The sequence below is a fragment of the Chenopodium quinoa genome, unplaced genomic scaffold, assembly GCF_001683475.1.
Source record: "Chenopodium quinoa cultivar QQ74 unplaced genomic scaffold, ASM168347v1, whole genome shotgun sequence".
Taxonomy (NCBI): Eukaryota; Viridiplantae; Streptophyta; class Magnoliopsida; order Caryophyllales; family Amaranthaceae; genus Chenopodium; species Chenopodium quinoa.
Genome location: NW_018744128.1, coordinates 1,774,729 through 1,891,405, shown reverse-complemented (window position 1 = coordinate 1,891,405; position 116,677 = coordinate 1,774,729). Strand labels below are relative to the sequence as shown.

General features: G+C 34.6%; 8 protein-coding genes and 2 long non-coding RNA genes across 13 annotated transcripts; 5 read left to right on the top strand and 5 right to left on the bottom strand.

Moving 5' to 3' along the window:
• Positions 1–21,451: 21,451 nt before the first annotated feature.
• LOC110692796 lies at positions 21,452–25,631 on the bottom strand. The gene is made up of 3 exons (XR_002505532.1): positions 24,632–25,631; positions 22,508–22,600; positions 21,452–21,850 (listed from the first exon to the last, which is right to left on the bottom strand). It is a non-coding gene; the product is annotated as an uncharacterized LOC110692796 (long non-coding RNA).
• A 13,913-nt stretch (positions 25,632–39,544) lies between these two features.
• Positions 39,545–40,753, top strand: LOC110692795 (deoxyuridine 5'-triphosphate nucleotidohydrolase). The gene is made up of 3 exons (XM_021869870.1): positions 39,545–39,782; positions 39,870–39,961; positions 40,348–40,753. Exons 1-3 carry the CDS (start codon positions 39,601–39,603, stop codon positions 40,590–40,592), a joined length of 519 nt encoding a protein of 172 aa, XP_021725562.1. The 5' UTR covers positions 39,545–39,600; the 3' UTR covers positions 40,593–40,753.
• A 1,260-nt stretch (positions 40,754–42,013) lies between these two features.
• LOC110692794 (glucose-6-phosphate isomerase, cytosolic) lies at positions 42,014–52,143 on the bottom strand. Its single transcript, XM_021869869.1, has 24 exons — positions 51,967–52,143; positions 51,680–51,733; positions 51,523–51,599; positions 51,292–51,373; positions 51,148–51,195; positions 50,828–50,983; positions 50,639–50,735; positions 50,496–50,538; positions 49,752–49,819; positions 49,584–49,668; positions 48,928–48,976; positions 47,981–48,053; positions 47,556–47,616; positions 47,402–47,468; positions 47,020–47,076; positions 46,844–46,897; positions 46,585–46,713; positions 45,720–45,783; positions 45,526–45,599; positions 45,138–45,191; positions 44,986–45,054; positions 44,675–44,764; positions 44,385–44,492; positions 42,014–42,562 (listed from the first exon to the last, which is right to left on the bottom strand). The coding sequence occupies exons 2-24, from the start codon at positions 51,728–51,730 to the stop codon at positions 42,512–42,514; spliced, it is 1,707 nt and encodes a 568-aa protein (XP_021725561.1). The 5' UTR covers positions 51,731–51,733; positions 51,967–52,143; the 3' UTR covers positions 42,014–42,511.
• Positions 52,144–54,520: 2,377 nt separating this feature from the next.
• LOC110692793 (UBP1-associated protein 2C-like) lies at positions 54,521–56,494 on the top strand. The gene is made up of 2 exons (XM_021869868.1): positions 54,521–55,850; positions 56,062–56,494. The coding sequence occupies exon 1, from the start codon at positions 54,662–54,664 to the stop codon at positions 55,847–55,849; it is 1,188 nt and encodes a 395-aa protein (XP_021725560.1). The 5' UTR covers positions 54,521–54,661; the 3' UTR covers position 55,850; positions 56,062–56,494.
• Positions 56,495–60,390: 3,896 nt separating this feature from the next.
• LOC110692791 lies at positions 60,391–65,350 on the bottom strand. The gene is made up of 5 exons (XM_021869867.1): positions 64,790–65,350; positions 63,972–64,033; positions 61,624–63,873; positions 61,411–61,501; positions 60,391–61,056 (listed from the first exon to the last, which is right to left on the bottom strand). Exons 1-5 carry the CDS (start codon positions 64,872–64,874, stop codon positions 60,449–60,451), a joined length of 3,096 nt encoding a protein of 1,031 aa, XP_021725559.1. The 5' UTR covers positions 64,875–65,350; the 3' UTR covers positions 60,391–60,448.
• Positions 65,351–66,425: 1,075 nt separating this feature from the next.
• On the top strand, positions 66,426–86,361 carry LOC110692790 (mediator of RNA polymerase II transcription subunit 34-like). 3 transcript variants are annotated; one of them, XM_021869866.1, is made up of 22 exons: positions 66,426–67,123; positions 67,868–68,448; positions 69,373–70,827; positions 72,328–72,548; positions 73,511–73,657; positions 73,752–73,967; positions 74,492–74,596; positions 74,707–74,811; positions 74,894–75,016; positions 75,111–75,199; positions 75,969–76,005; positions 76,096–76,129; positions 77,302–77,354; positions 77,425–77,502; positions 77,604–77,669; positions 78,948–79,014; positions 79,139–79,192; positions 81,067–81,174; positions 82,166–82,230; positions 83,211–83,289; positions 83,701–83,921; positions 84,153–84,590. In XM_021869866.1, exons 3-22 carry the CDS (start codon positions 70,761–70,763, stop codon positions 84,336–84,338), a joined length of 2,121 nt encoding a protein of 706 aa, XP_021725558.1. In that variant the 5' UTR covers positions 66,426–67,123; positions 67,868–68,448; positions 69,373–70,760; the 3' UTR covers positions 84,339–84,590. The 3 variants fall into 3 exon arrangements, 2 of the variants coding, with proteins under 2 accessions (XP_021725558.1, XP_021725557.1); XM_021869865.1 differs by adding an exon at positions 86,177–86,361 and having other exon boundaries at positions 66,434–67,123; positions 67,868–70,827; positions 84,153–84,347; XR_002505531.1 differs by lacking the exon at positions 82,166–82,230 and having other exon boundaries at positions 66,434–67,123; positions 67,868–70,827; positions 84,153–84,329.
• Positions 86,362–88,256: 1,895 nt separating this feature from the next.
• LOC110692789 (F-box/kelch-repeat protein SKIP25-like) lies at positions 88,257–90,764 on the top strand. Its single transcript, XM_021869864.1, has one exon. It carries the CDS (start codon positions 89,350–89,352, stop codon positions 90,535–90,537), a length of 1,188 nt encoding a protein of 395 aa, XP_021725556.1. The 5' UTR covers positions 88,257–89,349; the 3' UTR covers positions 90,538–90,764.
• A 1,518-nt stretch (positions 90,765–92,282) lies between these two features.
• On the bottom strand, positions 92,283–97,075 carry LOC110692788 (phytochrome-interacting ankyrin-repeat protein 2-like). Its single transcript, XM_021869863.1, has 3 exons — positions 96,234–97,075; positions 92,932–93,103; positions 92,283–92,794 (listed from the first exon to the last, which is right to left on the bottom strand). Exons 1-3 carry the CDS (start codon positions 96,375–96,377, stop codon positions 92,583–92,585), a joined length of 528 nt encoding a protein of 175 aa, XP_021725555.1. The 5' UTR covers positions 96,378–97,075; the 3' UTR covers positions 92,283–92,582.
• A 1,243-nt stretch (positions 97,076–98,318) lies between these two features.
• Positions 98,319–101,874, bottom strand: LOC110692787. The gene is made up of 2 exons (XR_002505530.1): positions 101,392–101,874; positions 98,319–98,643 (listed from the first exon to the last, which is right to left on the bottom strand). It is a non-coding gene; the product is annotated as an uncharacterized LOC110692787 (long non-coding RNA).
• Positions 101,875–102,544: 670 nt separating this feature from the next.
• LOC110692786 (LRR receptor-like serine/threonine-protein kinase FEI 2) lies at positions 102,545–113,512 on the top strand. Of its 2 annotated transcripts, none has more exons than XM_021869862.1 (14): positions 102,545–102,775; positions 103,875–104,081; positions 105,020–105,155; positions 106,004–106,075; positions 107,403–107,474; positions 108,327–108,398; positions 108,937–109,008; positions 109,092–109,163; positions 109,621–109,697; positions 109,917–110,081; positions 110,198–110,530; positions 110,625–110,870; positions 112,851–112,984; positions 113,294–113,512. In XM_021869862.1, the coding sequence occupies exons 2-14, from the start codon at positions 103,985–103,987 to the stop codon at positions 113,510–113,512; spliced, it is 1,767 nt and encodes a 588-aa protein (XP_021725554.1). In that variant the 5' UTR covers positions 102,545–102,775; positions 103,875–103,984. The 2 variants fall into 2 exon arrangements, with proteins under 2 accessions (XP_021725554.1, XP_021725553.1); XM_021869861.1 differs by having other exon boundaries at positions 109,621–109,709.
• The last annotated feature ends 3,165 nt before the right edge of the window (positions 113,513–116,677 follow it).

Genomic DNA, 116,677 nt, shown 5'->3' with positions numbered 1-116,677 from the left:
CATCCTATATATAGAAATGCATGTCAAAGGTCGTTTTATTAAGAAATAATTAAAAGGTCGTTTTATTTTCGGAACACCGAGCAAAGGTCATAGTATTCTTGACAATTTTTCCTTTTTATTTTCAGGTGAAAAAAAGGTCAAAAAAATTACAAAATTGAAGGCTAATCCACGCTTTTTGAGGAAAATTTGAGGTTTCGGGGCCCGGTGGCGAAAAGCCTTGAGACCATAACGGATGTATCTCGGGGTCATTGTAAACACTCATTTGTGTCTCCCATAAACCAAACCCAGTAATGAATACCTTTCGCGTCGAACCATAATTGAATGAATTGAAAGTGTGAAAAGTCAAGTGTTGCGGTTAGTTTTTATTAAAATCTTTCTTTCTGTTTTCGAAAACCAACTTTATTTTATGAAAATTTATATTGGTTTTATTTATCTACAATGTTTTTTTTTATTTGTATGCTATTTTACAGTGAAAAAATTTAGAATTTGAGAATTTCCACAAAACAAAAGGAGCGTGTAAAAAACCTTCAATTACAAAATTCAATCACCCATAGGAGAAAGTAACAAAACACAACTTAATTTAAAACCTTAATAACCACAATCATATTACAAGTAAAATAAAACTTCAAATGGAGAAATTGTTTATTTATACAAATTACAGCTTAATTCAAAACCTCAACAAGTTGAGAACCACAATCATATTATATACATCAATGGTCTCTCTTTATTAAGCTTGATATGTTTTTTCAAGAAGGCACAATTGCTAAGTAGCTGGGCACACAATTAGATCATTCTCGAAATTCGACTGGGTTGTAAGTATTGGATTCTTGCTAAAACAAGTTAAAAACTCACTGTTGGCATTACGGGGAAATCCTCTTGACATGGTATGTGATGGAAGCCTAAGACGTACCAAAGTACAATATCCTTATTCTCTATAAGTCTCTGTCCCTGCAAAACTCGATTAATATTTACAAATTAATTAGGAACCGAATGAATAAAAGTTATGTTACTCCGTATATACTTTGTGGATGTTATATACTTTCTCCTTACCTTACACTTCATTTGTTCTTTTTTACTTGACCTGTTTCTTTTATCACGTTTGTCAACGCAAAACTTTAACGATTAATAATTTTAATTCTTCATAAGTAAAATTTATAAAAGTTACATATTATGATACTACTTATAGAGACGAATTCAAAAGAGTCTTACATGAATATATTTTTTCTTGCATATTATTAATAAAAAGGTTAAAAGAGAAGTGATAAATAGTGTAAAAGTCAAAGGCGGTCAAGTAAAAAAGAACAACGGAAATAAAATATTAGGCAAGTGTATAAAGACCCGACCCATTAAATAATTGGATGGAACCGACCCGTTTATAAGTGGGGCAAGTTAGGGTTTTTCTTAATAGGCCTCCAATCCATTGAATTGCTCTGTCAATAAGTATTAAAAAAAAAAAAAAAAAAAAACTCTTAATCTTCCTCCCCTCTATTTCTCTCTCTTTCTCTCTATATCTCTCTCTCAGTTTTCCATTGAAGCGCACTCAACATCGCCTTGACGTTCTTCATTACAAATTATTGGTTCTCAGCAGCTTCTGAGGTAAATTGTTGTTTCTTTCAGTAATCATCATATCAATTTCACAATCTAGGGTTTATCTTTCATCTAATTTAATTTAATTTAATTGTCAGTGGACTAAGTGTATGAATCTGAATTAGATATTAAGATTATGAAATATCATAACCAGCGATTATGTTGCTAGAACTTTGATAATTGAATTACACATCCCTATGAATTTAGACCTTGAGCCTGATAAGGTTACTTTGAATCCATTATCAATTTGTTCATGTGTATTTCATTATATCTAATCAATTTTATTTATTTCATTAATTCTGATTCAAACTCTGTTGTTTCATCACTATAACAGCAGGAGCGCTCGAATTATTTATCATGGAAGAAAAGTCGAGGCCTTGTTCTGGTACTAAAAAGTTGATGCCTTGTTTTGATTCTAAAAATTTGAGGCCTTCTAAGGAGCAGAAAAAACAGCTTATTTTAGCCCATCTTTCGGTGTTAGGAAGGAAATCAGAATTTTATGTATTGGATTTGGAAACTGAGAGAATAACAAAAACCCCTGTTGCCGTTTTGTTGAATCAAGGCGCAACCGGTGCTTACACTGTTTTATCAGGATCTAAGATCTATGTTATTGGCGGCCATCATTTAGAGAGTAAGATCATTCCTAAGTTGATTGTTGGTGATCACCATATTCACTTGGTCGCATCCTGTGCCGAGTTGCACATACCCCAGGATGGTAATATACAAACAACTGATCCAGACCCTGATGTTGATCCTGATACTGATCCTAATGCTGTTGCTCGTAAAGGCTCGTATCCTGATACGGAGGAGTTCGATCGCGAGGTGGAGGCATATTTTGTGCCCTCATTGCCTCCATGAGCACTGCCAGCGCTCTCGCCACCTCCTCCGAGCTGGGCCTCGTCAAAGGGGTCCTCGACTGAGTGTGGGAATGAGAGCGGATGGTCGATGGTTGGTTTTGGGGCACTGAATGAGTCCTATGATCGGACTGACCTCTGTTAGACCGAGAGGGACTCGGCCTATGATGACAGTTGTGAATTACGGGAGAAAGGAAATCCTCCCTGTATGATCCTCCCCCCGAACTGGCACCCTTGGGAGAGTTCTGGTTCGGTGAGGGTGATGGTGTAGGAGTTTTAGGCCTTTCGCCTGCTCCTTGACGGAGGCTTTTGCTCTTGCGGTTCTTAGCCATTGTTACTAAGATGATTGCAAGATGATTTTGGTTAAAGATTTGGCTTAAAGATTTTTGAAAGTCTTCCCCACAGACGGCGCCAAATTGTTTCGGATGAAAACAATGGGGCCTTGCCGAAGGCCCACTGAAGTGGCTGAAGACTGGTTCGGTCCAATTGATGCTGGGCCGAAGGTTTCCTGCACAGCTAAAACACGTAAACTGGCCTCGGGGGTGGATCCGAGGAAGACCCCTCCGATGCCGAAGTCAGACAATGCTTTGAGAGAGAAAGCTATGCAAGAGATTTTGTTGCTTGAGGCTTTTTTGTGTATATCATAAATGAATGAATCGAAGGCTTTTATACCTTTGCATATGAGGAGAGGAGAGTAATTGGACCCTTAAATAGTCATGGGCTGACCATGGCAATTCGGACCAAAGGACTCTTGGCTGACTTGGCTTGATTGGAGGCTCGGGCCTTGACCTTGGAATGTTGGATCATTTAATGACCAGGCCCAATGAGATAATTGGACCCAAATAGATGACTAGGCCCAATTAGGTAAATTGGACCCAAACAATTAGTATTAAGTGTATTTTAAAAAAATTAGCAGATTGGTTTGTACGAGGATAAATTAGCTACTACAACATATTAGCGTCTTCTTTGGCACCTACGGTAGAGATCGGAGGTATTTGGCCCCCAAAAGGGATTTGGGTTTTAGATCCCCGGGAAATCCCTTTTCTTAAAACCCTTATTCTTCTTTCAGAAATGAAACCAGAGTGGTGAGTAATATTAAGATTCAAGAGAATCGTAATTTTATCATCACATAAAATATTTTAAGTCCTACCAATTTAATTTTATTCACTATAATCATATTGGAGACGAAGGCAATATAATTGATGATAAGAACGGCAAAAACTTTGGTAAAGATGAAAAATATTGTATACTTGCACTTATTTTAAATTCAAAGTAACATTACAACATTCATAACTGTAAATTTCATCAGCATCCTTTACAACCGTCTTTCCAACATTGAAAAGGAGTACAACAAAAACATAATTGTCCGGAACCAACTGGGCCATAAGACGCCTTGTAACAACCATTTGAAACTTTCGTGCCCTCAGTCGATATTTTCTTATTTTGTTCCGTAGTCACCTTCAATCCCTCGTACTTTTCACTAATGTAAACATCACCTACATAAATTTATCGTAAACAATTATTATTCAATGGCAAAATTTTCACATAGTACTCGTGTGTAAATTATAGTGAATTTTTCACATAATTCTCATATGTGAATTATAGTGAATTTTACACATAATACATATGTATACTACAAAATCGATCACCAAAATGATGTGAATGTATAATAAACTACATAAACAGATAACAGATAGTTGCATTGTATAACTTACAATTTGCTATGACGACCAAGAGAGAAAAAATGAAGATTATGGAAAAAATAGTGCATGGAGCTCTACCACTTGATGCCATTGATTACTAAAGTAAAAAATAAAATGCAAATATGTTAGTGAGTACAAAAATCAATTCAATTCAACCAGCATTACATATTTACATTTATAGCCGAAATCAGATTAGTAATTTTGGAATCAAGATTTACATAAATAATTTCATATCAGAGAAGATGATATAATTTGCTTTCCCAATTACACATCAAAGAAGATGATATGATCCATTTGCTTTCCTAATTATATATCAAAGAAGATGATATGATTTGCTTTCCCAATTACATATCAAAGAACTGAAGATGATATGATTTGCTTTCCTAATTACATATGAAAGAAGATTATATGATTTGCTCCCCATTACATATCAAAGAATTGAAGATATACTTTCGTTCTATCCATTTTTTTTTCATAAAATTCAATCAATCAATAAGATATATTAAATTAAACACTAAGGACCTGTTCACTTCAGGGGCGGAACGGAACCAGGGGGGCTAGGGTGGGCCTTGGCCTCCCCCTTGGTTTTAGTTATTTATTAAATGTTAAATATAATTAAAGAAGTTGTAATGTAGCTAAGTTGGTTTAGGGACAAACTTGATTTTATTTTTTCTCAAGCTCCCAAGTTCGAAGCATCTTCCAACATTAACAAAGCTTGACCTACTTGCAACCATTGGATCTCATGACTTGCTTGAAGGTCATGAAATCAAATCTAACTACGAGTAGAAACTTTTGGTGTGGTGATGCCAAGATCTCTTATTCATTATTCCCCCTCTTTCTCAAAGAATCCAACTTTTCCTCTTCTTTTATTTTCCTTTTTTTTTTTAAAACTATTTTAGGCAATTATATAAAGATCCGACCCATTTAATAATTGGATTGATCCGACCCATTATAAGTGGGGCAAGTTAGGGCTGTTATTAATGGGGCTCCAATCCTCCAATCCATTGAATATATATATATATATATATATATATATATATATATATATATATATATATATATATATATATATATATATATATATATATAACGGAACTCTTAATCTTCCTCCCCTCTATCTCTCTCTCTCTCAGTTTTCCATTGAAGCGCACTCAACATCGCCTCGACGTTCTTCATTACAAATTATTGGTAATCAGCAGCTTCTGAGGTAAAATGTTGTTTCTTTCCGTAATCATCATATCAATTTCACAATCTAGGGTTTATCTTTCATCTAATTTAATTTAATTATCAGTGCAGTAACTGTAGAGTTCGAAAATCTGAACTAAATATTTAGATTATGAAATATCATAACTGGAATTCTGATTTGAACTGTGTTGTTTCATCACTGTAAAATTAAAGCAGGAGCGCTCGAGTTATTTATTATAATGGAAGAAAATTGTTGTAATGAGCACCATATTCACTGTTTTGTTGAATCAAGGCGCAGCCGGTGCTTACACTGTTTTATCAGGATCCAAGATTTATGTTATTGGCGGCCAGCATTTAGAGAGTAAGATCATTCCTAAGTTGATTGTTGGTGATCACCATATTCACTTGGCCGCATCCTGTGCCGAGTTGCACATACCCCAGGATGTTATTGGAGAGTATAAAATATAAACAAATAATGAACTATATAATAAATTAATAATTAAAATAAAAGTGAACAATAATAACTATATATTTTTTTGATAGGTAACAATAATAACTATATAACTAAATAAGTGCTCTCAAATTGATGTTTAATAAAAAAGTATTTAGTATATATTAATTGATTATAAATTTAATTAAAAGATAGCAAAGATGGTTAAAACATTGGTTTATTTCTTATTGGTCTTGTGTTCAAACCTTGTAATTAATATTTTTATTAAGGGTGACATGTGACACATATTCCGTTTTAGAAATGCTTTTTAATATATAAGTAATAATTTCAGCAAAAATAAACATTAATTACCTGCCTAATTACATATTGTTTGCAAATTAATCTCCTTCTTCAATGTACCTTGTTGCTCAAATTGCTTTCCCAAACAAAAGACAAAACCCCTCAAAGATGGTTAAAACATTATTTGGCCGGTAGATTGTTAAGGGTTTTTTTTTTTTTTTTTTTTGAAACAATTGTTATGGGTTTATATACACTCAAGTTGGAGATTTTCGGTAAAACAAGGCCAAAACCGTTATGTAGACCCCTAACATTTTCTTCGATTAAATCTGTCAAATGGTAATTAGAAGAAAAGTTCTTATTTTTACGTGGTCAAATACAATAAAAATCTATTAAGGTGGTTTTTTACAAAAGATAAGTTTTTTAAGATTTTTTTTTTTTTTTTTTGAGGGGAAGTTTTTTAAGATAGTTATTCCGAAATTTCCATTTTATATTCACTTTGTTGTAAAATTGGATAATTTATTAAAAATAAATTAAAAAAAAAGTGGCAAAACCAAACCAAAAAAAAAAAGTGGGACCTTTGACCGAAAAGCGGAAGTTGACTCCAACAATCTAACGTTGACCAAAAAATGGTAATTTTTGGGAGGATGAATCCCCTACGACTTTGGGATCAATTGTTTTTTTTTTTACAGCCTTGGGATCACTTGTTACTAGGGCTGTTCATTGGTCCAAGACCGGACCGGACCGAATATTAAAATTTTAAAAACCGAATACCGGACCGATTAAATTAGGACCGAATTCGAACCGGACCGAAAGAATCGGTCCAAAATCCGGACCGGACCGCTTTGACCGATTTAAGATTTTTTTTTAAAAAAGAATACTAAATTTTTAATAAAGTTAAGGAAAACACAAAAAAATTATTGAAAAAACTATATTGTAACGTCATTTTTACGTCTTTTTTGTATGTTTAGTGCAAAAAAACTTATAAATTTAAAGTTTACTAAGCTTATTAAGGATAATTTTAACCATTATTTAAAGCTTCACACATATTTTTAATAAAAAATCGGTCTGGTCTAAAACCGGTTTTTATAGGGTTTTGGACCGGACCGAAAAAATGAATTTCAAGACCCGAAGACCGGACCGATTAATTCGGTCTGGTCCAGTTCGGGTGCTTCGGTCCATTTTTTTGATCCGTACCGATTTATGAACACCCCTAATTGTTACTCAGGATTGCATTCTAGTTGATATGAATGTTATGAAAATGAAGCTTTCAAGGTTGTTCCCCCCCCCCCAAAGAGTATTACTCTCTCCGTTTTAAAATACTTGCTTCATTTTTTCATGTGCAGAGTTTTAGGAGAAATTGAATAAAGTAATAAAATATGGAGGTAGTGGGGTTGGTAGAAGAATATAAAATTGTAAAAAGCAAAAGTAGTGGAGAGAATTAAGGAGAGAGAATATGAAATTAATAAAATATGATTTATGTTGGGTCCACTAATTGAGAGAAATGAATTAATTATTGTAAAAGGTTTCTAAATAAGGAAAATGAAGCAAGTATTTAAAAACGAAGGGAGTAATAAAGAAATGCAAAAAACAAAGACATCAAACTACATTACGCAAATTAAAAACACTAAAGAGACATTTGCGAGCAAACTTTATTTGAGCCAAGTTGGAGTTCTTGAAGTCCAGACTAGGCCTGCGATCACGCTTTGCACCCACACTATCCACTTGGCAACTTAACTAGATCGATCCACCAATGAATCTTTTGTCGTAAACCGAGGATGAAAAATAGTCTTATGACGTCGACCTTACTTTCACACGCATGAAAGCGAACGACACGACGGGGTCATTGGTCGACCTGAAGACCTGACACTGAATGCAAAGTGGTCAACTAAAAATTGAAATAAAAAACTTTTCCCACAAACTCTTGCGAACCCATCCCTCCCGTATAATTATCAACAGAAGAAAAGGTGGCAATCATGCAATCTGAACTTAGTTCGGCACTAGAGCACCTAAGGACCGCTTCTTGTGGAGTTTGGTATTCTAAATTTCTAGGGTGTGATGTCCACTCTCTCTTTGCAAGTTCGCCTTTGCAGGCAAAAGCTCTGGCAGTTTTATGGGGTTTGAATAGGGGTGCTTATAAAGCGAGTTGATCACGAGCTTAGAGGTGCTCGACTCAACTTGAAAACTTTTTACATGTGCTCAACTCGTGCTCGCTAAAGTTTCGAGCAAATAAATTCTGCTCGACTCGTGCTCGTTAAAGTTTCGATTCGAGTAGCTCGCGATATGCTCGTTAAAATTTTGGTCCTTCTATTATTATATGCCTTTATTTATTTTTTGTTCAATTTATGTTGTTTTCCTTATTATATATTTATTAAAGATTTACTTTTTTATATATATATATATAAATTAAGACTTAATAAGTGTCAAATTTGTTTAAACATAGTAACTTTGTATGTAAATTCTATATTAATAATATATTATCGAGTTACTCCAAGCTTATCGAGTCGAGTTAGAACTTGCTCAACTCGTGCTCGAGTTGAGCTAACTCGAGTCAAGTTTTGACCGACCATTGACCGAGTCGAGTACGAGTTGCTCGTGAGCTGCTCAACTCAATTAGCACCCCTAGGTTTGAAGATTGTAGATAGAGGTGTCAATTCGGATAACCGGATGGAGTTTGGGTCGGGTCTATTCGGGTCGGGTCTGTTCAGGTCGGATATGTTCGAATCAAAATTATCCTTTTAACTCGGATCGGGTTAAATTCTGGTCATGGTCTATCGAGTCCGGGTCGGATACGGGTCGGGTCAACTTCAGATCGATTCACTTTCGGTTCGGATATATTTGGATCGGGTTTAAAACGGTTTTAGCCGGGTGACTTCGGGTCGGATGAATTTGGGTCGGGTTGATTTCGATTCGGTCAAGTTCAGTTCGGTCAATTTCGGTTCAATTCCTTTTTGTGTTTGGCTGAATTTTTTTTTGAAGTGCAAGACTTTTGTTATTTTTGAGGAAGTCGTACCCATAACATATTATTGGAGTCGAAACATTGCAATGATATTATATGCAGCGTATTTTGTATATGAAAATGAAACTACTGAAAATACGTAAGTTTGAATCATTGGATTATGTATATGTAATATATTTAATTATTATAATGAAAATGTAAGCGCTTGATATATCCTTTAAAACTTTATTTATTTTGCTTTCATAATTGTTTCTTATAAGTTGCATCAGACTAGTAGTAATGTGATTTATATTGATATAATTGGTTGTATGTGTTAGAGAAAAGAATTATTAGTTCATAAAATATAATAGAATGGGAGGAAATTCATTAAAAATGACAATAGGCTTTAGGCAGCATTTAACTAGAGCTTTACAAGCAAATCAATTAACTCTCGCTTATTTTTCGGGTCAATTTCGGATCGGGTTGAGCTCGGGTAGGGCCAAATCGGTTTGGTTTGAGTTCAGGTCGGGTCAAATCGGATTCGAGTTTAGTTAAGGTCGGATCAAATCGGTGCCGGGTTAAGTTCAGATCAGGTCAAATTCGGATTCGGGTTGAGTTCAGTTCGGTTACAGATCGGGTTTGGGTCTTGAATTTCTCGGATCAAATCAGATCGGTTACAGTTCAAAACGGATTATTTTTTTCGGATCGGTTCGGTTTTGACACCTCTAATTGTAGATGCTGACGTAGTCTTCACAAACAGCCGGCAATTCACAAATTAAATCTGAGCGTTTCAAGTCTTTCACATTTTGCAACATACGTAGTAAAGCTTCTGTTAGTTCGCTACTTTTTGTTAGCTTTAAGGGTCCACCTAGATTACAAGAACTAATTAAGGGAGTAAAAATTAATAGGACAAAAATCACAGGGAGATTCATTATGGGGTGATATTTACTTTTTCAAGAGTTTGGCATCTTTACTTTCTTTCCCTTCATCCTTGGAAATAGAGCTACACCATTGAATGGACCACCGTATCAACCACCTTATAAACCCAATCCCACCTTGCAAACTACCATTAATGTCATGCTTATAAAAAACAAAACAACAGATCTGAAAAAGAGAAGAGACAAAATAAAGAAATAATTCATCAAAAATACTCCATGAAGGTATAATTCAACTCCTTTGTGGTGAAATTTGAGCGTGAAGGTTGTGGATCTAAAATTATTAGTCAATTTCGACAGCAAATCAATTGATTTTAGTGCACCTTGTTCATAAAATAGTACACTTGACTTTTTCTGTTCAATTACTTTTCTTTTGCCAATTACAAAGATTAAAGGTAAATTAGAGTACTACAACCTAGCCCGTCGATGTCAAAGTTGAATGTTTGGTTGCCAGCCGCATGTTGGCTATTACATGTCTCGCACTCTTGCTGATAAAATACACTCGGGGAGAATCCAAAGGAGCTACTTAGTACATGACATCTCAAAAATCGACGCAGAGAGCATTCAGGACATGACATCTCTTCTTCATGCACATGGATTTCAGGGAACTCCTATGCAACCAACTGAAACTTGAATGGAGAAACATAGAAAGAATGAAAGAGGTGGATGTCATAGCTCGATCTACTAGAAAGGCAAAGATAAAGGAAGCTTTTTTTGGTTATGTTAGAAAAACAAACTCAATGTAATAATACTGACCTAATCCTTTTTTAAATAATTACGATTAGCAAGAGACATTTGATGAAGCTTAATTCTATGAATACCATTAGTTGCACTTTTCTTTATGTATTCAGTTCATTTTCAACAACAACAACGATAAAAAGCCACTATCACACAAATCGGGAGTTAATAATACAACAATTACTCCGTACTTGCAATGAACCCATATATAGAACAATAGAAAATAAAAGTATTAGCTTCATAGACTGTGGTGATCAATATGCGTATCTTATTAATAACGGTGTTCTTGTAAAAGATGGGGAAGTTTCAGTAATGTAAGTGTAATTCTGTACAATTTTTGTATTAAAATTATTTTATTTCATTTAATATTTGTCTTACTTTGGATTTGCTTTGCCTAGCATGTTCGTGTAGCATCAGTCTTATACACAAAGGTCTGGGAAAAGAGGTTTATGAAGCGCAATAGGTTTATGTTAGATCCAGTTATTGCGGTAATTTGTTGTTTTTTAGATATTGAATTTATTTATTAAAATTGAACTTATAGTATTTGTGGTTTTGCTTAGATGTCGGTTCTGGAAGAAAAAGATCCTGAGCTGGAAAAATATATTCACCTAATTAATGTCACTAGTGTCAACGACATTAATACGATATTTTTTCCAGTCATGGAAAGGGGGCATTGGTGGTGTGCCGCTTTTTCCAACAATAGAGTGATCGACTCAACGAGTGGGAAAGATGCTCATTTAGAACATGTTGATTCGTTGAGAAAGCTCGTACGTGTTTCTATAATTGTTTTGGTTTTTGATATAAAACTTCAGGTCCTCTAATTATGTTAGCTAATATTTTTGTTTTTTGGGGTATATCATCAGTGCTCTACCATGAACCGTATTTGCAAATTAATTGACAAAAATTGCAACGTGGATACGTCTGACTGGAGCAAACGGGGTCTTGAGATGCCCAAACAAAAAGATGGGTAATATTTCTATGACATCCGTCTTTATTTCTTGATATTTATTTTTTTAGAACTAATCATTTTATTCTTGTGTGTTTATTGCAGGGTTAGCTGCCATCAAGCTAAATGCATTTCAGTTTGTGGGTTCTATCATTGTGGTAAGATACTTGTCTCATTAACATATGTCGGTTATTATTCTAACTAAATAAAGGGTATTCTAACCAACTAATATTTGGTAATAGGGTAACATTCAAGAAGCACGCGAGACATTGTTTGCTGAAGATGTGTTGTGTGAGTTCAACTATGCAAGGGAGAAAATGATTCAAATGGCGCTTGAATTGGCCAACAAGAAGTTAGGAAATACTTGAATGGTGGTAGGACATTTGAGTGGATCTACTGAAATTACCAGACCAAACTTCCAAAAAGATGTCATTATTATTTTATTATATTTTTCTATCCCCAAGTAGACGTCCAATTGTTGATGATTATATCTTGATATGATAGTATCTTAAAAATGAGGATAGGATCTTTGAAATCAGATAGTATCTTTGAAATCAGATAGTATCTTTGAAATCAGAAAGTATCTTTGAAATCAGATAATATCTTTGGAAACCGGATAGTTTCTTTAAAAGTAGCATAATATCTGTCAAGAAGGGATTGTCGGTATCTTTGAAAACGAGATTGTCTTTAACAAAGGATGCTATTTTTGGAAACCATTATAGACATATAACCATTATGAGTTGTACAACATTGATATAACCATTATGAGTAGTGCAAACCAAAAAAAATATTTAATAAATATTGTGGAGTACTTTATATATAAATTTGTTCCTTTTTTAACATAAGTTATCTGATACAAATTATATTTATATAACTTACAGTTGATTATCCGGATAACAGGATAATTAGCTATAACTTATAGTAGTTGATTATCCGGATATCTATTATTAAATCATGGTGCTGTCAAGCAAATTAATAAAGGATCTTCAAATATCAAATATTATCATCATGGAAACAATATGAATAAAAAAGATGTCAAGCAAAACGGGTTTGGGTCAATCTCGGGTTTGGGTCGGGTTCGGTTCAGGTCAATATTTAGCGGGTTATATTCAGGTCGGGTCATCTCAAATCGAGTCATGTTCGGATTCGGGTCTCGAATCATAAAGTTAACTCGGGTCTCGGGTTGGTTTCAAGTCCGGACATATCGGGTTCGGGTCACCAATTTCTCGGGTTCAACCAAGTCGAGTCATGATCGGGTTGGGGTAAAATATTCGGATCGGGTCAGCTTTTGACAACTCTACTTACCACTACTACGTCCCTTAATGTTAGTAGCGATCCCTGACATTCTAAAATGTCAAAAGCTCTACGTACCATGGAACTAGGGTGGTCGAGGGACTCAGTGAGGTATAAGATAAAGGGTTGTTCAAGGACCTAAAGATAGTATTTCAAACAAAAAGATACTATCCTGCATCGAAAAATATTATCTTTCTAAAATGATACTATCATAAAAAAAGATATTATCATATATAAAAGATACTATCCGAAAATATAAAAAACTATCAAAAGATAAAGAAATTATCATATAATATATAAATCTATTATTAAATCATGAATAAAAAAGATATCAAGCAAAACGGATTTGGGTCAATGTTCGGTTTGGGTCGGGTTCGGTTCAGGTCAATAATTAGCCTGTTATGTTCAGGTCGTGTCATCTCAAATCGAGCCATGTTCAGGTTCGGGTCTCGAATCATAAAGTTAACTTGGGTCTCAGGTTGGTTTCAAGTCGGGACGTATCGGGTTGGGGTAGCCACCAACTCTCCAGTATTTGAGGAGCCCCGTCCACGAGCTCCTCCAAGATGAATATATTTATATTAAATTTAATAAAATCTTAAAATAAACTTCAAAGTTTTTTTTGTCTATTAATTGCGCCTATTATTAAATCATATTATTTGGATGAAAATGTTACTGGTGGAGTTAATGATTGAGGCTACACCATATGCTTTAATATAAAAGGCAAGAATTCCTAAATATCCGGATATCGCTATTTGAATCAGTTACCACACAAACTTTTTTTTGACTTGTCAATTTTTCTTTCAGTTTTTAGATGGTGTTTGGTATGGGCGAGCCCACCCAAAACAGACGTTCGACATCTTGCCCGGTGAGGAACATGCAGCCTTAAATTTTGAATTGCACCAGGTATGATAGTTTAGAATATTTAGATATCTTAAATGATTTCAAATTATTCAAAGATAAAATGTAATCAAAACCTTACCCTGAACTCTTTTTTTTTAGGCTTTGGCAAAGCCTGCCAGGAGGAAAAGAGATGGTCCGTGTCCAAATTTCTATTTGCAGCAAGCTAAGCGTAGAAGAATTGAGGAAGGTAAGAGGGTGTTTGGCTGGGGTGCTTGAAAAAACAAATATTTACTAATTTTTTGAATGCCAAAGCAAATAAGGGGACTAATTTTTTTGGTTTTACATATTATATATATATAATATATATATATATATAGGGGAAGCAATTAAAGGGAGGGGAAAAGGTGAGGGACATGTGTCACAAGGAGAAAATGGAGTGGGGAGCAAGTATGGTCCCCTACACTCCAAGTGACACTTGTAGATTTATTATTAGTTTGCTTATTTATTTTAATTTAGCTTTAAAATAAATTGTGGAATTTCATGACTCCCACATTGATGGGATAGAAATTCCCACTCTCCCTCTTGCCTATAAATACCCATCTTGGGTTTTTGGGAAGAGTGCTTAAGAAGGAGTTCAATAGAGCATTGTATTAGCAAAAACTCTTAAACTCATATTATACTCAGGTTTTGGTCGGACCTCGCTAACCTCGAGGTAACGGACCTAAAAGTCGCCAGTAGTTTTTGCGGGTGGATTTCCGTAAGAGGCTTGATTATTTTCAGAGCTTAAAGATTTCAAGTAAGAACCCGACTTTGAGGGCGAAGCACGCTTCAAAGGTAAATTTCGATTTTATCATTTTATGTTTATTTGTTATGTTTTATGGTTTTATTAATTGCGAGTAGTTCTTTGGGTCAGGGTTGTTTCCACGGTGAGTCGGACTCACCAAACCCCAACAGTGGTATCAGAGCCTCACTCGTTTATTTTTTAAATCATAATATTTTTCAAGGTGTTTTTATGGCTTAATTTTTCAGGTTTTGAGTTGCTAATTAGATTAGTAGCTCGTTTTATTTATTTTAACCTCATATTAACGCTATCATCAGCCTCGAACCTAGATTTCGACCCAAAAATAGTGAATTTTGGTGGAAAAGGCATTCTAGAAATGGTTTTACCCTTCAGGATTTGGTTTTTAGCCAAAAAAACGACCAGAAATGCACTTTCTGAGGGATTTTTCGTTTTGACGAAAAAAATTTATGTCTTTCTAACCTAGAAAATAAATTGCATATTTATGGTGGTTATGTAATTGGTTCAATACATATTTTATATGCAATTTCAAACCTCTTTAGGCATGATTATTTGGTGGTAATTTGTGCTTGAAAGCTTGGTTTTATTTTTCATATAATTGCAAACTAATTGCATTAAGTGTGAAATTGTTGTTCTTTGAGGCTTCCAAGTACTAAAGATTCAATCTTTAATTATGTTAAGTGATTGAAACTTTAAGTTACTAAATTCCATGAATTTTTGTTAAACATTGTTGATTTAATCATTTTTTAGTTGATTGGAATCATAAAGTTTGAAACTCTGTGATAGAAAATTGTTTATCTTCACATTGGAAGGTATAATTTTTCAATGATTCACAAGTATTAAAGTTGTAATCTTTATTGAACTTATGTTCATTTTTCCAACTCCCTCTTATTTTGTCAAAAAATCAAGATTAATTTAAATTAATTAAATTAATAGTGAGTAATTGCCCTCTTATTTTTGTTGCACCAAGTTAAATCAATTTAATTAAAGAATGGTTCTTGGGAATTATTTTGGTTAGATGCACTTTGAAAATTTTATTTTAAGTTAGACTTATTTAAAATTTTCATTTTTTCCAATAAATTAGTTCTAAAATTAATTTAGAATTAATTAAAATGTCACGGAAAACTTTGGGATCAAAGTCCCGAGGATATGGCACGCAAATCAAGGTACAAGCACCCTTGGCTAGCCGGGCTGCATAGCAGCCCGCATGTGGCTTCCAAGGGGCTGCCTTTAGGGTGCGTGCAGCCAAGATGTGGCTAGGTACGCACGGCCTCATAGCAGCAGCATCACAGCAGCAGCACGGTGCCTTGATGGTGCATGCGTGCATGCTGTGGTGCGTGGTGTATGGGGCTGCTATGGTGCGTGATGCGTGGTGTGCTTGAGCTTGGTGCATACGTCGTGTAAAAGGGAATATGTGTAGACGTTGCTTGCGAAACAATGTAGTGCAATGAGTTCGTACAACATGGCCATCAAGGGCCATGTTATTGATGTGTGAAAGGTCGCTGATATGGGCGGTGTAACGCTTAGCGACATCGGGCCCACTCCCACGTTCATTGAGCATCAAACGGTTGTGCGGAATGTGAGCACTCCATGTCTTAGTGCTAGGCACTTAGACATTTTGGACTACGTATTTTTGCTTAAATTGTCGTTTTAATTATTTTATTAATCTAATTTGGTTTTAATTACTTTAATAAATTTTGGAGGCTAGGCCTCGGGTTTTGAGCGGCATTGGCAAAATTTATTTTTACAAATTTTGAGTTTTACAGGCTTAATTAATTGGATTAATTGAGTTGGATGCGGAATTTAGTGGGAGCTTCAAATATTAATTGCGCTTATTTACATAACCGGTTAGAACAACTTTGACTAGTTTTAATTAGGAGTGTTAATTGGATTAACCACCTAGATTACTTACTAGTTCACGCGTGTTTATGCATTATTACTTGTTTATCGTTGTAAAATGCACGGGCCATTCAAAGATAGTGAATGGATGAATGGAATGTATATTCTTTCACATGTTTTATGAAATGACAACTAGTGGGGCCCGATTAGGATAGAAAATACGGACTGCAATCCGTGATGTATTTTTGTAAATCTAAATATGGTCTGCGAACTGTTGAGTATTTTTGTACCTTAATATTTAGATTAGTCCTAATCGTAGATACTAGTAATTGCATTTAATTTTTGTCAAGTCATGGAAGACGAAGCCATGAAGTTGCAAATGAAGACCTTTTGGAGATATCAAGATCTCAAGGGGTCATGCTAGTTGCCAAATGCATCTCTATTTATGTTTTTTGATATATATGTGTGTTTATGTATATGAATTATATATGAGATGCATGTTTAGGATTTTGAATGTTGTAATGATTAATTAAGTTCACTTAAATCAACCAACATAGAAACCCTAAGTCCCTAAATATTGAGTAAAACTTGCCATTCCAAAACAACACTTACCAACCGAACGAGGGTAGTGGTGGGCTACGCCAAAGCGAGGCATCACTACCTCTCCGAGGAATGTAAGGCATACCGGGTATGATAATTTATTTTGGTTGTACTCAACGATATGAGTGATGGAGTCCTAACATGTCGTGGCAAAGTGAATAAATTGTTGAGAGAGCATTAGATGCGACAATTTATTCAACCAAGAGTGGCTTGGAGCCATTAGCAAAGTGTTGCTTACCTTAGGAGATTGAGTGTTAAGACAAGCCAAAGCATGCTTAACCACTCTTTGTTTCTTCGGATCTTGAAATCGACTTATTCTCAACCAAAAATGGGGACAACTTTAAATGTGTGAATAAGACGTTTTAAATAAGTTTGATTAAAAATGCATAAATTCAATCTTTTTTAAAGTATTATGAATGGTTTTTCATTACAAATTCTTTGAATTGTAGAATCATGTCTTCAACTATCGACAACAATCATATGTTCCCAGAACTTCCCGAGAAGTTATCATTTATCTTGAATTTGGTAAACTTCAAGGAATGGGAAGAGGAACTCCGTTTGACCCTCCACAATTGCTACCTAGAGCATATCTTGGATACGCCCATCCCGAGTTTCTACTCAAAAGGGATTATGAGTGATATGGCTCATGAGGAGTGGAGTTATGATTGCAAGAGAGTCTCACGACTCATGGAAAACTCCATTCCGGAACAGTGGAAGAAAAAATTCTCCAACTACCTTCCGGATGTACTTCTCAAGGCTCTAGAAGATGTGGTCAATTTGAGGGTAACAAAGAGAGATAAAGGAAACTATGATGGACTCGTGGAATAAGTGACTAGGTCATTGTCTAACATGAGGATCAAGCCACCACAAGATGGGTGTCTTAGCAAAGAAAGGCAAGAAGTATGGGCTAGGGTCTATAGTGCAAGACTTAGACCTTGGATGCCACTTCAAGCCCATGTGCAAAAGATGACAAGGTTATTTAACCATCTGGAACTGATTGGTAAACCAGTGGAGGATGAACAAGCGACTCATAAGCATTTAAGCTCACTCCACTTGGGATACGTTGCAATTAAGATGCGACTTACCAACACTCAAAACAAACTGTCCTACAAAGAAGTTGTCCAAGAGCTCCAAAAAACCTATTCTTGCAAGGCGGCTAAGTTTTCTCTAATGCTCAAGAAAAAGGAGTTCAAAAACAAGGCTAAAATGCGCTGCTTCTATTGTAGTAAGCAAGGTAACTACAAAAGAGAATGCAGCGAGTATCTAGAAGATGAGGCAATAGGAAAGAAAGCCTCAATCTCAGGTATCATCTACACACTTGAAAATAAGCAATTTATAAGTTATTAGATACCTGAAAATTGACTCATTTTATTCTCTTATTTCGGGAACAAAATGAGCGGTGTTTTTCAAGTGGTCATGAGTACACAAGTGGAAAATGAAGAAAATCTATCCAAAGAAAGCTTGTAATCTCATGTATTTTGTCCAAATAAGCAATCTACCATACAGTGATCTTGCGACGTTGGCGTCATTTTAACCTTGATCACAAGACCTTTTGTTTAAATGTCTTGCTTATATTTATGGAAATTACACCTTTTGTGTGTTTAGACAAAATTGTTTATGATAATACCAAAAGAGCTAAGACATTGGAGTCAAACCAAACTTACTTGTGGCATTGTCGTCTTTGCCACATTAACATCAAATGCATCAAGAGACTTCTGCAAGAAGGTATTCTTGACTCTTTCGATTTAGAATCGTTTGAGAATTACGAGGGATGTTTATTAGGCAAGATGATTAAACAGCCATTCTCCAAGTTGGGAGAAAGGGCAGGAGACTTATTAGGTCTAATACACACTGATGTATGTGGACCAATGAGCTCCACCACAAGAAATGGACACAGATATGTTATCATCTTCGTAGATGACTATAGTAGATATGGTTATGTCTACCTAATGTCGCATAAATCTGAATCGTTTGAAAAGTTCAAAGAATTTCAGAGTGAAGATGAAAATCAGCTTGGCAAGAAAATCAAAACCCTTCGATCGGATCGAAGTGGTGAATACTTGAGCCAAGAATTCAATGACCATCTAAAAGAAAAGGGTTACTTTCAGAATTAACACCTCCAGGAACTTCACAATGGAACGGAGTATCTGAAAGGAGAAATCGGACCTTGTTAGACATGGTATGATCAACAATGGGTCTTAGTGATCTTCCTATCTCTTTCTGGGGACACGCACTTCTAACTGCGGCACTAACATTGAACCATACACCATCAAAAGCTGTAGAAAAGACTCCATATGAATTATGGACGAAGAAACCTCCCAGGTTGTCTTTTCTAAAGATATGGGGATGCGAAGCATATGTCAAGAAATTGATTTCTGACAAACTTCATCCCAAATCTGACAAGGTTTAATTTGTGGGCTACCCAAAAGAAACCAAAGGGTATTACTTATACAACAAATTGGATAACAAAGTGTTTGTTGCTCGCGATGGTGTCTTTTTGGAGAAGGAACACCTTTCCAAAATGACAAGTGGGAGGAAAATCGAACTCGACGAAGTTCGTGAGGATGAACAACAAAATTAGAATGACAATTAAAGTGCTCAAACACCATCTGTTGACGCAGGTCAAAATGATCAAAATGTGCAAAGTCAAACCGAAAATGCAAATGCTCAATCCATTACCCTACGTAGGTCTTAGAGGCCGAGATCTCAACCTGATAGATATCTTGGTTTAGTATAAACCGAGAATCATGACATCCTGATCATGGATGAAGATGAACCGGCAACCTACAAGCAAGCGATGGCAAGCACTGACTCTGCTAAATGGCAAGAGGCCATGAGATCTGAAATGGATTCCATGTTTGAAAATTAACTTTGGAAATTAGTTGACTTACCCGAAGGTTATACACCTATCGGTTGTAAGTGGATTTTCAAGATGGAAATGTATTCATTTACAAAGCTAGATTGGAGGCAAAAGGTTACAGACAAGTTCATGGTATTGATTACGATGAAACCTTTTCACCTGTTACAACGCTTAAATCCGATCGGATCCCCGTAGCGATTGCTCCATATTACAATTATGAAATATGGAAGATGGACGTCAAAACCGCCTTCCTTAATGGTATTTTGGAAGAAACTGTGTATATGACACAACCTGAAGGTTTTGTCGACCAAAACAATGCTGGAAAGGTTTGTAAGCTTAAGAAGTCCATTTATGGACTAAAGCAAGCAAGCAGAAGTTGGAATCTGCGATTCGATGAAGCAATCGGTAAGTTGGTTTTATCAAGAATCCAGATGAATCTTGTGTTTACAAGAAGGTCAGTGGGAGTGACATCGCCTTCCTAGTCTTATATGTTGATGACATATTGCTCATTGGAAATAGCATTCCGTTGTTAGAGTCCCACCCCATGATAACTATGGTAGATGATGGCCCTAGTTCAGGTGCAAAGCGCATAAGGTTTAGGCTCCCTGCTGGTTTGGAGCCGGATGACGTTTACATGGATTATCACCAGATCTACTATCCCCAGTTCTCCAACCCCCATAACTAAATGGGCAGCGTAATCTCTTAAACCCTAAATTCAAATTCTTTTTGGATATTCAATTGTTTGAGTTTGATAAGTGCCTAAATTGATGGGTGATAATTGGCTATGTATGTTGTTTGAGTCCTTTTTTGAGATGTGATTAGATGTTGGACTTCATTTGTTATAATCCTTTTTCATTTGAGCATATTAAACACAGGACACTTCTCCTGTGAATGTTATGTTTGTTGTGTTGGTTTGGTGTATTACCCTCTATTTGAAGGTGTTGATGATGTGATTGGGATTTCTGTTGTTGTTGGCTGTGTTGATTATCACCTTAGTTGGTTGTGTTGGCTCTTACCTTAGTTGGTTGTGTTCACTAGTACATAATTAACCATAAGTAACACCCAAAAAATGTTACAGAAAGTGATAAAAGTGTTATTATAGACAATGGGTAACACTTTAGTGGGTGATACATCTGCCCATGTTACCTAAAGTCTTATGTAACACTTTGGGTAATGTATGGTAACACTTTTAAAAGTGTTACTATATACCCTATTATGTATCACTTTTTTATATTATTAGTATCATTTTTAAAGTGTTACTTTTTATTTCTTATGTAACACTTGATTATCTTTAGTAACATTTATCAATCATACAGTAACACTCTATTCGACATTAAGTATCACTTTAGAGAACTAATGTAACACCTTATTGATTGTTAGATAACATTTTCAATCATCTTTTGACATATAGTATCACTATATTTCTACATTATGTATCACTTTTTGCAAATTAATGTAACACTTTTTTAATTAATTGGTAACACTTTATTATTATTATTATTATTATTATTATTATTATTATTATTATTATTATTATTATTATTATTATTATTATTATTATTCACTAGTAGAAAAGGTGTATTGGGGTTGCCCATAACAGAGGTTAGTAGAAAAAAAAAATTTACTTCTTTTTCACTAAAACTGATAAAAACCATTGAATATATATATATATACATATAAACTTGGATAATTTTATTAATAAATGCTTGTAATATTACAATTTCATCAATGAAAAAAAAAAAATCCCCCAATCACAATGCTTGAGGCTAGGTAGCAGTAAAGCACAACATAAGCAACAACAGTGTTGAATCATAATCATTCACAGCCTTCTCCTCCCTATGTTGCCTCCGTTTTTGCGAGTACTAGATGTTGGGATGGGAGTCACATTATTTCATCTGGAATGCGGACATTAGTGCATCAATACAAGGTTCGTCAAAGAACATGGAGATGCTAAACACACTTATATAGAAAGATCAATTATTCACTACAACCTCAATTCCGAAAACCTACAATCATCCACAGTATAAGATTTCATTAGTTCACTATAATCTCAGTTATAGTTCAGAAGACAGTTAAATATCTTGACCAAATTCAAATCATTTACCCACTAAAAGAGATGAGACAATATACAATTAGATTCCAACACATCAACAAATGTGATGGAACATCGTTCAATATTATTCAGAGTTTCATACTATAAAGTCCGGCGTAATAAGACTAAGAGAATTGATTTGAGTATTGATTCATGGAATTACTGAAACAAAATCAGAACATATGAAAATTTTCACCTTTGCATACAATATGGTGGACATGTAAGTTCCACAGTCAGACGATTTACTAATATGTTTAGAACTTCAAATTGAATAAAATGAAGAGGCCACTCACAAAATATGAGAATACAAAAGAGAACACTATATAGAAAAATCATATGTAAACTAAAAAGTAAGAGGAAAAGAGCACCGAGCAAAGTGATGCAACAAAATTGCCCGGCACGCTCCAATATTCACAGGTCACAACAAACTCTCTCAAGGAACTTGATAGTTGACAGTATAAAAACTTCCTTTTGTCTTCCGTTATAAATTAGTAGTACACAATTATACCTCATTTCTAATCTTGTAAAAGGAAATTCATTATATAAGAATACTATTTTAATTGAAGGTTACCTGAAATAAAGCAGTTGGCCCAAGCAGATTGCAGGGTAGATCCAACACCAAGGCTCCATAGTTCTGACCTAATAATGTCAATGATGGCATTCCCTAAAGAAATAAAGCAGATAAACGCTTAAAAAGATACTCCTTCCGTGTTTTTTTATGTGTTACACTTTGACCGGCACATAGTTTTAGACAATTTAATTGACTTAAATATAATAAGAGGTAAGTGGGGTACTTGATATCTGACTTGCAAATGTTAGAAATAAATATTCTTTGCATTAACTATTTCACTTGTGAAATTTACAAGTGGTGGGCTTGTGGTTCACATTTTGTTAATCGCACTATATAATCAACTTGTCATGCTCTTGTTATTAGTTTTCTATATTTTTAATCTTTTTTTTTCTTTAATAGTTTAGGGGTGAGGTGGCATACAATTAGACATCTCCAAAATAACATAGGGATCTAAATTGGATGTGGTTGTCATTTTCTGTGCTTTGTATTTGTAAAATGTTAATTGGCCTTTTTCTGTTAATGCTTAACCAGCTAAGAAAGGTGAAAAATTCATAGATCTATATTCTATAGGAAAAATTGTCAAAAAAATACAATGAGCGAACCGCTAAAAACAAGTTAAACTTTTAATTATTTCTAAATAATACAAAATTTAAGGGATATATGATTTAAACAAGTTATTTTACCTACAACTTATTTAACCGGTTATTTTTTTTATTTATCTTATAAAGTTTTTTAATAGTTTTTAAAAAATAATACAATGTCACGTGTTCCATATAACCTATTCATGAGGTAAATAATCGGTTTTAACTTGTTTAAAACGGATAACCCTCAAAGTTTGTATTATTAAAAAATAATTAAAAGTTTGACTTGTTTTTGGTGGATTGCTCAAAGTTAGTATTATTTTTGATAACTTTTCCTATTCTATAAAGGAAAAGGATGTTTAATTTAGTAGCATATTGAGCTACTATACATCAAAACTACAGATGAGAATAAACTTAAAAAGCAATGATGCACACTTGCCGACTTAGGCTACTCTCTGCAACTACATACTTGTTTTGTGTCTGCTGTGATGAATCGTTAAAAAAAATTATAATTTTTTATATCTGAATTCCAAAGTTCCATGAGTATTGCTTTTTTATTTTGACTATTGGTATATTTGGATGATAATGATCTAAATTAAAATAGCTCATGAAACTATTTGTTATTGATCATTGTGTAGAAGATCATGAAACTATCTTAACAAATAAAATTCAAATGTCATATAAACTAACTATGACATTCTAGATTAGACTACTGAAAGTAAATAAACCAGACGCACAGTAGTACTTAATAACCAAAATTTTGCACTAACTAGTTATACTTAGCTTAGCTTATTTTAAAACTAAACAATTAAACATTCAGTCAAGCTAAGAGTTGACCCTTCAAACATTACATTAATATAACATTTCTTTTTCAAATTTCTGATTTTTTTTCAATATCCATAATGTGTTGAAATATTAATACTAATACTAATAATAATAAAGTCATTTTGATCTCAATAGTGATATATTTTGATAAATTTGTTAAGGGTTAAGTATGTGAATCTCCTTGATGAAATCACGAAAACAGACAATTAAAAAAAACAAATGTACATAAAAGAAGTGCAGGAAGAGAGGAAGTAAATTTCAGGTACAAAACCATGAAAAAGCCGCCCAACGATTATAAAACCATGGACATTAAACATCAAATTCCAATATAGGAGAAGGCACAACAACTATTTGCAAGTTAGAAGTCCAATTTTCGAAATATATATTAATGACTTGGTTAGATTTTGTAAAATTAATCATAAGGGGTTATATTGGATTTTGGAATAAGTAAAGTAAAATCAAATTATATACTCTGTATAAAACCACTAAAAGCGATTAATTCAATTAGATCAAGCCCAAGATACTTAATGATCCAACAAGAAATATACTTATATTGCACATATAGTTGAAGCAAAACCCATGAAAGCAATAAATTCAACATTTAATGGCAGTTAAAATTTCTTATTACACCAAGTTTAGAGTCACAGGAAGTTTAAACTTAAAGTTTATAAGCAACATGTAATGCTCAAAACAATGATTCTTATGAAAAATTGCTAACCTTTATAGTCAATCAACTCGATAGTCCTCAATTCAGTTAATACATTAGCTTCTCACACATCCAAAGCCCTAAACACGGCATTGCCTTCAATTTCTGCATCTCTTTCACACATAGTTACTTGGATTCTAGACAATTTTATGAAGAATCAATTCAGAAAAGAAAATAGTTAAATTAAAATTGGTCAGATTAGTTAAAAAAGATGAAATTACAAGGTAAATCAAAGAAGCAGTAATGGAAAAGAAGAAAAAACAGAAAATCCACTCATCTAAATATATACTTCATCCAATTCAGATGCATGCAAAATTAAGTATGATAATAGTGAAATTAAACTTGTTAATAGGAAAATTCACTATGAAAATAGTGAAATGAAACATGATAATAGGAAAATTCAATATCAAATTAAAACCCTGAATTTAGTCAGCTCAAATACTTGTTGATAATGGAAGGGAGAGGGAACTGACCTAATCATAACCCTAAATTTAAGGTGGAAGCCGTCGAGGATGGAGGCCAGGAGGTGGCAAACGTTGTCTCTTCAACTTGGATCACGGGCAATTGTGACAGTTTCGAGTTGGAGCACGGGTTGCAATGGAGGGAGGCTGCGGCGGTGGATGGGGACTACAGTGGAGCACCGGGAACGAGAAGGGGGTAGCGGTAGTAGTGGTGGAAGCCGAGAAGGGGGTAGCGATGGAAGCCGAGCAAGGAAAATGAAGTGTAAAAGATAGTGAAAGCTTGAGGGATGGAGAAGTAAGAGGGAAGAAGAAATTTGTGACTTGTGACTTCTGACTTGTGAGGCTGTAATTGTGAGGATCGATTGTTTTAATAAAAATATTTGTAAAAAAAACAAGAAAAAAAAGTGTTATAACCAAGTGCTACCTAATATCTAAGTGTTACCATAAAGTGTTACATAATATTAAAGTGGTACAAATAATGTTACCTAATACAGCAGTGTTACAAAAGTGTTACGTAAAAATTAAACAATGATGAAATTTTTAAAGTGTTACCAATGGGTGTTACTTAAGCTCAATTTTGTAGTAGTGGTTGGCTCTTAGGTTAGTTGGTTGTGTTGGTTATTCCCTTAGTTGGATGTGTTGGCTATCTTGGTTGAAACTTTACTTAGTTGTGTTATATGTGTTGATTATAGTGGGTATTGTTGTTGTTGCCTGATATGTGTATGTATGTGTATTGGCATATGAGTCCCCAAATAGGCCCCTTAGATGGAATGAGTCCCAAAATATGTAATGCATCACTAACACTTAGTTCTCCAAACACTAGTACAAAACTAACTTCAAGTAACACCCAAAAAGTGTTTTATAAAGTGATAAAAATGTTATTATAGACAATAGGTAACACTTTATTGGGTGATACTTCCGCCCATGTTACCTTAGGTCTTATGTAACACTTTGAGTAACGTATGGTAACACTTTCAAAAGTGTTACTCTAAACATTCTTATGTAACACTTTTTATATTATTAGTATCATTTTTAAAGTGTTACTTTTTATTTCTTATGTAACACTTACTTATCTTCAGTAACATATTTAAATCATATAGTATCACTTTATCTAACATTATGTATCACTTTTATGAACTAATATAACACTTAGTTAATTATTAGGTAACATTTTTCGTTCATCTTTTAACATATAGTAATACTTTATTCGACATTATGTATCACTTTTACAAACTAATGTAACACCTTATCAGTTGATAGGTAACATAAATTTATTATTATTATTATTTTTACTATTACTATTACTATTACTATTACTATTACTATTACTATTACTATTACTATTACTATTACTATTACTATTACTATTACTATTACTATTACTATTACTATTACTATTACTATTACTATTACTATTACTATTACTATTACTATTACTATTACTATTACTATTACTATTACTATTACTATTACTATTACTATTACTATTACTATTACTATTACTATTACTATTACTATTACTATTACTATTACTATTACTATTACTATTACTATTATTATTTATTATTATTATTATTATTATTGTTGTTATTGTTATTGTTATTATTATTATTATTATTATATAAAAATAATATTAATATGTACAACAATTATGGATGAGAAATTAACAAATATGATATACAACAATTTGGATTAAAATAATCCACAAACGCCAATTTTAATGTTTGACCAAACAATATAATAATCAAACACAAAGAAAATCAACTTTGATCTCTAGCTTGAAAAGTGACAAAATAAGAAAAACTTCTAAATTTCAAAAAACATTCAGCAATAGCAGTAAATAACATTAATAACAACAGATAGCAGCAACTAGCTAGCAAAACGGGCAGCAACGGTAACGGAAGCTACAACAACATTATGTAGCAGCAACTAGTGGTAGCAGACAACAATGGCAGCAGCGAGCTATAATAGACAACAATGGCAGCAAATAAACAGTAGTAGCAGCAAAAAAAACAACAACAAAACAGCAATAGCAGCATCAATACAGCAGTAGCAGCAACAAAATAGCGGTAGCAGCTACAAAACAATGGTAACAACAAGTTCTTCTTGTAGCATCATCACTTGCTCTCCCAATTCTTCATCTTGATCTATTTGATCCTATGTGTGAAAGCATCATATATCAAATAACTAGAACAAAAATGGAATAATGCATAATAAGTCAGTGCTTTTTTAAAAAGAATATATTAACTATTACCTCATTTTGCTCTTGTTCATTAGACTTTTAGAGTGTACATTGGAAAAATCTGATTATAATACCCCATATAAGGTTTTGAAATTTTTCCTCTATTTTCTAAGATTCCAACACTTTTATCCCAACAGATTAGGAAGGAAGAGAAAGCCTTTAATCAGAGACACGTCGAGTGAAAGAACATGTAAGGGCCCTATTGTTTTGCAATTAGATTAGAATTTGGCAGCATACATAAAATCTCAAAAGCCATGATACAATACAACTCAAAACAAAACAAAATGAAACACATATATGGACAATCAACTATACATACCTGGCTATCATAAATGTAAAATAAGTTGTGGGCAATGAAGATTCAATAAGAGTATTGAGCCAGATAAGAAGGATAACAGATCACCAAACCTTGAGAACGTTGTTCCTATGTTGCTTGTCATTCAAGCCCTTTTTCCACACTAGATGACAACAAATTAAAGGTTTCACCTGGGACAATTGAAAGGAAATTTTTTTGCTAGCCAGATACAACTAGTCTTCTCCTTGTTGAAACAAACATGAAGTAGTGACGAATTTATAAGCACAATGTTCAAGGAGTGATATCACAAGTTCTAATAGCACTTCAGCTTCTAACCTAAGAAGATTGGAAGCAGCTACCTGGCTTTAACAACTTAAGATGTTACCAACTTGACAAGAGCCATAGCAAGTAAACAGTTTGATGTTATAAACGAGGACCTTTGATTGCCAGTGTATGGCATATATAATTTAAATAGAAAGAGACATTAAATCAAAATAAGCTAATAGGTATTTTCCGTCATTAGTGCAAATCTTATGTGAAATTACCTGTACAAAATTTTGATTATTCTTTATATTATAATTCACCGGTTCCATATAATTGGTCTAATCTTTAGCATTTGGTCTCTCACTAACTCACATTTAGACAATCAATATTAAAAGTCTTTATTGCTTACATGGAATAATACATTATATTGAAATTTTACAAGGTAACCTTGATGTTAAGCGAAGTGGTAAAAGTGACCTTGAGTTTTTACAAATAAGCTTAGGTTATGGATTTCTTTAAATGATGACAGATAAATAACACAGTAAGTAATCCTCTTCCGTATTCTTGGTCTTCTTAAAGCTAAATAAATAGGTTATATACTTGCATTCATCACTCCCTTCAACTAAACCTTTCAACCACCCTCTCCCCCCCTCCACATTTCCCCTCCCCCAACATTATAAATTCTGCAAAGTGCAAACCTTGTACTAGAGTTTGTGAGGGAATTAAAATGCGTGTGTCGAGACATAAGAGAGAATATAACAAAAGATAGCAGCAATAGCAAGCAGAAACATCACGACTTGCAACAACTTAATAATTGAACTTCCTTAACCTTCTAAATAATCACAGCCAGAAATCCTTGGCTAGTCACCAACTTTGCTGTAGAACTACATTACAAGCATTCCACATTTCCACCTCTCTTTGTGAAGAAAGATGAACAAGAAAGATACACCAATGTAGTGATATTTAGATAAATCACATGTATTGCTAGCACTAACTTAATGCATATTTAAATTACTCATTCAAACTTTAGTCATTGCATAACGCGTATAAGTTATAAGTACCACTTTACAGAAAAGTAAGACAATAATGCTAAAATGCTAGTCCATGTAGGCATGAGAAAGAGATTTAGAGATACAAATAGTATTAAAACTAAGTTTTCATAATTAAAGCCTGGAAAATGTGGCAACCAATGGTCTGATGCAATATTCACATGTTTCTTACAAAAGTACTCCGTAACTACTAGTAAAAGAGAAGTGTCGGGATAATGAAAACTAAACCCAATTCCATAATTAGAGCTTAAAAAAAGGAAAACCTTGCTAGGAGTGGTCAGTGTTGGTTTTGGCAGTAGCAGGAATAGCAACAGTAGTATGAATATTAAACACCATTCCTCCGATTATAACTGGTATTGCCCTGAATTTTTGCACATCTTTCACTCACAATTACTTGGATTCTCGACAAGCTTATGAAGAATCACTTCAAAAAAGAAAATATTTTAAATTAAATTAGATAGATTAGTCAACAAAGATCAATTTACAAGGTTAATCAAATCCGCAATAATGAAAATATTAAAATTAAAGTTAAAGTAGAAAAAACAAAAATCCCAAACTCATCTAAATACTTCCACCAATTCTAATGCATGCAAATTAAAATTTAGTATAAAAATAATGAAATTAAACTTGTTAATAGGCAAATTCAACATCAAAATTAGAAATTATCAAAAAGATCAGAAAGAGGGAATTGAAATCCTAACTTTAGGGAGGCCAGAAGGTAGCAATAGATGCCTTTGGAGGTGGTAATCGCTGGCACGAGTTGTTGTGTACGTCTTCAAGTTGGAGCTGCAACGGAGGGAGGCTACGGTGGACGGGAGCTACAGTGGAGCACCAGGAGCGAGAAGGGGGTAGCGGTGGACTGTGAAAGCAGATTAGATGGATGGAGAAATACGAGTGAGGAAGAAATTTGTGAGTTTACGACTAAGGGACTAAGGGTCGATTTTAAGAATTTATACTTTGTACTTCCTCTGTTCTTTTTTACTTGACCTATTTCTTTTGTCACGCTTTCCAATGTAAAACTTTAACGGTTAATAACTTTAATTCTCCATAATTAAAAAATATAAAAGTTATATATTATGATAGTACTTATTGAGATGAATTTAAAATGATCCAACATATATATGTTTTTCCTTGCATATTATTCACAAAACACGGTCAAAGGAGGGGTGGTGAATAGTGTAAAAGTCAAAGCGGGTCAAGTAAAAAAGAACGGAGGAAGTATATTTTAAGAAATAAAAACAAGAATTTTTTTTTAAATAAAGTGTTTTTCTTCAAAAAAAAAATTTAATAAATTAAATTAATGTTACAATAAAGTTCTACCTAATATCAAAGTGTTACTATAAAGTGTTACATAATATTGAAGTGCTACGAAAATTGTTACCTAATACCAAAATGTTACAAAAGTGTTACCTATAAATTAAACAATCATAAATTTTTTACATTGTTACCAATGGGTGTTACTTAAGTCCAACTTTGTACTAGTGAAATGATGAAGGGACTCAACTGATAGCTCATTGTTCAGTGTGGAGGCTCTAGTGACTTCTTTTGAGGTTGTTGTTGAGGTGCCCATTGTCAAGATTGCTTTGAGTGAAAAAACACCCTATCTGATGGAATTCTTTTGCATTTTCATTTAATCAAAAACATGTGAAGCTTACAAAAGTTAGGACAGTAATCCTTTGAGTCCTAATGCATGACTTCCTAGAAATGAGGACTAAGTATTTACCAAAATATACATAACCAATACTTAAACTAAAACAAAAAAAAAAAGTTTAGGCTTGCATGGTTATGTGTGGCAGTCTATGAGTCCCAAAAGAATATTCACTGTCCCTTGCTTACTTAGTCTGCATCTACCTCCATGTTGGCATCTTGTTGTTGGTTGCTTGTTGTTGGCACTTCAATTGTGTTCGGATACTGCACCACTGTGTTCAAAAGCTCTCTGTCTACTTGTAACAAGTTTGGTAATTACCCTAGACTGTCCAAATGTCTCTTTTTCATGTGTGGTGGAACAAAGTTGTTGTTTCCCTTCCTTTCTAGTATTTCAAGCATGATAGACTGTAGGGTAATCCATGTATACTTACTCACTGTTGGATCAAATTCCTCCCAAGCTTCTTTCACCCTTTCTAGTAATTCATCAAGATTTTTTGGGAAAGACTTATACTGAATGGATTGTATAACCCTAAATAGACCTAAATACAAGACATTTAAGTCTGGACTTTGTGCTGGTTGGTAGACAAACTCAACGTTGAACCCATATGCTTGACATGCTTCTGTAAATTCTGTATCCTTAGGGACTTGGTGTGGCCTAACATTATCCCATTGTATTAGGATATCCTTTGGTAAATGGGGGGGGGGCAGTTCTCATGTATAACTGGAATGACATGGTTGAGTAGCATGTCCGTTATAGCATCCTTGTTCACAGACTGGACAACCTTAGTTTCCAATGTTCCCTTGGCGCTGTTCTTGCTTGTATTCTTTGCTATGTCATACTTGACAAAAGGAAACAACCCAAACTTCCCATCATGCAAAAGATTCTTGTTTTCATCATAGAGTGGCTTCCCAACCATGCCCATGCACATAGCCTTCAATTAAAACCTCCTAGACTGTTGAGCTCTATATGGGCTGTCTTCATTTGGTAGCAGATAAAATGTTCTTGTTTCTCGGTTCAAGTAGAACCACTTTTCATCAATATGAATTGTGTGCTTCATATCTCTAAAATTTGGGTTCCCAACAGATAGAACAGGGTGAACATAGCTTAAAACCCACTTAAGTCTTGCAATTTTGTGATTGTCTGTGAATGTTGGGTGATTAGTTGATGTGTGTGTTCTAAGTCTGCCTTTTTTCTTTAATCTGTGTATCACTGAGGAAGATACATGAAGGGAAGCAGCATAACTTCTTTCAGTGGTCCTCTTATACAGAGGAACAGACACTAACCACTCATCAGAATATTCTTTAGGTTTAGGGCCTGTCTGACCTAATTTTTTTGTTCTGACATCAATAGCAGTCCCCCCCCCCCAAATGTTTTTTAATTACCTGGAACCATCTAGTTGTTGTTCATCTGTGAACATTGTATTTTTTGGCCATTTTGGATAAAAATCCAAATGGTAATGAGTCCCCTTCCATGTTCACTAAAATTTCATCAACTAGTTGTCTCTTTTCTTCCAAAGTTAGTTCTATGTTTGCCCTTCTGCCATGTCCTTCTTCAATTGGATTCCCCTCTGTCTCTGTCTGTGTGTCATCAACATCTGCATCATACCCACCATCTGCATGTTCACCATTATGTTGCTCAGTTTCCATTTCCGATTCATCATGGACTGAATCATGAAGTCCCATGTTGTAGTAGTCCCATTGCTGCTGTTCATCTTCATACAGTTGATGCATGCCAAAAAAATCAGATTCAAATAATTCCATGAGTCCCCTTTTTTTTTTTTTTTTTTTGCAGAGCAAGTGAAGGTGATGAAGTGGCGGCTGTGGGTTTTTTTTTGCGGTCTTCAATGGAGCCTAATTCAGTAAATATGGATGCTGCTGGAACTAACTCAACACTTAGAATTAGGATTATTAACAACTAATGTTAGTGAAAATGTAATTTACTAGGGCTGCATGTATTTTGTGAACTTAAGTACTGTTGGTTTCCGTGGAAAACAATTCGAATTTATCACCCCCTCCCAAATTAACCCATCTGAAATGAAGTGAAAAAAAGATAGGTTTATTTGGAGGGGTGACCTCTTTATAAAGAGGTCATTTTTATTGACTTAAATGGAAAAATTTGAATTTGAGTGAATTTTTAAATTTTCGTGGAAAAATTAGGAGGGAAAAACAATTTTCCCAAAACAAGTGGGAAACTTGTTGTAAAGTCAGAAATAAAGGGGGGGTAAAACCTACTAAAAAGATTCCCCCCACATGTAACCAAAAAGTAAATAAGGGATCACTTGCTTTCCCTCCATTTTATCTCTCCTAATACTATACCCACCCCTTAATTAACCACACTTCAATCTTTTGCCTCGGCCTCCGCAAACTTGTACTTTGTTGCAAGTAACTCGAAGCAGAGGTAGTATTTTTTAGTACAACTTAATTTTATATAAATAATGTGATTAATTTATGTTTATGTTAATGTTAATATATTTTGTTTTGAACAACTTTATTTTAATTAAGGTTATAAAAATTATTTATCTAATTATGTTTAATTTTATATAAACAAATAAAAACAATTTTATTAATTTAGAAAAAACAACAATGCATATAATAAAAAAAATTACGAGTGCAATAATCCGAAAACACAAAAAATTGAAGAATAAATTTTTTTATTATTTGCCGGTAGCCGGTACGATAAATCGATAATCCAAATCATTAATGATAATTAAAAATCGTTCAATATTTGGTGAATAACTTCATTTATTATACGGAATACGAAGTTCGATAATACAAAAATTGTAAAATGGTGTACTCCCTCCGACCCTAAATTACATTCCTCCTTTCTATTTTTGGTATTTCAAAATTACATTCCTCCTATCTATTTTTGGTAAGTTTTTTTAGTAAATCAACTCTCTTTTTCTGTTTTATATTTAATGCTTTCTCACTCATCCTTCCCTAATCTCACTCATAATCCTTGTGCCAAATTACAATGTATATGATTGGTTAAAAATTTTCAATTAGGAGCATGTGATTGGTCCTTTTTTTTTGCAAAGGACTGATGACATGTCATGAGTACTTCCCATTGCATTATCTAATTTATCTAATTATTATTATTTGTCTTATTCTTTGTACTTCCCATTGCATTATCTAATTATTATTATTTGTCTTATTCTTTCCTCCTTAATTCCCGTGTAAATTTCCAAAGAGGAATGTAATTTAGGGACGGAGGGAGTATAATGTAAATATGTAATAATGTAGTTATTATTGTTCGTCTTCATATTTGTCTTCATTTTCTTGTGGTTCAAGTTCATCGGCCAATTGAGTTGATTGAGAAGTATGAGAACTAAAAGAAGTTGACGTTCCTTCATCGTCGTCGTTTTGTGCATAAGTACAATCTTGAGAACAAGTTTCGGCATCCAACCAATCCTTGTAGCAAACACACATTTCAAGTGTTTCGGGTTTTAGCCTTGTTCTTCTATCGTCTAAAACCCGTCCCGACGCACTAAAAGCTCTTTCGGAGGCAACAGAGGAGACTTGGATAGCAAAAATATCACGAGCCATTGTCGACAAAATTGGATGTTTCATGGTTTGTGATTTCCACCAATCAAGGATGTCGAGGCCAAAATTCTCTTCATCGTCCATGCCTTTCATGAAGTCGTAACTTAGGTACATTTGCAACTCTAAGACATCGCTTTGTGTTCTCCTAGTTTTTGGATGTTTGAGAAGGGGAAATCAAGACACAGTTCCATATTTACTTCCATAAACTCTATATAAAGAGAAAAACTCATTAGTCACCTTATTTTTAAAAGTTTCAACACCATCTTCAAAATTCATGTTACTATAATAAATATAAATTAAAAAAAAAGGTGCCATCATATTTTTGCCTAGGATCTAAAATAGAAGCAAAAACCTATGAACTTTAATTAGAATAATAGTTACTAATCAGATAGAGCAAAAGAGTCGCCAACAAGTTTTAGGAACTTGTAAACCGTTCATAGGGTGAAGGTTACACCCCTTAACAATCAAAGAGATCGTCAACTCCATAAGGTCTTGAACCAAATAAGGGTTCGGGGATGAAGGTACAAATCCAACCTAAAAGAGATTGAACCTGCCCTTATAATAGACCTCTACTTTATTCTGATCGTATTCATGTGCACTTTTTGACTAACATGCAATCATTAGGATTAATCCTAAACCTGTTTAATCTATGTTGGTTGAATTTAATGCACAAACAAATCTATTATTGGCGATCACTTGAATTATAATCATATTAACCCTAAACAAGATCGTTAATTATCTTATTAAGCGTGATTACAAATACCAATTCCCTTTAAACATGCATAAAAAGGTGTGATCAAGCAATAAAAATATATCAAGCAAGATAAAAAAATAATCAAAATAATAAAATTATAATCACAACAATCATAATTAAAAATAATAATCATCACAATAATTATAACAATTATAATCATAAATCATAAAGAATAATCATAATAATAATCATAACAGTTATTTATTATAATAACAATTATAATCATCATCATAAAATAATCATGTTAAAGCATTATAATAGCAAGATCCTAGGCATGATACTAACAAGATTAATAACAAACCCTAGCATGTCACTAAACATCAAAGATCAAATATATAGCTCTAACATGATACTAACAATCATAAATATTATTAGGAAGAACATAGGAAGCATCGTAACAATCATATTTAGTATTAAATTTACCCTAGACATGATACTAGGAATCATAATAACAATCTAAACATGAACTCTACATCATAACATCAATAAAAACCATTAAAGCACTTACTTTGATGCTTCGTACCTCTTTCTAATAACAAAATACACACGTTAGTAACTTCAAGGAAAATAATAAACAAAACAATTAAATTAAATAATTGAAATAGAGATTTGGGACCAAATCCTCAGAAATTAAACCTTTCACGTCTAGGGCGAAGGCAACTTCGAATATAGCTAGGTGTTTCTAGGCACCAAGTCTATTTATAATCTCATTATATTTAGACTATGGCACGAAGCCCAAAACTCTCTTATCCACTCCATATGGCCGACCACCTTGAGTGATAAGGCCCATGATGGGCCTCGTCCTCTAATGCTCGACCTAACCCCTTTGTGTGACCTTACAGGATCCGTCCAATTTGGGTTTTGGCTTATTTTAGTAGTCCAAAGATCGTTAGTACCTCTAGCTATGATAAAACGACGACCAAAATGTACGAACTTAATTATCTCCATAATTTGATCCATTTATATATCTATTAATTGCACACGGCAAAGACATAACTCCTTCATTGCCTCCTTTCGAACGTGGGCGCGCAGCCATTTATCGCGGCCGCGCACTTCTTGGTTTGATTTTCGGCCATTGATCTTGATTAGCTTATGATCGAACGGTTGTGCTGGTGTGTGATTTGGGGTGATGTGTTGTGGTTAGCATGGGATTATTTCCCATTGTTAAGAAGCAGCTAATTTCGATTGTTCTTTCTTTTATTTCTCTTTTTTATTTCCCTTTTATTTTCAAATTCCTTTCATTTTCCTTTTCTTTTACTTTTGTTTTCTTATTTTATTTTAATTTCATTTCATAACCTCTCATGCTCCTTTCATATATAACACAACAGGTTAGGAAAGAGACATTATTGAATCCCGCAGACTTGAGATTTTTTCAAAATCACTCATCTCAGATGGCTGCACTAGATTATCTTGTGTCATTGGAGAGTGATATATTCATTCCTACTTATGATGGAAGTATGGCAAAAGTTGTCGAGGGACTTAAGTTTGGTGCATCTTATGTGTTGTTAGAATTTATTTTTATTTTATACATTTTTTTTTACCCTTTTTTATGTTGGAATAAAATATGATATTATGCAAGCTCCTATTTCATCTACATGGATCTTAGTGTTTTGGGTTTGAATGTATGACGTGAATGAGTTGTGCTCATGAACCCCTGGTCAAGTTGCACAATTATCTGAAATATGGTGATTCATGCAATTTCAGGCACCTTGGGTACAAAAGTTGTGTCTTTTTTTCTTGAGCATTTCCTTCAACAATTTTTGTTATCCTTAGGTTACTTTCTTGGTTCCACCATATTTAGAACCAAACAATTCTCTCATACATGCCCCTTGCACTCTCCTATAACATCGGCCACCAATAATTATGTCGATCCAAAACCTTCTTTTTCGCCTATACTCTCTTCCACCTCTCTATAAACTTCTCTGTACATCTTTACCGGTTCTACCTATAACTCTAACAACGTAATTCAACGTGTCGTGACCCTTCTAGCCTCATCTAAAGTAGTCTCTTATAATGACAATGTGTCGAATTCAATCTTACGTTTTTGCGGCAAATGATGCCTCCTTTATTCCAAACTAGAGTAGAAAATACAAAACATGTACTCAATATTGACAATTATATATAGCTTAGCTTTGTCATATTGAACTTGATCATTTCTAGAATAATTTATTTACAATTGCAACTTGCATTTGTTCATTATATTAGTTGACAAGGAATCAAGAAGCCAAAAATAGAAAATTAAGATATGGATTTAATTAAAATTTTATTTCTTATAATATTAGGTTGACGTCTAGTAGTAAGCAATGTGATAATATAATTTAATTATAAAGTAAATTGTAATTTTAAAATAGTAATGGTCCAATCAATTAAAAGAACCCATGGTTACATCATTAGGCGGCCTTAGATAAACATTCTAACAACTACTACTATGGTTTATGGTAGTAGTGTAGTACACTATATTATTCTCTTTGATGTATACATTAGTTAAGTTTTTGGAATAATAATAATTTTATTGAGCATTATGTTGTCCAACATTGCTAGTGTCACTCTCTATGGTTGGGAAGTCAAGTTCAATTTAGTGGACCATTCATCTTTCTTTTATTCTCTTTGAGGTGCACAATTTGTATTTTATAAAATAGGGTAAAACATTATACTTATCTAACCATTAATAATTTATTGAAAAGAATTGAGCTTAGTATTGGACTCGATCATAGGGCTCTAACCATTAATTTAAATTTTAGGATGAATTGATCTTATGTTAGAGTCCATCGTCTTTGATCTCACAAACTAGTTTAGAATATTCATACTCTCTTTGTTTCATCTTTCATGTTATAAACTATTTTAGTACAATCTGACAAAAAAAAAAATAAAAAAAAAAATATTGTAGTACAAAATTCAAGTTAAATATTATGTAAAAAAAATAAAATAATTTTTTTTTTAAAAAAATTAGTACAAATTTCTTATTTAAATATAATGTTTATATGTTTGCCAGATAAGTTTTTTTGCCAAGTTCTTTCCTTACTCGTATATTACATGCATGTTCTTTACGAATGCATTTTAGAAAACATAAAAGTGCTATTTACTTTTGAATTATGATGCGCATATTACATTTGCATATATGAGCAAGATTAGTCCTATGTGTTAAGGTTCTAGATGATATCATCAATTTCTAATTTTACAGTCACAAAACAAGACTTGATTATTTTAAGCATTTATGAAGTTTGGTCTTAATAAAATCTGAAATGCAGTCTTGAAAATTCAAGACTCAACATTAGACTCAATTTAACATTCAATTAATATAATTTTAATTTTTAAAAAACTTTAATAATTTAATTTATATATAAAAATATGAGTCTAATTGATTGAAAAGATAAATTTTAAGGAGTCTTAATATAATTATAAATTAGAAAAATAATTAAATTTAATCTAAAAAGCCGATGTGGCAATGGATTAAAGTCTTAAGATGAGACTGCGCTAATCTTGCTCTAAGTTTTAACTATTGTGAATTATATTAGTGATCTTTATACTACATATATGTTACTCTGTATTAGACTTGGCAATCCTAGACCCCAAAATCAGTGAATTACTAACCTAATTTTCGAGTTCCCCCAATTCTCAAAAACCCTAAAAATTGTGAACGGCCATTCCCTAGCTTCGACCTGTGTTTTCTTTTCTCTCTTTTTGTTTTTTTATTTTTTTATTTTTTGGTTTTGTTGGTTATTTATGTGAACTAGGGGGCCTATTGCATGTGGTAAGCCTGTAAGAGTTGGACAAGTTTACTGGGCCATATAAACCAATTGTACCTGGTCTTTAATTGGCCCAAATAAATCAACTAGTTTGGTTCAATCCAACATCTAATTGTACTCCGATTTCTTATTGTATTTCTTTAACCTACATTATTTTACAAATACCCCATCATCTTTTTTATAAAGTTACAAATACCCCAACATGGAATAGTAGAATGATTTATCCCTTGTGTAAAAAAATAAAATAAAATAATGATTTATCCCTTGTGTCAAAAAATAAAATAAAATAATGATTTATCCCTTGTGTCAAAAAATAAAATAAAATAATGATTTATCCCTTGTGTCAAAAAATAAAATAAAATCATGATTTATCCCTAAAAAATACTTGTACCCCATATCTAAATGCAAATCAGAAAACAGAAAATTAGAGATAATTTGGTTTAAAAACTAGTTTAAGAGTATTATTGAATCACTTAAAAAAAATGACATTAGAAATTTTGACTTGGGATCATCCAGCCCAAACTAGTTTATTAATTAAAAGGAAAAGTATTACATTTAATTTGAAACTTTTATTCTTAAATAGCGATACATCTAATTAAAAAAAAAATAGGTAAAGTAGTTCTTTTAATGTATGTAATAAATAAAAGTTAATTCTTTAATAAGCTAATTTAACAAGGTTCCGTACTTTATACTCAATCAAATATCAAAAAATTTCAAATTGGAATTGAATATCGGAGATTACAATTTTCGTGGCTTTCGAAAATGCTCGGCCGGTCATCCCTATGCCCCCTATAACAACAACTCATCAGTATCCGTTTTTGTTAAAACCGGTACACACCAACTACTCCGAAAAATACAGGTAAAATGGCGGGAAATATTGGCGCCATAATTTGGAATAAATTCCCCAAACCCAAACCCTATTTAAACTGCAAAACCCTCTTTTCCGTAGTAATCGTCGCCTCACTCATCACAAACTCATAAAAATGGCAGAAAACAACTCAAACACCCAAAGCCCAGAAATCAAGGAACCTTCAACCAAGCTTCAAAAGCTTCAACCCCATGAAAATGGCGATGAATCCTCTTTCTTCAAGGTCAAGAAGCTCTCAGATAAGGCTGTTGTTCCTTCTAGAGGATCCCCTTTTGCTGCTGGTTACGATCTCTCCAGGTTTCTCTCTCTTCTTTAGGATAATATTATTGATTTGAAACCCCCATTTTTTTGTTTAATCTGGGAAATTATTGAATGGTTTTGCAGTGCGGTTGAATTGAAGGTGCCTGCTAGAGGAAAAGCACTGGTTCCTACTGATTTGAGTATTGCTGTTCCTCAAGGAACTTACGCCAGAGTTGGTAAGTTTTTTCTCTCTCATTCAATTTCCCAGAAAATACCCATGATAATTTGATTGAAGACATCTCTGTTTTCCGTTGTTATTCTTTGAAGCATTTCGTCGAACATGTTGTGTGCATGATAAACTTTCTTGCTTCTCTTTTGATAGAACGAACATTTCAACTGCTTGTTTGCCTCTTTTGGTATAAACGAAAATTCCCAATTTGATTTACGTTTTGTTTGATAATGATTGTATGTATTTGGAATTGGACCTCAATTGGTATTTATTTTAAATTCTCAATTTTGCCCAAATTTAACCTAATTAAATGGCACATTTTATTTGCCTACATTCAATTCAACCATGATCCAAATCTTCTGAAATTCTGTTTAATTTTTGTAACATTTGCAGCACCGAGGTCAGGACTGACATGGAAACACTCCATTGATGTGGGAGCAGGAGTGATTGATGCAGATTACAGAGGACCAGTTGGGGTTATCCTGTTCAATCACTCTGATGTCGATTTTGAGGTGAAAATAGGTGATCGTATTGCACAGTTGATCATTGAAAAGATTATAACTCCAGATGTTTTCGAGGTCGAAGATTTAGACTCTACTGTCAGGGGTGCTGGTGGGTTTGGTTCTACTGGTGTTTGAACTGGCTTAGGAATTAGCATTGAAATTGCTGAATGCTGTGAATCTGTGAACCATTTTGCGTATATTACTAGTTTAATTGTACCTTTGAACTTGGTATTCTAGTAATGGCTCATGGTAGAGCACTGATCATCGTAATCGAGTATTTTTACCAATGTCGCTTACTCTATTGTGCTTCTATAACTTCGTTTACACTTTTGTTCCGAATATTGCCTCATATATCAGGTCACCAGTCTCGCCACTCGTTTACTCTATTGTGCTTGTTTAACTTCGTTTATACATTTGTTCCGAAAGTGTCAAATATTGCCTCACTAGTTTAGGTCACCAGTCTCGCCACTGGTTGAAAATTGCATTTCAAGCTAGGTGTTTTGAATTTCGGATTCTCAGTTGTTTAGTACTGAAACAATCACTACTTCCGCGGGCTGTTTTTGGTTATAGAATATGAGAAACGAGCATAATTATTGTCATTAGACTCTGCAAATCGTGTTTCGACTTCCATTTGTTGTATGGGCAACAGAATCATGCCAACATAAACTTTATACAGGTTATTATAGGCAAGGTTTACTGTAATCTAGTTATGCCTGAGCAATAATAAGGTAAAACCATAAAATATCACTACACTGCCGATCAATGAACATTCAGCAAATTTGCATATTTATATAGGTTATTATAGATCATCCAAAAATGAAAAACCCGGTTAGACATCCCAATTTTCGAAACAGAACAATGAATAATCGGTTCGTGTACATTTGCATAGCCCTATCGGGCATAGCACAAAAGCAATCAAATAGATACTTAATTGTATAAACTACATTAGTAAAGTTCACTAGAAAACCCATGTCATAGGAAAATTTGTTAAAAAAAAACCTTTTAAATGCCTTGTTTTGCAAGAAAAAAAATCCTTTTAAGCAGATCTTTGTTAAAAAAAACACCATGATGACTTCTTTTTTTTGTTTGACAAAACCTTCACTAACTTTTCCTATTAACAACTCAATTCAGGTGTTGACTCTTTCTTTTCCCTTACTTGCAGCCTACTATTGGGTACTTTTCCTCTTTTTTTTTTCCCTAATTTTTAAATTCTTATTATTAAATTGAAATTTTTTTATTGCACTTAAATTATTTATAATACTTATTTTCTATTTTGTTTTATTAATATATATTATAAATTTATAATTGAAATGATATATTAGTGATATGATTTGATTATTATCCTTGATAACCGAACTAGAAACGATGAAACTAGGCACCAAAAGAAGCCATATCTTGTGCACACGAACGAGGCACAAAATGCACCTTTGTCTATAGAACCGTACTCTGGGAAGACAATATAGTCTGGATTGTTGCTAGTTTATTAGAAGGGATCCTTATTAGAAGTTGTAAGGAATATCAATTTTAGCTCACTACAACTTTTTTCCTTCTTTGGCTGCAATAAGAAATCAGACCTAGATTCATTATTTCAAGATAATCATCTCAAGAATTTGAGCATTAAATTCGCCACTGAACACGCAAAGAAGGAAATTTATTGTTCTTCATTCCCTCATACATGAAAATACTAGTACATCATTCTTCTATAACTTGTCATGAAAATAGAGCTAAAACTTGTTTAAGGAGAACATCAGACACAACAATTTGGCAAAAGTGACGAAGTCTCAGTTAAGCTGAATTGCATTTTATGCCAAAGCAGCTGGACTTGTAACTCATTATTTATTCCGTGTTGCTTAAGAGTTAAATACAACCATTTCTGGCAATCCATTCCTTCAATAAACTGTCACAGTAGTCTCACAGTAACTCATAGGTGTTGGATGCCAGCTCGAAATCTGATTATTAAGGATTCATAGGAGACTTTATTTCTGAGCTTCAAAATAGAGGTCGTTGGCAAACAAAATGGGGACATGCATGTTCAAAGCAAGTGAGCTGCAAGCCTACACCTGTGGTAGCTTGGTCGGAAGCTCAGCAGGGACTTCAGAACTCTCCTGCAAGAAATATACATGTTAAGATCTAAGTAGTATAACCTCTGGTAATTTGTAGTAGAAATTAGTTTAGAATTGAAGTCTTCGAAAAACAAAGCTCAGAACCACCCTACATAGCCTTTCTATTTGTCAAGCATCGACATCATGCTAGACAAAAGCATGTCATCCACTCATCACTGAACTCCGTTATTTCACTTTTTTCCTATATCCCAATGAAAATTTTACAATGCTATAGAAGTAAGATTGTGAGGAGTAAATGCCACAAGCAACAAAACCTACTCATTCTGTAAAACATTGTAATAATCTAACCTAAGAAGGGGGAGTAGGGGTATTCTAGTATTATTAGGCCAACATTCTTTAATTTTAGTATAAATAGATATGGAGGGGAAAGGAAAAAAGTAGGCAGTTTTTTTTGAAGTGAATCCTAAGGAGAGTTGTGACCTCAAGTCGCTATTTTGAGAGTGGTGATCTAAAAGTAACTAAAATTGAATAAATATCTCAAGCTATCTTTTGTAAAGGTCATCATCAATCAAATATCAAGTTTTCCTATATTTAACAATAGAATACCCAACACTACAACAGAGTGTTAATACCAAAACCTATGTGATTGTACCAGGTCTGCTTCACATAGCATAAGTCTTACAAACGACCGGGCACCTTTGGGAGATGAGGTGAAAAGGAATGAAAAATGAAGACGAGAGGCAATTGAAGGTGAGAGTTTCCACAACTAATTGCCAATCCTCATATAATCATCTACTACGATGATTAAAATTTTCTTTAAAAAAAAAGTAGAAATGCACAGAACATAGTACAGATAGACGACAAGCTGTCTTCATAATTACAGATAAAAGAAAAAATGCATCAACCAAACAACAACAACAACAATAAATCCTTAGTCCCAATATGATTTGGGGTTGGCTAACATAAATCGTCATAAGGAATTGTACGATGTAAAGAAAAGGACACAACAAAATTACAAATAAAACAAGAAATACATAAACCAAACATTTTCTAAAATATCCTGTGGAAAAACAAAGATGATTTTTTTTCCTTTTTCAATAGGAAATCTCTCTCTATATATTTTTATTATATTATAATTTTTTTAAAAGTTTTTCCAAATCAGAACACTTTCACCATTCCTGTCATTATTGTAGTTATCATATTATTGTTCCATCATCCCAAAAGCAGACCTTATGTTTTGAAATTAGACCTTTGCAACAGAAGAATTTCCTGTCCAGGTCTAATGAATAACAAATGATGATAGTAACTCTGTAACTGTGATAAACAAAGTCCCGGCCTCTTTAGGAGACGAAATAGATCACTCATTTCAGGCAAATAGAGCATCTGGCCACCCAATTTCTCTAAACATGTGCAGTGTGCATAATGCTAGATTGCTTTCATTCCTCTACTCTACTCTCTGTATATCTTCTTCAGACTTATACTCAGGTAGCATCTTCTATTGCAATAGTGCTGAATTTAATTTGGCAATCCTTCCCCACATCACAAGGCATGGCTGCTACCACAGTACATAGTCATGCTACATGATTACTATGAATTATTATTGATCACGATTCTAAGTATTTATAAACACTCTCATATTAAATCATTGACATATGCCAACAATATTTGAGTAAAAATGAGACTACTATACAATTGCCTGTATCAGCTTTAAATGGGACTTGTGGGCAATTAATTGCATGTATTTGCTTCTTACAATCTTACAACTTCAGAATTGAGTACCTCAGCCACATATAGCACTTACGTTTAATAAACAGGAATCTTACTAGGCATATACTAAATATTAGCTGCATGTTACTTATTATACCTGTAGATACTTGGCCAACACTGTTGTAGTACTGAAATTAAAGCCTTTGATAGCTTCTCCATTAGTGCGAGATGCATGAAGCTGTTTCCTAACCTGAGTTGCCAGTGACTGCATTAACATAAAAGTAATTAGGTACTCAGAAATACGATTTGGGGAGAAATGAGAGAGGAAATCAACTTAAAACTTTAAACTCTAAAAAAAGGAACAAAAACGGAAGATCTCACAAAAGTTTACACCTGAAATTGCCAATACAATGGCCTCATAATAACTGTCATACACAAGCAAATTACCTTTCCTAGCTCAACTCCCCATTGGTCAAAAGAATTAATACCCCATACGAAACCTTCAACTGCAATTCTGTGTTCATAGATGGCCAGCAACTGCAAGATAAATAACAGCTAAATCATGATATTATAAAACATTTATGCTTAAAATATCCTACTGGATCAACAATTAACAAACTGATTACAACATTATCCAAGTTGTCCAACATCACAACAAATTAAGTAAAAAATAATAATAATAATAATAATAATAATAATAATAATAATAATAATAATAATAATAATAATATATCTAGAAAGAGGTAAGGTCATCAAACCTGTCCAACATTATATGCAGTCAGAGATGGAAGTAAAAGGCTCAGAGAAGGACGGTTTCCAGTGAAGGTCTGCAAGAGAAGAATGGCAATAAATTATGAAAAGATAGTGTCACAACCTCAAAAGATTACAGAAACATGAACAGAAAATTCACCTTGTGCGGGACAAGATGTGGAGATACATTTTCCTTCTGCAACTCTTCTTGAGTCTAAAGAAACAGAACAACAATTAGCTAACCAACCATTACCACAATGTCCACAATTGAAGTATTGAACAGTGTGACAAATTTTTTAAGGCAAGAGAGCAGAAGATAATTGATGTAATTTTTACAATACTTTGTACAAAAAGAAAACAAGAACACTAGATCTATGAATGACACAACTTCAATAAAATCTATGATAATTTACTAAAAAACATTTCAAGTAAAATCAGTAATAAATATAACAAGTACAATCCTTGAGAGAAGATATAAAGTTTGATAAGGGGTTATGGAAAGTATGGCCAAAAGTGGATCTAATTCCCAATGTAAAATAAAAACCAACCTTCCCATAAGCTAGTGCATCTGGCTGTGCAAAGAAGTTAGACATGAGCTCATCATGATTACTCACTACTTCACCTGAAATATATAAGCTACCATCAATGAAGGTAAAAGTCACAACATAATAATACATTCTATAAAATTGAATGGAATTAAAAGCTCATTGACACAATTAAAATCGGATATGGAGTTCCGTACCTTTGAGATATACAGGTTGCTGACTTTTTGCAACTCCTATAAAATCACAGGGGATAATACGTCCCTGAAGTAACAAAACCAGGAGTATCAAAGACATTGTTTATTATGGTACTTATATGTTAATCTATGAATTCTCTTAACTAAAAGTCTAAAAGTCAATTAAAAAAGTTAAGAGCAAGAAAGCAGAAGAAATTCAATAAGCAGAGCAGAGTGAGAAAGTAAAACAATCAGCAAGGAAAGTTTTAATTGTTGGAACATCAAAATAAAGAAAAAAGTCAATTATACTGTCTTAATGAACATCTCCATACCTAATAACTGAAATTGCCCCCTAAAAACCTGAGAAGCTTTGGCTGTAATATTGACATATCAAGATTGTCAACCAGAAAATTATTTGCTTTCATACAGTATGGCCACTGGGGGGAACTGACTTTTGTAGCCTCCATCCCTCAAATTTCTACCTTTTTAGGCTGTCCTAAAATTTCTTTGAACTTCTATGTTGGATTATATGCAACATTTTTTTTCTTGTTCTTCTTTCCATCAAATCAATCGTTTTTTTCTCTTTATCACGATATTTCATTATTTTTCTCGAATGTATTCCAATTTTTGTTTCACTTTTGTTAGAAAAAGATTGCTGGTAAATAAGGATGCTTTATCACAACATTTCATGTTGCTGGTAAACCAGGATTTCATGTTCCTAAACAGGCAATGACACTCGATTTCAATATTCATGTTTACTGAGCACAGTCAACAACAAGAGTATGAATTGAAGTACAGAACTGGATAAAGCACGTAATGATAAAAAATATTCATGAAATTTTGAAACTTAAGCCAATATAATAATACAACATAATATAGATTGTATAACCTGATGAATTAGCTGATAAAAGCTGTGTTGTCCATTTGTTCCAGGCTCACCAAAGTCAATTTCACCAGCCTCAAAAGGCAGCACTACACCATCTATTGAAACACCTTTTCCATTACTTTCCATGCTAACCTATGAAAAGTCCAACTCAAGAGTGTTGATTAAAGACAGAATTTGAACTCCAAGGAGCAGAAATACTAACTAATTAGATGAATAACATGAATTAATTGCTACAAAAAAAAAATGGAAGTGATATACATGCCTGTTGAATATGAGGAGCAAATTTTTCCAATGCTTGACAATATGGTAATATAGCCTGAATGTTGAAAAATATGGAATCATCAGTCAAGTTCCCGTTATGGTAACAGTTGCTGTAAACATCCAAGTCAGAAATCCAATCACAACTTATTGTACTTCTAGTAGACAGTGAACACTTACTCTTGCTGGATGTCCAAGAAATGAAACATTCCAAACGCTCAACAAACCTAAAAGAACCTGAAGCACATAGTAATAGCATCATGTATGATATAGCAATTAGTTACAAGAACTTTGATGCATGACTCATTATCCAGACATGAAAAGAAGTTTAGACAACAGAAGTACAAGTCCTACGATAGCCTAATCCATAAAATAAAAATAAATAAAATAAAAAAATAAAAAAAGTGAAAATGTACACATGTATCACATTCAGCAATATACCATCTGGCCAAGCAATTAAGAGCAGATAAATCACATAATGTATCAAGCAATGACGAGCCAGTAGCACATCCTTGAAAACAGAAACGAAATTGAATAAGGATATTAGCAGGTAGGCAGTTACCGGTAAGTTTTTCTCAAAGGGTGCAGAATAGAAATGTTGATCAATGCTTGAAGCTCCCTTCAGAAACCTTCAACCCAAAGATCAGAAATTATTAACTATTAAGTTATGTTATATAAAAAACAACTAATAAGAAAATATGAGCAAGGTAACATACTTCTCTACAATAGAAAACCCGTACTGAAGAGACAAAGGCAAAACTCCAACTGCACTACATACTGAAAGAAGAAATCCATCATTAGAAACTTATATGAACTAGGGTGGCTAAGGCTAACGAGCGCAATGCGCGCACGCCATAGCTAGCCATGTTAGGGGAACTCTTTCAATTTGACCTTATATTACAAATTTAGTTATTGACAGTATTAACGAGGGAATATATGTAAGCAAATTATTTTAGGGGTATAAATGTACGCAACTTAGGCTTGTTTTTGTTGTTGTTGTTGTTGTAAATGTACGCAATGAGGCAAGTATATAAATAAATATTTTAGAGGTTATAACTGTCTAAGTACTATCCATAAGAGTTATCTCAGACTTTTTCAAAGGTAGGGATAAAATCTTACATGAAATTATAAATACACTTACCACTATATCTGCCTCCAACCCAGTCCCAGAATGCAAAAGCATTTTTAGGATCAATGCCAAATTTTTCGACAAGCTGCAAGGAAAACAAAACCACATCATGAGTGGGAGGTCTCCAGACTGATTAGACTCTGTTTCATCAATTTATAGAAAACTTCTGTGTCTGCGCATACATAGTTGTTAGACCAACACGTTTTCCTAAACTTATGTTTCATACCCCTCAATCTTCCATCAAAATGAACAAATTATGATGAATAAATTAAATCCCTTTTTTACCATATGCATGCTTACATCTATATATGCAAGCCAAGCTCCAAAACTACCAATCTTATCAAGAAGCCCTTTCTCACAACTTTGGAGCCTTTCCACCATGCTGCCCCCATCCCACCCCCAACACCCTTTTTTCTCAATGTCACGGCATAAGCCAGCATGCTACTTTGATCACTTTTTATATACTTACTAATTAAAAACCAACAGGTTACATAAACAAACAATCATATGGGATTTGTTTGCATTTAGAGAAAGAAAAGTCATGAGGTTACAGAGAGCTGAATTAAGTCTTCAAATTCGAAATATATTTGGAACTGTGGAAGAGAGGTCACTCTAGATAGAATTGAATTTTTCTTTATATTGATAACTTTGACACTTGCTCAGTGCCAGTACACCCAGTACTATGCACAGAGACAGTAATTCTTCTCTGAATTTCCTTTTAAACAAAAGACTAATTAAAATCCATTCTTCAATTGAAAAACGGCATGAATTAAAAAACATGGAGTCGGTTATCTGAGATTAAATATTCAGAACTGTAACAATTTGATTCACATCCAATTCTAATCAGACAAAGTAGCAATGAAATCAAATTAATAACTATTGTCCCTAAAGTAAGATATGACAAAGAATAAACAAAGAAAGTAAAACATAAAGCCCAATTCAAAAAGAGATGGCATCACCGTTAGATTAGTGCTAACAGCAACCATATGTTTTGCAACAGCTGCAGGCCTGCAATAACAGTATAACCATGCAAGTATTAGACCACAGGGGAAGAAAAAAGATCTAAAAGTAAGATTTCAGCATAAAGAATGGCACAGTAATAAGACTTAGTTGTGCAATAGCACACTACCACTAAACCATCAGAAAATACATTGATTCCAAATGTTGGATGCCTTATCCAAGATGCCACAAAGAAGTAGAATGATACTTTTCTATTATATCTTTCTGCCTTTTGGTGACCTTGGCCTCCATCAGGTATGTATAAGTTTAATTTTGATGCTCATATTATAGAGGGCGAGTATGTGGGCTTAGGCGTTGAGGTAAGAAACTCTGGTTGTGCACTGGTGTTAGCGGCAGCAAGAGAATGGTGGGTACAATTGGAGTGTGGAAATGGCAGAGACCTTGGTGGCTAGATTTGCACTACAGATTGCAAGGAGGTTCAACTTCAATAACAATTGTTAGCTTTAATCTTCCCCTCCAAGGAGAAAAAAAAAAAAAAAACATCTGCATAGTTAGCTACATTTAGCTAACTGGCTCCAGCTTAATCCGGACCTTGATAGTCAGAATTTAAATTATAAAGCTTAATTGCAATATGATTTGAGCATTATTCACTAACCCAAGTGCAGAGGAAATCCATTCTCTTAGTGTTCGAGCATTCAACATGGTTTCAGCAGTCGTGAAAGTCTTCGATACAACAACAACTACATTACCAAGTGAAAAATCAATACTTTAACTGATAAATAGCCTGTAGCAAGACTAGAGAAAGCATATTAATAACACTTGCCTAGAGTAGTCTCAGGATCCAATCCAGTAATATTTCTTGCAACGTCAATTGGATCAACATTTGCCAGACTGCAGCATAAGAAATTAAAGGACGCATTAGGCCCTACAACAGTAGACATCGTATGAGTGGGAATGTTGGAACTTTACACTAGTAATATCAGCTTTAAAGCCATTCATACATCTTATCAAGAGATGTTTTCAAGCATGCAAGCCAATAAAAGTTTATTGCATTTCTATCATCAGCAGCCTCAGACTTTAGGTTTGCTCAAGAACTCATTAGTGACCAGACTAGATATATGCACTTAATGACCAAAAAATCCTTACCTCCTATCAATATTAAAAATGTGTTAGAATATTGTGCTCTAATGATCTGCTACATTCTGCTATTCTTCATATTTACTTATTTTGATATAACAGAATAACTGTACTAGAACCATAAGTTGGGCCAATAAAGAGTGATATCAACCTTTTTCCAATAAGAAGGAATATTTATCCCAATAAAATCAGTTCATGGCTACTATAAATCTCAGTTAACCATCTTGATGCCTCGAGATGCTCTAGAAGCAACAAAAAGCCCTGTTTTTCCTTGGATGTTAACCATAAACCCATAGCTCCTTGGCCTGTTTTTTAGATGCAGACAAAGATTTACGTATGTATGTATGATACATATGATACATATCTATGATACATGAATGTCCAAAAAAAAATTCTTTGCTTCACGCGTACATAAGTTTTAAAGACTTACAAGCGTAGCTGACGCCCTTTTGCACATTCAGCAGCCTCAGGTTCTATATTTGTCGCAAATCCATGTAAAAGAAAATGTGAGATACTGTAGGTTACAGTCAGCCTTTAATTTAGAGCAATTATGAAGAGCCTGAATGTTCCAACCTGTTTGGAGAGCTGTGTGAACAAAGAGTGGTCCTAAGAAGCTCCCTCCAATACCAACCGCAACTACATTTGTCAGGGGTTTCCCTGTGACTCCAACCTAAAAATAAAAATTAATCAATGCTTCTCAAATCTAAGTTAACAGACACCAAAGGCTAAGGGATTTAAATAGAAAGAAAAGATTGTAGTTACCCATGAACCACTTCGGACTTTCTCAGAAAAATCCCGAATTTTATCCAAAACTTGCCACACATCAGGGACCACGTTCTTCCCATCACTGTTTATCACTGCATCTCTTGGTGCCCGAAGAGCAACATGGAGAACAGACCTATTCTCGGTGCTATTAATCTGATGGCATTTAATACATACAAATGAAATAATCAGTAGAGAAACTATGTTGCTTCACTTGACAAGAAAGTAGAAATTTCCAAAGCAGTTAAAAAGATGTGACTCTTGCGAAACCTAAGATATAACTATGTTCAAACAATATACATTATCATCATTGAACTTACATGCTCTCCATTAAACATTCGGTTAATCTTATCTTTGAGATGGGCAGCCTGCCGAATAACAATTACATTCGGTTAAACATAAGAATTATATGAGAATTTATCATAATTCAAACTCATTATCTTATAAATTGCCTTCTAACCCACCTCTGCCAGCTGAAACAACTTATTTGTGGTGTCAAGTGTAGCATTTTGCCGAGAGTAATCTAACAGCAACCCATCAAATTCACTTCACCAATTATAACAACAAGAACAAAATATTATTATAAATTAATTTGCACAATAATTTAAGCTACAATATATAATTTCCATATAATAACAATCATATTCTTATATTTCTATACATCCAAATAAGAAAACTGAGAGTGATAAACTTACACCATCATGGACTTGCATCTGTCAGCATCATTCATCAAATCACGAAGATGGGTCTTCTTAATTTCAGCAACATGGGTCTAAACATAATTTTTTTAAAAATTAATTAATCCTTAAATTAAAAAACAAGCAGGAAACTTGTGTAATCAATAACAATTACCTTCAAATTTTGCCAAGAATCTGTGTCACATATAAGTGTAGATGGTGCCATATTCTGTATTTGATTTACAAAAACTTGGATCAAAAAAATTTCTCCAATTCAAAGGCACCCAAATCAACCAACCCAATAATTCGTATTATTATATAGTTTAATATATAAAATTTACAAGTGTCAAGAACTAAATAAATCTAGCGCATTTTATTCCGGATTATTAATTAAAAAAAAAAAAACGGTATTAGAAAAACAATCAGATATAGAAAGATGAGAGAGAAGGTTATAGCTCTTACAGATAATGGAAATGGCGAAGGTTAAATTTTTGGATTAGGAATTTGTGGGATTATCGAGTGATAGAGAAGATTAACAATATTTTGAAGGAATGGAAGAAGCAGGCTTTCAACGCATGACAACGGCCTTGTAAAGCTAATACGTGGGTTTCTGTCAATTGCTGTGTGCTTGTCTGCTTGTTCAATGTTTTGCTGATGTGATGGCTTTGGGGGCAGGGACCATGGCCATTAGGAGTGTCAACGGGTCGGATTTATATTGGTCACATGTGTTGGGTTCGATATGGCTAGAGAACGAAGCATGATGCTAGGAGTATAGTTTATAGTGGCCAATGCCATACAAAGTATAACTAACGAGTAGAGGTGATAAAAAATCGGGTCGGACCAGCCCTAACATTATATCTTGTGCCCAAACCCAAACCCGCAAGAAGCGGGCCTTAACACCATGCCCAAACCCATGAGAAATAGCGGGGTTTGTCAGGCCAAGGAGGCCTCTTTGGACTGAGATTGGGTTTTTAACTAATAACTAGCCTTCTGACCCGTGCAATGCACGGATTGTTTATAGGTATTTAATATGATTTTTAATTTTATAATACTCGTATATTTTTTATTGAAAAATTAATAGTTATAAAGAAGAATAAGGGGTGAAAATTGAATGTAATTGTAGAAAATATTAAGTTGGGGGAAAGTGAACAAAACATTCATTCATGTATTGAATTAAAGCTACTGTATTTTTTTTTTAATATGATAAAGATTAAATGAAATGACATGTGGCATTGGTGAAAAATTTAATTTACATGTGGCATCATGAGGATGATGGTTTGTGTTTTTAAATACTAAGTATAGATGCGTTTTTAGACTTGTCAAACCCGCCTTATTTTCGGGTCGGGCTGATGTTAATCACCTCTAGTAATGAGTATGGGTTTGGCTAAGACATAATTTTTGCAGTAAAGGTATGACATTATGACTTCAAATTTTACTTTGTACTTAGGTAAAGGTTCACGTATTGATTAGGCTTGTGGGTAACTAGTGACTGAGTCAACTAATTGAATGAAACAACATGGGTCGGATATTTCATGTGATTATTATGTCATAGGTAGACTTTTTAAAACACCGATTAATATGAGTAAGTGATTATTTAATAATGAACGCAACAAATTTTCGTAAGGTTGTGTGTAAAAAAGTTTATATTTTGATTTGTATCCAAATTAGAATCACATTGAACCGTGTTACATGTCGTAATAGAATTTTTTTTGTATTAATTTTGAGATTGACTTTTAAAATAAGCATTAGTTTGTAACAATGTGAGTTGTTTCATACGTTGATTATCATTTAGCTTGGTAATTAGGGAATTTAAATAATTCAAATGTGTCACCTTTGCCAAGTATGTGAGAAATAATGTTAATGTGTATTAGTTTAGACGAGAAAAACCTATGACCTAAATGTACTCACCTTTGACCGAGTTTCACTATTCCCTCAAATAAGTAATTTTGTCATCAACCACCTTACAATAATTTTAAATTTCAGTGGCAAAACTGCGCCGAAATTTATGTCTTCGTTAGATAGAGACTCATCCACATGACTTGGGATATGCTAAAGGATAGCGAATACTCTCATATTTCGGATTTAAGGCCACGCGTTAGTATTTTTTGAAAAAAAAATGGAGTCGGATATAATTACCATATAAACAAATGATAAAATAACATATCATATAACACGGAGTATATTCTTTTGAATAAATTAGGAGTAAAACAGCCAGAAAATGGTGGAAAACTTACCTTATGAATTAGGATCACAAATTCGAGTGCCAACATCTACATATGTAAGCATTGATATGTATGATTTGGTCGACAGACTAGTTAAACCATATCAATCTCAAGATTCTCATCTTGGTACTACTTTGACACATTTTTTTTTTCTCAATGAGAAACTGAGGACAATGACCTATCCATATTAAGAAAATGGTCAGGGGAGAGAAAAATGACACTAATAACGTTGTGTTTAAGTTTAAGGAGAAGAAAACTGAAAGTCTGAAACCTTGATTAAAACTCGCCGAATAATCTCTTTAGAATCACCATAATCCAAGCAAATGTAAATGGCATAAGAGCCACCATTGCCAAAATCTCCATCATCAATGTTGTCGCAACCATCATTGCCAAGCTTACTCATTAAACCCTTGGAGTGAAATTGAAACAATTCACCATTTTTCCGTCGAAATAAGTGATAGTAACAAAGGAGAGAGAAAATAGGTTGGCTTGGGAAAGGGAGGAACCAAAAAGTTAAAACCTATCTTTAAACTGCACGTGTGGTGATCATCAATCAGATTCTTGTTCGAAATTATTATAGCCTAGGATTTAAGAAAGTGGACCTAAGATATAATAAGTACTCGAATACCATTTAAACAAAACCATCTTTTATATTTTTGGAATTTCATACATATATATGAAGTGATTAATTAAATTAAATTTAACATTAAAAAAAAACATGATTAAACTTACCAAAAATAAAAATCATGATTAAACTTACCAAAATAATAATATTGGGTTAGGTAACCTAGGTTAGCCAAAAAAAGGTCTACTGAGTTTCCACCACCATTTATACTTGTATCGTCTCCCCAATTTCTTCAATCGTTTCTTCCTAAACCCCCAATTTTCTCTCTCCTCCGCCATTGTTAGGTTTTTTTATTCTTTCATCTTCTTCAATGGATGCTACAAAGAAACGCAAAGCCGACGAAAATGGCAATTCCTTCGTTTCCGACGCAACCCCAGATTCACAACCACCATCTCAAACCCAAACCCTAATTCCTGAAGATGCTCGCAAACTCATCGAACCTTTTACTGCCGACCAACTTCGCTCTCTCCTCCAAGACGCCGTCGTTCGCCACCCTGACGTCCTCTTTGCCGCGCGCACGCTCGCTGATTCCGACGTTTCTCGGCGGAAGCTCTTTGTTCGAGGTCTGGGTCCGAGTACAACAACTGAATCTCTCAAATCGTTGTTTACATCTTACGGAGAACTCGATGAAGCTGTTGTAATCTCTGATAAGACTACTGGGAAGTCGAAAGGTTATGGCTTTGTGACGTTTAAGCATGTTGATGGTGCGCTCTTGGCTTTGCGGCAGCCGAACAAGAAGATTGATGGGCGTATGACGGTGACGCATTTGGCTTCTGCGGGACGAGGGCCGAATAGCGAGGATCAAGCGACGAGGAAGATTTATGTGGGGAATGTGCCGTATGAGATTTCGGCGGAGAGGTTGCTTGATTACTTTGCTGCGTTTGGGGAGATTGAGGAGGGTCCTTTAGGGTTTGATAAACAAGGTGGGAAAGCAAGGGGGTTCGCCTTTTTCGTGTATAAGACCGAGGAAGGTGCGAGGATGTCGTTGATGGAGCCGATGAAGATGATTGATGGGCACCAAGTTATGTGTAAATTGGCTGAAGATGGAAAGAAAGGGAAATTAGGTGGGCCGAATCCTGTTATGCCTGGGGAGATGGGTGGTGGTGATAGGATGCCGGGTTCGATGAATCCACCGGTTGGCGGTCCGATGGGAGGGTATGGGAATTACGGGCTCGGTCCTAATTCAGGCCCCGGAATGGGAATGGGGGCAGCTCATGGTCCTGGTGGCGGCGGTGGTGGTTATAATTCTTCTGTTGGAGGGCCTTATGGGTTGCAATCACAGTATCCAGGTTCTGGAGAGTATCCGTCTTATCGGATGCCACCACCACAGAGCTCTATGGGAGTGCCACCCCCTTATCAAGAGGGTGGCGGTGGTTACGGGCTTCCTTCGTCTGGTGGCGGTGGGTATATGAGCCAGAACCACCCTCCTTCACAGGGTCCTCCTCAAGGCCCCCCTCCTGGTGGGATGTATCAGAGAATGCCACCCTCTTATTATTGAGGTAGTATTTACTTATTATTAACTGATAGAATTCATGCTAGGTTGATTACTTGTGCTTTCCTGTGTTTTTTGCTTACATGTGATAATATGCTTAGTTGAATGCTAGGTGTTTATTGATTGGTTATTAGCTTATTCTTCTTTAAACTATTACTTATATATGGTTGATTATTCTTGAATGTTGAATTAAGTTGGCAATGTGATGTTTGGTTCAGGTGTTTGAGAGCTCCTTGGGCGCAAATTGCTTAAATGGTTTTGGTGATTTCGTGATTGCTGACAAATGAATGTGTCGTTTGCTTGAATGGACTGCTGCCCATGTCTTGCTGCTACATGTGTAGATTTTTAGCTGCGAAAGTGGTAGTTATTTGTGGCTATGTTCTGCAAGATAGATTGTTACTCCTTTTATTTAAGTTCTTTAGAAGGCACTCATTTTTTTTTTCAAGGTTTTATAGGATGTAGGATTATATGGATTTGGCTTGCCATATGTGCTTTGTATTCTCTATTGGTTAACTTAAGCAGAGTCATATGCTACTATTTTCAATATGTAATCTTTTACTTCATATTCCAGTTAGGTTTGGTTTGGTAGTGATTACAGTAATATTGATCCTGCTACTGGGTTTATGCTATTTGTGTCGATATTCTACTTTCTTTTCTTCTCAGTTGTCAACTAGCTGTCTTATGTTTTATTGTATGTATGATATACCCTCTTGAAGATTGACAATCTATGCTGATTAGTTGATGATTCTTTGTGTGAAGGTTTTTTTTTTCTTACGGTTTTCCATGATTTTAATACCCATGTTTCTGAAAGGGAAGGAGGTGGGGGTTTGGGAGGTTGCTGTCAGTTCTAGATTTAAATTTTGTTTCCTGCTCTTTTAAGAAAATCATTACCTTTTTAAATATTTCTGCATGCTTTTTATAAGGTAACTGTTTGGAAAACTACCGTATAGAAACGGTCTTTGTGAGAACTAGTAGTGTAATAAATGATGTGCTAAACTACCTAATTAAGCATAAAGTGTTGTAAAAAGGTACTTTTTGCCGGAATTTGGGAGTTTGACTATTTTCGTCATTAATTTTTTGCTTGTCTTCCCCCCCTTCCCCCTTTTCCTTTTTCTCCGATCATGGTCTCAAAGACATTCTCAAAAATCTCTAATACACCAAAGCAGTGAAATTTCAATTTGGGAGTTGATGATTAGTATTTGTTGTCACAGTAGAGGTGCTAAGTTGTCACCTTCTGTTCTCACTCTCCCTCCTTCATATAATGCCAAATTCTTCTCCTTAATATCTCCAAAACCATCCCTTAGCTTCTCTCTCTCTCCTCAGCTAAATCCATGCTAAAAAGCAAAACCTTTTTAAGCCTCGTCTATGGCAGAGTCCAGAAGTTGGAATTCCTATAACTCATCTATAGCAAATGAGTAATATTCTTAAAAGGGTTTGCAAACCAATTAGTTTGAAGCAAAACCCACTGTCCATTTCAGTTGGTGAAATATTATATAAACTTTAAGGGAGAGAAATTTGGATTTATTGGGTAGTTAGTGGAGGGATGAGAAAAACATGAGGCATAGGGCTTTGAGAAGAGAGATGAAGAAATTTGAGGAAGATGGTAATTTTGGGTGCAATGGAGGGTAAAAGGAAGAAAATATAGGGAAATAAAAAGAGTCCACGAAGGCAAACAGTTAAATCCGGTAAATGTACTTTTTTTCAACTTTCAATGCTTTATAAAGTAAATTATTACAACATTTTTATACAAGGTATTTTTTTTGCAAGCGTAGTTTACAAGATTTTTTTTTCCAAACTATCTCTTCTTTCTTTATAAAAAACGTTGTAAGTTCCTTTTCAAATATTACTGCATGCTTTTTACAACTATATACATGCTGACTTAGGTGTCAGCACTAATATTTGAAAAATAATAATTGATTTTCTAGTTTTCAGCTGCAAATACTTTTACTATGCAACTATTTTAAATGTATTGAATAAAGATGTGAGTTGCGTATATTGGTAATCTGTGAGAGAGACGTGGAGTTGATTATTGGTTACTGTTGAAATGTGAATCTTCTATTCTATTTACTGATGATTTTAATAGTTTATGTTATGCCTTGTTCTGTGCATAAAGAGCATTGTTTCCTTGATGACTGGTATATTTGTTTTCGTTTCTATCAAGACGGTGAAACAGAGAAGAGGGTGTTTTGCCTAGTATGTATTTTGTGGTTTAATTTGGCCTACAACATTGTATTTGGCATTACTTGAACGACAGAAGCAGTGAATTTGAGATGCAGGATAATATGTTTTGAGAGGGTGCAGCATATAAATTTGAACACACAAATTTTGAGCACATAGCAAACCAGTAATTCCTAGCTTTTAATATGATTTTCTAAAAGGATGTAGTTTTGTTTGTATGATTCTCCTATTGTAGTTAGCTTTTTTCTTTGAGGGAATCCTTGTAGCTTAATTTTGTTAGAATTGGGTATTACTTTATAGGTTTGGATAGACAGTGAAATGTAGGGTTGCTTACCTGCTTAATATTCCTGTGATATTGTTTATTTTTGTGACCTTAATTTGGTTTTATATCCAATTGCTCATAAGATGCAACAAGTTAACATTGCGAAAATGAAATTGCTTACAGCATATGACTTTAATAACATTAGTAGGAGCCTTTAGGAACTTCCTTAATGGTATGGTATGACCCTGATGGTTTCGGGGTGGGGGAAAAGAATGCCTGCAAGGTGTCGTTTTGGAATGACTTGTGTTTTGGGAGACTTAGATTTGGGATAAACCTTTGTAAGTTCAAAGCTATATGACCAGCTTCCTCAATTGAGGAAATCTAAGTCCAGGAGGCATGACATATTAACTTGTGATGAGTAAATGAAGAATAAAATGATGCCTTGTGAGTTTTTGATTATCTACGGATCGATGACCCCTATTTAATCTGAGTCTAGCCTGGTAAAGTTTTGAATTGTCATAATTGCTTATAAGCAGCCCTTCTGCCTTAGATTGCTCCAATAACTCAATAATATATGAGAGTGCATTAATACACTTTGTTTTCTGTACAAATTTGTAGTACATTATATTATGCTTTGTGGGCCTTGTCTAATTGTCCTAAGCTGTCTATCTGTTTGGTTTCAAAACCCAACTAACGTACTGGTGCTCAAATACTCCGTACTAGGAGTGAGTGTCCAGTACTTTGTTTGTCTCTCTTTTTTTCTTTCTCCTTTTTTGTTTTTTTTTTGTTTTTGTTTTTTTTTGTTGTAAATGTGCAGCTTTGCTCAAACCTCCCCTAATAGGTGCTCAAGAAAAGACTTGGAGAGTTGTACCCATTTAGGCCATTTTGATATATTTTATTTTTTTCTTTTACACTCTTATGTATAAAACATTTTTGCGATTTTGTTAACCTAACTTTTAATCCTCTGTATAACATTTACACTCTTGTTATATAATATGAAGTAGCACATTTGTATTATTATCTCTTGCAATGTCAACTTGATCATGTCGCCAGACTAAGTACAGGTTACATGCATGGGGCTGCCAGACTTTATTGTGCTCCGGCTGGCCATAAAGTCCGGCAGCCCCAGCATCTAGATTACTAGTAATGTGGGAATCCTTGTCTAAATAGCAGAATTTGCCTTTTCAATTGCTCAGCGATCACTGATCAGGAATTCAAGATAAATATGAGCACATTGTTGTGTGTTTCAATGAGATCATTATTTGCAAAGAAAAGAAAAAGTTTGTGAATTGTGTGATGTTCATCTTGCTGGAAATTTAGGTTACTCTGTGCATGACTTGTACAGTCAGGGGGTGTTGTGGAGGGTTGGGAAAACGAATTTCAGTATGTTATAGTGTAAATCCTTGTACTTTAACTTGTTGATTTCTCTCATTTATATTGAGAAATTTTGTGAATATAGATCAAGTCCTCTAATAAACGCGGTTGTAGAATTTTGTGCTCCAAACATGCATTTGAAACTTCGTAAATAAATGGAACTAACCAGAAAACAGGCGAGGGTCCGAGGGACAGGCATGGGCCTTCCTAATTTCCATCCATTTATAAAGAGCAGGGAAATTTGACAATCGACCTAAATAGTAAATACCATTGTTTTTCTTCCCGACTATAACCCTAGCAATGAAACACAGGCAAACAGCTATGTTCGCGGCCACCTTAAACTTCTCTCTCGTGTCTGAGTTTTACTTATTACAATCCTGTTATTAACAATGGCTACCCTGGAATCCTCTCCACCGCCTGCCAAGTTGCCAACTCAGCTTGGAAGGTTGAACTGCATATCTGAGAATACTCGTAAATTTTAATTTTAGAAGGCATGTGAGAGCTCCTTTGGACGTAAATTGCTTGAATGGATATGCTGATTTTGTGATTGTTTATAAATGGCTTTTATATCATTAAAATTGCTTTTCTTCACAGTTTTTTTGATAAATAAAGCTTGATAGGTTATATGATGAACATTTAAAATGTAAGGTTGAAAAGCCTTCCTAATCTCAGCAACAACTTAAAATCAGAATGTGTATTTCTGAAGAGAAAATCTTATGAATAGCTTCCAAAAACCGCAAAAAAGCAGACTTTTCTATACATGTGGAGTCATTAGATGCTTTACAATCAAATTATAAGCAGTCATTTGCTAACTCATCCACGAGTTCATCAAGCATTAGCTGCTCTATAATACCTATAGCCTCATCCATTTTAGCACATTGAAATTTCGACTCATTCCAGCCAATGTCCCACATACAGTTCAAATCAGGATGCCTGTTGTAAATATCAGTCTCCAGCAGTTTAAGAATACAGTTCGCGTAATCATCATATTCATCCCTTCCATTTCTTCCATAATATCTCAGAGCCTCAAAGTCTTTGTGCAGTTGCTTCACCAAATCATCCAGAGACCTGAAATTTGCACCGGTCCTAAAGATTTTGGTGCTAGCATAAAAGAAATTTTCTTGCCTTCCTTTTCTCTTCAGCAATTCATAGCCACAGTCTAGTATGATCTTGCTATCTTTCTCTTCGCAAATTTGATCACTCGCGTAATTAAGAATGCTGATAGGAATGTTAAGCTTGAAGAGGGCTTCTGCAGTATTGAGAATAAGGTGGCTCTTTATGAGATTCTGCTTCAAGAACAGCTCATCTTCTGTGAGTGGCTCTTGTTTTACCATCTTTACAGGCTTCTGCTGCTTTTGTTGTTGATTGCAAGAGTTATTATTGCAATCCTCTTGGCCATCTGCAGCAGTATGCGAAGGATTAGTATCTATTTCTTTTTAGTTAAAACATATAGATCAATGTCGAAAATCTGTTTTTCTTGATCAGATAGTAAAACGATAATAGTTGATGAGTTATAGGATATTTGATAAGCTTTTTTGCTCTTGTAATTGTGGTTTAAATGTATGTAAGAATCAAAAGGAAAAAAAAAATCCAAAAAAAATAAAAGGATAGGAATGGATAGATTTGGTTGGATCAGAAACTTGCAGAGGATACACATCCTCTAGTCACTGGTGGTGTATTCTTTTCTTGGGGAATTAGAGTCTATTTTTAAAAGATTACTCTTACAAGTTTTAGGCATATAATAATTGCTTACCCTTTTCTGTTATTTGATGCATGATTTCTGCTTCATAAGGTACCAGTTTTTCCCTTTGATCTTCAATAACTGTTGATACTATATTCTCATCCTGAAATACGCATGAAAAAGCACATGTTAATTTAATGTCAGAAGCTTGTCATTAAAATTTTATGTGTAAAACTTGAGTATGCTAGTTAGCATAATTGTGAGGTCTATCATGCCTGATCTTACCTTGTCAGCTGGAGTAGTAACTCTCTTCAGCCTATGTGAAGCTTTGTCTCTGATTGTATGATTTTTGGTGATTGTCTGTTCAACATCTACATTTTGTTGAGATTCCTCATATACAGGTGGCTTGCTCGTAACATGATTTCCTGGTATGCTCTCTGCTGATTTTGATATGCTTTCATTTGCCTCTGCTGCTGTCCTTGAAACATTGATCTTGTCAACTTTGTTTTGCTTCAGTCTGTACGGTGGTGTTGGTCTCTGAGACCTTAATGCCCTAGCTGCTGTCCTTGGAGTTGTGACCGTCTTTGTGATATCTTCTTTTGTCTTCACCACAGGCCTAGGCCTAATTTTCGGTGGTCTTATGTCACCTACCACCTTTTTGGGTGAATCATGGGCACACTTTGCATCTATATTTGGTCTAGCACAAACTTCTGTCATGTGTGATTCAGATAACCCATCTGTTGAGGAGCCATTATCATCTGATCTCAAACTCGCTGAGCCTTTTCTTTTATCTTCTGAGCTCATGAAGTTGCCATCTCTGACTGGATTTTCTTTTTGCCTGCTGCTCAATAATGCTGTTTTTGAATCTGCCAAACCAATATCTTCTGCGTTTTTCTTTCCAGCATTTGGTTGCTTGATGTGCAGCTGTTTCTGCATATGCTTCGATTCTCTTCCTATAGTTCTCGAGTTTTGCAAATTTTCTACATTGCCTTCCTTTTTTCTTTCCCTCTGCTGGCTTCTGCTGTCTGCTTTCAGATTCTTTCCTTGAGGCTCATATGACATATTGAGGATATCTCGGTTCTGCTTTTGTTGAGGAATTAGGGGCTTACTTGCTGCTGTCTTTGGTGTTTCACGAGCATTTGAGTTATCAGGTGTATAGGACTTCATTGTTTCTGCCACGATCAAACTTCTATTTTCTGGCGCTACCATTCTTTGTAATGTTTCCATGGCATATGCGACTTCTTGTCGCCTTTGTTTAATGCTTCTGACTTTTACCTCCTTTCTGACGTCTTTTTGGCTCTCCCCATCTTGGTTCAAGTGAATAGTTTTACTTTGCAGTTCGTTTATTTTGAAGATAGCTGCTTTTGACTCTTTTATGTAGTCTTTGATTCCCTCTCCTTCTTCCTCATTCCATCTTGGTTTCACCGGAGCAGTTGTCATTCTATGACTATTGGTTGATCTGTATGTTTCTTCTTGCAGCTCTATTTTATGAGTTGTCAGTATTGTTATTTTGTTGCTGTGCACTTTGTTCTGGTTAACTAGGATTTTGGCATTTTTAGTGTACTCTGTGTTTAAGCCAGCACTTTTGGAGCTTCTTTCAGCAGTATGAACCGGAACCAGCTCCCTTGATCCTTGGTGGGAAATTGGACTGTCTGTGGCAACCTTGTTCTGTGGAAGATCCTCAAGTCCCATTAACTTTGCAACAACATTAGGAAGTCTAGCTGCATTGTGTTTCGGTTTTGAGGAATTTGCTAGCTGTGATGTTTGGATTTCTGGACTACAGCTAGCAGAACGCCTATGAGTGCCTTTGGGGGTCATGGATGTGTTCCTCTCAGGGTTAGAATTTGGATCCTCTCGGTATGGAAGAGCTAAAAGATTTTTCTGCAAATCTGTCTTTACACTTGCTTTAGAGTTCTTAGTAGGCTTGTCAAATGAGAACACTGGCCGCTCCACCTGCTTTTGTTTCTCTGAGCTGACAGTGCTGTCATCCTCACTATCTCCATCTTCATCAAGCAATTTAAGGCGGCTTTTCCTTTTTTGGCTCATCGTGTTTTCTGACGCTTCCTGCAAGCTCACAAGCATTCTGAGAGATTGTTCCAACTCCATTGCTCCTTTCCAAAGATCTTTCCCAATATCTATGGAGCCTTCATCTATGTTGATGCCACTAGAGCAGGCTCTAAGTATTTGATTCAATTTTCGGGCTCCCTTTGCTATCTCATCAATGTGGAGATTTTTAAGGGTTGGAAATTGGTTCGCTGATTGCCATTGGATGTCTAGACTTTGTTGCATTGATCTCCTTCCTATTTGCTGCAACAAATCCATCATTGCACCGGTGCTTGCAATGTCTAATCTTTTGAGTTTCCCTCTGTTGTCAAAAGCATAGGATAGAGCCATAGATAGGTCGGCCACTTGTCCTGAGTGTTGGGCCTGTTGGCCTCCAGTATAAGGGACCATCTGATTCGCATTTTGTATAGTTCCATGAGATTTCTGGCTATTAGTGCTACTTCTGTACCTGCTTCCAATCTTCGGACCAACCTGCAGTAAATAAATTGTTTTGGTTTCTACTGGTACTTTTTATACAATTGTTTGAAGCTGCATACAGAGTATTTAGGTGTACTAGTAGAAACACTTACTGTCTCGAGTGTCTTTGTTCCCCTGGATCCTTTTAAGTTCTGCCTCGAGTTCCCGTACATATCTGTTCACTCCGAATCAACAAAGCATCAACCATATTTTATTAAAAGGTTCTTCAGTCTGGTGTCAGAACTGTTTGGTCTAGTTGCTTAGAACAAGTGACTATATGCCTGATTATTTTTGTTTTATAGGCCGCTTATAGCACTCCTAACTCCTAAGCCATTTTATTTTGTATATATACAAGTATATACTAGTCATTGGTTGGTGCAATGGCTGATTTAATTGCTATGTTTCATGCTATATCATACGAAAATCCATTTTCATGGTTTGGACAGTAGCTATAACCTATAAGTGCATGCTGAATATCTTAAATTTTGTTATCACATGCCTTGATTTTGTTTTTGCTTTTAAATGTGAAACATACTGTCTACAATCTTTAATTTCTGGTTCATGAACTTACTCTTGACAGATTGTTGGAAGCTGAAAGGTGATTTATTGGAATCGGACAGCTTATGGTTTCTTATCGACGCAGAATGAATCACAATTACAAAGTTAATTACAAAGTTGGCAAGGTATTTCTGTACATGCTTGTGACATACAACAGATTAACATGAAAATTAAGGTAGGTTTCTAGACTTCTAGTTTAATTAATATGATGTCAGATACTGATATAGTGATACACATTAGGAAATGCTATTTTCCATGTACGTATAAAATTATGACAAAAACCGATTTAGTATTCACACAGCCAGCATAAGATGCAGCAGCTTAAAGATGTACACTGTTGTTGCAACAACTGCATGAACAAAGCTAAATTTACCTGAGTTCTGAGCAGTGGCCATACGCTGCTTCCTAAGCCGCAGGTCATGCAGCAGTTTCTGTGCGAAATCTGGTTTTGTTGCCATCCTATCCGTGTGAACCGAGTTTAGTGATGAGGAGTTCCTCCTATATTTTGGTCTGAGATTGAACAAAGGAGTTTTCTGTATTCAGAGTTAGGCTTTTATGTACAAAGAGTTGCAGAGTGTGTATTATATGGTTGAAATGGTATTTTCATTGTTGGGTAAGGTGGGAAGGTTATGTCAGATGAGACACAACACACAATTGAGAATTGCCTTTTTAATGGCGTGTAATTAAATTGACGTTCACATCATTCTATTACTGAGATTTCTTTCTCTTTCTTTGCTGGACTTGCATTGCAATTCAAGCAATGTCTCAGGTTCTGTGTGGGCTTCTGCTATAAGCAATTGATTAAGTAGGTTGTGGTGCTCTTTCATTCTCTTTGATTTTGGTGTGGGCGGGCGAGTGGGCGGGCACTCGGGCAGGCAGATTAGTTGTTGAATTATGGATCGATTTATGATAGTAGGTGTTAATAATACAAAAATGTCTACTAAGGCATTTGTATTATGTTTTCCTACCTCTTATAATTATGAACATGTAACGATTTTTCAAAAGCACCGTTATGATATTAATGTGTACTTTATGTTCGTTTATTATGTCACTTAATTAAGGCATATTTAAAAATTTTAAATGATGGTACAATTAGAAGATAATATGAGTATTAAATTATTAGTTGACATTTATTGCTTTTATTTGCTTTAAAGCATATTATACTTAAATATTTTGATGTGTATAATGGTAAAATTTCAATACGTTATTTAATTTTCGTGACATGTTTTATTGACTTGGATGAGAAAAGAAAATAGCAAACAATTATTTCCTCCTTTGTGAAAAAAACTCTTTAAATCATCCTTTATTATACACACTTTACCAACACTATGCATTTTTGCTTCAGTACATACTAGTATTTCTTAAACATGGAGTTGTTATTTTAGCATCTTGCACCTTTATTCTTTGCTCTTGTTCACAAGGAATCCATTTATAAAGTTGTTTTCACATGACTTAGCTTCTCTTTTCTTTATTTGTCACATATATGTTCTTCATCTTATTCTCACATCTTATTTTACCTACCAATTCAATACAATCTATAATTATTAAAGTAAAATCACTATTATTTTTCCCTTCTATTATTATTATTATTATTTTTTTTTTTTTTTTTTGAGAAGCCCCTTCCAAATTTCTTTAATTTTCCTCCTTTTTAAATTTTTTTATTAATTATTATTATTATGATGATGACGACTTGATTTATTATTATTATTATTACTTTTTTTAAGGAAATTGTTTTTACTTCCTTTTTAACTGTTTCTATTTAAAATTCCCTAAATTCATCGAATTTGAATTATTTACGTCAAATTTTCTTGATTATAAAACTTTGTAGTCAAGGGTGTGTAATATTCACTTGATTTTTACTTATTTGAACTTATATTAACTAATTTGAATTTATCTATCTGAACTTATTAGCCTTGGTTAACTCTTATCAAAACTTAGCTTATCTAAACTTATCAAACCCTGAAATAAGTGAAAATAATGTGAATAGAATTGGCCTAATTTTTATATTTTACCTATTGTTTTTTTTTTGTTCATTAATTAATTTGACGGATCTTAATTATATTTTCTGCCAAAGATTTCTTTAAAATAAATTAAGAATATAGAAATTGTGTTTACCTACCACCTAGAGCAACTCCAACAGTGTAAAATTAGGACTAGCTTGCAATTTATGAAACTAATAAATAATTAGCTTAACCATTGGAATTGCATTACCAAATTAGCTGGACAAAGCTATTCGCTTAGCTAAGCTAATTAGCTTAGCAAATTGTGGGAATTAAAAAAAATTAAAAAAATTATTGAAAATTAAGCCCTAATGACGTGGCATAATTAACCCGCCAAACTCTATCCACTCTATTAATCGACCCCTTATTCCGCCAAACTCATAATAACAAGTCCTTCTAAGCAACTAACTGCACGCACAACCGCACGATCATCCAATTAATCATGCAATCTCAACCGTCCATTACTTTTCTTGATCCACTATATATATCTGATACTTTTACCCGTTTTCTTAGTTCTGATTCCTTTTCTCTCTCCTCTTAACCATGTCTTCTTCTCTTCGATCAGATTTCTACAAACAATTTTTTGTTCTTCGAATCAATCAATTAATCGCTCTTCAAATTTATTGATAGTTTTGTTCAATGATTTATTTGATTTGCGTCGATTCGCGTTAATTCTTCACTTTTTGCAGATTTGATCGATTACGGAGGTATTAAGCTATCATCCGATCTTATTTATTCAATTCAATTATAATTTATATGCAAAAATTATGGATTTCTTGAAATATTTCGGCGTTTTTGCTTGATTTTGGTCGAATTTTATGATTCGATTGTCGTAGGAGATTTGAATTTGATTCGAATAGGTTTTCTCTGCCTTTCTTTGAATCGATTTATCTGTTTGATTATTGTTATTCAATCATATCAATTTAAAATAAGATCGTTGAATTTTCAAGATCATTAAATTTTTGATGGAGAAATTGCTTAATAGTTTGATTATTACATTATTTCTTTCGTTTACTTTAAATGAAATTTACGAATATTTCTGTCAATTTAAGTGAATTTTTCTGTTTGGATTGATTATATCTCTGTGAATTTAGGTTATCTTGGCTGTTCGCATGTGATTACATCGCAATTATTTCAAGATTTTGATTGCTGCATAAATCTGTCTTTGGTTATTGTTTTCGATCTGATTGATTATATCTGTATTTATTGCATGAATATTAAATTTAATTTTTATAGGTTTGAAATTGAAATTTAAAGTTCGTGTATGAAATTGATTTCATGCGATTTAAGAAGCTCGATTCATCTTTGATTGTTCGGCTAGTCGAATATATAAACATGATATGTTTTTGATGGTTTGATTAGACGAACTTATAAACATGATTCATCTTTGATTGTTCGGTTAGAAAATTATACAATCGATTTAATTTTGCTATATCGGTTGTTGGAACCAGGACTTTTGCAGTACTCTGACGTGAGGACGAGTGGTTTGGCTGATTTTCAGATGGTCTGCACGGTTCAGCAGGCTGATAGGGCTGTATAGGAAGATAGCTGCGTTGCGGTTTGGCTCTCCCAATTTTACGGTGTGTTCATATAATACTCCGATGTACTTCACAGTTGTGATAAATTACTCTCAATACATGTGGTATTGGTGAGTTTTATGTTATGTGGATGGAAAGCAGTAGTATTAGTTCGTATGGGCGGGGTTGTTTGGGAGAATGGAGTGTTTTCCTTGTTTTGGTGATTTGGTCTTGTTAGTCGACCTTTGCCATGTCGGGTGCGCTTGCTTGGCAGGTCATCAATCTTAATAAAAGATCTTTTTTGTGGTTTTGTTGGGAGATGGCACGGGGTTTTTCCCGGCTCTCCCAACCGTGTGTGCGTGTGTTGTGTCTGTTTTTCTTTATTTGTCTCCCTTTCCCTGCACCCCTTTGCGCTTGAATCATCAAACTCCACTGTTATTGCACCAACATCGAGCAAAGCCACTTCAAATGATTTCGTTGGACAACATATTTGGCCAAGATCCAATTTTGCCAAGGTATATTTATCAAATTCCATATTTATCAAAAATCCTTTCTAATTACTCGTACTATTTAGATTGCAATGTTATCTGCGAAGGTTAAGGTGGTGTCAGTACTCTTCATTAGTCCCTTGACATCAAGGCTGTCTTACAGTTGCTGTCTTCGAAATTTTTTGCATGCACAGAGCTCTGCTTTTTGAATCTTTCTAAATTGGGAGTCCTACAATCTTGTACGGAGTATTGAGAAATTCTGCTTATTTAGAACTTAATTTATGTTCAGAATGTCGAGCATGTAGAACATCTCTTCATTGACTTACCCATACAAAACATTCATTACGAACTTCAGGTTAATTATGTGGAAAGCTACATACAGTTCCCTTCATTGCATTTATATTTATCAAAAGAATAGCTAATTATGTTCTTGAATAAGCTACTCTGATTAAGCAACTTCCAAGCAATTTGTAGAGGGTATTGCAAAATAGATGTGATTACTACTTGCCAGCTGCACAGATAGGTTATATATTCCACTAGATTGTCTGCTGTACCAATCCTCGTTTATGTTTACGTTGCACCAATCCTCATATGTGGACACTGCACCAACCAGCATATATTTGTACGTAGTTGCCCCATACAGATTATAATTTTTGAAAACCACATTATTTGGGGTTATTTGGCAATCATGCCACCGTAATCCTTGAAGTAAATTCTAAGTTTATTTATTATGCATTCTGTTCAGGCATCTTGATGCTCAATTTAATTTAAACAATCTATTTCCAGCGAGCAATTTTTTTTCTTTTTTAATTCTGCTCTTTCTTGCTTGTGTTTGCATTTTACATTACTGTCTATTGAGAACAACAGTATTGAATCGTGTTTGGAGTTAGTGTTGTAATCGAAATTATATCATTCTCTTTGTACACTTTTGTATTAGAAGTTCTTCTACAGGTTTTGTACATTCTAGGTGCCAGACTGCTGATACTCTACGCTCTGTGGGCAAGGTGCTGTTCTGATTTCGAGGATCTCATCTGCACAAGTTTAACAGTTTAGCTGTTTGTTAGATTTTCATGGATGGTTCGCCTAGCAATGAGGCACTATCAAATATGTATTGCCAAAGCAATCAAGAATAGTTGAACTATTGATCGTTGATGCTTGATATGTTTTGCCAATGTCACAACTTCAATGTTCAATGTTGAATACCTGTTGTCAGAGTGAGATGTGCACCTATTAATAATATTTCCTTTATTGATTGTTTATTGTGACTATTTCCCAGTCTTACCTTTATTTATTTTTCAATTTAGTAGTATGATTAATAGATTAGAATTTGCTTAAGTTTTGTCCTTTTAATTTGAAGTTCCTTTGTGTTACACTTCCTGGGAGTTAAAGATGATGCTTATTGCAATCAATTTAGCTGAGACGCTGAGTTGCAAAACTTGCAATGTGAGATGATTTTAGCCTGCAATTTTTTTTTTTTGTTTTTGAGCTAGAGTAAAGTCTTTTTATGATGCTTAGTGGTTTCATACTATGTATTATGTGAGGTGCATCATGATCTATAAGCTCTAAATGGAAAGAGCGCCCAAATTATGTTTGGGAGGTTGGTGGTTCGAATCCATCTAGATCCGTTATTTCAATTTGTACATTTGGTTATATATGTGGATCATAGGAATTATGAAGTAATAAACGAAGTGTTACGATTTATAATTCGGTCTAAAAAGTTTATCCCAATATAATCCCCAATACAACAGTATTATTAACTTATACAAGCTTACACATCAACTCACAATAGCCACGAATTGGTTATTTATCCTACTCCATTTTGTTATGTTTTTTGATATCCAACATTCCTAATTGACTAAGAGCCTGTTCTGATTTACTGAATTGATTGGAGCTGAAATTGAAGAAAACAGTACCTAATTCACTTTGATTTTTTTTTTTTTGAAACATAATTCACTTTGATTTGGATTGAACTTTCGATTAAGACCAACTATTTCAAAAAAGAAAAAAAAAAGAAAAAAAAATCAATTTAAGACCAACTATTAAAAAAAGTCAACTTTATCTTAAAATTAAAAGAAAAGAATGGGCTAATGGTTGTAGGCCTTTTTAACTCATAGTGTACTCCGTATATATTCGGGCAACCCAAAGGCCTAAAGTATTGCTACCGATAAATAACAAGGGCATACATTACATAACATTTTGTCCAGTTTTCATTTAATTCGCAAATTTAATTGGGCAGTAGTGTCTTCAATTACGATTTCTGGGGGTTAATTTAATTGATTCAAAAGTACAAATTTTGTTGAAAACAAATTTTACATACACGAAGAGCGAAAATTCTGGAAATGGACTGCACCAATGAAGTTCTGGAAGAGCTGCTGAATGTGGAAGCCGAGCTTCAAGATGTTCAAGGTTTTTTCTTTTCTTGTTTATTTTTCTGGTTTTAAATTGCAGTATAATCTTGCATTTTATTTATGGGTAATTTAGTATTTGGGTAAATTTTATTTATAATCTTTCATATAAATATTTGTATCTTTCATGGCAAATTTTGCGTAACCAGAAAATGTGAAGAAAGAATACATTTTAGTTGAGGAAGACGATGAATTTTGGGTAAATGAAGCTTAGATAATTGATGCAAATTAGTTTTGGGGTCTGATTTTTCCGTGTGTACAATTGTTTGCAAATAGTGTATAAATCAACATTTTTGAAGCACCCATTAAATAATTGGGGTTTGATATGATTTCTGAGTTTCGAAATTTAGCTCATTTGATGTGTTTCGGGTATGATATGATTTCTGAGTTTCGAAATTTAGCTCATTTGATGTGTTTCTATATATATGGACTAATTCCAAGAACTTTAACATGTAAATAACAAAGAGCAGCAGTAAGAGCCAAGTTCTAATAATAATACTGAGTATACTTTAAGGATTTGTTTTTTTTTTTTCTTTTTTTGACAAAACTTTAAGGATTTGTTAGTTTTTGCCTTGGTATTTAAAATTGATGAGTAGGATTGCATCCGGTGTTGAAATGACGACATATATAGTGTTGCTAATTGATTTTGAAGTGACAAATGTTGCTTGATAAGAAAAGCTGGGTAAATGGACAGATAATAAGAATTGGAGAGAGTAACTATGGCTAGGGTGATCATGATGTTTTTTGTTCGGTAACCAAAGAGGAAGGGCCTAACAAAAGACATTGTGTTACTTATCTAACTGCCTGTATGATGATGTCCTGTTTGAAGACTCCTAGAGTTTGTTTTTAGAATTTGGTTTTGGAAAAGTTTGGTTTTTATGTATCGTAGAGAGGCCTTTAGCACTGGCTAGAGACCAAAGCAGTGTATCGAGCTGTTTTCAAAATGTAAAAAGAAGAAATTGAGAATTTCATGCAGTGATGCTATATATTCCAAAGGGGAAAAAATTCCCATTTGACTCCTCCGTCTAATTTCTTGTAGTCTATCCTTGTCCATCTTGGTCTTGGTTTGAATTTTGTAATATTAGCTTATCGGGGCTATTGTTTTGTGGCCTTGGGGTTTGAAATTTTTGTTTGGCAGTCTTTTATAATGCTGTTCTGTTAACTTTTCTAACTGCCAGTGTCAGTTGCTTAAGCCTGCCAGAAGATCGTCGCTCCCTTGTTAACACTTTTCACCTTCAATTTACAAGTCCGAACCTTGATTTTTAATACATCACAAATATAAGAAAGTGCTTAATACATAGAATAGCAATTACGTATGCTCTACTTATTTAATATGGATTGTCAATATATGTTGACCTTCAACCCAAATTCTATAAAAAAAAAAATAATAATAAAAATAAAAAAAAATAAAAAAATCTTCAAAACAGGAAATGAATACCTGAGTATAAGTCATCTAATTTGGTATGGTAATACCTGTTTATAATTTTGCATGGATCTGCAGATCAAATAAAGCTACTGCTAGATCAGCAAGAAAATTTGTATGCCAGACAATCTGAACTAAAGGCACTCCTTGAAGATTGTGAGGCATCAGGTAGCCACCGTAACGATGGTGCCTCAACTGCTCCAGAGGATTGGTCAGGGTCTTTTGGTTGGGATTCTGAGGCTGAGGATCTCCGACTAAAAATTTTTGGCATTTCTTCATATCGTGCAAATCAGCGGGAGGTAAATACGTTATCAACTTGTTTGTCTAATCTAAAGGAAATATAGTTTTCTCAAATCAGTAATGTTGTAAATTTTGCCTTCTTGTCGACAAAATTAGGTTGAATTGGGTTGAGATAATGCATGGTCTATTTAGCTTGAGCCTTAGGGTTTCCCGATTTATTGGAGTCCTCTTTTTATGTTGTGAATCCATTAGCTTAACATCATGATGAATTTAGTCTCTAGGCTGTGAAGTCCAGTTTAAATTATTTTCATAGATTCTCACAAAGCAAATGATTAATCTTAATCTTTCTAAAATTTAAGAAGTATCATGGCTGACTTGAGCAGCATATTTATGTCCATGGAAGTGGTGAAAGAGTTGATGGGCAGTATGTCACATCAACTGGTCTTTTGGGAAACTTTGAAGTTGAGCTTAATTTGTGTGCAGTTGCTGGTTAAGAGATATTGTGTGCATCAGGGTCAAGTAATGGGTTTTGGGTTGAAAGAATTGCTAGTGTGGGTTCAGTGTCTTTATCCTCAAAATTCAGATACTATTCTGGCCGAATACAACAACAATAAAAACAATAGAGGCTTAGCCCCCCCACCCCCGCAAAAAAAAAAAAAAAAAAAAAAAAAAAAAAAAAAAAAAAAAAGAAAAAAGGGGGGGGGGGAAGAAACATCTAGATTCTTGCTTTATTGGCTATTTTTTGGTGTGTTACAAAAAAGGTATTAAATATTTAAATCTATGTAAGTAATATGTTCTCTTCATGTTTTGGGGATTTTGAGGGTTAAAATACTTGTCGTGGTGGATTTTTTCTATATTTTAGGGTTTTCAGCATTTTTCTTTTATTTTAGTTTATTTATAAGAAAATTTATGCAATGAATTTTCCCATTGTTGTGACTTTATTTTTCTCCATGTTGAACTATATCCAGGAATCTACTTTTCTTTCTGCCATGGTCTGACCCTGTAAATTCAATTTTACTAGATAATAAATGCAGTCATGAGTGGTAGAGATGTGTTGGTGATTATGGCTGCAGGTGGTGGCAAAAGTTTCTGTTACCAGCTTCCAGCTGTACTTCGTGATGGGGTTTGCCTTGTAGTCAGTCCTCTGCTTTCTTTAATCCAAGATCAGGTATATCCATATATGCTAATGCTGCGTGAAGCAAAGCATTCATTGGTTTGCCACCAAACAAATCTAGCTATAAAATGTTGAATTTTTGCTTCAGGTGATGGGTCTGATTGCTTTAGGTGTTCCAGCATACATGTTGACTTCAACTACTAGCAAGGAAGATGAGAAGTTCATATACAAGGCCCTTGAAAAGAATGAAGGAGACCTCAAGATATTGTATGTCACACCAGAGAAGATATCTAAGAGTAAAAGATTTATGTCAAAGCTTGAAAAGTGCCACCATGCTGGCCGTCTTTCGCTCATAGCAATAGATGTGAGTTGAAATTGCTAATTCCTCCTTGAGAGTAGGAACTCATTTGATGTATGGTAATCACTTTGTACCTGGTGCTGTAAACAAATTAATACGTCATCATAAAAGAACTACAGCAATTTACTTAACTCCCTCCCACTTTCCTAACCAAAAAAGAACTTATATTGTACTCTATTCAATAAAGTTAAGACGGTTATTTGCTTGGTGGACTCTAGATAAAAAATTTAAAATAAAATAAAAAAAATCTTTCTTTTAAAATAGAATATGTTTGAATGGTGGTCGTCTGCTGAGACATATACAAGAATATGCAACTTTTCTGCTGTCAATCTATCATTAAATGCTCAGTTTTCGATTTTTTTTTTCCCTGTGTTAGCATTATTTTCTGCTCTCATTAATTTTAAATGTAGGGACTTATAAGTTTGATGTATCCTAAAAATTTTGGCTAACTGTGTTTATTGCTGCCATAGACAATGATTCTTGTTATAGCTGAAATTGTTAGCACGAGTCAGTAAGTCACTCTTTTGCAGGAGGCACATTGCTGCAGTCAGTGGGGTCATGATTTCCGTCCTGACTACAAGAACCTTGGTATTTTGAAGACTCAATTTCCAACAGTTCCTGTTATTGCTTTAACGGTATCCTGCCCTTTTTTTCTTTCTGCCAAGTTGTTTTTGTTAAAGAATCAAGTGTCCGATATATTAATTTTTATGTTTTTAAACCTGATCTTTTCTCTTATTATTTTCAGGCAACTGCTACAAAGAAAGTCCAACTTGATCTGATGGAGATGTTGCATATACAAAAATGTGTAACATTTATTAGCAGTGTGAACAGGCCAAATTTGTTTTATATGGTTAGTAGACATATGAGTGCTTTGTTTTCTTATTTGCCTGGCTGCCAGAGTTTCCAATGGTTATTTCTGTTTTCTTGCACAGGTGAGGGAGAAGTCATCAGTTGGAAAGGTGGTGGTTGATGAAATTGCTGATTTTATCAGTGGATCATATCCAAATAATGAATCAGGAATAGTTTACTGCTTCTCTAGGAAAGAATGTGAGCAGGTCAGTTATACGGCTTACCTTCCACAATAGATAGTTTACTGTGAACTATAACCTTTTTGGTTTCTGACAATTTTCTGTTTTTTCTGAAAAATAGGTTGCAAAGGAATTACGTGAAAAGAGAATTAAAGCTGATTTTTACCATGCTGATATGGAAGTTAGAGACCGTGAAAATGTTCACATGCGGTATGGTCTAAATTTTCTATGCATCAATCATGCAGCATAGCAATTCATTGTTCTGTCCTTTTCTTTTTTTTCCTGTTAAATTTTCCTTTTCTATTCTTTCCATTTTTTAAATTTTACCATCCCAGCTCACAAGCTGATGTTCGCTGTCACCCCATTATTAGCTTTGTAAGATTCGCTAACAGCTTCCTTTTATATAGTCACCTTTGCCGCTTAACACCTCAAAATTGTTTTCAAAACACCTATTTTTTCAGACCTTTTTACATGTAGTCCATTGTAATGATACTAGCTTTAGGTAGATTTAAGTGGATCCTGTTTACCTTTGTTGTTTAAGTGGGTCCTTTTTTTAATGATAGTTTTCAATTAAAAAAAGTATTTTATATACTCATAACATGTTGTGCTGCTTCTTGATCATGAGAATATGTTATCTTTTTGGATGTTGATTCTAATTACTCTTGGCTTTTACTTTTGGGTTTGTTGCCCTTTTAAGGAGAACTATTGTTGCCTTTATTTCATTTCTTGTCATCGATCCATTCTATGACTCATCACTTCTCTGTATGTACATATCAATTGATGCAATATAAATGTGTGGTAAGAGTATGTTAGATCACCCTTCACTTTCACAGTGTCTTTTTGCGAACCTTGATATCTAGGTTGACTATATTAAATATGTAGTCTTTATTTTAATTGTTTTTTATGAATAAGTGATGGTTCTGGAATTGGTGATTATTGGCATATTTTTGTCTAAGTTGGTATTTCTATCACGATGCAGGTGGAGCAATGGCAAATTACAGGTCATTGTTGGGACAGTAAGATGCTAGCCAAAATAATTCAGTTGTTTATCATCTATACTTATCGGGTGAATGCCTGCCTTATTTCACTGTGATCGTGTCTTTCAGGTGGCATTTGGCATGGGAATTAACAAACCTGATGGTTTGTATTGATATTACCATGTGTACACTGCTATGTTCTCCTTATGTTGTTGACCTCTACCTTCTTAATTGTCTCTTGATAAGCTTGAAGACAATCATTGCTGAATAGTATGCATCCCATTCCCATCCCTATTACTCAGTCTCTTGATATTGTAGTACTCTTTCCTAGAAATTATCATCAAGTCTGCTCCTTACTTTCACAACAAACCCTCTGGCAACTTATACGTAATTTTAGCAGGCACATGATGATGCTAAGAATGACTTAATATCCTTAGGAGTCATACTAGATACCATGGATCATAAACTACACTTGGTTTGGAACAACCCTGGTTTAACCCATCTTGTAGGTTACCATTCACTTCTGAAGGATCATTTGGGACCCAATATCAAGATTAGAGTAGGTTATGGAGGAAGCCTACAAGGGTCATTGGAGGCCATTGTAAATCATATATGGCACCAATGCAGCTGCAGAATGGGCACAACTGAAGTGGGTTATGGAGGAAGCTTCTTAAGCTGATTAGATACCCTCCGGCATCATGTGGCTCCCAAGCTTCATTAGGGCCATATAGGGAGGGTCATATGGTTAACTGGCATAAAGCAATGGAAAGGCATAGAGTTGGTCTAAGTATGGTTCTTAGACCATATACACTACCAAGCCTTAAAAGCCTTCTAGAGAACCCAAATTAAGGCTATATTCAATGTAGTTGGTTATGGGGATCCATTAAAGCAATTTGGTGCTTTATGAATGCCAAAAAAAATGTGGATGCTCTATGGAGCTCAACAACACTTTGGAGGCTCTAGATAGCTTTTGTTATCGTGCAATGAGAGTGAGATATATCTTTTGAGATGCTATATTTGTTTGGGCATCGATGGTTTGGGTTTCTGAGTAGTAATCTCATTGGATTTAACACATACCATCCTTATATATTATGTTGGACTATTGGAGCATATGAAGACTGTACTTGGGTGCTTTAGTAAGGGAGAGGAATTCCTAGTATTTCCTTGTCATTTTGCCAGTGCATTTGCTTTATTCATACACTTTTTCATTCTTCAGTCTTGTCTGCAACAGGTGTATGCTGGTTTTACCTTGTATATGCGTTAATCTGTTCCCTTTTTGCTCCTTTGTCTTTTAACAAAAATGCCTATCGAGCTAATACATTGGGTTGTTTACAGTCAGGTTTGTTATTCATCACAGTCTGAGCAAATCTATGGAGACATATTACCAGGTTTCTTTCTTCAAATCGAATTTGCTCTCCTGCAAACATTTGTGCTGTGATTTATGTCCCTTGGCTTCAGGAAAGTGGACGTGCTGGACGTGATGGACTTCCGGCGGAATGCCTTCTCTACTATAGGCCTGCTGACATGCCTAGGCAGGTAAAGTTTCTGGGTCTCCTATCTGTCAATCTATTTTACTAATCATGACTTGAAGGATTTACTCTCCCCTGCCCCTCCTTTGTGTGTTGCTTCTCTGGCAGAGTTCAATGGTCTTCTATGAGAACTCCGGTCTGCAGAATCTCTATGACATAGTACGGTATTGTCAGGTACTGTTTTGTTATATCATCAAGTAGCATGACTTTCAGATTGAAGAATATGTTGATTAAAATCATTAAATAATTTGATTACACAGTGTATCTGACCAGGCCATAGCAGTTTTGGAAAATAAAAATAATAATATATCAGTGTTAGAAGTGCATGCCTCTGAACAAGTTAAAGAAGCTAAGTTCTAGAAAACGCAATGCATATGACTTTAAAAAATATAGTACATAAAACCAAAAAGGGTCATGAGGTGGGGAGGAGGAAATATTTTTTTTCAATAGGTATTTTGATGGTAGAGTGAGTTTCACCATAGATTGGTACTTGACAGCAATAGTTTTTTCACCTCCACGACATCCCTTAGGATGTACAAGGATGTACAAAAAGGCTGGTGGTCAGCGCCAGATCAGTGTAATGGACTGACTTAGTATTTTCTGATTTAAAGACTAATTTAGAGATAAAAGCTTGATAATTTAGATTAATAATGGCAGAATTTGGATACAAAAAGATAGATTAATAGCTTAAGGCTATCACTGTCTTGATAACTTTAGGTTATCACTCTCCTAGTAACTTGAGGTTACTACTCTCAACATTTTTCCTCACAATTCACATGATAGCTAATGCATATACTATATTACTATCCCTTATTTATACCAAGGCTTAGGAATAAGGACTACTAACCTAAAAGTACTAAATTTCCCAAATTACCCTTGTTAATGTTAGTCTATTACAATCAGACTCTGATCTGGTGTAGTCATGTAGATCCACTGTATGCTCTGAAAACATCAAAGCTCAAATCGGTTACGTTTCCACAATTATATCCAGGTACCTGTTTCAAGTGGCCCAGTTTCTGAGTGCTGGATTTTGGACCTAGAGTCACTAAAAAGTATTTTCCTCTTCATTTGATGTTAACTGTAACTTTTAGTTGATTTAACATACGAATCCTCATTAAACAAACTAGCCAAGTAGACACTTCCCTTTGTTTCTAGTTTCAGTTCTTTGCTTCTTTAGGAATGATCTTAAGCAATCCAAAACCGGGTCTGAATCCTTGAGCTAGCATGAATTTAAAGACTGGATTTAGGATTTGTAGTAGGCGGTTGGATCTCAAATAAGGATGCTTATATTTTTATATCTGTGCGGGGACCAGAGGACTCAATGTCCATTTGTTTCTTCTTTTTAAATTGAAGAAAATGTGCTCCATAACTGTTTTTCAATATTGTTTCGTTTTTACCTGTTGGTATATGTGTATGATATTTTTATATTCAAGAAATTAATTTTGTTTGCAGTCAAGGACTGGGTGCAGGCGAGCTGCATTTTTCAAACATTTTGCTGAACCACTGCTAGATTGCAATGGTATATTCTTTATTTTTTTCTTTCTTAAATCTTCAGCTTCCTTAGAGATTTCAAGAGTTACAATGACTACATGTTTTGGCTGATGCTGACTGGTTCTCATAATACTTTGGTGTTGTTTTCACAGGGATGTGTGACAATTGTGTATCTTCTAGTGAGGTCAAAGAAATTGATGTCTCCTGTATGTATTGTGATGATACTTATCTTTCTGTTTTTATCTTAAATGTTTCTTTCCTTAAATTGTCATATAAAGAAAATATTTTATTTATGAGCTTACAAAGATCAGCGGGCCAGGCAAACATATATTACATGGAATAAATGACAAATCTCTCTTCATTTCTTACAACCAACTTTCTTAAATTGATCGCCTCACCCACAATAAAATAATTCATTGTAACTATACTCAAATATTACTTTCTTGCTATTTTGATTGACCTGAATGAGAGACCTATGAGGTTATGATTGAATTCATTTATATTCAACAAAGAAATTTTATTCACAAATTGCCCTTATTATCATTAATGACCTCTCTTATTACTTGTGAAGGGATATAGTCATATAGATGCTTTTATTTGTTAACAATGCTAAGTAATTTAGATCATATATCAATTTTGAGACAAATTAAAAGAAAATTTTTGACAACCATAGTCAGATATTGATAGCGGTAGTACTAATTTTCTTTTTCAACATTAACATAATTATTTTCATGATAGTAGGAATACATTCTTCTACAAGAAACTATAGGGAAAAGTCATGGCCAAAGACTTAAAGTAGGGAAGGCATGGCATAGATGGTGACTTAATGCAAATTACAGTTCTGGGATATTCATCCTAGGGTCATTACAGGTTATTAATAGCTATAAACGCTAACTAGTCAGTCAAATAATGGACTAATGAGAAGGGGTGTGTCGAAAGCCAGTTGGATGGATGGTTAAGAGCCGAAGTAGATGGTCCCAAACACTAAAGAGCCATGATGTGGTCCCACGAGACCCAAGGGAAGCATTTTCTAACGTACAAACTTTCTGGGTTCAGAATTAGTATATAACTCCAAAATGAAGGATGTAACACATTCAGATTTTTTTATTTTATTTTTTTAAAAAAAAAAAAACTTAATTACCTGTTGGGGGTGCCTCTCGGTGTCATAGAAGGTGGCTTTCAGGCTTTGAACCATATGTAACTTGAAAAGGTCTTGAGAGCTTGAAGTATTACCCGGTTGATAAATAATTAAGTGGCATAGGAGATGTTTCCAACCACCCAAGGGGTACCAAGGGCACATGGGAAACATCTCGACGTCCAACCTTTCTGGGTCTTAGAGAGAGTTAATTCGCTAAGCAGTCATGTCTATTCATTATCTCTCATGACAGTTTAGCTTTTTGTCCTGGTGACTCGTCTCCTTATAAAAAAATATTTTTCTTTTTCTGTAAACTTTTCTCTTATAAAGAAAAGAAATTCAATTTCTTTTGTCACAGTTCTTTGTATATTCCCTCTCTTTTGTGCCTTAAGCCGTTTTGCTGCTGTACTGAGTGCTTCCATTTTTTGAAATTTATTTGGAGTTTGTGATTCTCAGAGAATGCATCCTACTAATTGCTTGACAGTAGTACATTATGGCTTTAGCTGTGATTATCATGATTATGATTATGCTAGGAATTAGCATGGTTTCTGACCAGATTACAGCTCTAACTATGGCAGAAATTAGGGAAGAACAATGATGATTATATTGATAATAGGTGAATTACACTAGTAGAAGGATAATTCCACTTTTGAGAGGTGGATTCTCTCCTAATATGAGCTTTCGAGAGGCTCACTCTCTCCCAATAACATAACCTCAACAATATTCAACATGATCCTTACTCCTCCTAATGAGGTCTATATATAGAAAGTCTCATAACTAACTCTAACTTATTCCTCAAGACACTACTAATAGGCTATGACTAATGTGCCCCTCCCTCACATACTGATTCCTTGCAGATTAGTCTGTTATCTTCTGTAATGTTTAAATATTATTTATAAGAAGTGCAATAGTCTCTTATGTGCTCTAATTGAAAATCATGTGCAGGTCATGCAAAAGCTGTGATTTCTTTGATACAAAATATACAAGAAAAAGATCAGAGAGTCACAATGTTGCAATTGGTTGACAAGATGAAAGTAAAACAGAAAGACTTAGGTATGTGTGAAACTTATGTACATGGCAAGCATGATTTAGTTTGCTTAGTGTAATAATTTTACTGTTGTCTTTATACTTTCGAGCCTTAGACTTCATTTCTCAGAAAAAGCAATTAACTTAATCATTTTTTAGTATCAACTCAGGACTCTTGTAATATGGTCTACGTGTTGTGTCCGTCTTTCTAACTTTCAGATTTTGAACCTTAGCTGTATGCTGTTATGTGTGTGTCCCTTGCTTTTCTTTCTTTTTCCAATGCATAAAAATTCTCCCAACACTCTGTATAAGTTCCCTTGTTAGAAGCAAAAGGAGTAGAGAGAGGCAGCCGCAGGTTATCAGATAGTAGTCTAGACTCTTGACATAGTAATAAATAAAAAATTGAGGTCTAGACACTTTTACAATTTACAGTCATACTGTTTATAGCCCATGGTAATTGCATTCTGACATTGCAGTCCAAACCACTTTCTCATAGTCTTTCGGTATCAACTCTAATCTAGTCATGTCCATTACTAATGGAGCAGAAAGAGTGATGATGATATATCAATTTTGGGATATAATGGATATAATGTCTTGTGCTTCTCAATTCTTAGTGAATGTGTTAATGCATTTTCAAATATAAATGACCACTGTAAATTCTTAGCAAGGAGCCAGTTTGAGGTACGAGTAATGATATGGTATGAATTCTGTATCTTACTGAGTCGATATATGTATGTTACACCTGGAACTGCTCTGTTATGAAGTCTTCCGCTTATCAAGTAGTCTCGGAATTTAACATGTGAATTTTGTGAGATGTTGGCGCTCACGTGTTGTTGACCTAGCTATAGTGAGTCATATACTTGTAAATTGAGACATTAATTTATGGACTTTTTTTGGTTTTAAACCTCTAGTTTTTCTATTCAAATTGCATGCTTGTAATCTCATGGTTCTATGGCACCTGGTTAAGTTAGATAGCAATAAACATCTTAAGTTTCAGTATGCTGGTTTGATTTGCCAGATCCAGACCTGAAAAGAGATCATATGGAGCAACTTATCATCCAACTAATTATAGATTGTGTTTTGGTAAGGAGCCTCTAATTTTCCTGTTAAGGTTTTCTTTGATATCTCTTGCTCATTTGCATACCAGGTTTTTTTTTTTTTTTTTGACGGGACATTTGCATACCAAGTTGATACATATGTCATAGCTTCAGAAACATTGTGTCAACTCCATTGTAATTTATTTAAAAATGGATATAATTGTCCACAGCCTAAACCTTGTGGGATAGCTAATTCACCCTAAAAATAAATAGGATTAAATAAAGAGGGAAGAGAGAAATTGAGACTGGATGGAAAGATGGAGAGAAGGATAAGCAGAAATTAGAATCAAACGTCAACCTACCAAAAGAAAGGATATAAGTCTTGTCCAGATTTTCTTTGGACATCATTTAAAAATTTTGCAGCTTTCAAACTCACATAGTATCTCTTAGATTTCATAGTCGATGGGTAGATCACTGGTCATCTGCTACAAAATTTTGCTTGCAAAACATGTTAACGTTTGCAATACATACTGACAAGACCTTATCTGTGTGGCCTGTGGAAATTTTACAAGTAATAGATTTAAAGAAATCTATCTAGACTACAAGTTTAACAGTTTTCTCTTTAAGAGGATTATTATGTATGTAAAGATGACACTTCCATCTTTTGAGTCCAAGAGGCAACAAAGTTTGACAATGATGGTTTGGAGTTGAGATAAGGAAATCTATATTTTGCAAAAGACTTGAAGCTTGTGATAAGTTTTGGATATACCACAGTAAACTCTAGCCAAAATCAGGAGCTGGTGTAAAAGTTATTGTCTACATTCCCCCGAAAGGATTGAACCTGGCAGGCTGGCACCTGACATACTGTTGTAAAAGTATCTGTATATAAATATACCTATGGATTTGATAAACCTATTCCTTTCTATTCCATACTTTTCTGTATTGATATGATATCTATTTTCTTTCAAGTGTGCTAATCAGAATCTAAATGGAATATGACTAACCACTTTTTATAATTGTATGCAGAAAGAAGAATTTCAACACACAGCGTACACAACAAATGCTTATGTGACATTAGGTCCATTGGGAAAACAGGTCTTACAAGGTGAATTTCCTGCCTTCTGGCAATTATTCTCTGTCTAGATCTTTGTGGTTAGGATGGGAAATTGCTATATATCGAGCTTGTTGTCCACCTTATTCAGTATGAGTGAAGGCCTTAATGGTGTAGCAGGGACAAATTATTTGCAATTGTAGCCTTTAGGGTTAAGGACTTTAAGGTTATAAGCCTCTTTGTTCCCCATCTAACCTAGGTGGGATCTCTCTCTGAAATCGTACCTCTTTTTTTAATATTGGAACTGAGTGAGTAATAAGATATTCGAGAAGTTTCAATCATTTTGTTCATGCTGTCATCTTTGGTCTTTTCTTGATACGAACATTTTGTTATGTAATCAGTTTCAAGCATTTTATTCATTACTTGGCTTCAAATTTTAGCTTCCTTCTCAAATGCTTTATGCAGGAATGAAAACTGTGAAGCTTCAAATCTACTGTGTTAAGGAAATTAAAGCTGGGGTTGTGAAGTCTGCTAAGCGTAAATCAGCATCATCCAATTTGGAATTCAGGCTGGATGAGCTGCGTAAGGAACTTGCTTCACTTCATGGAGGAATATTCCCTCATTCTATTTTATCTACTCAGCAGATCAACGTGCTAGCTGCTGAAAAACCAGATTCAATAGAACAGGCAAGTCTCAATATATATAATATACCCCTTGATTTTCAAAATTTTAAACTTCTTTGCGGACAGGTGATGACAATTTTAAGTTGCAAATGTTTAATGCTGTGAATGCTTGACTCTTCAGTAACTCAGATACAATCTTTGCCTACGTAAATGTTATTCTTCAGTAGCTGTTTTTTCAGTTTAAAGACGACTTAGATTCTTCACGTGTCTGAACAAAAATTGTGTTCTCTGCAGTTGGAGAAGATAATCGGGAAGGTGAAAAGTGGAAAGTATGGAAGTAGAATTCTTGAAGAAATTGCCCATTGCTCCGCGTCAGGAAATCCTGATCCTGACATCAATGAAGAACAAGACGATAAAACTTCAAAAAAGGCGAAGAAAAAAACTCCTGTTCTTATAGAATGCAGCGAAGATGACGAATAACATATATAGGTTAGTGAGACTGATAATATAACTATAAATCAGTACTATATTGTTTGATTATACTGCCTCTACTTCAATATAATCGCACCATTTTGACTTTAGGCACTATTTACTTGTCTTAATTTCACCATATTTTTCAACTGATATTTGAAAACAAATTAGTCTGGTATTTGCTTTCTTCTCTGTTTCTGTTATGCTTGTACACTGTAATCATTACTCATTAGCTTCTTATGTCAATTGTAGTCCTTGTTATCCTTCTATTCAGGGGTTCTCTATATGGGCCGGATTGATACGCGTTGTCCTCTCAAGTCCCTTTCTTCTTATTAAACTATTAACTCACTTCTTTCTAAAAATATAATTTTCCGACAAACCACACTTTAAAATTTTATTCAAATCAACTCATCTTTCTAAAATTAAATATCGGATAAGTAGATGCTTTTAAAAAAAAGACAAAGTAGAACAAGTATGAACACAAATATGACTCGTATAGAGAGGAAAGTCGTAAGCTCATAACTAATCTTAATTAAAATCTATATTTACAGTACAAGTGTAAAGAATAAAGCTTTTTCCATGCATTAAATTGTCAAATATTTTTAGGTATTTCTTTTCTTATAAAAGAAAATTACTCATGAAAATTAAGTGGTAGAAGTAAGAACCCCAAATGAATGAATAAATGGGACCTACAGATATTCTTAGAGATTTTGGTTGGAGTGTACCTTACTATAGTAATTTTCAGATAAATAATTAAGGTTCGAACTTCAAACAACAGTCCAAAATTGCCTTTTTGCCACTCAACGAATTTGCCTTTTGAAAATAAAAACCAACCAAAAAGCTTTATTTTTTCTTTTATTTATTTATTATATTAATATTGTTATTAATTTTCTTGTGAATCAAATGACATCTCACGTACTAAACAGCTCACTAAAAATTCAATGCAAAAAAGCCGCCTTTATTCCTTTAATGTGAACCGACATTGCATGGTCCATCTTTCTCATCTACAAGTTTGTATTTAACCATGCAATTAATTAGTAATATATTTCCTCCGTCCTAAAATTACATTCCTACTTCTATTATTTAAACCTCATTTAATAGAGAGAAATAGGGATGTAATTTAGAGACGAAGGGAGAACTTTAAAATGTTTGCATGGTTTATACTCGTATTGAACGGTAAGAGTCTCACGATGTTCCTTTTCACGAAATTAATAACTGGTGCAAAATTATACATGCGGGTGCAAATAGATTTGAGGAATAGACATTAGGAGAGAGTATGACTGATATGACTGAAATTGCTTATAATGGGACAATATCGAAATGAAGCTCAAAATAAAAATACAAGGCAAATAAAAAGAGGAGAAAGTATGACTGATAGGCAGTTTTTACACGATAGGTCTTCACTAGGAACAGTTGAGGTTAAAGTAGTGAAGATGTAAAGTAATATATTATTTGTGAGATATAAAATATTCCAAAGTGAAGTATATTATTTTCCAAATAAGCTTTACCTAAGCTAGTAAATGGCTCATGTTTGAACTGAGCTAGCTAGGCTGTTGATGACCCCATACCAGCTAATAATTTGGATGAGGTGGGGAAATCCGTATGATATGTAATGTATGGGTGTTACATGTTGCTTCGCAAAAGTCGCTTTTTGCATTTATATGGAAGCTTGACATTTAATTTTGTACACATTACTTAGGTGTTCTATAATATTTAACTTTATCCTTATTTGCAAAATTTATTATAAGTTTTTTTTTTTAACTTTTCCAATTTGGCATATCATCGAATTACATAGAGAAATTTCATAGGAAATTCACTGGACTGAGATCTTTTATTTTGTTGTTTAGTGAGTCACTAGGGCGGATGATGAGAATTGATCACAAGATCTCTTGGAATCATGAGGGGAGATATTTCATTTTGATTTCGATATATTATACTAAGTAATTGATAAATAATAAGTAATGTTATTTATTTATTATGATAAAATACCTTGTATGTAATTTAATCTACTCTGTAATAAGTTACTACGGAGTAATGTTTATTCTTTTTGAATAGTACTAATGTTTATTCTTATACATTAAATAGAATCAATTCTGCATTGATTTGAGATTTTGAGATATTATTTTATTATAATTGACATATTTTGGATTTTTTTTTTCACTTTTCACATACTAACTTTGTATATACCTTTTGACTTTTTGAGTATATCTAAAAAAACAATTAGTATTGTTAATATACTAACTAGTGAGTAGCCCAGGCGTTGCCCCGGGTTACACCTATTATAGACGTGCAATTGATAAGGCTTTTCAAAACTGCAATTGTCATTGTTAAACCAAAATTGAGTAATTTTTTAATTAAACATTGTGGTTTGCACTTAAATAATTTTATTTTATTTTATTTTTTTACATATTAATAACATACTTGATAATTGACTTAGATGGTGAAATTCTTATCTTTCTTATAAGAGGTTGAGGGTTCGATCCTCCTTACCCTTACGTTTTTATTTGGTCTTAGGAATGCCTTTTAATATATTATAGATATAGATTTGAACTTTAATAATATTAACTTTTAAAATAAATTTTAATGTTTGATTGGACATATAAATGATCAAACTCATAAATTGACAAGTATGTCAAATTTGATTGTTTCAATTATTATAAAAGGAGAATGTATTTTTTTTTAATTACAAATTATTCCCATGGTTTCAAAAAAAAAATAAAAAATAAAAAAAAATTATTCCCTTCAATGAAAGTCCATAAAATTATTAATGAGTGAATATAACATGGAAAACATGGTAAGAGTACAGCTTTTCAAACATACAAATTAAACTTTCATAATCAATCAAATGAACAATAATGGCTTACTATACAATTAATGTATGAGCCACTACATACATTTAGCCTTACGAATGAAGGATAATTCTCTGCTCAACCTAATCTAACAAACTTGGACCATTGGACCACTTGTATAGAACAATTGTGTTTTCAAATATGATAATTAATATATATATCCAAGTGCTACATGCTAAGAAAGTGATAATAAATAATAATAATAATGGAAAGCACTTGTATGTTAGTGTGTAATTTATTTTTCTTTTTAATGTTTCAACTTATAATATTAGTTGATTAAAGTTTTCTTTATAAACATAGTATGTCAATAATAATATACGGAGTATCAAACATCAAAGTCATCAAGGCCAGGTTTAGGTTTGTGCAATTTTTTTATTTTTATTTTTTTTTTAAAAAAGAAAAGAAATATCGAGGTCTATTTCTCATGTTCAATATACAAATATGTATGTGGGCCTCTAAAAAAGGAATTACGACTTAGGAGAGTTCAAATTTTCATCCTTTGATTAATAACCTATACTAAAAGCAAATCTTTCATGACACTTGTCATTACTATATAAAAATAAAAAAAAAATCCGCCTTTTTTTCTTCTTTCTTCTTTTTTTATTTTATTTTATTTTTTATTTTTTTTGTGCAAAATCTTTAAGTATATTATTTATTACTCCTTATGATATTTTCTTTTCAGTTTGATAATCATATTTCATATATACCAAAATGAAATAATTTTGAATATCTTTTATATACTTTACATTTTGTAATATTATTGTCAAAAATATTTAACATCCGTGCATTGTACGGGATTTTAACCTAATATAGTAATAAAATTCAAAGCAAAGTAGTTAAAGAACTCGATTTGACTTAAAATATTGACTTTGTGTTTCTCCTAAAAAAAAATAATAAAGAAAGAAATTTCTTTATAATATTGATTAAAATTAATTTACTAAAACTTACATGATGACATTTAATTAATAAGTATTCTCTTTGTTTCTTTTTATTTGTTACATTTGATATTCATGTTCTTCAATGTACATATTTGATTATGAAAATCCGTTCAAAAAAAAAAAATTGATTATGAAAATGTCTAAATAAACATAATTATATATAATAATTAAAAAAATAAAAATAAAAATTAAGACAAAATTAACAATACACCACATGTTATAATTTTAATCTTTAAAATAGTATATGTTCAAAGTCCATGCTTAACACTATACACTGATCAAATTGAAACACTTTGGGAGAAAAAAAAAAAAAAAAAAACCGAAATATTGAATACTAGCACCAATAAAAAATTTATTTTTTTTATTTTTAAAAAAAATAAAAAAATATTGTAGCAAAAAGGCCTACAAAAAGAGCCAATTCTCCATCCAAAAAAGTTGGCAAAAGGCAGCATAATTCCTGCAAACTTAAAAAAGATGCCCGTCTTATACTTTCCACTTTCTAGTAGCACGTGCATGATGATAACATAAAGGTTGCCTAACTTACTAACCCCAAATTTAATTTAAAGTAGCACGCTACATTCCTCTATCTACTTCCTTTATCCACCTTGTGTTCCAAGACAAAATCATGCTTGTCAAAAAAAAAAAAAAAAAAAAGTTGGGATTCTCTTCATCTAAAATCTGATTTTCAGAAGGTCTGATCTGAATTATTATTATCTTATCTAATTAATAATTTGACTAAATTTTAACCGCATTTCAATACTAATCTATAAAGAAAAACATTATCAAAATAGATCTTGTTAGATTTGTCTCATCATGAACTCTTCAAATATGTAATTTTCATAATTTTTTTTGCAATACGTAATTAACGATATTTAGCAATAAGTAAATGATGATTAAAAGTTTTGATCTTGTCTAAGGTTTCTGGTCTGGCCTAATATGATCTGAATATATTAAGAAATAAGTAATAAGTCCTAAAATAAGTTGAAGAGAACATCTCCTCCAATAACAAGGTTGTTTAAATCTCAAAAAGAAAGGTAAAAACTCATTGTTTGTATAAAAACTTTTTTTTTTTGAAATAAATAAATATAAAAACACCCCAAAAAGAACCTATCAATTTAAGCCCAAGTCCTCCACTATTATCCTTTACCACCTCCCTTTCTCTACCACACATCTTTATTTCTTTCTTTTTAAACACACCCTTCCCTCCTACCCCCAAAAAATACTAAAAAATCTATGTCCAGAAAAACCCCAAAACTCTCCTACCATGATAGTCCCCACCACCACCACCGCAACAACCGCCGTGATCACCACCGCAACCGCAACCACCACCAACAACACAATGATTCCACAAAAAATGAACAACAACTTATACCTGGTCTTCCAGATCATATTGCACAATTAATCCTCTCTATAATCCCACCTTCATTACTTTATACAATTTCCCATTCATGGCGTAGTTTCATCTACTCCTCTCTTTACCCTCCTTTTTACTCTCTTTACACTCTTTTGATCCCCAATATTACCATCAATTCTTCTCCTTCAAATCCTCAACAATTTCTTACTCCTATTTCTTTCTTTGCTTTTGATCCCATTTGTTTTAAATGGGAGCCTCTCCCAGCCCCACCACCTTTGTCTCTTCTCCTTCGGCACCCGCCTTTCATCTCCCGCGACCTTCCGGTCCAGTCTGTTACGGTTGGTAACAGACTGGCTGTGGTCGCGGGGACTACAGAGCACCTTGCTCCCGCCTTGTCACGGCCCCTGGTGTTTGACCCCATCTCGAGGGACTGGCGGTATGGTCCGCCTGTACCAGTGCCCCGCAGGTGGTGTGCTACTGGGGCACTTGGTACGTCCCTTTATATGGCGAGTGGGGTCGGTCCTCATTTCTCCACGGATACCGCCCGATCCGTGGAGCGGTGGGACTTATCCAGGGGCCTTGACAAGTGGGAGAAGGCCAGCTCCCTCCGGGACGGGCGGTTCTCCCGGGAGGCGACCGATGCTGTTGGCTGGCGCGGTCGCCTCTGCATGGTCAACGTCAAAGGTGACACTGCCAAGCAGGGAGCTATCTACAGCGCAGAAAAAGACCTATGGGGTGACATGAAGGAAGGTATGTTAGGCGGGTGGCGGGGCCCAGTGGCCGCAATGGACGAAGAAATGATCTACGTGGTGGATGAATCCAAAGGGGTTGTGAGGAAGTACAAGGAGGAGACAGATGGGTGGGTGGATGTGGTAGAGAGTGATAGGCTGCGAGGGGCGCTGCAGATGGCGGCTCGAGGCGGGCGGCTTTGCGTAGTTTGTAAAGGTGGGAGTGAGATAGTTGTGGTGGATGTGGTGGCATCGCCGCCGCAAATGTGGGTGGTTGAGCCACCACAAGGGTTCAATGTTGGTGCGGTTCATGTTTTGCCAAGAATGAGTAGGACCTAATCAAGTTTGAACTTTCTTTAACGTCCTACACCATACATAAAATAGTGGTAGTTTATATCAAATTAAAGATCTTAAAAGATGTATTCTATTTATTTAATTTTTTGGTTGTAAGAAAATCTTGGATTTTTAATGAAAGTATGAGAAAGATTTTGTATGTTATGGTAAGAAATACTGTATGAAAGATTTGATGACAAAGTCAAATGAAAACTTTTTAGTTCATGTAAAAATTGTCCACAGATTTAAGTATTGTCGTATTGTCAATCAAAATGTCAAAGAAAAATGGATTACAGTAGTTCACAACTTTACATTTTGCTACCTCGGCTGATTTTTTTTTATTTTTTTTTGTAGGGAAAAGTAGTAAATCAATTCAACAAATAATAAAAACAAAAGAAGCATTTTTAAGGTGGATTTTATACTTTTCAAACCAAAGATTTTGTATATTTATAGGTGTTATACAATGTTTCCCACGTATGAAAATTAATTGATTTTTTGAGGAGGAAACAAAATTAAAATGGACTCGTTCACACTTCACATCCAAAGACAGTGAACCTTCATATACATTTGTGTAAGAACATAAAAATAAAGAGGAAGTTTAGTCAACTCGGTATAGGTTTGCAAGAATGATCTCTTCAAGCTCATTATTAAAATTTGATCGCATAACCTCTTGATTGTAGGAATGTCAGTGGGGCGGGTTAAGTAGGAGACCCACCCCAATGGGGCGGGGATGGGTCTCGGTTTGGCGGGTGGTGGGGCGAGGATGGGGATAAAAACAATACCCGCCATGTGTGATGGGGCGGGGGTGGATTTTAAGTTGTACCCGCCCCATCCCCGCCCCGCCCCACCCGCCCCGCTTCGTACCCGCCCCATCCCCACCTCATACCCACATCTATATATCTTTTAAAGCAAAATTACATACTTTTATTCTATTTATAAAATAATTACATGAAATGCAAATTATAACACTTTGTACGACACTTATATTATAACACAAAATGTATATAGAATGTTTTATTTTATAATTTGTATTAACTATGTAAGATTGTGTATTTGAGATACGGATATTAGGTGGATCTTGGGTGGGGATTAGGCGGGTCTTTGGTGGGGATTAGGTGGGGATGGATATCCAAGTGGGGGTGAGGCGGGGATGGTTTTGGAGTTGTACCCGGTGGGGCGTGGATGGGGATGAAAATTGGACCCGCCACGGGGATGGGGATGAAAATATTAGGTGGGAATGGGGATGGGAAGGCCAACATCCGCTCCGCCCCATTGACATCCCTACTTGATTGTAAGATGCAAACATTTTTTGCTAGATAATCCTTATTTGTTACTCCATTAGAGCGTGGTTGGTGAGCGACCAAAACCAATTACACAAGAGCATCACTCTATGTATCAAAGATACCAAATGTCCAAATGATAGTGATGTACTTGCATAGCATTATGTTGACAAATTTATGCTTGAATAGTTTAATTTGCTTTGTTCTTCAACCAAACTATGTACTCATGTCCAATTGATGTCGGTTAATCAAGGTTACAAAAGATCTAAACATCCATAATAAAGAAGTGATCTTTGGTTATTAGATACAAAAAGATACATAGTAAACAAGGAGCTTAACTATTGATTACTTGGTTTATCCAGGATTACAAGATAGCCTACATCCGGAGGGCTTTCCATCATCTATAGCGGCAAAAACTCTGCTGACTTGATATTTTCCCCTATTCTAGAGATTTAAATCATTGGAGAAGAGTAATGTAAACCAAGTCTACTTTTATTTCATAAACTCAAAACCATCCATGACAAAAAAACAAATCATTCAACGATGACAATTCCATATTACCTGATATACTACTTATGACGCAACCCCAAAAGCTACATCATCATATAACAAAATCAAATGTCGAGCTTAGCAGTCAGTCATTACATACCACATACCAGAGCATAGTAATGTCTATCATAAACATCAACAACTAAATAATAGACATTCGATCAAGGTGGCTAAAAAGCTAAATAAAGATGTTGAGAGTGAAACGTGTGCCTGAAGGCAGCTTCAGTTATCAGAACAGTATGATATCTCACCAGAAGACGAACTGTCCTGCAAACGCTTTAGCTCATCATAAGCCCATTCAAGGCCAGGGCAATAGTGTAATGGTGGGTTAAATCGGCTGTCATTAATATCAGGTGGCAAGAAGGCCCCGTTCTCAACCAGAAATCTGACTGCTTCCCTATTCCTTTCTTTAGCTGCTAAGTGGAGCGGTGTCCCTGAAATGCCCAAAAAACCATAATCAGACCTCAAGTAAAGAAAATCATGAATAGCTCCCAGCAGGGAATTTAAAAGAAATGAAAGCGGATAAATTAAGCATGGCGAAGGCCATAAAGCAAAATACATAATTACTTACAACGACAAGGACCCTTGGTCCTGGCTTCAATATTAGCACCCCGCTCAAGCAACACATCCATGACTTTGAGATGGCCTCCTTCAGCAGCAAGGTGAAGAGGCGTGACACCTTGCATTTTGGCGCCCCAAGCAGCCACATTTGCATCCATTCCCTCATTAAGCATTTGTTTAACCTGAATGTAGGCCCACGTTTTAAAACTTCAATAATCAAGTTTAAAATCCATGGGGAAAATGCAATTCAACTATGCATAGGTAATATACTACTATAAAGAAACAATTATCTTCTACTAGAAAACAAAGGCAGCATAAAACACAGCATAATAACAAGAGTGCAGTCCAATGAAAAAAAATGAAGAATAGAATTTAGTTTAAATTTTATTTATTTATTTATTTTTTAAAAAAAGATGGTTGACGTTCATAAATGACAGCTTCACTTAGTCAGAGGTTCAGGAATCATGAACCTACTGCCACACCAATTATATGTGAAATACCAACTCTAAGTTTGTGAGTAGCACCAAGTGGCACACAAGCTAAAGTCTGTAGGTTACATAAACATATGAGTAACACCAATTTTAAGTACTAAACTAGGCACCTTGGAAACCATCTCATCTCATACCTTGAATATTCCTAGGCACCTTGGAAATAGATTCCTACTTTTTCAAGCCACATGAATTCTTAAATAGTACTACCTCCGTTTCTTTTTTAATTGACACGTATTCCTTTTTAGGAAGTTTTATTTTAGTTGTCACGTTTTCTTTTGGGGTAAATTTTTTACTTTGCATTTACAAGCTACCCCACTATCTTTTTCATTCTTTGTCACTCTCTCCCCTCTCCTTAATATATGTGCCTAAATCAAACGCGTCAATTAAATAGAAACGGAGGAAGTATTACTTTCCAAAAGAGCTCCAAGGTCTGACACATTGCCCAACTATAAGCAAGCAAATCTTGTCCACAATTATCAAATCAGCTCCAATTCTAGCACAGAAAATCATAAAAGCAAGCACTTATTTCCTAAATCCTGAAACAGTAAAGCCAGAAGAGCTCTTTATCTCACAGAATAATCCAATCCTAGACAAAGTTGAAATTGGTATCCCTTTGATGTCAGTTCAAAAGATACTAAACTCAAGGCTAGATTATAGTGAGTCAAAGGATAAACTTAAGGAAGAACAAGTAGCAAATCACAGCAATCACATCAAAGCTGGAGCAACTTACGCAGCATTCCAGGACAGAACCTATTGGGCATGAAACGATCCATATGGACTAGTTTAACAGTTTAACATACTAGTTTATCCTATTGCTGTTGTGGGATATACAATTTATAAGAATTACTCCGTATAATCCTAGGGGCTAGGGCCATCAGGGTCTAAATTAAACTCAGGCTGGTCCTTTCCAGCTTAAAAAATCAAAATGAAGTTCACTTTAGCAACAATAATAAGATTAAATAAGCAAGTATTGATTTAACAGAAAACAACTTAAGTTCGGTAAAATCCATTTTTCACACGGTCAATATGCCCACTTGCCTATTCCTTTTCTTCCTCTCTCTCTCTCTCTCTTTCTCTTTTTTTTTTTTTTTTTTTTTTTTAATTTGTTATAATCAATTAGTGCTGTTCACAGAGATTAAAAACTATCCTATAAACTCTCTTATGTCACACACACCTACACTTTCTCAAAACCAAATTTTTTCAACCATGTGAAAATGGTGCATAGGTTAGATTAAAATCTAGCCCGATGTGTGCAGACTTGTAGATAACCCAAAAAGAATAATGATGCCAAGGAAAACAACTCAATAAGATTAGAGATATGGTTACCACATGGCAAATAATACTCTAATTCCTATTAATACCTAAATCAAGGAAATACCCTAAAATAACAAAGGAGAATAAATCCTAATCTTACTTTGTTACTTAAAACAAAAGCCAAAAGATCCAAGCTCGCTAAACCTAAAAAGATTTGTCCACATTACTTCAGCAACTCAAAGCATACTCTTTCCCAACCACAGATTTATTAGTCCACTCAAAGCCAAAAGATCCAAGCTCGCTAAACCTAAAAAGATTTCTCACTTTCATAAATAATTTAGCTTTTACCAGTTCCCTCTTTCAGGTCAAAACTAACCAACCCCCCCCCCCCCACCCCCACCCCGCCCTCTGCTTTCGGCAGCTTGATCTACGGATGCAACTAATCTTGTCCCTGAAATAGCTAAAATTTTATACTATACAATCAGTCTGTAAGTCACTTCAGATTACATCTGGGGATGTGATAATATTTCTCCACACAACACTTCTAGCTGACCTAAGAGGCAACTAAGCACTTCCATATCAATAACATTAGTGTTAAAACAATTTTTGATAATATCATTGCGCTAAGGCCACATCTTTATGTGACTATTCTTGCTAATCACATCATAAAGATAATATTCAATCTAAAAATCTTTTGTATAACACTGACAAATTCCATCACAAGAGACTAAAGAGAGCAGCCCTAGATCTTATACTTCATTATATATTTATATTCCATAAGTAAATAAAAAAATTCACAGAAGAAGGGAATTGTAATACTAAAATTTAGCTAACATAGATGATGAAACAATGTCTAGAAACTTAAACGACAGCCCAAAAATCTATCAACTATAAAACACTACTTGATCCGTTGCTTGTAAGGCCAATAGAGGCATTTCATTTTTTTTGACAGGACTAAGAAGAGTCTACATAATCTATGGTCTAGAGGAAAAACAGAGTGGAAACAAGAAGCCTCCTTCAAGCAAGAGTGTTCAACTGTTCAACGGAGTGACACAGTCCCTCTATCCAGCACCTCATCATCTCTATCACATTCATACAAACCCATAATTACAATTTGATCTACTTCTGACACCTACTCAATCACTCTAAGGGGCTTAAGTTGGTCACAGCCTCACGAGCCAGCAGTTATAGGAAACATGTTGGACTGCCAATTGAAATTGGGGCAGATTTAGACATGTTATGACCTTCTGAATCTTTAATGACAAGTAATTGTATTGACGAAGGGGGTGATCTTTCCGTAGTAAAGAACCCTCCAAGAAATCTGAAACACATATCACACCAAAAAGGCTCCACTTGGTTTGCAGATAATACTACAGCAATGACCTTCCACAAAGCTAACACCCATCTTAACCAAGAAAATCTAAATATAGAATCAAGTCAATCAACACCCAAACTTCATAGAACACTGCCCGAAAGAAACAAGACGCATACGGATCACTACAACAATTTTCAACAACCTAGAGCAAAAAAGTGATAAAACTATACAATCAAGAAAGACAAGTTATACCTCCTTAAGGTCGCCCTTCCGAGCAGCAATGTGAAGCGGAGTCCAACCTCTATCATCGGTATCGAAACTCGACCTATGCGACCGCTTCCTCAACAATCTTCGCCGGGAAATCCCCAACTGCTCAGCTTGAGGAGTAATCAGCATGATGACTATTTCCCTCAATAGCACAAAACCCTTTTCCTCCGAAATCAATCACCAACTTATGAAACACTAAACAACCCTTGTCTTCTAAAACTCAGAATCTCCCTTTCAAAGATTGAAAAATCAATAAACCCAGATGAAAAAAATCACTAATTTACATGATTTTTCAGACAAAACACTACCCAAATCAAAATCAAACTTCTTTCAGATTACTTAAAGTAGAAAGTGGGAGAAAAAAACGCAAAGAAATTGAAATTAGCGAGAGAGAGCTAAGTAATTAGCCATGTTGTAAGGAGCAAAAGGATTCAAACCAGGACCAAGAACACGAAGATTGTTAACAAGAATGATTGAAGAAGCCGTAACCCAAGGTAGCTGATTAAACAAGGAGATTATGAACATTATAATTTTGTGCAAAACCCTAATTTGAAAATTCGATGAACTGGGGAACTAGGATAAAAAAATTATAAGGGTTTCAGACGAAAATCAAACAAAACCTCGATTGATAATTAACAACATGTGTAATGATTGTTTGAAAGAGGGGAGGAATTGATTAGGGTTCACGGCTATAATCGAAGGAGTAAGGTCAAGGAGGAAGAGGAGGCTTGGCGAAATTGAGAATATTTGTTGAGGTTATGAGATGAAAGAGGAAGGAATTTTGTATTTCTAGGATTCTAGCCTTTTTTAGAACTCTTATATGGATAATAATTGGCTTCAGAGTAATATATGAAAAGGAGTTGAATTGAAACTGATAAATTTTCGAAAAGATTTTGTAATTCTAGAATTCTACTTCGTATATTTTATACTCCGTATGACTCTTTCGATTGTATTTGAGGCTGCCCATTTAATCTCCATGGTTTATCACGGAGTAAACTGCTACTTCAAGTGGCGGTTTTGAGCAAAGTCTTACGAAAAGATTTTGTAACTCTAAAATTCTATATTTTCTATGACTCTTTCGATGGTATTTGAGGTTGCCAGTTAATGATAAACAAATTTCGTTTATCATGAAGTAAGACTACTACTTCAAGTAGTAGTTTTGAGCAATACTGCTACTTGAAGTAGCGGTTTCAAGGCAAACCCGCTATCTCAAGTAGTGGTTGTACTCATTTTCAGCGCAAAAATTATACTTTTGTCCCTGTAAAATTGTTTATCACGGACATAAACTTGTATTCCCTCATGGTATTTGACTTTAGTAGTAATAAAACTCATTCAAATTGGATTTTTCATCAAGTTATAGTAGTAATCTTAATAACAGTATGTCTTTTATGGTAAATACTTGTTTTTTTAAGAGATATGGTAAATAATTGTTACTCCGTAACTAGCTATTAATTGAAAATTTCTAAAAATATAGAAGAAAATTTCCGAAAGCTACTCCAACCACTAAACTCTACTCCCACCACTACATTGTCAAACACTCATACTTTTTAGTACAAGATGTAAATAAGTCAAACCACTAAAAGCTACTTGAAAATTGCTGCCAAACACGCCCTTAACTTGTTTAAGGCCAATACCCTCAACGTTTCAAAATGTCGAAAGGTTTTGTAATTTTTGACAATTATTCCTAAAAATTGATGTCAAAATAGGACTATAGTAATTGATCGCAAAAGGGAAAGCTATGCTTATGGCCGCTACACTTACTTGCAGACTTGGCTTCAAGAAAGTTATCTTTGAATCAGATAACCTCTCTATTATCTCAAAGCTCTCCAAAGCCTACATCTACTTGACTAAACTTGATTCCAACTTAGAGGACATTTTTTCTTTTACTGCTTTCTTTGATTTTGTTTCATGGACTCATGTTAAAAAGAAGGGCAATTATGTCCCTCAGCTCATGAAAATTTGCTTCTTAAGAATTTTAGAAGGAATCATTTTGGAATTAGTTGCGCACAACACCTCTTGGTCAAGGCGATAAGCCACTAATTCTGCTTTTGTAGGAAGACTGATCAAACATAAATGCAAATATGCAATGCCTTTCTGAGCAACATGCACAAAATATACTGGTCTAGTTGCATAATTTTCAAAGGAAATTGGTTTGAATCTAGGTTCCTGAATTATTTGAAACAGGAAACAACAACCACAAATTAAAGCAATTGTATATAGTTCGAACCATATATATTCGGGTACAATTTAGACAAATAACCAGTACTATGTAGGATTTTCTACACCATAAAAACTGGTTTATGCTGTTGTGTCAACTTGAGTTGCTTGGTGGCTTTTCCTTGGGATGCTTCGAGCCATAGTGATCAACAAGCTGTTTTTCATTTGCTAGCAGTGCCTGCAAAAGCCAGAAACAAACACACACACACACAAAATTAAGGTGTTGAAGAGTTTATAATCATGGACGCATGGTTATACAAACTGAATAACATGGGAATGGTAAACTAGAGCATCAGCTACTTTTACTTCCTTGGTAAATAAGAAATAGTAAGGAACTAAAGAACGAGGGAAACATAAAATCAAAACATTTAGATCAGTAGAAAATAAACCAAAAGGTTCTTCGATTACGTACTCACAAGATCAAATTGATTGATAAAGCCAACGAGTATAGCTTATAATACCTACTCCACATGAGAAGCAAAAGAGGAAAAAAAAAAGAGGTAACCATGGATCGATCATGCAAAATACCAAAAGAAGGATGGATTGACAGTTAAGGAGTTGGAACAAAACAGCAGATAAAGGTACTAGGAAAAACAAGAGGCAAATAGAGAGATTTGCAAAGAGCTACCAGAGGGTCTCCAAACCCATTGCTCCTTTTGCTAAAATTGAAACAAGGGGGATCAAGAGCAGTAAAGGGATCACACGAACACAAACTTGTGAAGCACTAGGAATTTTTTTTCAGTTTAACCATTCAAATAGTCATTATATACTACATACAACTCTTAAGCAAAGGATCAAAGAAAACAATGTTCATCTGTCTGTATTGCCAGTTTACCACAAATCACGATATTAGAGATTTGTGCCTCCCTTAAAACTATGAGCAAGTTGATTCCGTCATTCAAGCAACACAAAAATAGAGCACCTCATAAACAGTCATAGTCCTTGCAGCAGAGCAACACGAGGAAGATGACCACATATTTTTCACATCTCTACTAATAAGATATTAATTAACTAACCACCAGCAATATGAAAATCAAGAAAAAAAAAAGTACCCTCAGTCTCACTCAGGTCCCACAGACCCTGTTTACATTATTATGTGCAAGACCTGAAGCTGGGTTCAGGGTGATTAAAATACAATTTTGGCAATTCATCTAGTGTGTGAGCAATAGTTTAACAGTTGCCACTGTTAAGACATGCACACTTCTGTTTACGTAAGTCTATACCACAATTCGACAGAGGCGATAGTAAGAAAAAAAGTTTATGATAAACTCAAACAAACATCCACAACGTTACATAAAAAAAAAAGGAGGCTGCACTAAATTTGGGGCAAACAACAGACCAAGGTTGCTGGAGTGCACCAGAGGAGGTTATAGATGTGAAGAGCACTATGTGATGCAGTTCATTGGTTCACATACACTGTGGCATGTGGCATCCACCATTCATAATGCAGTGTTTTTGGTGTGATATTTCCTTCATGTATAACAGAATTACCTCGGTAATCTAATGCTCAATTTAACTATAGTGGCCTACACCGTTCATAATGACGTGATTTCCCTTGGCATATAGAGCAATGCAACAAAGGAGTCTGTAGCTAGGAGTACTAAGTGATGCAACTCATTTAACTAAACAGTGGCATCCACCCTTCAATGCAGTATAATTATAGAACAGTGCATTCCAAAACATTTTCAACCTCAGAAAGCTTCTTTCAACCAATTTGTAAACTCCATCTCAAGAGGCTAGGGATTCTACTAACTTGTGCAAGACAATGAAATACACTTCATGAGCTCCTCTAAGGGCTTGCATAGTCTTGCTATCAAATGACATTGGCATGGGTAATATCAATTCTCTGAACAAAAATACAAGGATCCAACACCCCATCACAAATTTTCTACTACCTTTCATGTTCACATGGCGAAAGAACACGAAAAAAGTGATTGCCACAGGCAATAACTAGAACTATCTAATATATCAGTTTGTGAAGTAAAACAAGTAGTAAAAAAACAAAGGATTAATTTGGTGCCTCATGTCACTATACTTATACCAACTTTTAGCGTATAGGTTATAAAATAGGAAAAGAGAGGGTATCCCATCATCACCAGCTAATTGATATTATCTATTGCAGACACGTATAATAGATGTTCATCTGTATTGTTTTATACTTGCATTCCTAAACCCTTACCCCTCATTTGAACCACTGGCACTTTTTGAAAAAAACAAAAAAGAATAAAATCAAAACTTGATTACTGAATAGGATCTACCTTTTTTAAAGTCCAAACATTACCCCATAAATTGCCGTCGTTTACAGGACACTTTTTGGTAAAATTGTTTATTTTTTCTTTGTTATAGTCTTACAAATAGAATTGACATGCAAGCATCACCATAAGTGACTAATTTATGAGGTTGAAATATGAATTGACATGCAAGCATCACCATCTCACTCTCACCGCCTCAACTAGCCTTCTACCATACTATCCCATGTACTTTCTTATGAAACCAAACATAACTTTTACATCCCACAAAAACAGCCACGGTACACGAACCTTCACAATTAATCCTTTGATTACCAACATAATTCAATAAAAAACTATCACTTATACTATTTCATGATGTCCGGAAAAAGATGAGACCTATTGTTCACTATATTACTAGCAAAGGAGTACAATACTATCAACAAAAGATGACAATTGCTTTTCTTTGCAAATATATTAAGCAAAATTGATCAACTATTACACACTAAGTGACTAATTAAAATCAGATTCACATTGATTCCAGCAATAAAAGAACAATTCAAATACCCAGAAAATCATACAAACTCCAAAATTGACACAAAATTAGACAACCCAGATAGAAAAAAACATTCATAAAAGATCAAACTGCAAAGATTGAAAATTTCAATGAAAAACAGATACTTGAGAATGAAACGAACCTTGCAGATGGGACAGACAACTTTGAGGCCAACAGCACGAGCTTCAATCTGGGAACCCTTAGACTTAGAATTTTTCTCAGCATTCTTTTTCTGAGCTTCGATCTTTTGCTTTCCTCTTGTCATTTCTTGAATTGGGGAACACCAAGAAATGGTTGCGTTGTTTTCAAGTTTCGATCTTTGTGGTCAGCGTTTGTGCCTCTTCTCTGATCTGCACCTTCGGCCTTCGCCACCAGACAACCCCACCAAGCTTCCACTTAAATAAGGGGGAATTATTATGTACTTGAAGGATGACTTTTATATCCCACCTTTAATTCGTCTCGTGTGATGCATGATAATTTTTTCGGAGTACACGTGTAAGTAAATATTTGATTTGAGTATTTTATATCGACAAAAATGTTGTTAATTGGTTGGTAAGGTCTAGGTAGAGGTGTTATATTATATAATATGAGTATAAAATACACAAGCAAAAACAAAATAAGTGGCTGTTGTAAAGTTTTGTTTAAGTGTTTAGGGACATATATTGGCAATTTTGCCAATACGACTTTATATTCGTAAGGTGTATTACATATGGTAAAGTAACAAGATAAAGTTGGTACATGGAAAATATATAACAAAGACTCGTAAGATGTATATCAATGTTAAATTAGTACTCCGTACTAAAAACAATTGGTAGCCTAACTTTGTTTGGATTGGTAGTAACTAAAATTTAAAATAATCATAAAATTGATATTGACAAGTGATGAATCATAAATTCAAAATTCAATAAAAAGAAATACAGTAATTAAAAATGTATATATAAACCTTACGCCAAGGCTCACCTTTGCTCCTCCTTATCGCCACGCTCCTCGTCATAATGATGCCACGCCGTCACTAGTTCACCACCTCCATCGCCCGCCCCTAACAACCGCCGTCATATATACAACTTTGAATCAAAAGTCAAAGGACATTATAGACATTTCCAATGGTTGATTAATACGAAGTACGGAGCATTAGTACTTGTACTCAATAATAATACAGTAATCCACTCTACTTACTACTACAAATCATTGTACTTAAACGACGTCGGTTGCACGTGCGGAACATCCTCCTTGCACGTGCCAACTCTCTCTCCTCATTGGCTCGTCCCAGTTCATAGAGCATCTTCCTCACTCACTTTCTCTCTCTTCTCACTTTACACTCTCTCAACTCTTTCTCTCTCTTCGCCATTATCATCATCATCGTCGACTTTCTCTCTCCTCGAATTCGCTGAAATTTAGGTCTTCTTCTTAGCTGCAGATTATAGGAGAAACTTCTGGAAGTTGTATTTTTTTCCACCGATTTTTTTCGTATCTGAGATGCATTTTCAGTGAAGGAAATTGCATCTCAGATTTCGATCATTTAAGAGGTAATTACTCGATGTTTTGTCAATCAATTGCTTAATTTTGTTATCGATTTCGGTTTTTTGTTCAATTGATGATTTTTCTTGTTTTTAGGGTTTAACCTTTTAATTTTGTTTTGATGTGATTGTTCTTGATTTTTAGTCAGTAGTGTAGAATTTACTGAGAATAGTGAATTTGGTTTAATTTAAGTACTTTTAGGGGTTTTAGGGTTTATGTTGAATTGGTAGGTGGAATTTAGTGAAGAAAGTTAGCTGTTACTGAATTTTGGTTACTGTAAATGGTCGTGGAGCTTGAGTGCTATTCTGCGAGTTATATTTGAAGAATTAAGCTGCATTGCAGCATTGGTATGCTGAAGTGCAATCAGGGGTTTTGATGGGATTTTGAGGCGGTTTATCGGGTTAGAGTTGGATCGCTCTGAGTCTTCAACTTGATCAATTTAGAGCTACCTAATCTTTCTGATTATTGTTAAGTGGTTGCTACAATATTAATGCAGTTGGAGGCATCCTAATCTTTCTGATTCATGTTTAAGTGGTTGCTACAATATTAATTGCAGTTGGAATTTTTATGCCTTGTGTTGAAGTTATCGTTCTGAAATTAAATTACCCCCTGCTATTCATTTTATTTATTTATTTTTTATTTTTATTTCCCAGACGAATGAGATTGCCCCCTGCTATTTGACTTGTGAGCTAATGTGGTCTTTGCCATTTTGAGGTCGAGGTTATAATGAGAAAGATTTTGACAATGTTGTGATTTTTGGCTAATTAAGGTGGCTGCTTTGAGTGGGTCAAGTGCATATTTCCCGGTTTAAAGTCTGTTAGTTTTTGATCATGTGATTTTAGAGCTGTCATCTGCCACTCTATTCAATGTCATTGCTTACCTTGAATTTGCCTCTCTAAGCTCTCATTATGTTAACTTGTACTGTATATTCTATGTTTTTTCTTAAAAATATTGGTGCTTTTACTCTCCTTTTGCATGCTTTGGGAGTGATAAATGTTGACTTGAGATCTTATGCTTTATGCTATCTGACATCAATGATCTTAAACATGGTTGTTGGATACATGTACTCGTTATTGTAATGCTGATCTTCACTATTATTCTTTGCAGTTATTTGATAGATAAAACTTGTAATGACGATATGCGGAGCAGGGAGAGACACTATAATTGGGTATATCAAATGATATACTGTGTTCTTATCATGCTTTGCTTTCTCCGCCATGGAAATTGTTCAGTTGAGACTCGGTCACATGTACAATGTATTTGCTGTAGTGATATGCATTCTGGTCGCTGGTAGCAGAGCTCTCAGTCCTGACGGTTGGTTTTGTTTCTTTATTGTCCATTTCTTGTTCTCTTTCCACTAACTGAGTCCTGCAGAAGTTTATTTGCCTTTTGTAAGGAATCTAGGACATGAACTTTACACTGAGCCTCTGCCGATCTCTTTTTCGTATGAGATATATTATAAATAATGTTAAAATGTTTGTCTTAAATGTTATCACCCATTATTTGCCTCCTGTCAGGACATGCCCCCCCTTATACAGGGTATGTATGACCTCATTTCCTACATTATAAATAATTCACATCAGGTGGATGTTATTAATGTAATTTTATTGACTTTTTTGTGATATTAGGTTATTAAACCAGAAAAATATTTTTTTTACTGAATTATTATTTTTATTGATGATTGAAATAGGTTCAAGCTGATCTAAACCTTTCATCCTAGGTCCTATTTTTCTAAAGTTGTGCTGTTGGAAGTATTTAATGGGGAAATTTGAAATCAACAAAACAAACTCGTTAAGAGGCAGAAACCTATATAAAAAGGAGGTGTCAAGTCCATCTCCCCCCCCCCCCCCCCTTTAAAGAAATAATGTTAAGGGATTTAGGAACTTGTAGATGAGCCACATGTTTGCTCCATATACAAATCACTTTGTAATGGATTATTATGGTGTTTCCTCTTTCCTGTATAATACACTTCTTGACATATGTTGAAGAATCATAAATCTGTTGTTCAGTATGTGCTGTTAGTCTGTGATGATATAGAGTCCATCATTAGCACCTTGGCGTTTGAAATTTGTCACTTTTTTTCGTAGCTGCCATAATCGTCCATGTATTCTGCCACTTCTTTATCTTGGATTGCATGTTGTATATCTGTGTCTGTTGACTGGAAAGTTTTATATTGCCTAGAGAACCCAAGGGTTTCCTTGCTCATTTTTTTTTATTACTAAAATCATGTTGATCTGTTTGTATACATGCAGGTGAGGCCCTTGTGAATTTTAGAACATCAGTTCCCAACTCAGATGGTATTCTTCAAAAGTGGAGACCTGAAGATCCTGATCCATGTAGGTGGAAAGGAGTGACATGCAATGAGAAATCCAGGCGGGTTATACAATTGTAAGTTTTGATACTTTGTTTTATTTTGGTGATAAATTCATATTATTTAAGAGTATTGCATGTGGCTTGTTAGAGGTTAGGACTCCTAGTTGTTTGAGATAAAAAAAATGGATGGAGCATTACTTTCATACGACTCAATTTGTTGCCTTGTTTCCAGTGTTTATACCTGTTTAATCTTTGCTGATAGAGGAAAATTGTGCCTCCACTATTTGAATATTGATCATTTAAAATTTTAAACTATTCACAAATTCAACCATTTTTTGTGATTTTTAGGCAAGAAAAAAGTGTAGTTATGTGGGATTTTTTTTTTAATTTGTCTTGATTTTTTACTTTCAATATCAACTTTTTATGAATATATAATTAAACTTATCTATGGTTCAACTTGTGTTTTGGTAATTATGATACTCAAATAGTGCAATTATAAAGCAATGGAGGAAGTAATTGTTTTGGATATAATCTTCAATTTGGCATCAGAAATTTGGGGCTTTTTTCCTTTGAAATATTCACCCATTTCTGTGAGGAGCTTTTTTCCTACTCCTCTCTTGCATTAAGGGCTAGACTTTGGATTGTTAATTTCAATCACTTCTTGAAATCATATTAGTTGCTTTGTGATAATAAAGGAGTTAAGATTCGTGGGCTTATATTTATGACGTGTACTGGTGACTTAGTGTCTTGGTGTACTACAATTAGGGCTCACAATTTGCATCAAATTCATATAATTGTTTGCTTTACATGTTTGTGCTTGTAACATGTTCAATTTATATCCACCTCTTGCAGCATTGTCTATTTTCTTTATTGTGGGTTTTGGTGGCTATGAGTGATGTTTGTTTTCATGCCTTTATTTGTAGGAATCTTTCACACCACAAGTTGAGTGGACAAATACCTCCTGATATTGGGAAGCTTGACCAATTGGAGATCTTGTAAGCAACTCTCGTGACTTTAATTGTTGGCTTCATTCTTTTTCTAGTTTAGCTTTTGTCCTGAATAATTTTACTTGGGATCATTTTATGTGCATTTGCTCATTTATATACCTAATTAGACGCACACACATGCATGTATTGATGAATTTATGACTTTATGTACAACAGCAATAAAACCAAAGCCTTATGTTTCTCTCTTGGTCATCCACAAATATTCTTTTCATTCTTTTGCTTTTGTTTAGCACTACATATATGTATACACCTTTATTTGAATATCTTATTAGGAAAATTTGGGAGAAACTACCTTAAAAAAAACCAGTTTTTGTGAAATACTACTTAATATTAATAATGCTGTAAGCTACCTTATATTATACTTTTTGTTGTATGATGGCACCTTATCCAGATTCTAGTTGTTGACCAAAACTTTTCAGGCGTTAACCCTCCCTTGTGCAAGCCACATGACCTTAAATGAAGATTTATCACTGTTTTTCACACCCAATTTCCCTCCTTATTTACTTTGTTTTTCCTCTCTTTTCAATTCTCCTCAAATGTCATTGTCAATCCTCAAAATAATTGATCAAATCCTATCAGCCTTCAAATTTCAACTCTAATTGAAGGATTTCTGTTGCAAATTACAATGGGAATCTCCAAAATAAACTCACTCTTATAAGCAATTCATAGGTAACATGTTATTTTTCCCCTCCCTTTTCTTTTGGTGGGTGCTTGAGTTCTAAATTTTTTTTTCTCCCCGAATCTAGAAAACTAGATGAAAGTTCAGTTTCAGTATGCAATTCCGGAAGAAATGAAGTATTAAAATACTTAAGTTTAATTTGTTTAAAAAAAAGAGCGAGTAACGTGGGTTTTAAGATACCGAGGAATTGGGATTTTTATAATTTTGTTTTGTTTGGGGGTAGGGTTTCATGGCTTGATAATTGAGATTAAAGATGATGTAAAAGGGTTTGAGATTGGATATTTTTTATGGGAAATGTAAATCAATTGGAGATGCACATCAGGTGTTCAATGAATTGCCTGGGAGAAAGTTTCTTGAACATGTATGCTTGTTGGGATGTTAATTTTGAGGACAGTGCATAGAGGGTGTTTGATGCAAAAACAAAGAGGAATCGGGTTTTGTTGAATGTCATGATGTGATACTCAGATAATTGAATAGTGCTAGCCCTGCTAGGATGTTGGTTGATGATTTGTCTTCTAAAAATGTTATTTTGTACACTTTTATGAATTATGGCAGATATATTGTCTTATCATATACATTTGTCTTAGATATTAGTAATTAACAAAAATTAATTTCCATCATCTGCCTGTTTTCCAGGGAACTTAGTAACAACAATTTTTATGGAAAAATTCCTTCAGAACTGGGAAATTGTACAGGGCTGCAAGCACTGTAAGTCACAGAGCTATTTATTTTGTTACTCATAATTTGTTGTATTTGGGTGGCTACCTTTTTTTCCCCTGTATGGCATCAAGATAAAGATTCTGTGTCAAATTGGATGGGCAGCAGTGTTGAGGCTGCTCACTAGTGTCCTAGTGTAAGCCGGGATAATCAAGGACACATGTTAGGTATATAATTCTCGAGTTCTTGTCCAAAAAATTCTGTAATAAGCAAACAAGTTGGATCTTGTTCTTTTGTGGAGCAGTTCTATTTATCGACAAATGTCCATTTACATGCTATTAAGGGAGTAGAATTATTATTGTAAGTATGCAACTAGATAGGAAATTTTTTGACACTGTTCAACTGAAGTGTATCTATACATACAAATCTTAGAGGAAGTTTGTTGATCTATGATTATTTTTCTGTAGAGAATTTAATGCCTGATGTTTTCAATTACATTCAAATGAGCCAAAATATTGAAAGTAGATGGTATTATACACTGAAAAATACAAATTTCTGATATTAACAACTTCTAGTATACTCTGGATAACATTCCTGTTTTCAAGTCATTGATCACTAAGCCATTCTGCCATCGCTGTCGAGTGATTCATTGAATTTGTCCAGTAAAAGGAGTTCAAACATATGCTTCTTCATATAATTGTCATGAGTAACAGTATTCAGAAGACGTCAAGAGGTGAGAGTATACTCATTAGTTATGTTGGGATTATATGAACTCGATGCTGAAGTATTTTGTTGGGAAATGTCAATGTTGAGGATTTGGCTGCTAAGTTATATTTGTTCTAATTATTTTTAGTATATGTGGGATACTGCTGTTAGGTAATACTTCTCTCTTCAAATTCACAGATACCTGCAAGGCAACTATTTAAGTGAACAGATTCCCAGCGAGCTGGGGAATCTTACCGGGCTCCAATCTCTGTAAGTAATTTTCAACTATATTCTAATGTTTGTTTCCTGGATTTTGTTCTTTCTTGAAGCTGTACACCATCAGCTGCTTTCTATAGTGGAAGAAGCTTAGTTCTTTCATGTTTTTGTCATAATTGTGACCAACTCTAAGATCATTTGGTGAATTGGTTGTTGATCTGCACCTCAATGAGAGCTCGCACTGGGTTTTTATTGTGTATATATATACATGTATTTTGGGATCGTAACTAATTTGATTGTGATGTGTGATGGTATGTGAGTGTGACCAAGGAAATGAAACTTTTAGGAAGCTATTGTCTTTTTATCTGATGTGCCATCTCCTAAATGCTATATTCAAAACTTTTATATAGGTTGTACCTAATATTTGTACGCATACAATCAATTTTTCCTTGTTTACATTTCTTCTTTTGTCTAGCTTTTGTAATTGATTTCGTAGAGCCTTGGCTTTCTGTCTCGTGAATTTTCCAACACTTAATAGATGATGCATCTTCTTAAAGTATTGATAATAAGTGATTATTTTTTGTGTTCACAGTGATATATCAAGTAATTCACTCAGTGGATCAATTCCTCCTTCACTTGGACAACTAAACAAACTCACTGTTTTGTAAGTATCTAAACAAACTCAAAGATAGGTGCTTATGTAATTGTATCAAATCAATATTGAGCTGATGTCCTAATGTTTCATAGCAATTTGTCTACGAACTTCCTGGTTGGACCCATACCGTCAGATGGTGTACTTGCCAAGTTTGCTCAAGACTCGTAAGTATGCTGTTGTTTAATTCCTATTTGAGATTCTTTGATGTTCCTGATTTCTTTCAGATGGCTATGTTTTATGTCTATTTTTGTCCACTTAGGTTTATAAGTTATCATGCATTGCTTGCTGAGCTTTGCTCTTGTTGTCATGTTAACTGTACTCTACATCTTGCCTAAGAGACTAAGACATTAATGCTCTTCTTGCCCCTCCTTCCCTCCTGTTTTAAACAACTTAGTGCATGATTCAACCTTGCAAGTATCCTGTTATTGGGAGTCTGTAACTTCAGGACTGCAGTATTTAGACTTCTTGATGTTTCACATCGATATGATGCATCCAACTGTTCTACTTTTTGTGTGTGTTTAATTTTAAGGAAATTTTGTTTCTGATGATGCAGTTCTCAGCTACAGATAATATTTCCTTTTTTTTTTTCAATTTCTGTGCGTAATATTTTCACTCATCCAGTTTTGTAGGAAATCGTGGCCTCTGCGGTAAGCAAATTGATGTGGCTTGCAAGAACGGAGGGACGGGAGGAATTCCAGGTAGTTCTCCAGGTAATCTTGAATGTGCAAATGTGAGCATTTATTTTATTTGTAGTGTTAGAATTCATGCATTTAAAGGGCATATCTTGGTTCACCTCCTGTTAAAATCAAAGCCACAATTGTTATGGGGCAGGTCACATTTGTTTGGTTATAGCTTATTTTTATTCTCTATTTTTTTCATCCCTTGTGAGTATGTTCATTTTCAATCATATCATGTAGGTCAAGGTGATGGCAAGAAGCCGTATTCGGGCCGACTACTTATTAGCGCATCAGCAACTGTTGGAGCCTTACTTTTGGTGGCTTTAATGTGTTTCTGGGGATGCTTTTTGTATAAGAAGCTTGGTAAAAATGATGCTAAAGGTCTAGCAATGGATGTTAGTGGAGGTGCTGTTCTGTTGTGGGCTATCTTCAAATTTTATGCATCCTTGTTGAGATTTATCATCTTTGATTTGCACTGAAAATATTCTGGTGTATAAAATTCATGCTTTTTGTTGCTTCAGGTGCATCAATTGTGATGTTTCATGGAGACCTTCCATATTCTTCAAAAGACATTATTAAGAAGTTGGAGAACTTAAACGAGGAACACATAATTGGCTGTGGTGGCTTTGGGACCGTGTACAAACTGGCTATGGATGATGGTAATGTCTTTGCATTGAAGAGAATCGTAAAGTTGAATGATGGTTTTGACCGATTCTTTGAAAGGGAACTTGAAATTCTTGGGAGCATCAAACACCGATATCTTGTAAATCTTAGAGGATATTGCAATTCACCCTTATCAAAATTGTTGATCTATGATTATTTACCTGGAGGAAGTTTGGATGAAGCACTTCATGGTAAGATATCTATACATATAGTGCTTTTATTATGTGTTCCTATCTATGATTTAGCAGATTTGTATTACATGATATGTTGATGATGGATTTACAGAAAAATCTGAGCTGCTGGACTGGGATGTGCGCCTGAATGTAATTCTGGGGGCAGCAAAAGGGCTGGCCTACCTGCACCATGATTGCTCCCCGCGCATAATTCATCGGGATATTAAGTCAAGCAACATATTGCTTGATGCAAATTTTGAGGCCCGTGTCTCTGATTTTGGACTGGCTAAGTTGTTGGAGGATGAGGAATCCCACATCACAACAATTGTTGCTGGAACATTTGGTTATCTTGCTCCTGGTGGGTAATCCTGAGACACTAGCTCAACCTAAATTTCATGAATAAATTATTTGCATATCCTTTTTTACAAGGTTTTATCATTTTATGCTGCCAGTGTCCAACTGTCCACTATATTTGATGAAAAATTTCTGATGCTGAAATGTTCATGTGAAGGCTTGCTGTGATATCACATCTAATTAGACTTATATTTATCACTAATTATTTCTGGCACATATATTTTGTAAAATCATCAATATTATATATATCTTCCAGTATCCTATATTTTTCTTTTTGCACTGTACTAAGGAATTCTGTTTCTGAAGATGCTTTTTGTGTGGGTCTTTCACAATTACTTTCCATACTAGGTATAGACTAAATATGTATTAGACTGTGTTGTTTCCCTAACCCATGTACATCGTGATTTATACTAAGCTGTATGTATCTCAATTCCACTTATAATGATATGGAAGCTTTCCAATCTGGTGTTATTCCTAATGTTAACTAGAAAACAATACTATTAACTCTCTATGGTATGGAAGTTAAACCGGTTTTTAGTGATCCACCTATTATTATAGAAGGATCATGCCCAAGTGTCCTTTGCATTTAAGATTTTGGTCAACAGTTCTGCTGAATTGTGGCAAGGTTTACTTAAGAGCCAGAGGAATATGCATCCAATTCCTGTTTCTAGAAATTTTTTCCCAACTCTCTTAGACTCCCCACACCTCTCCTCTCTTCCCTCCCGTTTCACTCCTCCTACCCTGCATCGTTCCTTCAATGATCTGTCCAGTCCCCCCTTCTCTTTCAAGTATATTAGGCTGAAGCAGTGGTGGAGAACTGGAGACTCTTAAATTCAATGATGGTGGTAGGATTGGAATGTCTTAGCTTGAGGGTCTTTGGGGATTCAGCTGGGGTGGGGTTGAGGTTCTCAATGGAGGGGCAGGGCAAGATTAGTTGATTTTGGATAGGGGAGGTGGGGCATGTCAGTGGTAAGGCCCAATACTATAGTTAATACAGAACATTTTTGTGGTATTCGACTGTTCGTTACAAATTGAGACTTCCACTATGTTTGGATAACAATAGTAAAGAGAAAGGAAGAGGAAGTAAAAAAGAGGAAAGAGAGGGAGGTGAGGGGAGGGAAAGAGTGACCTTTCACTTTCTGTCTAAATCTTTCGAACAATGGAAATATTTGATTTATTCATAGGGGAAGGATAATGGATACCTCCTTTTCTCGTCATATCTAAATAAGGGAAAATGTATCCTTCACTTTCACTTCCTTTCATTTTTCTTTCGTTAATTAGTTGACTGCAATTATAGTAATTCCTCCTTTTCTTTTTAGTTACATCACTTTCTTAAAATGGAATTTTCAAATTAGTTGCATCACTTTCCATTTTAGTTAATAAACTCTCTATCTCTCTCCTATCACATGGGTCCTTTTTTTTATTCTCTCTATCTCTCTCATCTCCAAAAATTACCTAGGAGTCCGCAATTTACAAAGTGATTCAACTAAAAAAATAGAGGAAGTATGTATAATGATGCTTCATGTAGTCATACCATAATGGACTATAAATTTGATATCCATTTTTTTTTTTTGCATGCTTGTAACTATTGATAATTGATAATGAATCAGTACATCCAGCTCAGGTTAAGAGTGTAAAATGAATAAGGAGCCTAAGGCTGTTGGAGTGGTGGGCAGCACTGGAGTTAGGTTTTATTTGCATCATCAAGAATTTAAGTATCTTCCTTTCATGGATTTGATGGCCAAATGACCCCCTAGATATTGCATTTTCTTGCTTCATATGAGGAGCCTGGTTTATACCTAGAGTTTAGTGATGACTTTGTGTGGAACTGAAATGAGTGTATGCCTTGGAAAATAGTTTTTATTTTTGTGGCTCTGTTTTATGCGAAGTAATAATGACTATAAAAATTGTGTTTTAATTTTACTGGTAGCAAACTTATTTGCTATGGTCTTTTAATTAACAGAATTTTTACTTTGTCCTACAGAGTATATGCAAAGTGGGAGGGCTACTGAGAAGACTGATGTTTATAGCTTTGGTGTTCTGGTTCTGGAGGTCTTGAGTGGAAAACGTCCTACAGATGCCTCTTTCATTGAAAAGGGTCTAAATATCGTTGGTTGGGTATGGAATGACTTTCAGATGCTCATGTTCTAACGTCTTCTGATTTTTTTTCTGTACTTTGCTGTGTGATTAAAAACTGTGGCTATTTCAAACCTTCTATGAGACAATTGTCGATATTATGATTTACTCCACTATGTTTCTGGTCCAGTTGATGATTTATTAAACATGCCCAACAACTTCATAAATTTTATGTTATGTGCATCCTTTCTTTTTTAAAAATCTAAAAAGGTTTGCACATATATGCAATGTGCTCCCCTTATTAAGAGTCCACATTTATAATAGCACACTCATACACAACTTTCATTGCAGTTGAATTTTCTAGTGACGGAGGATAGACAAAGAGAGATAGTTGATCAACATTGTGAAGGGGTGCAGCAGGAAAGCCTTGACGCTCTGTTGTCAATGGCTATGCAATGTGTCTCTTCATCTCCTGAAGATCGACCAACCATGCATAGAGTAGTTCAAGTACTGGAATCTGAAGTGATGACACCATGTCCTAGTGATTTTTATGATTCAAATTCTGATTGAGCTATGGGAGGAGCAGTGTGTTGGGATTTTTCTCTTCTCTAGCAACTTCTTATAGAGCAGAGGGAGTGATGCAGTGGCAAAAACAGCATTTGCTATTTGTTCATTCTTTCAGAGCTCTGAGGCAATTGGAAGTAGCCATTCACCGCAAGATGACGTTCCCACGGGAAGCTCTTTGGTGGAATTTTGCCATTCGTGATTAGGATTGGGATAAATTGAGTATCGACAAATTGTGTGAGTGCAGTTAATCCATTTATTTACCATAGTTTTGTTTTGTTTTTTTGTTTTTCCTCCAACATTTGTTGAAGTGTATATACTTATTGTACAAATTGAGACACTACTGGCCATAAATGATTACCCTGTTACTTGTTTGTCATCTTTGTCAAGTAGAAATCACCTGAATAATTAGCTTATCAGCATTTCTTGTTTTTGAGACTCAATTATCGATTATTGCTGTACTTCATTGCCATAGTTGCAAAGTTTGTGTGCATTATGGGTGGCTATCTTGTCTCTAATTTGTTGAGCAAGCTTGTCTTTAATCTTCACTGATGCTTCTGCATCCTCAAGCCTCTCTTTCTGCTGCAATTGTTTTTTTTTTTAGATTTGATGATATTAGGAATTACTACGGTTATCCGAGTAGTAAATACTGATTTAATGAGCCATTTGCAGTTTCACAGTCTGAATTAGTTCATACTTGCACATGCATGGCTTAATCTTTGAGACAAGCATATGATTACTGGCAGGATCAACCAGGTAGCACTCCTTGTTCGACGCTGACACTCATGAGCTCTTTATTTTAATAGAGAGAGTCAACTCGTACACAGAAGTCGTTCGTGTTTAGCGTAAAACGCTTAATTGGGTTTGCGACGAATGAACGCCCATTCCCCCTCAACATTCTGCATCCCGGGGCACAACTAGAGACCGTACGCCTAACCAACAACGCTTGGTTTTCGCCGTTGAGGTTGGAGGCGGACCCAGCAACAAGGTCCATCAAACACCCAAAGGATGTCAGGCGGAAACAAAAGATCTATATGGACATAATACCGTCATTAGGAATTAAACACATAAAGCCATACCTTGCCCAAGGCTTACCGCACTTGGAGCAAACACTGAAGAGGTTTATTAGCGTGCGGTTCCATGCACAAGCATGGAGCCCGCTAACCAAAAAAACTGATCACTACTCACACGTTTTCTGTACCACTATGTTAAGAAATCCCGAGCGTACAACCCACAACCACAAATATGACTGTAAGAATCGTCGAAATCCCTCAACTAGCACCACAAGATGTGAAAACAACAATTCCGATCGTGAACTCAGGCTAGACTCGCTACTACGATGATTTCATGCAACAATGTGGAGAATTGGACTACTCACGAATACTAATCGTCCTCGCTCGTATCCGATTATTATAGCTTGCCATCAATCCACCTTGAAACACTACTTCCTCATCGGTTCGCGGCCTATGTAGACGACTAAAATAAGGTAACATACGGAGTTCCATTAGTTTGCCAAGGTTTTCCAAGCGTGCAACCCCACAACCACAAACGTAGTAGCAAGAATTTGCCGGAATCCCAAAACTCACACAGATTCCCCATCAAGGAATATTTGTCGTGTTGTACCACAGCTTCGCCGAATGAATCCCCGAACTACGTATCCTGAAACAACAAAAAGCCGTTACAAGAAATAGTTGAAAACACCCAAACTAACATAAAGCACAACGTCAACGAAGGAACTATTTATCGAAGGCAAGACGAATAATATCGGCTTCATAGATACGAGGTTGAGTCTGCGTCGTTCCTAGCCAATGGCCAGGTCAACATTCCCGGCCTCGAAGCTATGATTTCCGCCTCGCCCCCGGTGAGAATTCTGTGTGCATTCTACTAGCGTCTGGCAATGCACCTACACAACCTACCTCAGGTTCGGAGAAGTCCCCAAGCTTGAATAACTAAATTTTAGATATTCAAGCTTAAGTTGACCACCTTCCCCTAAAGAGCTTTACATTGAAACCCTTGTAAAATTGTAGTGAACACCCGACTGACAGTAACACAATAATGGGTCAAAACTTGAGAAAATGTGATAATAACACCAATTTTTTTTTAATGAAATCCAAAGTGGGTATTAATATTCATTTTGACACTTTTTTTTCCAAAAAATATTTTTTGTGGGCCGTAAAAATGGAAAATACGGGAAAAAAGACGGTAATTAGATAAACTGGAAAAGTTGTTGAAATAGCCCTAGAACATGGGAAAAAGGTTTGGAATGGTATGGGGATGTAATTTTGAAACTTTGGTACATTCCTTATTACCCTTTTTTTGACAGCTGGAAAACAAGTCTTATTAATAAAAGACCCTTACATACCCACTACATCTGGTATATATTTCCAGTTCATGGGTATGGACACTACATTAGCAGACTTCCAATACTGAGAATCAAGTTCATGATACTGACTCAAAGACGTTAAACTAGAAATGCAAGAACCATAGCTAACATTCGAAACAAAATTTTTACGGTAGGGAGGGGGATTAGAAAAGGGGGGGTTAACATTCTTCCTCTTCTTGCCAATGAGGGCCTGCAACCAGAAAAATTGTTAGTAGAAATGGTAGGGATAGCACTCCTCGTGATCATCCGTCTTCTCTTTCCCTTGTTCCATTGTCGAGACGCTTTCTTTCTAGCTGATTGTCGACATATCCACCTTAACTTGCCCTTGGACTTGCATTGAAAATGAAGATTGATGGAGCTAGTAAAAGATGAACTAGGTGAGACAGTAGTGACTTCCATAGAAGAGTAGACCTCTTCCTTTTGCTCAACATCACATGAAGTTCTGTTTGGGTATTTGCAGAACACTTCCCCTTCGTCTCATCTATAACCTCCGACTCCTTTTCCTAGTTTCCCATGTCTCATCTATAACCTCCCTTATTACCCTTACTACTCGTTTTTCGAGGTTGTTTTTTACCAGGAATGTGCCTATTGAACCTGGGACATGATGATTGAGGGACAGTTTGTGTGTAATTGATAATGGAATATGAGATGAGATGTGATACTTAGATTACAAACATGAATAGTTCTAGTATGATGATTCCATGAAAGTATTATTACTACTACCTCCGTTACATATTATTTGCAACGATTTGACATAAAGTAGAGAGGAAAAATGTCTAATCGTTGCA

Bases quoted from the DNA above. Each gene is read 5' to 3' on its own strand.
- LOC110692786 (XM_021869861.1), top strand. From the start codon at position 103,985: ATGGAAATTGTTCAGTTGAGACTCGGTCACATGTACAATGTATTTGCT. The intron at 107,475-108,326 runs GTAAGTCACAGA...TCAAATTCACAG, and splicing joins TGTACAGGGCTGCAAGCACT to ATACCTGCAAGGCAACTATT. The intron at 110,531-110,624 runs GTAAGATATCTA...ATGGATTTACAG, and splicing joins TTTGGATGAAGCACTTCATG to AAAAATCTGAGCTGCTGGAC.
- LOC110692795 (XM_021869870.1), top strand. From the start codon at position 39,601: ATGGCAGAAAACAACTCAAACACCCAAAGCCCAGAAATCAAGGAACCT. The intron at 39,783-39,869 runs GTTTCTCTCTCT...ATGGTTTTGCAG, and splicing joins GCTGGTTACGATCTCTCCAG to TGCGGTTGAATTGAAGGTGC. The intron at 39,962-40,347 runs GTAAGTTTTTTC...TAACATTTGCAG, and splicing joins AGGAACTTACGCCAGAGTTG to CACCGAGGTCAGGACTGACA.
- LOC110692788 (XM_021869863.1), bottom strand. From the start codon at position 96,377: ATGCTGATTACTCCTCAAGCTGAGCAGTTGGGGATTTCCCGGCGAAGA. The intron at 93,104-96,233 runs GTATAACTTGTC...GCCTACATTCAG, and splicing joins GGAAGGGCGACCTTAAGGAG to GTTAAACAAATGCTTAATGA. The intron at 92,795-92,931 runs GTAAGTAATTAT...TGGGCATTTCAG, and splicing joins GACCAAGGGTCCTTGTCGTT to GGACACCGCTCCACTTAGCA.
- LOC110692793 (XM_021869868.1), top strand. From the start codon at position 54,662: ATGGATGCTACAAAGAAACGCAAAGCCGACGAAAATGGCAATTCCTTC.
- LOC110692794 (XM_021869869.1), bottom strand. From the start codon at position 51,730: ATGGCACCATCTACACTTATATGTGACACAGATTCTTGGCAAAATTTG. The intron at 47,617-47,980 runs GTAAGTGTATTT...TTCTTCTTTCAG, and splicing joins GGTTGGAGGCAGATATAGTG to TATGTAGTGCAGTTGGAGTT. The intron at 47,469-47,555 runs GTATGTTACCTT...TTTGGGTTGAAG, and splicing joins GGGTTTTCTATTGTAGAGAA to GTTTCTGAAGGGAGCTTCAA.
- LOC110692790 (XM_021869865.1), top strand. From the start codon at position 70,761: ATGGACTGCACCAATGAAGTTCTGGAAGAGCTGCTGAATGTGGAAGCC. The intron at 70,828-72,327 runs GTTTTTTCTTTT...ATGGATCTGCAG, and splicing joins CGAGCTTCAAGATGTTCAAG to ATCAAATAAAGCTACTGCTA. The intron at 74,597-74,706 runs GTATCCTGCCCT...TATTATTTTCAG, and splicing joins TTCCTGTTATTGCTTTAACG to GCAACTGCTACAAAGAAAGT.
- LOC110692791 (XM_021869867.1), bottom strand. From the start codon at position 64,874: ATGGCAACAAAACCAGATTTCGCACAGAAACTGCTGCATGACCTGCGG. The intron at 61,502-61,623 runs GTAAGATCAGGC...TGCGTATTTCAG, and splicing joins TTACTACTCCAGCTGACAAG to GATGAGAATATAGTATCAAC. The intron at 61,057-61,410 runs GTAAGCAATTAT...ATACTGCTGCAG, and splicing joins GCATCAAATAACAGAAAAGG to ATGGCCAAGAGGATTGCAAT.
- LOC110692789 (XM_021869864.1), top strand. From the start codon at position 89,350: ATGTCCAGAAAAACCCCAAAACTCTCCTACCATGATAGTCCCCACCAC.